Source organism: Syngnathus scovelli, chromosome 1, assembly GCF_024217435.2.
Source record: "Syngnathus scovelli strain Florida chromosome 1, RoL_Ssco_1.2, whole genome shotgun sequence".
In the NCBI taxonomy this organism is placed as follows: domain Eukaryota; kingdom Metazoa; phylum Chordata; class Actinopteri; order Syngnathiformes; family Syngnathidae; genus Syngnathus; species Syngnathus scovelli.
In genome coordinates, this window is record NC_090847.1 from 26423023 (window position 1) to 26555690 (window position 132668).

At 48.0% G+C, this 132668-nt stretch overlaps 17 protein-coding genes across 42 annotated transcripts in view; 8 read left to right on the plus strand and 9 right to left on the minus strand.

Moving 5' to 3' along the window:
• The window catches only part of tm4sf5 (transmembrane 4 L six family member 5), a 5185-nt gene extending 3476 nt beyond the window's left edge, over positions 1–1709 (minus strand). The window contains exons 1-4 of the mRNA XM_049736182.2: positions 883–1709; positions 586–666; positions 343–485; positions 80–272 (exon numbers count right to left, since the gene is read on the minus strand). Of these exons, the coding sequence (XP_049592139.1) occupies positions 80–272; positions 343–485; positions 586–666; positions 883–1056 (591 nt within the window). The 5' untranslated portion in view covers positions 1057–1709. The remainder of the gene's footprint in view (positions 1–79; positions 273–342; positions 486–585; positions 667–882) is intronic.
• A 501-nt stretch (positions 1710–2210) lies between these two features.
• LOC125977788 (SH3 domain-containing protein 19) lies at positions 2211–18883 on the plus strand. Of its 8 annotated transcripts, none has more exons than XM_068653085.1 (20): positions 2211–2436; positions 3592–3628; positions 4020–4060; positions 4150–4210; positions 4277–4427; positions 4497–4653; positions 4769–5728; positions 7085–7199; positions 7370–7580; positions 7646–7786; positions 8179–8216; positions 8302–8495; positions 8570–8598; positions 8709–8883; positions 9007–9101; positions 9167–16376; positions 16936–17009; positions 17432–17758; positions 17867–17960; positions 18199–18883. In XM_068653085.1, exons 1-16 carry the CDS (start codon positions 2346–2348, stop codon positions 9272–9274), a joined length of 2604 nt encoding a protein of 867 aa, XP_068509186.1. In that variant the 5' UTR covers positions 2211–2345; the 3' UTR covers positions 9275–16376; positions 16936–17009; positions 17432–17758; positions 17867–17960; positions 18199–18883. The 8 variants fall into 8 exon arrangements, with proteins under 8 accessions (XP_068509186.1, XP_068509206.1, XP_068509177.1 ...); XM_068653105.1 differs by having other exon boundaries at positions 17432–17697; XM_068653076.1 differs by having other exon boundaries at positions 17867–18883.
• Positions 10438–15364, minus strand: LOC125978143 (serine/threonine-protein kinase DCLK2). Its single transcript, XM_049735270.2, has 15 exons — positions 14974–15364; positions 14042–14421; positions 13674–13800; positions 13288–13413; positions 13139–13227; positions 12981–13053; positions 12804–12909; positions 12684–12741; positions 12421–12540; positions 12204–12350; positions 12014–12147; positions 11862–11939; positions 11699–11795; positions 11264–11344; positions 10438–11174 (listed from the first exon to the last, which is right to left on the minus strand). Exons 1-15 carry the CDS (start codon positions 15362–15364, stop codon positions 11076–11078), a joined length of 2106 nt encoding a protein of 701 aa, XP_049591227.1. The 3' UTR covers positions 10438–11075.
• LOC125978241 (transmembrane protein 184C) lies at positions 17015–19798 on the minus strand. 4 transcript variants are annotated; one of them, XM_049735707.1, is made up of 11 exons: positions 19680–19798; positions 19465–19595; positions 19355–19391; positions 19083–19288; positions 18941–19015; positions 18542–18635; positions 18365–18477; positions 18193–18292; positions 18044–18121; positions 17888–17981; positions 17015–17812 (listed from the first exon to the last, which is right to left on the minus strand). In XM_049735707.1, exons 1-11 carry the CDS (start codon positions 19794–19796, stop codon positions 17550–17552), a joined length of 1308 nt encoding a protein of 435 aa, XP_049591664.1. In that variant the 5' UTR covers positions 19797–19798; the 3' UTR covers positions 17015–17549. The 4 variants fall into 4 exon arrangements, with proteins under 4 accessions (XP_049591664.1, XP_049591578.1, XP_049591486.1 ...); XM_049735621.1 differs by having other exon boundaries at positions 17015–17981; XM_049735529.1 differs by having other exon boundaries at positions 17888–18121.
• Positions 19799–20788: 990 nt separating this feature from the next.
• On the minus strand, positions 20789–22585 carry LOC125978568 (endothelin-1 receptor-like). Of its 2 annotated transcripts, XM_049736047.2 has the most exons (7): positions 22244–22585; positions 21946–22073; positions 21670–21868; positions 21444–21596; positions 21239–21372; positions 21062–21170; positions 20791–20970 (listed from the first exon to the last, which is right to left on the minus strand). In XM_049736047.2, the coding sequence occupies exons 1-7, from the start codon at positions 22583–22585 to the stop codon at positions 20908–20910; spliced, it is 1128 nt and encodes a 375-aa protein (XP_049592004.1). In that variant the 3' UTR covers positions 20791–20907. The 2 variants fall into 2 exon arrangements, with proteins under 2 accessions (XP_068509353.1, XP_049592004.1); XM_068653252.1 differs by having other exon boundaries at positions 20789–21170.
• Positions 22586–23672: 1087 nt separating this feature from the next.
• ttc29 (tetratricopeptide repeat domain 29) lies at positions 23673–25752 on the plus strand. Its single transcript, XM_068650450.1, has 10 exons — positions 23673–23734; positions 23978–24037; positions 24175–24338; positions 24403–24582; positions 24666–24878; positions 24949–25034; positions 25096–25187; positions 25250–25373; positions 25433–25522; positions 25597–25752. The coding sequence occupies exons 1-10, from the start codon at positions 23673–23675 to the stop codon at positions 25750–25752; spliced, it is 1227 nt and encodes a 408-aa protein (XP_068506551.1).
• Positions 25753–26225: 473 nt separating this feature from the next.
• Positions 26226–29974, plus strand: slc10a7 (solute carrier family 10 member 7). Of its 4 annotated transcripts, none has more exons than XM_049747768.1 (12): positions 26226–26481; positions 27095–27177; positions 27250–27386; positions 27600–27675; positions 27747–27785; positions 27857–27892; positions 28421–28504; positions 28572–28737; positions 28877–28928; positions 29001–29074; positions 29149–29301; positions 29395–29974. In XM_049747768.1, the coding sequence occupies exons 1-12, from the start codon at positions 26382–26384 to the stop codon at positions 29424–29426; spliced, it is 1032 nt and encodes a 343-aa protein (XP_049603725.1). In that variant the 5' UTR covers positions 26226–26381; the 3' UTR covers positions 29427–29974. The 4 variants fall into 4 exon arrangements, with proteins under 4 accessions (XP_049603725.1, XP_049603733.1, XP_049603742.1 ...); XM_049747776.1 differs by having other exon boundaries at positions 29398–29974; XM_049747785.1 differs by having other exon boundaries at positions 29149–29294.
• On the minus strand, positions 29634–33142 carry LOC125985049 (uncharacterized). The gene is made up of 5 exons (XM_049747502.2): positions 32882–33142; positions 32526–32733; positions 32177–32453; positions 31948–32108; positions 29634–31868 (listed from the first exon to the last, which is right to left on the minus strand). The coding sequence occupies exons 2-5, from the start codon at positions 32731–32733 to the stop codon at positions 29989–29991; spliced, it is 2526 nt and encodes an 841-aa protein (XP_049603459.1). The 5' UTR covers positions 32882–33142; the 3' UTR covers positions 29634–29988.
• A 2-nt stretch (positions 33143–33144) lies between these two features.
• LOC125985065 (zinc finger Y-chromosomal protein) lies at positions 33145–40049 on the plus strand. Of its 2 annotated transcripts, none has more exons than XM_049747548.1 (9): positions 33145–34638; positions 35775–36099; positions 36167–36358; positions 36461–36919; positions 36991–37051; positions 37128–37180; positions 37665–37707; positions 37782–37961; positions 38208–40049. In XM_049747548.1, exons 2-9 carry the CDS (start codon positions 35919–35921, stop codon positions 38878–38880), a joined length of 1842 nt encoding a protein of 613 aa, XP_049603505.1. In that variant the 5' UTR covers positions 33145–34638; positions 35775–35918; the 3' UTR covers positions 38881–40049. The 2 variants fall into 2 exon arrangements, with proteins under 2 accessions (XP_049603505.1, XP_049603514.1); XM_049747557.2 differs by lacking the exon at positions 33145–34638 and adding an exon at positions 34688–35011.
• A 496-nt stretch (positions 40050–40545) lies between these two features.
• Positions 40546–46753, plus strand: otud4 (OTU deubiquitinase 4). Its single transcript, XM_049747496.2, has 18 exons — positions 40546–40958; positions 41348–41431; positions 41899–41949; positions 42034–42080; positions 42152–42224; positions 42390–42471; positions 42559–42743; positions 42808–42910; positions 42979–43043; positions 43118–43218; positions 43591–43688; positions 43772–43889; positions 43956–44064; positions 44138–44939; positions 45010–45050; positions 45142–45484; positions 45895–45944; positions 46522–46753. The coding sequence occupies exons 1-18, from the start codon at positions 40827–40829 to the stop codon at positions 46723–46725; spliced, it is 2688 nt and encodes an 895-aa protein (XP_049603453.1). The 5' UTR covers positions 40546–40826; the 3' UTR covers positions 46726–46753.
• An 11-nt stretch (positions 46754–46764) lies between these two features.
• LOC125985139 (uncharacterized) lies at positions 46765–50761 on the minus strand. The gene is made up of 10 exons (XM_049747734.2): positions 50569–50761; positions 50313–50494; positions 49815–49952; positions 49607–49739; positions 49339–49531; positions 48831–48972; positions 48418–48570; positions 47973–48019; positions 47617–47699; positions 46765–47542 (listed from the first exon to the last, which is right to left on the minus strand). Exons 1-10 carry the CDS (start codon positions 50674–50676, stop codon positions 47456–47458), a joined length of 1266 nt encoding a protein of 421 aa, XP_049603691.1. The 5' UTR covers positions 50677–50761; the 3' UTR covers positions 46765–47455.
• On the plus strand, positions 47613–58259 carry LOC125985179 (type I phosphatidylinositol 4,5-bisphosphate 4-phosphatase-A). The gene is made up of 8 exons (XM_049747807.1): positions 47613–47758; positions 55576–55811; positions 56471–56637; positions 56712–56818; positions 56915–57026; positions 57096–57148; positions 57226–57316; positions 57383–58259. Exons 2-8 carry the CDS (start codon positions 55706–55708, stop codon positions 57518–57520), a joined length of 774 nt encoding a protein of 257 aa, XP_049603764.1. The 5' UTR covers positions 47613–47758; positions 55576–55705; the 3' UTR covers positions 57521–58259.
• LOC125985145 (uncharacterized) lies at positions 51384–54195 on the minus strand. Of its 2 annotated transcripts, none has more exons than XM_049747756.2 (10): positions 53985–54195; positions 53746–53927; positions 53524–53673; positions 53350–53458; positions 53101–53275; positions 52847–52988; positions 52600–52740; positions 52459–52505; positions 52026–52115; positions 51384–51961 (listed from the first exon to the last, which is right to left on the minus strand). In XM_049747756.2, exons 1-10 carry the CDS (start codon positions 54084–54086, stop codon positions 51924–51926), a joined length of 1176 nt encoding a protein of 391 aa, XP_049603713.1. In that variant the 5' UTR covers positions 54087–54195; the 3' UTR covers positions 51384–51923. The 2 variants fall into 2 exon arrangements, with proteins under 2 accessions (XP_049603713.1, XP_049603704.1); XM_049747747.2 differs by having other exon boundaries at positions 52045–52115; positions 53985–54183.
• A 143-nt stretch (positions 58260–58402) lies between the features above and the next one.
• On the plus strand, positions 58403–72503 carry znf638 (zinc finger protein 638). 2 transcript variants are annotated; one of them, XM_049747404.1, is made up of 32 exons: positions 58403–58517; positions 59348–61356; positions 62025–62086; positions 62257–62472; positions 62550–62962; positions 63035–63270; positions 63353–63487; positions 63583–63681; positions 63758–63795; positions 63872–64338; positions 64634–65263; positions 65333–65361; positions 65438–65572; positions 65645–65773; positions 65838–65876; positions 65957–66082; positions 66153–66279; positions 66358–66528; positions 66594–66796; positions 66872–67006; positions 67074–67115; positions 67204–67347; positions 67434–67516; positions 67602–67625; positions 67702–68248; positions 68333–70507; positions 70935–71040; positions 71138–71236; positions 71313–71585; positions 71857–71967; positions 72044–72165; positions 72234–72503. In XM_049747404.1, the coding sequence occupies exons 2-32, from the start codon at positions 59452–59454 to the stop codon at positions 72294–72296; spliced, it is 9084 nt and encodes a 3027-aa protein (XP_049603361.1). In that variant the 5' UTR covers positions 58403–58517; positions 59348–59451; the 3' UTR covers positions 72297–72503. The 2 variants fall into 2 exon arrangements, with proteins under 2 accessions (XP_049603361.1, XP_049603371.1); XM_049747414.2 differs by lacking the exon at positions 59348–61356 and having other exon boundaries at positions 58433–58517.
• A 904-nt stretch (positions 72504–73407) lies between these two features.
• On the plus strand, positions 73408–91898 carry dysf (dysferlin, limb girdle muscular dystrophy 2B (autosomal recessive)). 8 transcript variants are annotated; one of them, XM_049747438.2, is made up of 57 exons: positions 73410–73641; positions 75027–75082; positions 75174–75265; positions 75339–75444; positions 75703–75826; positions 75907–76163; positions 76227–76355; positions 76473–76535; positions 76594–76644; positions 76713–76743; positions 76812–76927; positions 77052–77178; positions 77241–77344; positions 77430–77498; positions 77564–77607; positions 77690–77772; positions 78096–78128; positions 78208–78323; positions 78433–78546; positions 78619–78796; positions 78870–78994; positions 79057–79163; positions 79247–79442; positions 79511–79657; positions 79853–79984; positions 80053–80219; positions 80286–80400; positions 80492–80597; positions 80679–80821; positions 81418–81588; positions 81660–81744; positions 81811–81888; positions 82357–82538; positions 82614–82754; positions 82818–82847; positions 82922–82957; positions 83210–83251; positions 83336–83435; positions 83565–83728; positions 84205–84391; positions 84460–84533; positions 84908–84967; positions 86798–86896; positions 86968–87096; positions 87175–87330; positions 87415–87506; positions 87584–87754; positions 87819–87961; positions 88049–88188; positions 88255–88343; positions 88483–88578; positions 88638–88779; positions 88848–88947; positions 89886–90058; positions 90169–90278; positions 90347–90494; positions 90947–91898. In XM_049747438.2, exons 1-57 carry the CDS (start codon positions 73554–73556, stop codon positions 91001–91003), a joined length of 6414 nt encoding a protein of 2137 aa, XP_049603395.1. In that variant the 5' UTR covers positions 73410–73553; the 3' UTR covers positions 91004–91898. The 8 variants fall into 8 exon arrangements, with proteins under 8 accessions (XP_049603427.1, XP_049603395.1, XP_049603386.1 ...); XM_049747429.2 differs by having other exon boundaries at positions 73411–73641; positions 81415–81588; XM_049747446.2 differs by lacking the exon at positions 73410–73641 and adding an exon at positions 74059–74363 and having other exon boundaries at positions 81415–81588.
• A 24792-nt stretch (positions 91899–116690) lies between these two features.
• On the minus strand, positions 116691–129389 carry cyp26b1 (cytochrome P450, family 26, subfamily b, polypeptide 1). The gene is made up of 7 exons (XM_049747660.2): positions 129003–129389; positions 122932–123156; positions 119996–120114; positions 119764–119920; positions 119536–119691; positions 118832–119116; positions 116691–118742 (listed from the first exon to the last, which is right to left on the minus strand). The coding sequence occupies exons 1-7, from the start codon at positions 129204–129206 to the stop codon at positions 118350–118352; spliced, it is 1539 nt and encodes a 512-aa protein (XP_049603617.1). The 5' UTR covers positions 129207–129389; the 3' UTR covers positions 116691–118349.
• Positions 129390–130728: 1339 nt separating this feature from the next.
• The window catches only part of exoc6b (exocyst complex component 6B), a 17440-nt gene continuing 15500 nt past the window's right edge, over positions 130729–132668 (minus strand). For both annotated transcript variants that reach the window (XM_049747525.2, XM_049747533.2), the window contains 2 exons: positions 131738–131850; positions 130729–130965 (listed from right to left, as the gene is read on the minus strand). In XM_049747525.2, coding sequence (XP_049603482.1) covers positions 130839–130965; positions 131738–131850 — 240 coding nt within the window. In that variant the 3' untranslated portion in view covers positions 130729–130838. The remainder of the gene's footprint in view (positions 130966–131737; positions 131851–132668) is intronic.

A 132668-nucleotide genomic window follows, 5' to 3' on the forward strand; every position in this document is an offset into this window, starting at 1 on the left:
TGCGACAGAGAACAAGAGTTAGCTAGGGTGGGGAAATCTGTGTAAGGAGTCTCGCTCCAGGCTCCGATGTCTCGCCTACCTCCTTGCTCTCGCGACAGTCCCCGCAGATACAGCCCAGGCAGCCGTTGAGCACCTGAACGCCGCACAGCGCCATCTGCAGGACGCTCATTGCCAGCAGGATGGAGAAGAGAACCACGTGCCACATCACCGCATTCTTGGGGTACTGGCATATGTCCCATATGGCCTGGTTCACCAGGTAGCTCTCATTACCCCTGGCAGGAGGAGCCCGTTTCCATGAGCTTTCGTGATCCCTCAAATCCCGCCAAAAGAGCAGGCACTCACGTTCCGAGCTCCTCGAAGGGATACTTCCAAAGGTCTCCCTCCACGCGACACTTGGGGCCGATGGCCAGGCCGGCCGAGGCCACGCTGCAACAGTAGATGCTGCCCAATAGACCGAAACCCGACGAGAACACCGAGTTCAACATCTGGTGAGATGAACCCGGATGTTAGCTGCTTCCCACCCCCGTCCCCTCCCATGTTTGCCTTTGCTCGTTATCTAATGGCGCTCTAATCTCAAGCACTCACCCGGCAGCGGTTGCCGCAGCAACCCTTTCCGCAGCAACCCTTGCCCCCGGCCCTGATAGCAGAGCAGCTCGGGCACAGCATCTGAAATCAGAGAAAATTGGGGGTCGAAAATGTTAGCTGGACCTCAAACGCTTTATGGAGACGCACTTGATGAGTTTGATGCCACCTTGGAAAAGTTCTTCTCAATACCAACCAAGTCAGTCATCACAAAATTCTTTCTAATAATTTTCATCAAATTCTTGACGTCATCCTGCCGAGAAACCCTCAAAACGACGACGTTTTTGCCGTGATACTCACAAAGAGGCCTCCGCCGATGAGACCGCCCATCAGCCACACCTGCAAGGAGATCTGATTGTTATCCAGACGTTTGCCATCGGGGAAGAATAGCAAGAGGTTGGCGATCATGCAGATGAAGGCCGAAGGCAGCAGGATCAGGCCCACCAGGCGGGCGCACTTGCCCGTACAACACATCCCTGCTTGGCTTTCCGCGGCTTTGCTGCCACAATCACGAGGCGGGCAAACCGAGTGCGTCACTCGATGAAAGTCAAACACATCCGAGCGGAAGCAAAGACAGGGAAGGAACAAAGGCCACCGAGGGTAGATGCGCGCTTTTCTTTCCCACCTGTGATAGGCTGCTGATTGTGTTTTTTTTTTTTACAGCAGCAGATTGAATGAATTATTAATGATAAGTTATTCATCATTGTCAAAAATCAATGCAGAGCTGATAAAGAGAGCTGTTATTTCCTTTTACAACATTTCACAATTGTAGTTTCGGAGGGGTGACTTTTTATTATTGAAGTATTTTGTCTTTGTTAATCCATTTCATCATATCATTGAAGTATGGAGAGGATGTTTTTTTGTTTATCCATCCCAGATTTATAAGGCTGTGAATTTGTTGGCAGTGTAGTTTCTTACGTTACATGTTTTCAGTTGACTTTAGTAGTAACTGTTGCGGTTTTTGTTATCAATATTTCCTCATCTTTCTGGAGCCAAGAGTAATTTTATGACCTGACAGGCCTGTTCTCAAATTACTCCTTTGAATTCACCTGCCTGTGGCATTTTCGTGTTCCTATCTTTGCGCTATGGGTGCCGACGTCACAGCCAAGCGCAGGTTAAGTGAGTCAAGTCGTTTAATATGAAGATTTCAATTACGTGTGTGTGTGTACGAGTGTGTGTATGTGTGTGTGTTTTTTTTTTTGGGGGGGGGGGGGCGTCATACGTCATAGCGCTGCTGCACTTGGTCAATCAACGTACCTGCATGGCAGCCATGTTTGTAGGGGCAATGTTCCCATTAAAGGTGTTGCATGGACTTGGAAATTAAGTTACAAATTGCTAATTTATCAACTCATTTAATGGTTTTTGTATTGTTGCTGCCAAAACGCCCTTTCTTAAAACAGGATATTTGTTTAAATAGCAGCGACAAAAAAATAAATAACTATAAACTATAATTCCCACTTCCCCAGTTCTGACTGTGCTACATTTTGCGCCAGCAAATGCAGCAAAATTTGCCGGCATTCTTTTCTTTCGTGATTTTTTTTTCCCTGTCCACACAAATACAACGTGCTAACCGACGAGTTTGCCCCTCCTAGCTTAGCGTCGCCGCAAGCAGGCAGCTATAAAGGGGCGTGTCGTAACTTATTCATAACTATGGTCGACGGCATTTGCTCGAACTTGTCGGGAGTTTTGCCGAACAACAATAACCCCGCCGCAGAACCGCAGAGTCGCTGCCTGGGGAAGAAAACGCCAGAAATTTGGCAGACATGGCCGAGGCTCGGCCCGAGGACGACGAGGAGAGTATGAGGAGGGACGTCAGGGAACAAGTGGTCCGACGACAGTCCAACGGCAACGAAGGTAAAAACAACACCGCACGACACAGACACGACAGCTACCTTAATCTACCGTTGTTCTGCGTGACATTTACTTCAGGGGGTCCAAATAAAACTTACAGGGAGAAATTATAAAATAAAATAAAAAGACGAGGGGGAAAAAAGTTACAATCACAACGTTCTTATTTGAAGAGGAAAAACTAATACTCTATACAAGTACTATAAAGTATCTTCGAGGGATGTGAAGTATTAAATTACCCCCAAAATATAGTTGCATTTTGTCAAGAAAAAGTCGCAATATTATCCCGGAAGCTGTTGCACTGGAACGGTGGGCATCAGCTTATTTATCCCTGCACGTTGAATTAACACTTTACTATTTTTTTTGTAGTCTTGTAAATATCATGTGAAACTCTAAAACCTCTTTCATTTGTGTTTCTGCTGCCTCCGCACCTTGCCGCATTTGCATCTATGCAGACAGTCAAACAGCGATTAACATTTCCATATCTTGTTTTCGTTTATTGTTTGTTTTGGTTCTCACAAGTTGCGGGACTTACTTGGCTAACCTGCTACCCCGGAGTTGAATTTCTTGCCGTGTCACATTGAAATATGTTTTGGGAATAACAAAATAAACAAATAATAGGAGTGTGTCAGAAAATATCCGATTGATTAAATCATGGTATCAGATGAGCAGGGTCTTCTCTGAGCAGGTGGTTTTCGCCTTTTGGTGTTTTCTATCCATCTAATGGCGGGCTGTGCATTTTGGGCCCTTTGGATGGGATTCAGTCCACCTCCCAAATTGTCACGTTCATAGAAAACATCAGTAATACACAAAACCCGAGCATCTAGTGAAAGCCGTGATCAAAACAAGAAACTGCTGTCTGGGTTGAGGGCGGGGGCTGCAAACATCTGGAAGTGTTAAGAGCATCGCCAGGACTCTGGCAGAAGTTTCCGCAGCCAATCGCAGTGACTTCCTGGAGAGGAGCGAGCCAGGAGAGTTGGGAGTCCGGAGCAGGCAGGAGTGCGGCGGAAAAGCGGCGAGAAAATCTGTCTCGGTTCTCGAAGACGCGCTGACGAAAAGAGGACTTTTTTTTTGTTTGTTTTTTTGTTTTCTGAGGTTGACTGCCAACTGATGACACATTTCCTGTCACGACCTTTGTGTCGTCCGTCTGTGTCCCCGCAGGTCGCCCTGGTAGGAGGAAGCCTGAAAATCGTCTCAGGTTGAACACTTTTTGCTATTTTGTGTGTCCGTGTGTAACGCGATCTTTTCGTCGGCTCTTTTGGCCTCTCTGAAAGTTTTGTGCTTGAAGTCCATCCCCATTCTGCTGTGTCTGCACCCCCCCCCCCCCCTCCCCCACCAGCCCCCTTACTCTTTCCTCTGACACACTCTTGAAAGTATTTGGGCTGTTGGCATGGTAACTAGCCGGGGGCAGTGTCAGCGTGTGTTTATGGGGCAAACCTCAAAGTGGTTCTGTTGAATGTGTGTGTGTTGCGTTGGTGTCCTGTCCTAATCTGCCTGGCAACAAAGAAAAATCTCAGGCTCCATTCAGAACATCTTGAAATCCGTTTAACTGTTGAGCTAACTCGGATTTTCCATTTTTCTCTCTGCAGCCAAGGTCCACTTTGGTCCCTCAGAGCAGCCATCAAAAGAAGTGAGTACACAAAAAGTGCATAATGTTTGGAAGAAATGAGCCTCGGTTGGATTTTCCCAAATGTGTCCTAATACCTTTTTGTTTTTCAGCCACTAGCAGGTCCAGTTTCTCTGACCCTCCACGAGACAGAAACCGTGACGAAGACCCCAGGTGAGGCTTTTGTCTTTCCCGCCATCACCACGTGCCTTTTATTCCTCCAATGTAATTTGTGTTCAGGGTCTTGGTTGCAAGGCGACCAGACATCACCATCCTCTCGGCCGAGCCGCTCCCCTCCCCTTCTTGGCTAGCCGTAACGCCCGGCGCCTTCCCGCCCCCTCCTCCTCCGGCCGCACAAATCTGGGGACCCACAATCCCGCCGTCCATACAGGTAGCGGCGCTCCCTCCCGTGATCCCGTGCTTCGCCACGTGGAAGTTAAATTTTCCTTCTCGCCCGCAGCCTCCTCCGTCCTATGATGAGGTGATAAGGGAGAAGACGCAGGAGCTGGCTGTGCAAACATCTCCATCACCGCCATCGTCATTATCGCCGTCCCATCCGGCTTATCGAACGACCAGCGCCACTCAGACGGACACTGGATCCTCTCCTGGCGCTTCAGGTGAGAAGATGCTCATTTGTTTGAAGCCGTAACAAGAATACAGAAATCAAACACAATTTGTGAAAAGAGAACTGTACAGGCAGTTGTAATTGTCTGAAATCGTTTTTGTGTCCAGTGAAACATGTCAAACCGCAGCGTCCGCCCGGCCCCGCCGCTCCGTCTCAAGCCAACGCTGAAATCAACTCACCTTTGACCGCACCTTCTGAAAACGGTCGATCGGAACAGCCCCCGCGTGCCACGGCCCTTCCCAACGAGGCAGAGCGCCCCAGGCCCCGCCCCCGAGCTAAGCCCGTCGTGACCTCGGTCAGCAACGAGGTCAAGGTTCAGACTTTGGTGAAACTGCGAGAGGACGGCTTGGCAACACTCGCCGCCCGCGCTCGCTGTGACATCAGCAAACAGGACGCGAGTCAGGGTAAATACCTCCAAGAGCTCCTGGAGGCCTTCAGCTCCGACGACTGGGGTGTTCCGGAGGAGCGAGGTGACGACAGTGGTCTCAGCCAATCGGACGAGGAGGAGGACGACGACATGGCTGCCATGAAGGCGAGGATCCAGGCCTTTGAGCAGCAGCGGAAGGAGGCGACGCCCGAGGGGAACCGTGGCGCCTCAGACATCAACGAAGAAGCGGTCGCCAAGAAACCCGAACCCCGGCCGCGCCCTCGTCTCCAAGGGCAACCTGCCAAAGTGCTCCCCCCCACAGTTGCGCCTAAACCCAAAAGCCTCACCAAATCAGCTTCGCTGGACTCGGCTGAACCCACCCCTGAAGTCCCAAATTCCAAACCACGGCCAATTACAGAGCCCCTTCCGACTCGCACCACCTCCCCCTCCCCTTGCACTTCACCTGTGCCAGCCCCCAGGCTCCCTCCACCCAAAGCCGCGCCCTCCCCCAGTGAGACCCCATCCACAAAATCTGCATCCAGACCACCGATCGCCCCACGGTCAAGTGTGTCTTATGAGAAGGTACCTGCCGACAAACAGGTGGCCCCAACCCGCCCCCCCAGACCTTCCACAGAGGTCAGCGAGGGGTCACAAACTCAGGACACCGTTAACCTGACGGCTAAGTCTTCTTCTTTTAAAGGTACACAATCTTTTTTTTTTTTTTTTTTTTTTTTCCTTCCTTCCATTCCCCCAATATTAGATTGGTATAAAAAGTCTACACACCCCATTGAATTTTTTTTTTTCATCTAAAAGAGATGCGACCAGGAAATATAATTTCCAAACTTTTTCAACCAGTAGTTCCTTCAGACCATGTTTCAATTTCCAAAGCATGTTCGTGTAGCTAATTAGACCTAGGTTGAAAGAATTCCAAAGTGACGCAAGCACAAGACTGCTCATTGCCAAACAAACATGCCTGCCGTTAATTATGTTGTTTGTGAATTGTTTCTCTTTTATGGGAGTTGGAAGAGCAAATGATGACTCTGTCAGTACAAAACTGTCAGTGAAAACCCCCCCTAGAAAACGAAACCCGATTTGGGGTAAGCCAGATGTGATACCTTCACGTGTTGACTCAACGACACGACTTTGAAAGCGAGTGCTTAATTGTCAACGCAACACAGTCATTGGAGGGTGTGCACGCTTGTGCAACCACATTTTCGCCATTGTTTATTTTTAGTCCTCTCGTGAACCCTTTTTTTTTTTCCGACTGAGTAGGTCACTAAACTGCAATACTCAATTGAAAAATGGTTAAAAGGTGTTTTACGTATCACAAAAGCTAGCATTCCAGCAGGGGTGTGTAGACTTTTGTAACCCACTGTTTACCCAACAAATTGATGGATGAGTGCATTGGAATCTGACGGGTGAGTATGTAGGTCACATGGGAGCTTTTGTTGTCCCTGAAACCTCGCCTGTTGTTAGCCGCATCAAAAAAACGCCGCACCCACTGGAAAAAAGGAAAATGTGTCACCGGAAAGGAAACCTTTTGCTTTCCGTGCCTGCGCTAAGACAAATTCCGCTTGTCTCTCCTTCCGAAGCGAGAAATCAACAATGAGTCTTTGCAACTCAGCTAAACTGGCCGACCTCCCGCGTTGCATTGTGGGTAACGTAAGCAGCGCGCCGCAGCACAATGCGGCTTTTGAGGCCCGACGTAAACGTGCACGGCCACTGTGAGACCATCGTGCTTGTCCGCTTCAACATTGGCCGATTGTGTGCGCCGAAAAAGAAGCCTCTGTGTGGACTGAGGTTATTATTGTTAACTAAAGCTAACAAGATCAGTCAAATTGAAACATTTTCATTTGAGAGATAAAATAAAAACAAACATGCTTTGACAAAAAATAAAGCTAACTGAAACCACATGTTAGAGTTCTAAAACTATAATTATTCGAATTGGCATTTTATTTTAAATGCATTTCTTTTATTATTGCTGTATGGTCATGTGACCAAGACAATCAGTTTTGATTTTCAAAATAAAACTGTTGTGCCATTTGCATCTTTCCAGGTTCCTCCCTGGAAACAAATCCGGTTCCCTGCAAGGCTCCGGCGCTCCACGCCAGACTGTCACTGCCTAGCCTAAGGAAGGCTGAAAGTATCTGCGATCCTCCGCTCCCCCCGAGGTAAGAGCGACAACGTGTGCGGCTTTCTTTTAATCACCGGATCCAAGTGTGGCTTGAACACTAAAAAAACCCAAAATGGCCGACATTGAATTGATTAATTGATGCGAACTACAAACATGCTAACGTTAGCCTAGCTCGTCTGCACCTCACTCAAAGTTTCTTTTCCGAAGGCCTTCAAGTGTGAAGCAACTCCCCCCCAGACCTCCGTCCATCAAATCCGTCCCCGCCCGTCCACCGCCTCCCGCCGTCATCCCGTCGGCGAACAAACCTCAGCCGCAGGCGCCGTCTTCCTTCGTGGCGGCCAATCACAGAGCGTCCAAACGAGGGCCGCCTCTGCCCCCTCGCCCAAGGCCCGGACATCTGCTCTTTCCCACCTGCATGGTACAAACATCAAAATCACAAATATGAGTTTAAAGTGCATCAACAAGCAAACTTTTGTGTCCTAGAAACAACAAGTCCTCATCATCCTGGATGACCTCCCGCCGGAGGCTCCGCCTTCCCTCATCGCGCCGCTTCACAGCACATCCGAATGTCTCATCGACCTAGACGTACTGCCCCCGGAACCATCCTTGCAGACTCGGTTGCCGGTATGAGGTGGTTCCTTAACGCGAGAGTGTCGGGACACTTTATCCTTGGGCGTTTTTGTCCGTGGAATTCGTTCTCAACCGTTCACCAAATGACACACCTAGATGTGGATTTTACGCTCCTTCTTTAAAATGGCGTCTCAATTGGAGAAGAGTATTGTTACTCACCTTTTGAAGTTCACTGTAAATCTAACATGAGACATGCAAATTCAACATTGTCTATTTTAGTTTTATTACATATATCTGAAATTTTGGAATATCTGTAGCGTAAACACTGTACGGACATTCAAAAACGTTTTATTTTTATTTGATTGTTTTTGTTTATCATAGTGGGTGGGGGCAATTACTCACTTAACCATCACTTGTTTGTTTTCCCCCCTGTGTTGTCTGGGCAGCCGTCCATGCAGAAACATCCTGAGCCGCTTCCTGTCAGGTTGGACATGCTAAACGCCATCTTTTTTTAAAAATTTATTTATTTATTTTTAAACAGATTTTTTTGTTGACATGTGTGCACACAGCAACCCTCGTTACGTCGCTTTGTTCGACTTTGAGGGGGCAGATGACAACGAGCTCACCTTCTCCCAGGGGGACGCCATTGAGCTCCTGGAGATAGTTGATCAACAGTGGGGCCGCGGCCAGCTTTACGGACGCGTCGGACTCTTCCCGGTTAGCTTTACCCGAGTCACCGAGGGCCTCCCGCCGGAAAGTCCTGGTGAGACTCATCCAATTATTTTTTTTCCTTCTGAAATAACACAATTCAATATTTCCTTTTGTGTTTTTCCTCAGTGGCAACAATGCCCTCAAAAGCAGCAGAGGTGAGTGTAAAATGATGCATGTTAAAATATGGTAAAAAATTAATGACATCATATTCCAACTTGATTCAGAAATTATTGCAACAAAAATTTATTTATTTAAATACATTCAGGTGGAGGAGTGGGCAGTGGCGTTATTTGACTTCCCTGGTCAGACCGCAGAAGATCTCCCCTTCCACAAGGGGGCGTATATCCAAGTAACCGAACATGTGGATGCTGAATGGAGAAGAGGACGACTGGACGGGAGGGAGGGGCTTTATCCCGCAGCTTTCACGCAGACCTGCCAAGGTGTGACACAGGCATAAATTATATGCAAAATTATATATTTATAATTAACTCGCCCACACCTTAAAATAAATAACTAATTCCCAAGTTTATCAAGACGCTGACCAAATCGATTTTTCATTCCAGCTCCGCCAATCACAAGCCAGAAAGCCGCAGTGAAGGTCACCGCCAAAGTTATTTTTGCCTTCACTGCTGAGAAAGAGGACGAGCTGACAGTAAAGGTGAACCTCTCAAAACGCTGAAATCACACCGTTGATCTGACTTGTCCGTTGTTCTCTTCCTCCAGCCTGGCGACATCATCACGCAGGTGGAATGTGCCGATGAGCAATGGATTGAGGGAGTTGTCGGCGGTAAGCGTGGAATCGTGCCCAAAAATTACATTGAGCTTCTTTGACGAGGACAATCTGCCGACGGGATGTTTCGGGGCTTCGCGGTGGAGGTGAGGACAACAATATTTCAATCTACATTGATTGATAAGCGGCAAATGGAGAGGCCTGCTCCCTCCCCCATCCTGTTCAATACTGGACTCTTTTGGTTCTTTGTTTTAATCATAACACATTTGCTTGAATATTGAATAACACAACTAACCAATATTGTCGGATATTTCCTGGTTGAGTGTCCGAATAAAACTTCGCATAATTCCCCTAATTATGTTCACCTCGTTTGTTTTTGTTTGAATGAGCTTCTCCTTTAAGAAAAGACAGTCCCAACTTTATTTCTCAATGCAAGCCAAGGATGATAAAGTGCAATAAAAATAACGATGTAAAAAAAAAAACAAGTACTGAATGTGAAAATTTAGGTCATAAAATGTAAAAATGTGCAGTAGTTTTAGTTAATAATGAATAAATGAAAAAAAAAAATCATTTGTATATGACATTCTGCTCACGGGGGCCCTCTAGTGGCATATTATTATATGCCTCGGCCCAGCTCTGATTTCCAAACAAGACAAATTCGACGTTCTCTAAATTTTATTTCACAGTTGAATGCATCTGCGTCCTCCATTTCAAAGTCTTTGAACACACCATCACCAGTTTGATGAAAAACCACATCACATGCTTTGGGGCTAGCAAAGCGTTCCTACAGTAAATGCCTTTTTAAGGTTGCCAGTGTTGGTTGGCAAAAACACACAAATGCTATTCAAAAGGACCTTTGTCATGGAAAGCGTTTTGGAAAACGTCCTAATCTACGGCACTTGGTTGAAGGCTACTAAAGCATGACGACTAGCACATACGTAAACATAAATTAAAGCATGTTTGTAAGGAGGAGATTTTAGCTGCTAGCCCATCTTGCGTCGCTAATGCTAACCATGTCGACACATCAAGGCGCCTTTTGGTTTGGTGTAAAGCAAAGAGAAAACTTGTAATACTTAAGAATGGCTCTAGCCAAAAAGTTCAAACACTGCATCGTGTCGACAGCTGGAAATCTTCCTGCTTAAATCAGGGGTGTCCAAACTTTCCCTTCCAATTGCCACTTTTGACATTCTTCATCTTGAATTCAAGATGCATCAAATCATTTTCCCCATTGAAATGAGGCACTATTGTATTATGCATTTATTAAAAAAAAGAATAAAAGCTGGATTTCTTCCTCTTCATTACAAAAAATGGTCCGGGGGCCATAGTTTGGACACCCTTGCTTTAAATTCCACCTTCACAGACAACATACAAAATGATGGAGGAATGGAATAATTAGTTCCAAAGCACCAGATTTTTTTTCTCTCCCCCCCCCTACCCGAAGTCGTCACGATTTCCGACTTCACGACAGACTCACACTCACATGACAGCTAACATGTACAACATATTTAGAATTTCAACAAGGTAGTATGCCAACAGGGCTGAAACATGGCCTGAACCTTTTTTTTTTTTTTTTTTTTTTTTTTAAACCCTGTGTGGATCAGTGCAGACAGGCACAGTGCTTCTGGCCTCAGATTGGGAAATACCAACAGAAGTAGCATGGGATGCATCTTCCCAGAAAAAGTGGAAGACATTCTGGGTACGAAGAAAGACTTGAAATGATCTGGCCACTCGTCCTGATGGACACACTTTTTTTTTTTTTTCGTAAGAAGAGTTGAGGACACACTTATCGTGATTGCATGAACGGGATTGGGGGATTGTCACAGATGGATATTAGGTCCTGCAAAATTTGTTGACCTCTAGAAAAAAAAGATGCTCCAGGAGATGATCTGGTCCAGCTGATGTCTAGACCAGCGGGGAAGGAACCTGCTTGGTTTCCAGCCCCGGAGATTCTTTTTCCGTTGCGCTCGGTTCTTCGTTGCCGGAGTCGACGGGAACGTCGTCCTGCATGAACGCACACGGCAGTGAACGGTGTCGTTATTTAGAACAGTTTTAAAATTAATAAGATGGCGGTCACAAGGATGCAAGCTTACCGACACCCACGGGTGCGAAAGAACCTCGTCTGCTGTGAAGCGGGCGTCCACATTCACCTGCAGCATTTGACCAATCAGCATCTGAGGAACAAGTCGAGGGATTCGTTACGATGTTGAGATGGACACGGTGAACAACCATGGCCCCCCCCAAAAAAATCTTCAGCCTTTACATATTTTCAACAATTGTCTTCATACATGCATAATGTAGAAAAAATAGATTTGTTCATGTATGTATTTATTTATTTTTTCATTAATTTTTCTTTCTTTCTTCTAATTAATTGTTTTTAATTTATTTAATTATTTATTTATTTGTATTTATTTTTTATTTATGTTAAAATGAGTATTTTAATTGATATTGAACGACATTTAAAAACAAATCTTCGATCTGCTAAGAACTGTGGGAAAGTGTTTTTCATGGATGGTTGTAGCTGTCACCTTTGCAGGGAGGCTGATGGCGTCCCAGTCCGGAGACGGGAACTCCAGCTTCCCTCTGAGGATCTGATCGAAGAGCTCCTCCTGGACGTTGTTCTCGCTGAGTAAGATTAAAAGCGTTTTGTTTTGGAGCCTTTTTGTCCTCCACTGTGTTAGGTTCACTGACCTTCTGAACGGTGGGAAACCGCAAAGGAGGATGTAGGTGATGATACCCGCTGCCCAGATGTCTACCTTCAGACCGTAACTACACAAAAATATCCACAAGTGATGATTGCCAGCTCTGAATAACATCTGTGCTCGCTTCCTGTGTCTTCTCACCCGGTCTCGGCGATGATCTCCGGGGCCACGTAAGTCGGCGTGCCGCACACGGTGTAAAGCGGCCCTTCCACCACCGTGGCCAAACCGAAATCTCCCAGTTTGAGGGACTTGGTGCCATCCGGGTACTCGCACACCTGGCGGGAAGAAAAATGTGTCTGGCGTCCACGTTGGCCGTCCGCCTGACACCTACCAGCAGATTCTCTGGCTTGATGTCTCTGTGCACGATGTTCATCCTGTGCAGGTACTTGATGGCTCCGGCCAGGTTGTACACCATGGCGCTGGCGTCGTGCTCGCTGTACTTGGTGGACGAGGTAATGGCGTCAAACAGGTCACCTCCCTAAAGCGGGCAGAGAGAGATCGAGTTGCAATTTTGTCCCGATAACCCGTCGTCACTCATTTAGAAGCACCTTGACCAGCTCCATGACCAGGAAGAGCTGAGACGGCGTTTCGTCCACCTCGATGAGCTGGATGATGCTGGGGTGTCGAACACGACGCAAGACTGCCACTTCGTTCTCAATCAGGTGCTCCTGTTTGAACAGAAGGCAAGGCATAACCAGAATTGTGATTCTGAAGCATTTGATCCAACACAGACTGAACAAGAAGGGGACGAGGATTGACCCTTGAGGGACACCAACACAGATACTAATCTACTAATATTGTCATAAAATACCTTCCCACAGCAGCGAGCTTTGTCAATGATCTTCAGCGCAAACTCCTGCCCAGTGGACCTGCCAGGAACATCAGAACCGTCACTCCACTTTCACCTAACAAGAACTTACCTTGTCTTTACCTCTCAACGCACTCCTTGACTACCGCGAAGTTCCCATCGCCGATCACTTTCCCGATTTTGTACTTGCTGCTGATGAGCGATGACGACACCGACAGGTTTCCGTTCACTTGGGAGAGAAGTTTGACGGTGTGGTCACGTGGCCGTTGGACAAACAGTTGGAAGGACGCCATAACGTACCTTCGGGAGCGACGTCATCGGCGTGTTCATCCGCGCCATTGATGTCCGCGGAAGAAGAGCGATGAGAAGAAACCTGCAGATGAAGCAGAGATGCTTGACGCCGATCGTCCCGGTGAAGATGACATAACGAGATATTTGATTTTAATTGAATAGCTCACCTTGAGACTGCTGCGAGTCCCGGGACTTGTGGGGGAGGGGCTTGACCTGGACGACTTTGCTGGGACCTGGGATCCTGACGTCTCATTGGCTGCGGAAGAGAGATGAGGACGAGATTCAAAACAACTATGAACGGTTTTGAATGTTTTACCTGATCCTGGTGACTTTGACTGCGGCACTGCTTTTACTGAGGCCTTGGAGGAGCCCAATCCACTGGGACTCTTAGGAGTCGAAGTCTTCTGAGAGGCAGGAGGACGAGTCACTTTGACTCGACATTCTAGAGAAGATGAGAAGACTAATTACACAAAAAAATGGCTATTTGATATGAGCACCAGTATCTTAGACAAAGGTCTCAGATCCAGAAAGTAAAATGGCTGCCACAGTTTGGCTTAAGCCTCAGGTGCTTCTACCTGGGGAGCTCCTTCAGCTTCCCATTGAGTAGAAGAACCAAACCAAACTGAAGTAGCTCTGCTTTTTACTTTCAGGACCTGGATTTAACACTTGCTGTCTGTATTTGTAGTTGTGTTGGCGCCAGACCGTTAACAAAGGCCGCCGTCTTGCCACTGTGAGTGAGCACAAAGTCGTCCTGAGCGTAGCGAAACTTCTCCAGACCGCACGCCATGAACACGTCGTCGTCCCCGAAGAAATCTTGCAAACATGTCAGCTACACAAAAAAAAAAAAAAAAAAAAAACAACTCCTTAAACCTTATTTGAAGCCTTCTGGGCTGTCAGTAGCCCTGTCTGGTTTTTGTTATCTTTCTTCAATCCGTGAGTGTATGTCTAAAAATAGTCTCGTGATCCATTTAGAAAGAGAATCTTCAAACAGAAGTTTGACTGACTTGGCTTTGAAGGTAAAATCTCAACAATGAATGTCTGCTTAAATTTGTGTTCCGAACTGAGCTCACCTGTTTTCCGTCCAGCGTGTATAGCCGCTTAACGGCTCCCGAGTCCAACTTGATGGCCTCCGTGATGTCGGCCAGCACTTGGTCGAAGGAGTGAGCTGTCTTCTTGTTCAGGAGGATCCGCACCGCCTTGCGAGGCTTGACGCCGCTTCGGATCACCGTCACCAGCTTGGGCTTGATGAAGTCTTTGCTCTCTCGGCTCTCTTGGCGCTCTTTGACGCTCCCGCCGACTGCGGTCACGGTTCCGCCGGACGCGGCGGAAGACCTGCTAGAGCTCACCGCGCTGCTCCCAGAACTAGCACCGGGTTTCCAGTTCGGGACGGAGATCTTGGTGTAGTCCACTTTACGGTAAGGTTGATTGGAGGCGCAAACGTAGCACTCGCCTGAGCACGGAAACGTGAGTTGTGAGGACCTTAAAATTTCAGATGAACCAAAAATGTCCTGCAAACTATCCTCGTGACTTTTGTTGTACTGTCTGCTTTTATGTCACAAAATGATGACGTCGTTTCCGTACATTAGTGCACATTAGCGGTCTTTACAGTGATCAATATTGATGAGCGGATGTAAAGGAGCAGTTCAAGTCCCTTGAGCTGGAATCCTTTTAGTCTTAATAAAATGCATCCGGAAAGTATTTCATGGGCCTAAGTATAGATAGCTACTACACATGGATTATGTTGGTGTCCCTCAAGGGTCAATCCTCGTCCCCTTCTTGTTCAGTCTGTATTTAGATCAAATGAGAGAGACACTAGCAACTCCTCCGTAAGCTGTTATATTAGTTGTTCTTTGCAGAGGATAAAGAATATATGTATGTCAGAATTGTTATTCTGTCTATAAGTTGAAGCAATGCTTGTTAATTTTATTTAAAAAAAAATCTAGATGCTATTCTTGAGTGTTTCTATCATCCCATATGATCACTATCGAAATATTGTGCTCACCTTCCACCAGCTCATCCAGGCTGCTGATCTTCTTTGAGCCGTCGATGGTGTAAATGGTGCGCACCCCTTGCGGCAGGTGGAGGTTGTCGGCCAGCGAGCGGGTCAGCTCCACCAGCAGGGCGTCATATGAGCGGAAGCGGTCGCTGGAAACGGCGTACACCAGTCCCTTAAAGGAGCGGTCCCCGTTGCGGTAGAAGCGGACCTTCTTGGCACGCTTCTCCAAGGTGAGCGCCTGCAAAGTGCGCGTGCGGTAGTAGCTGCAGTTGGTGCTGTGCGCCGGGCTCGGAACCAGGCTGCTCCCCCGCGAGCTCGGGCCCGAGTCCTCCCGTTTGGCCCGAGCTGAGCGCCCTCGACGGACTTTATCGCGTTCATCAAAGTGCTCCACCTCCATGGTTTTGATGTCAGGATCGGGTCCAGATGGACAGTCCTGCTACTTGCGATTCATCTTGTGAAGCTTCCGTGGAAATTTTTAGAAGACTGCTCTGGAACGTTTCTAGGAAATCATTCCAGATTTTTTTGGAGTGCTGATTTCAGGAGATGGGAAGATTCTGGTGGGAAGTTGAGAATCCACTTGGATCCTAAAAATAAGAAGTGAAATATTTAATTACTGCTGGACAAAATGGCCACAATGAAGCTGAGCCTCCATAAATTCTGCTCAATGTAATTTCATTCTGGATTTTAAGGCTACAATTTAGCATTCCGGGTGCAGAATTTATGTACTTTGCAAAATTATCAGTTCATTCTTACAATCTTCATTTGGAGTCAAACGGAAATGAACTGTCATTTTCTATGAATCACAATCATTTTGACAGAAAGCAAATCTCCAATTAGATCCTAAAAAGAAGCCATAAGCCTGATTTGGGAATAGAGGTCACGACAGCATCCTGCAGCAGCAGCCTCCAGCTCCAGACATTGTCTGACCCCGGCCACAAGCTCACCGATGAGCCGGTTTTCACGCGCCGTAAGGTCAGAAGAGCTTCAGCATCACCTTGCAGCATGCAAGCATGTCAGTCAAGGTTGCAGGTGCAGTCCAGTCACGTGTTTTGCCTTACATCCCATTCGGCACAACCTGCACACAGGATTAGAACAAAAGCACGAATCCACCCAAACGCGTGCACGGCGGAGGGAGGCACCTACCAATAATGCCGTGGAGCCGGTTTGTTGCTATGGAGTCTCCCCCCCCCTCCCCTCCCCAACCCTTCCCTTCTCTCCTCCCCGGTGCGCAGGTTCCGGTATTTTCCGGCTGAAACGGCGGCTGCATGTGGATTGGACCGTGACGACGACCGGTTCGGGCCAAGCCGAGACGCTATCCGGGGATTGGCGATCTAGAAGCGGCGAGATCGGAGAGGGATGCGCCGAGACGGGGTCCGGGTATCAGCAGCTGCGCGGCCGCTGCAGCAGAGGCAAGAGAGGAGACGCCGGCACAACGAGCTTCCGCTCCCGCCCCTCCTCCGAGGCTCTCTCTCTCTCTCTCGCTCTTTCTCTCTCGCTCTCTTTCTCTGTCTCTCACACTTCGCCATTCTGTCACTCTCGATTCCATTCGCTCTCTCTCCGCGTCTTTTGTGTACCCCACTCGACCCCCACAGCTTAATCTTGTCCCGTTCTTGTCAATTTAAGCTGAAAAATATATTTTTTACTAAAAAAAAAATATATATATGATCATTTTGTGACAAAAAAAAAAAAGCCTCACTATAGCACATGGTCATTTTTTGCTAATACAGTCACGGTCATTAAAAAAAATATGTATATTTATTTTTATGTTTTATGTTTTTTTTTTTTATCTATATCTATGTATCAGTCAAGAACCTCTTTTGCCCCGGGACAAAAAAAAAATCCTTAAGCCGTCCGTGCCTGCCAGAGTGAATGTTGATTATTGTCTAAGTTTACGTACATGTACGTACATGTTGAGTTAGCATGTGTTGTCTGACAATATTGAAAATAATTTCTTCATTTCATTTGCAGAGAATCGAGATGCCATAGTTTTGTCGCTGGTCCCAGATCGCCTCATCCAGAATCAAGAATATTAAAGGAAGCAAGTCAGTTTGATTTTCACCGTATTATTTATTGCACATAAAACAAGCAGACTTAATATGTATACTTAAAGTCTATTTTTATATACATACTACTAGTGGGACATTTTTTGTGCTCCCTGAAATTTCCTAAGATGGAATTGATATCAAGGAAGTATGACAAAGTGGCACATCTTGACTGAGTGTCAAGATCTGTCGCAGTTCGTTTCCTTGTTTTAATGTTGTCGTAGTTTCGGTTTGCGCGTCTGTGTACTCGCCCCTCCCCTCCTGTGCCCTGATCAGTGTGATCACCCTCACCCTGCTTCTCGTTAGCTGTCTTGTATTTAAGTCCCGTCTGACCCTCACTCCCGTCGGATTGTTTGCGTCGCATGTCTTCTTGTTTCTCTAGTTGCTTGTATGTTCTCGTCTTGTTTGGTCTTTCTGTTCAGATATTTTCGTCCCAAGTCGAGGAACTTTTGAGTTCCTTCAATAAACCCTGGTCCAAGCTGCCTTTGGTCGCCCAGCTCCATTCATGACACTGAGAAGCAAGCGTTGCGTGTTGACCTGTTAATGCGCGTCGCCCGCCTGCGTTGGTGAGCAGTCGCCATCGTCGTCTTCTGCCCAAGATGCCGCGGTGAAACCCGCCGGGGCCGAGACGGAGTGCGGGGCCACGGTGTGTCCGAGGCCTTGGTAGCGACCGGTTGAAGAAGGCGAGGTGGGCACGGAAGCGGGCGCGGCATCCTGAGACAGCAGCCCGGTGTGTTCGCTGTGCTCAGGTCGGGCGGCCGCGCCGAAGTACATCTTGTTGGGTCGGCCCACGAAGGTGCGGCCTGAGGAACAAAAAGGTTCGGTTTTCTTTTGTGTTCTCGTTTGAACGGCGGCAGAAGGGAAGGACGCGTGCTCACCAACGTGGCGGACCTGCTCGGTGACGTCGGCCCTGATGTCCGAGAAGTCCCACATGGCCAGAAAGCTATCCAAGCACGTTCCTTCTTCTGCCTCCTAAATGTTTCACCCACAGTTAGTGTGTGTGTGCGCGTGTGTGTGTGTGTGTGTGTACGCACCTGTATGTAGGGCTTGTGGGTGAAGGTGTAATGGTGCGCAATGGCCGCCAGGAACATTTCTATGCAGATGATGAAGTCCTGGATTGTGGGTGAAATACACAACAGCATTGCCATCATAAATTCAAGTTTGTTGTCTTGTCTGTTCTCACCTGCAGTCCAGTGGCCACCGCCTCCACGCTGGCCCAGTCCCATGTACGTTTCTCCGAGATGACGCCCACCTTCACCAGGAATGCGATCAGCACCGCCTGCCTGGACCAACATCATGATGACATCAGGTGCTGTGTGAAATCTAAATTCTGACTCGATAGTTGACGTTAGTACCAGAAGGAGACGAAGACCACCAGTTTGACGCAGAGGAACTTGCCCACGGGTCTGATGGGGGTCAGTTCCTCCTTTAGCGCTCGGTAGAGCAACACCAGGCAGTACATGGCAAACTACACACAAATACACAATTATATCCAAGACTTAATCCTTTAAATCCAAAAATCAATTCTTTACCAGCTGCGATATATTGTTGATGATGACCAGGTAGGACCAAGCATTGCGAAAGCTGAAGTTGGCTTCGTCGTAAACGCCACACAGCTGACAGACCCTGAGGGACACCCAGGAAGTGAATCACGTGTTTTGTCACCGAGTTGTCGTCACGGTCGGTTGTGCGTCGCCATGGTTTCCGTAACCATTCTGCGGTGTCGCCGCCGCAGTGGTAGCAAATCATGCTGTGTTGTTACCATTGGGTCTACTTGAATTGTTCTCCCGTCACCATGACAACGGACTAAATGGGAACCTCTTGACATTTTGCTTTGTAAAGTATATGCAGTCAAATAAAACTGAGAAAAGTAATGTCATATGATACTTTCTTATGATTTACCGGAATCTGAAGTACAGAAGGGAACTTACAGCGCGGTCACCGTGGTTACGGGCCGAACCACAGTGTACTGGAGGACTCCTAGCTTGCATCTGAAGAGCAGCACTCTGACGGGACATGAAGTTTTATTTTTTTACACGCTACTCATGCGACCCCTCCCCCCCCTCCTCTTACTCTCCCATGGGCCAGGGTGGGCAGCAGCAAAGCGGTGGCAGGTGATCCTGCTGCTGCTGCACCTCCAGCATCAGCACCAGACTTGGATACTGGTTACTCAGGAAGTTGAGCAGGAACACCAGGAAGTTGTAGATGACGTACGCCTCGTAGCATTCCCTGCACGTGTCCACGTAGATGGCCAGGCCGGGATACCTCAGGGCCAGCCACTGGCGAGACAAGAACGTGAGGGTCACTGTGTGGACACATTTGGACGTGAGTGTGTTTTGACTCACGCTGTCCAGACTGTAGATAGGCACCATCCAAAGTATCCTGAGGAAGTCCAAGCGGGTAGTTAATTACATGTTGCCATGGTTACTAGGGTTTAAATTGTGGTGGTGCTCACCTGATGATTGGCCTCTGCAGCTCCGGCTGGGTGTAGTGGACCAGATGCTGCAGGATGTCCCACAGTGAGATGGGAATGGTGAGGAAGACAAAGATACCGGCGATGAACCATGCTTTGCCGTGAGTCCCCACCTGAAAACACACACACGCACACACACACACACACACACTCACTCAGAAGCTCAGAGGGGACATTCATCAAGACAATTCCCCAACCTTATCCTTGTGCAGCTCCCAGACGCACAACGGAACCACAGCCAACAGCAGGACGACGTAGAGGAGCAGAACCAGAGGGCGGATCCATCGCCGCCACTGGACGCAGGAGCACGGCATTGCGGGACCTATACATCGTGAGACGGCTTTTAATATCGATCGGGAGATTCACTTAGTTCACTATTTAGTCTTTACCCCCCCTTTCCCAAGTCTGGGCACTAGATATGGATACTGAGCTCTCCAAAAACGGCGCCACAACTATATTTCCATAAATTTGTATTTTGTGCTCTCATTAAATCTATTTCATAGCTTTTTGTATTCACATTACGTCTGGCCACAATTAAATTCCACTCATAATATATCTTGGCTCCATACAAACTGTAAGCAGTATTCTTTAATAAATATTGTGTATTGAATAAAATAGCATTTTAAATATTACAAGTAATAATGTCTGTACCTTACAGGTATGTATACTGTTTCTTTTACGTTTGAACGTCGAAGCTTGTGTTGATGGAAGCGCTGGTGGGCCTGCTCTGCTGTCTTCTTGCAGGCTGCCGAGGGGGGGGATTCTGTTACCAGGCAACGCCTCTTGTGTCCCCCGCCCCAAACCGTCGTAACCTCCTCCCAGGTCCCGCCATGCGATCCCGACCGAGGAACACCGGCCGATTTAGCTGCTGAATCAATCAATCGCCATCCACAGATCATGTACGTACGCGCGAGCACGATGCGCGTGCTCGCCTTGTTTGTGTGTTGCGTCACGTACGCGAGCTCAGTCACGTGAAGAGGTAGATTTCGATATTGAAAATGATTTTACGCATAGGTTAATGAATGAATGTTTTTTTTAAGTCATATTTACGGGGGCGTGTTTGTATTTTCTTAATCTGAGTACATTTAAAATAAAGTGAAATGAGCAGTGGAATGAAAACAACGATAATTAAGTATTAGCCTCTTGTATAAATGCATAAAACGTTTAAAAATACGAGTGATAGAACCCGTTTGATTTCGTTTGTTGGCTGTAGTAAAACAAAAAAAGATTTGTTCTGCGATGCAGTGTTTAAACCAGCCACCAGAGGGCACTGGTTAGTAATCACATTTTACAGGGAATTGAATGTGAGAAACATGAAACGTGCACACATTTTAATGTAAAATATGGGTCACACATTTAAAGGAGTTGACTATGAATAAAATGAAAACTGTCTTTTCTCTTCCATGTTCTTGATTCTCTCCTGGCTCAGCTTTGCGTGTGCTTGTACAGCAGCTCGGAGTTGGATTGGCACCAGCAACACAAACAGGACTGCAGGAAAAGACACACAGAGCAAGAAGATGACAGACATGCTTTCAGGTATCGTGGCTACAAAAAAAACAAAAAACAAACATCTCGTTACCTTGAAGCAGTTTTTGAACTTCCTGGAGACAAAATAGAGGATGATGGGATTAATGCAGGAGTTAATGGTGGCCATGTTGATGCTGAAGTAGTCCAACACCAACAGGAAGCTGAAAAAATAAAAACAACTTGAAATCACTGATATAAAACAGAATGGAAAGGTTATCTACAAGTATACTTCAAGAGGTCACATCGATGTGCGTCGTGAGATTTGTAGGTCGTCCTCTTGAGCAAGCGACTGAGATGCAACGGGAACCAGCACAGCGCGAAGATCAGCACCAGGCAGAAGACGGCTTTGGCCACGTCACGACGCTTTGGCGAGGGAAGCGTTAACATCGATGTTGATCGTACTCGTCATCATGGGCGACAAATTTGAGTCCAACCTGCTTCAAGTGTTCACTCAATGCAATCCGCAGACTTCCCTTGCGGTGTCGGAGCATTTCGCAGGTCATCAAGCCGTAAAAGATGGCGGAGCACGCCAGCGGGACGCAGAAGTAGAAAGCAAACAACCACCAGTCCTTGACGTCCCGATAAAACTGAAACACAAGTCAGAGACTCTAAGTACTTTGACTTGAGTAGAGTCTGAGTACTTTGGTCACACTGACTCACCGTCATAAATGGCGAAGTGGGCCGCAGCATGCAGGTCGTCATGGTAACGTTGTTGTACTCAAAGGTGACCATGTCGAAGCCGACGGCCTCGGGCGCGGCTAGCGCGGCCGACAGCAGCCAGATGGCCAGGATCTCCACCGCCGTTGCCGTGGGAATGCCCCTGCTCGGTAAGCGTGACCAGGATGCCACTGCGCGGTACCTGGCGCCGCCATTTTGGAGTTCCGCTTCAAGTACAACCTGGACTGAAATATTCTCGGGCAGTGTGTACGCGTCTACCTGTCCACGCTGAGAGCGCACAGGTTGAGGACGGTGATGCCGACCGAGGCTTTCTGGAGGAAGGGGAAGAGCTTGCACAGGACGAGACCAAAGCGGCTGTCCTCAAAGGGCCAGCGCATAGCTAAAAGCTACAAACACGAGAATTTGTCTTAAAACCGTCAAATTCTTGGGTCGCACCTTGCCCTCCTTGGAGGGCCCACCACACAACTTTTAGAAGATCTGATATATCATAATAATGACATCATCTGAATGTACTACCAGCTTGCAAAATTCAGTGGGCGCCGTCGGTAACAGGTACCTTGTATACGTTGATGGGAATGTCAATGGCGATATAGATGAGGTCACCTAGGGCCAAGCTGGCAATGAGAGCGTTGGGGCCGTTCCTCATGCTTTTATTCTGGTAGATGATCCTCAACAGGGTGACGTTGCCGACGACGCCCACGACGAAGATGAGGCATGACACGACGGTGTTGATGCACTTGAAGGTACCGTCGATGGCCGTGGTCCTCGTGCAGCCGGGGATGGCGGAAGAGTCGGACCGGGACGAGGGAGATTCCGTGTCACCTGGGTCAGTTGAGATGTTCCCATGGCAACGGGACCCGGCTGATAGAAGCAAAACAACCAGCAGTGAAGACAGCATTGTTGCCACGGATGGACCTCGAGAACTCAGTCTGTATCTTGAACCCCATCCTGCGGGTCCCTGCTTTAGAGGGACACATGTCGACACCCTTCCTCCCCCTTGCCACCTCCCAGTGGAACATCTTGTAAACACAAATTTGCTTTTATTTTGGCTAATAAAGAGTCGGCGGCCTCTCGTTGACTTTATTAGTACGTTTGAAGCCAAGTGTTGCCATGTGTCACATGTTCTTTACGTTGTCGGCCTAATTGGTTCACTTAGAAAGAAAAGACGAGTCCCCATCTAACCACAAAGATGAGATGTGTTTGTGTTGTGCGCCACACGTGACTTCAGACTTTAACAAGTTGTGTGGCAAATCAAACGCATACAATTTTCATCCTCTTAAGTTGTCAACAACAGATGACAAAATGCAAAAGACTGATTGTACGACATTAACCCTCTGACATTTTTTTAGGGCTCAAAAGTAGGACATGTCCGGGAAAAAGAGGACGTCTGATCACCCTACTTAAACTCACCTCTCGTGAACGCACACTCGGGAAAGACAATTTGAAGAGCTCTTAAATCAGTTGGCACGCTTCAACTGCTTAGCAACCTTCTCGTGGCGACTCTTGCTCTCGCTCGACCGCGCCGGCGACGATCGGCCTTGGTTGCCATGGAGATAAATGTCGCGTGGGGGACGTGCGTTGCCAGGGTAACATGACAAGCTGACTGAAAACAGAGCTCCTTGGTGACGCTAGCGAAATTCGAAGAAGAGACGCCGACTGTACGTTGTTGTCGCCAGGCCGAGTGGAGGTGAGCTACTAATTCAGGTTACCGCAGACAGGAAATAAGGCTACAATGTAAGTCCGCTTTTAATTGTAAATAACATGAAATGAACTTTACGAACAGGTCCACATGGTTGCAAAAAAGTTGCTATGGGCTATTTCTGCGATTTCTATCTTACTAGGTTTAGCTAAACCTACTTTTCTGCCTTCGTTTCTTAACTTCTTCCTAAGTTTCCTTTCTTACCTTCGTCCTTTTTTTCCTTCCTTTTTTCCGCTCACCTTTTCTAAAATATTGGCCCCGCCTCCAGGTTGAGTGACAGCCGAGAATGGAAGCCCAAGGCAGCTCTCTACCAGGAGTGTCCTCGAGGGTCAGGAGGCAGAAAAGCAAGTAAGAAAATTGGTTATTTACGATAAATCTATCTACGCTACGATGGGAACATTGTGAAACATTGACTTGAATTAGTTACTGGAACATTCTGTGTGTCTTTTATAGAAAGTCTGTCCAACACACTGAAAAATCAGCACACTGTCTCTCCAAAGAAGATATCGCAAAGTGAGTTTGGTCGCCACGGTGACCAATTTGTTTCACTGTTAAGCATGAATTTGATTTGACGATCGTCCCTTCTCGCAGGTTCATCAATAGCCGGAAGCAGAACATCTGCGTGGGCCTGCTAAAACATGGCTTCCACAGGTAGCTCACGTGAATTATTGCTTGTATGTCTTGTTGGACAGTTTTGAGTGGTTGAAAAAAATTCCAAAAAACAGAATTCCCTTTTGAGTTGATAGCCATTCGAGCGCCTCGTTGTCCAAAATGTGCTCTTGTTCCAGGTCCTTCTCGGAGCTCTTCCTTCTGCTGCGGTTGGATCAGGAGCGGCGGGAGGGGGCGGAGATCAACTCGGCTCTCAGTCTTCAAACGCCGCTGGAGGAGCAGCACGCCAAAATGGAGAGCATCGGTCTTTACCTGAGCCGTGCCGAGCAGGCGCAACGGGACGGTATACTGACTCACTTCTGAGATCTGACTTTTCGGGGGCGGGGTCTAACAGACGGTTGCGGCAGGTCGCTGGCCGGCGGCGTACGAGCAACGTCTGCATTTGGGCGGCTATTTCACGGCCGAGTTGGAGGACTTATGGCTCAGCTTGCACTTCTACCACACGTGCACCGACGCGCAGGAGGAAGGATGCAAGCGGCACGCCACCGAGGGGCGGGCCTGCTTGGCCGAGCTCTACCTGCAGCAAGGCACGCAACCTTCTTTCCTGAAATTCATTTTTAGTCTTCTCTCAAATTATTTGCCATCAAAATAACAATTCATACACATGCAGGTCAGCTGGACAAGGCAAGGCACCAGGCCGAACTTTGCGTGCAAATGGCCGACGAAGGCGGTTGGGTGGACTCGTCCGGTCGCTCCCTGCCGCGTCGAGCCCGCGAGAGCCTCTGGTCCATCTACAGTCGCCAGGCGGACGCTCGCATCAAGGTGGGCAAACCCGACAAGGCTCTGGAGCTCCTCCACAAAGGCTACACCACCGCCACCGAGTGTGAGTGGACCGCCGCCGCTCGCCCTCGCCGCCATCCCGCTCGTAAAACACCAGACGTGCGTTGTTGCAGCTGCAAACAAAAACATCGAAGGGGAAGCCGCCTATCAGCTCGGACTCGCCTACTACAGAGTCGGAGACTACGACACGTCCAAACAGGTGCGTGCGAGCGCTTGAGAGTTGGCGTCTGAAATGTAACTCGTTTTTTTTTTTTTCGCAGTACCTCAACACCTCCATGACCATCTGCAGCAGCACGGAGAATTTTGACGGTCTGGGAAAAGCTTACAAGGCCATGGCCAAGTTATATGAAAGGTACTCTCGGATACTGAAAATGAGACTCGCCCTTTTGCGACAAAAGTGTGTTTGTGTTTCAGTAAGGGAAACATCAAGAACACCATCAAGCTTTTGGAGACGTTGGTTGACATCTCCCGGAGCAAGAGCTTACATCACCACCTCGTCGACGCATGCCTATGTCTGGGCCATGTCTACACTAACATGGTAACACACACACACTCACACATATACACAAAATCATGGTCCTCACTCCCTCCCTGCAGAAACAGTATGACCAAGCTCGCGAGAGCTTACTCCAAGGTTACAACGTGGCCTGTGACATCGGAGACGTGGCTTTGGTGCAGAAAGCTCAGGTATGTTATCTGTTTGGTTAATTTTTTTTTTTTTTACAAAAGTGTGTAATGCTACAAGTGTTTGCATCCGTCAGGTGTCGCTGGCCAGTGCTCACACTCGTTGCATTGTGGGGAAGTACAGCTTGGACGTGGAGTCGGCCACGTCGCCCGCTCTGTCGCGGCTGCTGGCCTGGAAAGTGTCAAGAGGACTTCACGAGACCAGCGGCAATGCTGACATCTGCGACTACTAGACACATGTCATGGACTGAGTTACTTTGACGTTTCCCCGAGCCAAGGATTGCAGGATTGCCAAGGATGCCAGCAAATGTGTCGCGAGCGCTACTTTCCTTTTAAGCATTTTAATAAATATTTGACTTTGCTAACATAAAGCCATATAAATCAAAGCTATTATTATTAATATTAATATTATTATTAGTGTTTCAATCCACACTGGGATGTTGGCGGTGCACTCAAACAGCCAATTAATAAAACTCTTGGCAGGAAATTATGTATGTATGTGATAAGAAATGAGAGAAAGTCCACGATTAAAAATAAAAAACTAGGTATCCAATTTGGATACATTTATTTCAACTGATGACTTCCACGAAGAGGAAAGCAAGAAACGCACTGGAGCGACACACTCTTGAAGCAGGCCGATGCACGTTTTAACCAAAAGGTGGCAGCATTGCACTCCTCAATTTATTTAACAACTACTATTGCTATGAAGAAGAAAGAAGACGCTGCGTTTGAGGAACTCTTGACATCGCAACAAGGAACTCTTGTCAAGCGGACTTCGAGTGGACAAGAAGACCCGAGAAAAGAGAGTCCTTTAGCGTTTTACGGGCCCGCCGGGTGATCCGGAAGAGGCCGGCGCTGAAACATGGGACTGCTGGCCACGATACGGAGAGAATGGTTCATCATTGGGATTGTACTGGTGATATTGTCGGCTAAAGTGCAGCCCAGCTTTGGAGTCAAAGGAGGTGAGAACAGGATTTGCATACGGCACGACGTCATTTAATGGACTTCAAATAACCCGTACCTTGTTGTGTGACGTCTCAGCTTTGAGCTTCCAGACGTGGTTATTTTGCCACTTATTTTTGCCTAGTCTTTCAGATCAGTATTTTTTTAATATTTGTGCTGAAGGCGAGTTGAAACGTGATGAAATCATCTGACAAATCACATCAGGGGAAACATTTTCGACGTTCTCTCCAAATTGAATGTAAACGTGCGATCCGGAAGTTTCGCAGGGAGTTTGTGACACGTTGCATCCTGTACTTATGTCAACACACACACGCGCCTCTCCCATCGCCACACATTTGGATCACAGCCAGCAAAAGTGTCGCTTGGATGACGATAAGATGAATTGTCACGATCGTAATTTGCTCGAGCAAACACGTTTATCATCTGGGATGATAAGAGCTACCGTGTGATGCGTTCAGGGACTAGGGTCCATTACATCTTGTAAGATAACCCTGCTACTGAATATGACATGCCTTGCTGATTGCAGAGTTTAACTATTAAACGGGACGAAGAAACGTGGCTGGGTGTTTCCATGGTTACCATAGTGACCACTCTTCCCTTTGTCTGCCTCAGGACCGCTGAAGCCAGAAATCACCATCTCGTATCTCGCGGTCTCGCTGATCTTCTTCAACAGCGGCCTCTCGCTGAAAACAGAGGTGACGCCCCCCCTGATGAGAATGCCCAAAAAATTCTCGGGATTTCACATTATTCTTTTTGCGTGTGTGCAGGAGTTGACCAGTGCTTTACTTCATGTGCGCCTTCACCTCTTCGTGCAGTCCTTCACGCTGGTCTTCTTCCCAATGACCATTTGGCTGCTGGTCAGAGTGCTGGCGCTGACTAACATCGACCAATGGCTGCTCAGAGGGTAAGACTTCATGTGAATGTAGTCTTTAATCTGAGCACTGTTGACTTTACCTGGAAGTACTCACAAAAGTCTCATTCATGCCCTCCCCATTCGTTGCAGTTCCTGACGCACTTTCACTCTGAAAAAAAAAAAAGTTTTACTGCTGCCATATGTATTGCATTGAAGGCATCCAATCTCTGAAGGTATCATGATCATGGTGTCATCGTTGCCTAGGTTACAGACAGTGAGCTGTATGCCGCCTCCGGTCTCGTCGGCTGTCATTCTCACCAAAGCCGTCGGCGGTAACGAGGTAAGACGCACCTCGCGAGGTGAGAAACAATGTGTCGTTGCCATGGTGACTGATTGGGTTTATCTCGCCAGGCGGCTGCCATCTTCAACTCTGCGTTTGGGAGCTTCCTGGTAAGGTTGGAGTGGCGCAGTGCTTGTCAAGAACATGAAGCACCGTTTCAGCATGTTTTTGTTTTGTGCAGGGTATCGTGGTGACACCGACCCTCCTCCTGCTCTTTGTAAGTCACACCTGACAGGCCAGTCAAAAAGTATGAGTATTTACTCAAGTATGGATTCTGCAAGTAATTGTATACATAAAGTTTCAATTCACACAATGAAAGATAAATGAGAACTTTCTTTTTGATGCATATTTGCCAGTATGTGAAATCTTCAGAGGGGCGGGGGCATTTTGCCATTTGCTGTCGACTAAAAATGACATCACTGTTGCCAGGTCTCAGGTCACAACCAATCACGGGCCAGCTTCAGAAAACTAGTGAGCTGTGATTGGTTGTAGCAAGTGTGATGTCATTTTCAAGTGACAGCAAGTGGTAAAATGGCCGCCTCCTGAGACGGATAGAAACAGGTAGATTTTTTTCTGTTTAATTCATATTCCACAAACGAAACATAAATCAGAACATTGTGTTTTGACTAGTTAGGGTGCCACAGAATATTACAAATAATTTTAAGGGGTTAACTAGGCTAAAAAAAAAAGAAACATTAATAATGAGTAAAAATCATCAACTTTTGAAGTAAAATGTTTCTTCCAGCTGGGCTCCTCATCCTCCGTGGCCTTTGGCTCCATCTTCTCTCAGCTTTTCATGACTGTGGTGGTGCCGCTTGTCGTGGGTCAGGTACGCCAGGGAATCTTGGTGGCTGCGACGAGCGCCACCTTAATGATTCCCCCCCCATTCCTCGCAGGTGTGCCGCCGCTTCCTGAGGGAGTGTCTGGAGCGCAGGAAGCCTCCGTTCGGCACCGTCAGCAGCGCTGTCCTCCTCATGATCATCTACAGCACCTTCTGCGACACCTTCAGCAACGCCAACATGGAGCTGGACCCCACCAGCCTGCTGATAGTCGTCCTCATCAGTGAGTGCACGCACATCCTCAACTACCGCAAAGAAAATATTGTATCTGCTCACGGGGGATTTTTTTCTCCTGTGTACACTTGCGATTGCTCAGTTCTGGTTCATCTGAGAAAGTTGTGTGATCCCCTGTTTTCTTGCAGTTTTCTCCATCCAGCTGACTTTCATGCTGTTCACTTTTGGATTTTCCAGCAGGTGAGCACCATTCTCTTTCTGTCCATTTTCAAAGTTGTCTAATCTCTACACGTAACACCGCATCGTCCTCAGAGCCGGCTCAGGATTTAGTCCCGCCGACACGGTGGCTATCATGTTCTGCTCCACGCACAAGTCGCTAACGCTAGGTACGAGCCCGCCTTTACGGTCAATGAGATGTTGCTGGTATTGATTGGCGTGTGTCCGACGGGTACCTGCGCAGGTATCCCCATGCTGAAGATCGTGTTTGCGGGCGACGAGCGTCTGTCGCTGATCTCGGTCCCCCTGCTTATCTACCACCCGGCCCAGATCCTCCTCGGATCCGTGCTGGTGCCGACCATGCGCGGCTGGATGACCAGCCGCCAGAAGGTGAGCGGTGAGCATGCTTCTTCGTTCCTCGTAGTAGTTTCCATAAAGGTTCTTGTGAGGGTTGCTTGAGAAAGACTTTTTGACTTGTGCGTGGGTCCAGCAGACCAGCCTGCAGCCCGTCTGACCAAGTGAGCGACTCGCCGAACGATCGTGTGCCTTCCCGTGGCCAATCAGCAGCGACCTCGGACACGAGGACCAAATGCTGGCTTGCCGCCCTCCGCAAAGGACAAAACACAAAACGTTTATTCTTCTTTATTTAACAGAATCAAAGGTACACATTTTATATTTGATAAATGACACGTGGGGTGGCTGGGACCATTTTTTTTTTTTTTTTTTTAATTGTCTTTTCTACATTTTCTACTCAGCATTCCAGCTTCCAGTAACAGGGAATGTGAACTTTTGTTACAATGGTTTTGATATTGTTACAAGAGTCTTGAGGCTAGATTATGTATTTAATTTAACTTAAAGCCTTGAATGTTTAATAGTGATGATGACCCGACATGAACATCGTGTTTTCATGTGTTTGATGCTACAAACGTTTACAAAGCATTTTCCCAACACCTAATACCAAAGAGTTTCTACTTTGAGTGTCACGGCACATTTACTGCTTTTGAGTCTACAGAAAGAATCAGAAATGTTCCTCTATTTTCAGAAAAGGAAATAAATCCAAATCATTTTCACACTGGATTCCGTCTCAGTCTCCAGGCGAGGCTAGTATGTCGTACTCGGCAAGGAGCACCAGGCTGTTCTCTCGGATTCGCCGGACTCGCACCAAATCGCCGCACTCCTGAACGTGGATCATCCCTCGCTCGCCCCTCCCGTAATCTCTCTCCCGGTCGTGTAGCGTCACCTCGGTGTGTTTTCCGCAGGCCTGTCTGTAGACGTAGCGCACGCCGACCACCAGCGCCATTCCCAGACCGGCCGAGCAACCCAGCAGCATTCCCAGCTCCCAAGAGCTATGCCTGGTCACAATTTCCGGATACTTACCCTCCATGCCTGGAGTTTTCAAGGGATTCAAGGGAAGCTTGGTGTCCGGTTTTGGAGGTTTGGGTTTTAGTTCCTCCCTGATGTTGGAATGGAGTTTGTGGCTAGAGGTTAATGGATTATATTTTTCTTTGGGGTTAGATGATGCAATGTGGGTCTGTCTTTGGGATGGCAAAGGTACGGGAGATATTGAGGGTCGGTTGTTGAGGGAGCGACGTGGAGCTGGAGAAGGTCCTGGATGTGGGGAAGTTGCGTGGGAGGAAGGTGAGGCAGCCAAAATAAAAGACAAGGATCCCACTGAGGTGAGAGGAAGGTGAGAAGTTGAAGGGATCAAGGAGGAGGAGGGCATGGTTGTAGACCTGGTGGTGGTAGGAGAGGATGGGGAATTTGTGCTTCCCGGGACGGAAGTCCTGAACGGACCATGAAGATCGAATGTGACTGATGATGGAGAGTTGACGGAGCTACTCGAGAGAAATGTTGATGTTGTGGGGGACATGGTTTGGTAAGTGGAGGACAGAATGCTTGAGATCCATTTAGGAGGTGTAGACATAGGAGAAGGTTTTGGAAGATGAGAATAAACAGGAATGGTTTGTTCTTGGCTGGAAGAAGGTGTGAAATGATTCTTGGTTGGGTGTTTAGTGACATTGTGGCTTGGTGAAGATTGAGGAGAACCAGAAGAATCAAATGAGGTCATGCTTTTTGCCATTGTGGTGGAAGAGCCATCAGCATGTTCAGACTTTGTTGTGAACACCAAAGTGTTCAATCTCCTAGTGGAAACTGACGGTTGACTATTGTGAGTCACAGTTTGAGGATGTTCTTTAGACAATGGTTGTGGTCTCGTTCTTGCTCCCTCAACTGCTTTGTCAGACAGGAGAAGATTTTTTAAGGTGTCGCTAACGTCCTGCGGAGATTGAGACATGGATGTCTGGAACAGAGTTTGACGAGAGCTATTGGGAGGATGTGATGGTCCATCTCTGGAGTCTAAGGGCTGCTGAAGAAGACTTTGGGTTGTAGACTTCAGAGAAGTCGGTAAAAAGGTTGTGGAGTTGGAAACTGTCTGGCTGGAAGGACTCTCCATGTCAGTGTTGGACTGTGATTGAAGTGAAGACTTAGACTGGCTTCTTACGTCATGTATTGTGAGGCTCTTCTGAGATGTTTGTAAGCTACTTTGGATCTTGTAGCCAAACAAAGTCGTTGGGACATTAAGCAGTCTTGTTGGTTTATACGATGTTGGCTCTGAGGGGTTCGTGTTAAGGAGACGCTTATTTTCTGGAGACGTTAGTGGACTTGGTGTTGTTGTTTCTGCGCCCTTCCAATATCGACGAGAGACACCTTCATCTGGTGGGAAAGGGGTGATGAAAGGATAAGGATCTCCGCCTGACTCTTCAGCCAGAGATCCTGAGTCCAGGTAGTTGCTGCTTGAATGATCTCTTGAAGTTTGAAGGACTGAGTAGTTCTTAGTTCTTCGGCCCTTTTGGTACCTTGCGAGCGTCACTGGACTTGAAGTGCTCTTCCAGAACTTTTTGGGGGTAAAGCTTTGCTTTCCTAACGAAGCAGAACCGATGGATTGACTGGGTTGGTTCAGTGGAGCTTCAGGCCAAGAGATGAAACCAAAAGGACTGTTAGTCAGGAAAACACAATTGAAGGTTCAAGCTCTATGTGTTTGTACCTGGTATCGGAGTAGAAGTCTCATCATGAAGACCAAAAACTGCTCGTCCTGTCTCGGCTCCTGTTGTGTTTCTCGTAGTCCAAAGACTTCGAGACCCATCACGCACCACTGCAGACTTAATCCCGGCCCAGTAAACAAAGTAGGACTGAACCACTGTGATACTAGAAGGACAAAGAACCCCCCCAGTGAACGTTTGACAGAAATGTGCACGTTTGGATTCTGGACTCACTAGAAGCGAATGTCTCCGACGGGTGCATCAGGAGCCCTCCACACGAACGACAGGTTTCGTTTCAGCTGTTTGTCCGAGTGGGTGAGCGTATCGCCCTCCGACAGGCAGCGCAATGTGTGGGTCCCGGGTGGGGCCAGGGTCCAGGATCCGCCCACCAGAACCGGACCTTCTGGAGGGGACCCTGCCCCACCTGCGACTCTAGCTGTACCTTCTGAATCTTCAACACGCCGGGCCTGCAGCAGGAAGCCCATGAAGTCCCGAGAGCTTCGGACTGTCACTGCGAACCGAGGATTGGACCGTTGTTGCATCATCATTATTATCCATCAACTGGAGAATTTGTCACCATTACCTGTTACCAACTGTCCGGGCAGATACGAGTCCACCGACGTACGAATTGTGACATAGCTCTGCTGCGGGTCCTGAGGTTGGACCCGAATGTGGCCCGGGCTCATTGCCTGGCAGGAAGCGGGACCCGCGCCGCGAGAGAACGCAGCAGCAGGCAGGACAAAGCATGACAAGATCACGGTTGTCCTCAAATGAAGCAGGGAGGACTGCATCTTAGCAGGACATAAAAAGGAAGGTTGTTGTAATCTACGAGTATTTCTTTTTTTAACCTAAATCAAATCTTTGGACTATTCTTGGGACAACATAGATTTTGCAAATACAAGATCAATCTAAATAAAAAGAGATGACATTTGTTCCTACCTTGCTAGGATGTCTTCTCAGTGCTGAGCAAATGTGTGAGAGCAAGTGTCTGAAGATGAGCTGGAGGGATTCTGGGCAGGGGACTTTGAAGTGAGATGGTAGGGAGGTGGGTGGGCATAGAGCCACAATTACTAGATCTGCTGCTGGTGCTTCTGAGCACTCCCTCTAGTGATGATTTGAACAAGCAGGGTTGGCCAACACTCACGAAAGGTCGAGTAAAGCACTGGATAGATTTTTGTCTTAAGTGTTGTCTAGAGGATCTATAGTTCTACAGGATTAAGACCCCCCCTGCCCCCCACCCCTCATCCAACACACCAACAGGATGTACACCAGCTGCAGCCGCCTCCCTACAGGATCTCCGGAGCATTTGAACAGAGGCAACCCCCTCCTCCTCCTCCTCCCTCCGAGATAACAAGTCCAATCCAGTGCCACATGCGGGGTTGTAGTGCACTGATTCCCAACCTGATTCTTTAAGATATCATAAAAGTGTGCCGCGGGAAATTATATAAGCCACTCTGGTTCAGTTCTTACACTTTGGGGACTGGCTTAAATCAGCCTCCATCGTTTGGAGCTGAGAAACACACTACAGACACCAGACGGTATGAAAGATGTCACGTGGAATATCAGGTCGTCGGGTGGAGATGTCATAGGTGCGTCACCTATGACCCTAGATTCAAATTCAACATATATTTGATTGATACCGTAAAATAAATTTAGGTGACTCTTGCCGGTGCTGGTGGTTCTCTCACGTTGATGACGCTGGTGGTTGCAAGTGTGTCACGTTACTGCTGTTTGTCTCCCTCTAGAGGCTTAGGAAGGGCATTACAGCAGTTGACGTGCCTGCCATTGCCATGAAGTTGCAAAGCAAGAATACGGTCCACCAAATTTTGTAAGACTGCATTGGTTTCACAAGTTTTATAAAGTACTACGATGCAGACTTAGTACAAGGCCAAACTTCAAATTGTCTTCCAGGTGTCAACATGTGACCCACTCTTGACACATTTCAGTCACCGTGCTACCCGGGTGATAAAATTATCACTTTATTCTTGGTTCCAGTACCAAATTAAAAAGGAAAAACACCCATCTCCCCGGGCGCCATTTTGAACAAAAAGGGCCGTTTCCAATGAAATAACCCTTCTACCTGAGGTTGCCTGGGAATATCTTGTTTCTCTCATATGAGGTTGGTTTGCACGTTTACTTATTTCGCTCAAGTTGAAAAAAAAATACAAAAGCGTTTTGATAACGTAACGAATATAAAGTTCAGATGTTTTCATAGGTTAAAAAATAATCTGGGGTTCGGGTTGTGCGCTCTCAAAAGTGTTGACTGTTCTGTTCAAATGGACAAACGTTCACCTTGCGTGTGCCCGTGTTAGCTTGGCGCGTGGACGGACTCACTGCGTCCCTTTCGCGCGCGCGCACGCTCACGCGTGTGAACGAGAGAGAGAGGGAGAGAAAGAGAGAGGGAGAAAGGAGGCGGAAACCTCCATCTGCCCTGCTCAGTGACCGACCCGTCATCCTCCTCTCGGCCTGGAAAAAGACATCTCCGCGCGGCTTTCGCCTCACTCCTCCCCTCGCCCCCCTCCCTCCCTCCACTGGCACTGTCGGAAAGTGGCGGAGCAAGCCCGGGGGTCGACGCAAGAGGGGGGCCAAAAAAAAAAAGAGCGAATTTACCGCCAGTAAAATGTGCGGTCTATATATAGGCTCTGCCCCGGACTGCACCATCTCAACCACCGCCGCCACCTGCCCTCCCGGCACCGGTAAGTCTCCGAGGGTGAGCGGGGAAAGGGAGCCGGCGACAAGGCGTCGTCTGGTCGTCCCGGGGCGGGTTGTCGACGCCAAATGACCCGAGTGGATGACTTCAGAGGTCTCGTGAGGTCGAGTTCCGCTCAGCCATGTTGCAGGGGCGTGATGGAGAGGGAGGGAGGGAGGAGGGAGGGGGCGACTGGACTCTTGACACCTGCCCTGCTTCCCGGTACCAGCTGAAACGGAACAATTTCGCCGCTTCGTTGGTACTGAATTGGCGCACCGTCCTCCCACGCCGGGAATTGACTTTGTGACTCGGTGTGTCAGCCATGTTGCGACGGGAAAGGGGACGAGCGCGTGCTCCAGAACTCTGGCTTCGTCCGGAAGGTTCGGACAGCGACCGTCCGACCGGTACCGAGCAGGGAGGAACGGGGTCACGGGCATTTGCAGACTCCCGTGAGGCATGAATGAGTCGAGAGGCTGGAGCGAACCGGGTCTTGTGGTGTCAGAGTGGACCGATTTGCCGTTCGATTATTATTTACATATTTATAGTTTGCAACAATTTGAGTGAATTACGATTCCACTCGGACATTCTCGTCGTCATTTTTACGTTTTTTAGCCACTTTGGATTGCCATGTGTGGACTATTTTTTGATATTTAAAAATGTATTTAACAATGTTTTTGGCCTGATTCCATTTGATTGTCTAGGTTGCAATTTTATGCGAATTTAAATGATTTGCATAAATACAATTAGCATACTTGTCAACAATTATTGTGAACATGGGGTATGCCGCCTCAGGTTTTTGTGCAACACATCTGAAAAGAGAAATTTGCAGAATAACTTACAAAAGTAATAAACGTGGCAGTTGTGTACAAATTAATTAAATATTGAAAAATGACAGCCTCGTGGAGGTATTGCGATTAATCGATATATTTTAACCCCCATGATCACAATTGATTCCTGCCAGTAAGGTCATGGCAGGAGATGCTGCAGCCTGTTACCATGGCGATGTGATTATGACATTATCGAGCCTTATCCATTCAATCATTGCCTAATTAGAGATTCACTTTGATCGTGTTTTATTTCTTGTCATGCTCGTCATCCACCTTTCGTCTTGTCTCTCGTTTTGCCTTCATCCTTCGCTCACAGGTCAGAATCTGTCAGAGGAGTAGATTTGCATCATGCTCTCCCCTCCTCCGAGTGGCCAAGAACCTTCACGTCTTATTTTAGCATCCCTCCTCTCGTATCGCTCGCCTCTCTTCTGAGTGTGACTCTCTTACTCGTCGCTGGAAAATGAAGCGTGGGCCGAGCGTGTTACAGCCTGCTCCTCCTTCGGACGCGGCCGGTCGACACACGCGGGCGGCTCACGCGGAGTCGCGCGAGGCAGGTTCGAGCCCCTTCCTGGCAGCCACCTCTCTCTTCAGCCCTGATGTCAGCACCAAGATGGCGTCTGACCTTCTCATTAGGATGTCAGGTGGTTAAAACACACACACACATACACACAAATGAGGCGTCCGTCTTATGTCTGTGTGTGTCTTCAGAGGCCACTCAGAAGGCTCAGGTCCTCCCTGGGGGTCGAGCCGAGGGACGAGGGGGACAGCAGGAGGAGCCGGGCCTGGCTCTGTCCCCCGATGGTCCCGGGGCCAGTCCCGACCCACCCTCGCTCACGCACACACCTGAGGGGGACGCCGCCACTGACACGCTGGCTTCAGACTTGCTCAGGAAACTGGCAGGTTTGTGCACGTGTGTGTTCATCCATCTGTTTGTATGAAGACATGGATTAAATCATTTATTGACGGATAGAGAAGATGAGCAAATCATATTTTTAATGGCAGAGAGTCAGCTCCTGACCCGGCCCGACGTGAAAGTCAAGGAGGAAGAGGACGCCATGGAAATAGAAACACCGAGGATGTCAAGCGTCATCCGTGAAGGACCAATAGGAGACCTCCGAGGCGATGGAGGTCACCGTCTTCTGGCCGTCAAAACGGAACACGGCGGGGAGACGGAAATGGAAGAGCCACATCTGGACGGCGATGTTCCCAACGTTCCGCTTGGTGTCAAACAGGAGGGGGAGGAGATCTCCGCTGACACCCTGGCGGAGCAGATTCTCCTCAGAGGGAAAACGGAAGAGGAGACCCGACCCAGGTTGTTTTCAGGGGTCGCGGTGGAGGAACAGCAGTTCTTTGGAGACCAGTTGTGTTCCGGAGCCAAAATGGCGGAGCAATGCCTCCGGGCGGCGCTATGGCAGGACATGTCCGTCAACCTGGCGTCCACGTTACTGCAACAGCTCTCAGGTATCACACAGCACCGTTTACTTTTGTCACGTCAAGTATCATGTTCACCTCCCGCTTTTGCCGCCCTCCAGAGCGGGTCGCTAAGTCCGGCAGTGTGCTTACGCTGAGGTCCAGCCCCCCTGCCAGGAGCAGGTGAGTGTCCTGCGACTCTCTTCTTCTTTTTTTACTTCTCCTAAGCAGTGTGTCCATGTCTTTGTGTCACGTTTAGTCCTGTCCTGAAGGTGGAGCCAGCCTGGTCCTCTCCCTTGGAGTCTGCATATGGTATGAAACACACACAGTCAGAACCTCACTGGCACCGTGAGCAAAATGTCATTTTGGCGCCCTCTGTTGTTATTATTATTATTGTTGTTATTGTTTATTTACAAACTGTAGCGTCAACTCTTTGCTGCATGCCGGCGTGTTTTCATGCTCCTTTTGGGAGCCTCTCATGTGTGTCGCATATATTAGTAATTGAGTAATTAATTGAATCAAATGTATAAACTGTTTCGGTATCATGAGTAAATCCACTGTCACTTCGGCGATTTAGCCACCAGAGGGCAGTATAAGAAAATCACGAATACACAAATAAAGGAAACTCACTCAAACATCACAGTTTTTTTTTCCATTTATCCATAATCTGAAAAACTCCAAACTGTTTGCCTGTTATTTGCTTTTAGAGCCCCCTGGTGGCCATCTAGTGGAAAAACTTTCATTGTTTTGCTTGTCATTCTTCATATTGACATTTGTTGATTTATGTCTCTGACAGGCACCCCAAGCAGCCCGCCAGGAAGTGCGAGCTTCTTCTACAGGTGAGTTAGGGTTAGGGTTAGGGCTAGGTTTGCCGTCGCCACGGACACGAAGGACCTTCCTCCCCTGTGGTCAGGTGTCACGTGTGCGGCTTCGAGACCGACGGGCGCCTCCTTTTCCGATCTCACATGACGGAGCATCGGCGGCAGGAGCGCGGCTCCTTTTCACTGCACTGCTGCGTGTGCGACCACTCCACCAATCAGGAGGCGGCCATGAGGGCGCACGCCGACAAGCACGTGCTGGGCAGAGCAACCAGGTGAAAATCTTAACCCCTAATTGGCAATCCATGATCTAGTTTGTCATTTAGGGGAAACAAAGTGTGCCTTTTAGCATTTGGGTTATTTCAAAAGGTGCTGAAGGTTTCCTTGTATTTAAACCAACTGAAGCTAAATTTGCTGCCATGGTGCTTTATGGGGGCAAAAAGTTGCTAGCGCCAAATGTGTGACTGCATCAATGACTGCGCGCGGCGCTAACCACCGCTCTTCACCTCCACCCCCGCCAGATGCCCCCTCACCCTTCCCGCCGGCAGCGCGCCCACAGTTGCCACGGCAACCCCGCCGGAGACGAGCACCTCGGAGCATCGCTGCCGCATCTGCCAGAGGTCGTTTCCCGGGCAACCGGAGCTGCTGGTTCACTTCCAGGGTCATCGCCAAGGCAACCAGTACCGTTGCGAGCGCTGCGGCCACCTGACGCGCACCGCCAACAAGCTGGTGGAGCACGTACGCGTGCACACGGGTGAGCGGCCCTTCACCTGCCACCTTTGCCCGTACAGCGCCAAGCGGCGGGACAGCCTGCGCCTGCACTGCAAGGTCAAGCACGGAGCGCACGCCAACGTGGCCGCCGCCAGCGCCCCCAGCAACGTGCACACGCACCGCTCCTACGTGCACGCGGACAATCCCAGCAAACACGTTCGGCGGCTGCACACCAACGTGCCCTCCTCATCTTCATCCTCTCCTCATCTTCCTCTTCAGGCCTCGCTATGTGAGCTAGCAGGGTGGAGGGATTTGTCTCCTCTCGTGCCCATCACGACTCTCCTCTCGCTGAAGCCTCAATTTACTGCGCCTCCGTCCGCTCCCTCCTCCTCCTCTTCCTCCTCCTTCTCCTCCTCCTCCTCCTCTTCCTCCTCTTCCAACAAACATTCTTTCCTTGGCTACCTTGGCCTGACATCTTTATGAATGTCCTCTTTTCTCCTCTGTCCTCATCTTTCGCTCACGATGGATGTAACGCTCCCGCCTCCCCATTTGAGAATGTCCAAAAACCGACACGCTGAACGGCGGCAGCAGCGGTGCAGTACCCGCTGCCTGTTTTTCGCTAATCATTGAAGTGCTAGCTCGTAAAGCACTTGACTCCTTTTCTTATCTTGAATTATTATTACTACTCAGTATGTGTTGTCCTTCAGAAACTGCCAGCTTCGTCAAGTTTTGGGGTGAATTTACAACGTGATGGATGATGACAGCCAGATCATCGGACCAAAACTGTAAATATTACCTTGAGGTCATTAGCACCCTCAACATTTTGATTTAGCTAGCAGCTAACGGCAATTCATGTTAGGGATGCTCCAATATACCTTGGCAATGGGGAAATAATATTGCCCACAATGCAATAGAGTTGCACTAGACTACATTCATGTCTTTGATCTTTTACATAGGGCCCCCTAGTGTTCGAACTGAGGCACTAAATTACTTCATTTATTTGAAGCATGGCAAGAAAAACTTGCAGTTGGATGTTAAAATGACAAATTGTTTATCTCAAAGGAGTTAGATTTAAATTAGACCTACGAAAAAATTGGTTAAAATAATACACATTTTAATCACAATTGCAAACCACATTGGCATTAAGTATCGGTACTTTCTATCGACAAGTACTTGTGCTATTGGAGCATCTCTAATTAACGTGATGATTGCCCAAATTATCTGCATGAAAATGTATCAGTCTTTTTTCTTTTTTGCCAAACCAGTTCTAAATCAATGCTGCAGTATGTTTTGTTTCCTTTTTGTGTGTTACTTATCTTGGTTTGCTTGCATTGTAGTTGTGTTGATGGAGGTTCTGAAGGACAAAGATGCTCTTTCTGATCTTTCTGTTGTATATAGCGATCCATGTGCACTTTGTTGGCTTGCTGATGCAAAAAAAAAGACTAATCATAAGATTTGCGCCATTTTTTTATATACGTATATCGCATACCAAGATTGTTTTCCGGGACAGTTTGACCAGCGACTGTCGATTGATTGTCTTGTTACAAATAAGCTCACAGATTCAGCAGAGTCAGAGATGAAGAAGGTCGCTGTGGTCTATTCTGCTGAATCCTGTTTGCTTCTGCTTGATCAATAAAGTTTCATTTCACGAATGACGCCTTCGTTGGTTCCTTTTCTGTCATGGCATGATCATGACCATCATCACAAAGTATGACTAGAGGCCGGAAATTAATAAATAAGTCAGAGCCATGAAGGTCACAGTCCTCACTGTGCACACACACAAACAAGTGGGAGGATGAGTGTCAACCGCCATGGGCCCTGCCCCACTGTCTCCCCCCCTTCTGGTTGCCACGGTAACCTGGCCTGTTGTAGCCGAGGGAGCTTTACAAACAGGTCATTATTAGATTTCACTAAATGAAAGGAGGAGGATGGGAGGAAGCAAGGGAAGAGTGGCTCGAGAAAGCAGTGCCTTTGGTACCTGGGCCTTCACTAGGGATTTACGTGACTTGATCCATCTCTGAAAACGGCCATTATCATATTGTGTTTATTGTCACAAGGTTAGCCGGGACAGTGTTTGATTAATTACGTAATAATCTAAATTAAGATTTTACGATAATTTTGTGGTCACGTGTTTATTGACAGCATGACTTCCGGGTGTTGGCGGGAAATGAGTGACCGGAACGCGGAAGTGGTGGGCTTTTTAAATGATATTGACGACATCGAGCGAGCGCCTGTCAAAAGAAAAGTTTACTTTCACTTTCATGACTGCCTGGATTAGGAGCAGACGGAGCAGGAAGAGTGGGCCTTCCTCGGAAACGAAACTAAACGCCGTCATACGGGACGCGTCACCTGATTGTTGGGTCGATGGCGAGTGCTTGTCTTTAGTGCGTTTCAGGTTGCTTAAAATACCAGCGCTAAACTGAGTTAGCATGAGCCGTGCTGGGAACATGCAAGCGAGCGAGGAAGAGACGCTTATGGACGACTATTTGGCCTCCATCGGACTGCATCGGAAACGGGTCGCCAAGGACGGGTCGTGCTTGTTTCGTGCCGTGGCCGAACAGGTAAATACAATGTGACAAACAATTTGTAGTTTAGCCCGTGTGACGTCATTAACTGCCATTAAGCAGAGCGTATTCATATTGCTCATAATGTACATGTTTTGATGTTTATTCCATATTTTGATTTGCCCGGATAAAATTCAAACCAGACTTTTTAAGGTACCTCTGAAAATATTTTAGCAAATGTGTTGCTATGGCGACTCCCCCCCCCAGCCCGTCACAATGCTCTGACCCAAACAAACATAATAATTTTTTACATTTTTTACACCCCATTTATCTCAAACAGTTGGGTTGTCAGAGCTGTTGTTTGATAAATACAAAGGAAAAAAAAAAACTTATTTGACCTATTTGTTGTATGCTCTCACAAGTGCTCATGGATGCTCTTGTTCCAGGTTCTTCACTCCCAAAGTCTTCACTTACAAGTTCGCACCCAGTGTGTTTCCTTCCTAAGGCAACATAGAGAGAGCTATGAGGCAGTAAGTGCACATTAGGTTTCTGCAAAACCAAAAAGTCCTTCAAATTGTTTAATATGTCACTTTGTCGTAACAGCAAACAAGTCAGGAAATAGCTTTGTTTCTAGGTTTTTGCATCGGCTGCACTTGTATTATTATTTTTTAATGAAATGTTGATTTATTATTATTTTTTTACAATGAGCCGTGTTTATGTGCTGCATGTGGGCCTTTTAGCCTGAGCAGCAGGGCAGGTGACATGGAAACAATGCTGCTATTTGCTGCTTTGTTTTTGTTTTTTTTAATGCATTGGGGCTGGCAGTAATTCGTCCACTCCAACAGATGGCGCTGTATTCAAATACATTAAAAAGCCACTTAAGCTATAGTGCGCCTGAAAGTTGGCACATGCTGTAATTAGTAATAATCGACTTGACATTATGATGCGCTTGCGTTGCCGCTGGAATTTTTTTAATTGTGTGTGCTTGTGTGTGAAGTTCATTGAAGGTGATTTTGAAGAGTACCTGCAGCGGCTTCAGGACCCGCAGGTAAGACCTCTGTGTATTCGCAACACACTCGAACACTTGCTAGCTTTTGTCTGAACTAAAGCTAACAATTGGTTGTTTTTGCAGCAGTGGGCAGGTGAAGTGGAGATGAACGCGCTGGCCGTCATGTTCAAGTAAGCCCAAATTTGTGTATGTGCTCCGCTTTTCAGTTTATTCAAGATTTGAACCATTTGTGTGTGCACAGGAGGGATTTTGTGATCTTTCAAGAGCCTGGCAAATCCCCGGTGGATATCACAGGCAACAAGTTCAAGGAGAAGGTCTGCGTTCCACACATGGCTCCATTTGGTGGATTTTTTTATTTTCCATTCCATGAACCACATCACCTTGACCTTCCACAACACATAATCTTTTTTTTTTTTTTTACCATGCATGTAAATACTCTGCCTAAACTGAACTCCCCCCCCCCCCCCCCCTTTTTTCAGTTCCAGCTAATTTTTCTGAATGGAAATCACTACGACAGCGTTTATCCCATCAGCCATATAAAGAATGCTGCACTCTGCCAGTGTGAGTCGAGTCACAAATGGCTTCCCAAAATCTGGTTTGCTGGAGTAAGGAAAGACTTGATCGCTGACACGTGTGTTTACGCTGCAGCCATCTTGTACGAGCTGCTGTACGCCGACGTCTTCCAGCTGAGCCGGCACACCGTGACTTCCTGTCAGTCAAGAGGCCGAACCAGCGAGCGGCTGACCGACGACAGTATGGCGCCGTGCCTCAGCAGCGACGACTCCGACTCGGAAGCGGAGAACTTATTCAGGAGCAACAACAGCCGGATGAGGGTAAACACAGTTAACCATATTTTTTAGGCTAATAAATCCCACAACGCCCTTTGTGTGAGTGCAGGGGCGGGGTCGCGGCCTTCCGTTGCCAGAGAGTGTGCGCCGTTCACTGAGCGAGAGTCTGTACCGAAATGTTGCATATGACGTGTGGCACAAGTCCAAGAAAGGTGAGGCAGAGAAAGAGGTTTCCTCCTGTTTAAATCCACCCCCACTAATCAAGTCTCCCGTCTTTCAGCTCAACTCAAGCAGGATTACTGCATGGCTGCCGGGATGCAGTACACTGTCGGCCAACGATGTCAGGTCTTGCACACTTTAAAATGTGCATTTTATGTTTTATATATGCACACATACTGATTGCTGCTCAATGACTGTAGGTATGGCTGGATGGAAGTGAGCAGAGCTACAACGCCACCATTGAGGAAATCCCGCCTGATGACGGCCCGGTGACTATTTACACGGAAGAAGAAGGCCAACTGTACGTAACGCGTATACACAAACTGCAAATGTTATCATGCAACTCACTTTTACTATCACCATTATGCCCCTCAAATATTTGCCTATTTGATTTTTTTATCTTTTTATTTTCTTTTTAGTGTTATATTTTCTGTCTGTGTTGCTCCACCGTTTGTATATTCAAATATCTCTTGCTTAAACTTTTCGAACACCACAACACTGATAGAATTCTTTAGCCCGTCTATAGTGTTTTGCATTGTTTGTTAGCATTAAGCTAAGGCAAGGCAAGAAAAAAAAAAATCTGGTCAACGATTGCTTGTTCTTTAAAATTCGTATCTCAAGACGCCACTGTATACGCTCAGTCATGCTAACTGCTGCACATGCGTGACTGCAGACGTGTTCCTTTGTGGAGTCTGCGACCCGTGACGTCAGAAAGCCCGGAATGGAACCCCGTCCACCGTCGGGAAAGGAGAGTCTGCAACGGACAGCAAGGTATTGGCATGTTTGATCTAGAAAGATGAGCCTTCCACTCATTTGATGTCCATGTCAAGAATGAGGCATGCTTTGTCTTCCAGAAGGGCCTCGGGGCTCTGGCAAGTCCGGACCAAAGTCCTCTGGTTTCAGAGTGGTCTCAAGTGGACGCGGGTACCAGCAGAAGTCACGAGCGCCGCATGAAGATCCGAGACGCTACAAGTAAGTGCGGAGATTGGCCTGCTTCTTTTGGTCACAGCGTTGTTCCAAGTTGGTGGTGTTCTTCAGGAGGAGCTCAGCAGACACTTTGTCATTTGGTACGACCAGTGGGGAGCCCAAAGAGGAGGAGCAGGTGGAAATCCATCTCAAGGATGAGCTCAGCTTCCCAGCTCTTAGGGTTAGGAATCCACTTGTCGGTCGTTCTCTCCATTTGTCCACAGAATGAAACGAATGAATTTTGTCTTCTTCAGAGTCCACTTGAAGTTGTTGGCAGGCGTTCTTTGCCTGCTGCGGAAACACAGAAGATCACCCCTGAGCCTCTTCACATGGGTGACGCGTCTCCCTCGTCTCTCCCTCCTTCCTCGGTGACCCCTGTCCCGTCCTCAAATGTTCTTCCTCCCGCACCCACGAGCGTCCCAGCTCCCACGTTCATAGCTCCTATCGCACCGTGTCCAGGGGCCACGAGGGCTTTGGTCCCCCGTCTATCCTCACCCAGTCCTCCAGTGTACCCGAGCTCCTCGTCACCGGTGCCTCCTCTTCCACAAGTCACCGATGCCTTCCGACCTTCAGCTCAGAGGCCACGTAAGACATGGGACCTCTCTGTCTTTCCAGTTAAATGTCCGGATGCCGGAGACGCCGGGAGTGTGTCGGTGCTCCACAACCAGGGCAGTGCAACAATGGACCCGATGGCCGCTCAAGATTTGAAGGATCGGGTGGCGGATGTCAGCAGCAAAACGTGGGATCCCCTTCCCAGCCAAGACCTTCAGGTCCAATCGCGGCCTACTCCCTCTCCCCCCATCAGTCCGACACTCCAGAATCCCAGTGAGAATTCACCAGCTCATGAGGCCTTGCCCGCCCCATCCTCTGGCTCCCCCCAGCTTTTGCCGACTTCTCCTTTCCCACTCGGACAGCCCCCGACACTCCCCGGAGGCATCCTGGTGCACCACCTCTACCAGGATCCCCTGTACCCCGGCTTCCCCCAAGGAGAGAACGGCAATGTGCTGCCAGCTCCAGAGTTTTCTCTCCGCACTTCGGGAGAAGACCTCCCCCAGGGTGAGGGATGTCAAATCAAGTATTGCAGCACCTCGTGTCAGTCTGCTGATGGATGATTTTTCTTCCACAGATGTAAACATCTTGAGGTTTTTCTTCAACTTGGGTGTGAAGGTAAAGCAGCAACATCACGCATGTAGCACGTACACCATAATGAGCCCATGTTACGTCCACTTTGATTCAGATGTTCATTGTTTTGCTTTAGGCATACACTTGGCCCTTCTACATGCCCTACCTGTACCTGCTGCCCCTCCAGCAGGCCCACATCATGCAGCCCCGAGTCCAGATGCCCCACTCCCCTCCCGAAGCCCCCCTCCAGCCCACGTGTCCCTCCGCAGCGGTTCCTGTGCAACCAGGTGAGCTCGCTAACGGCTGTGGTGACACGTGGCCTGCAACCCACAGACCTGCGTACCAGGCAGCGGGATCCGACATGCTGACTCCACAGTGTGCCGCGTTGCCGTCGTACCCTCAGGACCCCCACGCCAATGTGCTCCACAGAGGCTCCCTGGATGCTTTTCCAGTCAACGCGGCGCTTGCATATAATACGGGTATCAACATACTTGACAGTCTTTCTTGTTTACATCGTAATAGATTGCTGATTTTCTCTCACCAGAAAAAAAAAATATCGGTCAGGCTGAAACGGATTCATTATATTTCAGCTCATTTGTGTGCAATAATATGTTTTGAAATACCCGCGTGGTCCACCCAGCTCAAGGCACCAATGAATTCTGCTTTCGGATGAAGTTTCACGAGGAACCTAAAATGGCACCGGAACCTTTCCAGGTGAACTTATCAGCAGCTTCGAAGAAAGCCAACTGAAGTTCATGTGTAAAGGATCTAGTGCGTTGTAGGTTCATTCTGAAATTTCACCTGATTGGAATTTTTTATGAGTAGTGTTATTTTAAGTTTATGTCGACACACATCGTGTACGTTACAAGAGTTTTTCCGCTGTTTTCAGGAGACAATGGCATGAACGCGATGCCGCGGCCTGACATCCCCCCAGCACTGGTACTGTATCTCCTTGTATCTCCTTTTTTCGATGTCGTGTGGAAGCTATTGAGAAAAGTGGGTTGTTGTTGGGGAGGGGGCAGGAAATTCAGGCGATAATGGTCTTTTTTTTTTTTTTAAACCAATGTGCTGTTTGTTTTTTTTTGTTTTTTTTTGAAATATTTTGTTGGATTTTACAGATTTTTTTTACACACTATTAATGTCTGTAATTTAACTAAGCAGTCTAATAGTGCAGTGGTTATCTAACATTTTATGCAATTTTTTTTTAAACATTAAATAGCTCTCTATGTAATTTTGTAGGTTGATCATTAACATTGCGCGTAAATATAAAAAATATTAGCCTAAAATCTATTGCACTAAAATTATGAAACTCTAAAAACATGTCCAATAAAGTTAAATACAGCCAAAAAATATAGCAAAGCAAAAACAACAAATTTAACCAACAATCAATAACAATTTTTTGGTTAGTATGTTAATATCTTAAAAATAAATGGAGAAATTGAGCAGTTATACCTAAGAAAGGTTTCCCTTGTCCCATCCACTTTTTGTAACATTTCCTTTTTGATTTTTCGGGAAGGGAAGGGCAGCCCCTTTGGCCCACATCCCTCCGGGGGGTCACAGGGCGCCTCATCATCACCCGTCAGTGGGCTGCAACACCGATGAAATTGACGAGTCAGCCAATTTGCGGCTAGGGGCGAGCAGACACTACAGAGGACGAAGACCAGGTGGGCGAGGAGGCTACAGGAGGAGACGTGGGCGAGAACCAGGCAACTACTTCTGATGCACCTATAAAGATGTTCAAACTGCAACTTTTCCCATGTTGTTTTTTTTATTGTTATTCACATATATTTTGAAGAGAGGTAATACAAATTCAAAAGTGTCAAATTCTGCGCCAGGCCTCATTGAGGGCGTGGCGCATCAACTCTGCCGCAACTGGTGCAGCAACAAGTCAAATATGACAATAGGCCTCATTATTTTAATGAGCCTTGACTATTAAATTTCAAAAAACAAAGATATTGCTACCTTATGAAGGTGCCTAATGACTGGTTAACTTAAGAGTAACCTGACCGGAAGTTGCTACTAGGTAATCAGAAACCCTATGCAAATACACGCGATCACGGAGAAAACTAACAAGGTGCTTAAAACATCAAATAATATTTAGTACACTTCAGAAAAAGAAATAAAAATACAAGTCTGATATTATGGGGGGGGGGGGGGGGGGGGGGGGGAAATGACGAGTACGCCGTCATACCGATCGGGATTGAGGAAAATCAAACGACATCGGGATTTAGCACGACATTTCGTCACATCTCGTTTTGGTAAATGACAATCACATTTTATCCTAATTTTATTTTCTAAATCACATTTAGTCCCGATTTTATTCGTCAACGAAAAGGCATTACAGATTTAGTTATTGTTATGAAACCGGCATTATCGTTACGTCTCGTCTCCCTCACGCCATAAGTCACGTACAGGACGATATTTCGTCCTCATTTTTATTAACATATAAATCAATCCAAATATTTTTCTTTAGTTATCCACCCCAATCGCACTTGGATGTCGGTGGGCAGTCCTCGCTTAACCAGCTCCTCCTTCAACTGCAGGACAAAACAAGACACTTAAATGGTGTGCATAATAATGTGTATGTGTGTGTGACATGGAGACTACATACCCCCTTTAAACCGTACTCTTTGATGACGTATTCGACAGAAGCGAAGCTTCGGACCAACAACTTGGCATCCAGGGCAAAATACGCTAAAAAGAAAACGTCGCGGAGTTTAAATCGGGTGGCCTGGATGGACCCAGTGGCAGTGGTGAGTTGTTGTTTTTTCTCCCCCATCAACATTTCAACCATGTCTTCAGAATTATAAATGCACGCCAATGAACTTTTAAGAGCAGGCAGAATTCAAATTAGCTAGCTAGCTTGCTGACATTTTTAAATGAGGACGATAGGCCCGCCACTGCCACATGGTGATGTCAAGTCTGTTTTATTATTATATAAAAGAGACAATAAGAGGTTTGACTCACTGTGGTCAACTGCTACGATGACGCAGCGCATCTCCGAATGAAGTTTGCTGTGGGACGGCAAAATTGACATGTTAGTATACAGTGATCCCTCGCTACTTTGCGTTTCGTTTATCGCGGCTGCACTACATCGCGGATTTTTTTCCCCCACATTAAAACAACATTTAAAAGTCAAAATAAAACTTCTAAAGTGAGCAAACATGTGTTTAAGATTTAGGATAATGTAGTATTGCTCCAAATGTTCGTTTACATTCCTTTAGAAGTCCGTTTTCGCGTGTTAGCACGATCGCGAATTAGCATCTTTCCGCTAACTCGTTAGCCTGTCCTTCTCGTTGGTGACCGTACTTTGCGGATTTCACTTATCGCGGGTGGTTTTTGGAACCAATTATCCGCGATAAACGAAGGATTACTGTATATGCCGAGTGTGCCAATGAGCAAATATACGTACCGTTCTGGAACTAGAATCGATTCAGCAACAAAGCAGATGGCGTGACGTAGGCCCGAATCTTCTACAGTCGGTGTCCAGGACAAAACAAATTGGCCGCCGCCGAGATCCTCCTTCTCTATGCCAGCCGGCCCGCTGAACAGCACTTGTTCGATGCTATCACACATTGATTGAATTCATTCCATATTTGATTCATAAACGAAACAATGAGACATTTAATTTTTGAATCATGCATTTAAATATTTAACCATTTATTTGTTTCATTTAATAAATGCCATATCCAATTAATACATAAAATCTTGAACTAATTAATGAGCTTTTTAATGAAATATTTCATGGGGTATTTATTTATTTCATTTTGGCACTTTCAGTACTGCATGATTCTGTGGTGGTATTAAATTATTTAAAATGCCTACCTTGATCTCAGCGCCCTTGCATGAATGTCAATCTTCAGCGTATGGTTTACAAAGGCGTAAAGGTGAGTTTCATCTTTAGGTGTAGGATACACAAATTTGGGTACCATATCCCCTGGTATACACGACTCCACTGGTGGATCCACTGGAAATTAACAATTCACACAGGGGAAAAGTTATAGTTAATATAGTGACACACATTACAAAATCACTTGAAACAGAATTATTTAGCATTATCATACCACTTTAGCAGTCGTGATTTTTAGCGTCAACAAAATTGCATTGCAAGACAGAACTTTCTGTTTTACCGTCACGCTCTGACTCCTCAACAGTAAAAAAAGCTTAATGCCCTGAAAATTCATAAATCACGTAGCTCTACTCATTCCCATTCCCGCCACTGAAAATACAAAACAATAACACCAGTATTATGAATGTTTTCCGCATTTTGACTCTCCCGACTTTTTCACTGAGAATGAACATGAGTCAAATCCAAACGTTCACATTTTCTCACCCTGCAGAACAAACTGAATGGGGACCTCGCTGAGGGGATCCAAATGTGAGTGAAATGTCTTGACCCCATTTGGGTCAATTAGAAGCAAGTCGTCGTGTGGGAAATCCTTTATCATCAGCTCTACAGCGTACGCGCCCTCCATGGCCTCCTCGACGTCCTCAGGCACGATGGCATCATAGAATAAATGACCATCCTGCAAAGAAGGAGCAGTCAGCACTAGGCTTGGGCTTGAGGAGGGTGTTGTTTTGAGCCGGTGGGGGTCACTTACTGGATTGCGATAAAGAACTTTGGGAAAGAAACTAAATTTCGCAAAGCTGTTATTCTTCTCATACCAGTAAACTTTATCTCCGTCTGTGTCATACATGGGCAGCCTTATTACTCTGTCGCAGTTGGAGGGGACCCTTTGGGATTGACACAAACATTCTTTGGAGGCTGGTTGCCATGGCGCCCACATGTCAATGTCAGGGTGGTCGTACCTGTGGATGGGAAGCATGGTGGTCCGGGGGGACGAATTTGGCCGACCTGTGTCGGACCTTGTCCTCAGCTCGAGGTATGTCGAGGCGTTCACGTCCGTGATACTGTTGATGTTGTCGATCCAGTTGATGCCTTCCAGTCTGGAAGAACAAAAAAAAAAAATCGTTCTTGAGTGGATTTGGGATGGACAGAATCAGGAACATCATTAATGGGAACAGCACTGACTGGAAGGTTTGGAAACAAGATAACCCTGGTTTAGGATTGTTTAGAAATTGAGTCAATTGAAGACCTGAGGGGAGAGAGAGAGAGAGAGAGAGAGAGAGAGAGAGAGAGACAGAGACCTTCAGAGGAGGGGCGGGATCTATCTGTCTGGTTTTTTTTCAGCCTGATACATAAGTCCCCAAGATGTTAGTCAATCAAGATCGAGCGAGGTTAACTTATCCTTTCTCTGTATCCATAAATATATCCAATAGCCCGAAAGTGAAGCTCTCAAGACTCACGCCAGATGAAAAGGTGCTTCGGAGTTGTTCACATGCACGATGACTTCATATTGACACCACTCTCCGCTGTTCTCGTCCACAAAGTTCACAGACACCAAGTTGACTGTGCAGAGCTCCGCCTCACAGTTCACCAAGGTGAGGTTGTTGCACTCCTGGAAGGCCACCTTGTAGCGAACGACCGCCTGCGGAGCATAAACCGGACGTCACCCGACAGCGCAGACGTTGATATACGCTTCGGGAAAGGTGGAATACGTACCGTGTTGGTCGTGCCATTGAGGGGGTGGTAGGTGAACGCCGAGCCCGTGTAGTTCAAGGCCCGGCAGCTGCAGGCCAGCAGCGACAAAACCAACAGGCAGCAACGCATGACGGATGACTGGACCTCAACTGGTGCGACTCACAATAACGAGTCGAGCGTCTGACGCCGGCTTCTTTATGCGGTCTGACTTGTTCTCAGGGGAAAAACTGTGTTCTGATTTACCAGCAGAATGCAAAGGTGAGGCCTGGCAGCTTGCCATTGTAATTACCATCAGTGTGACAGCTCGTTGACGTTTTTGTGCAATTGACAAAACTATTGCTCCCTCATACCGCCGCACCGGCTGCTCATCCTATCACGTGTCATTTTCCGATTTGCTAACGTAGTTTGCTAGCGTGCTCCGTCTACACTGCGGCAGCTTTAGAGTGCCTCGTTGTTAGCCGTGAATGCGCACGTGTCAAGTAGAGTAAGACGGGAAGCAATTTTTATTTTATTTTTTCAAATGTCAATGGGACTGGCTTTAATTTTCAATTTACAGAAACATCTTTTCATCTAAAAAAAATTGTATAATGAATGCACACACACAAACTCACATGCAGTCGTTATAATTGTTAGAAATGTGCTGGTAACTTGCCAAGAAAAAGCCTGAAAAAAGTTTCACAAAAGGTTAATTATAGTGCCAAATGGAGGGGGAGTCCCAAGAAAAGATGTGCTCCTCTTTTTTATAAAATTAAACGGCGGTGTGACCGGTCTGCCCGTGTGTGTTTTTGAGATTAGTCTCACTCAGAAGTCTTAAAACAAATTCTTACAGCAAAAAATCACGGCTCTTTAAAAGTTACTTTATTGTGCCTGTAAAATAAGTCATTTTCAGACAGATAAAATAAGAAATAAAGACAGATATATTTTTGTTTTCCTTATTGTATTTTCTTCAAAAATCAGGATTAAAAAAGAATTTGCTTAGTGAGCTCATTTTTGCAGCAATAACTACAGAGGCATCAATGATATATATGTACTAAAAAAAAAGTTCCGATACCACATCACCGATAGCGTTCAGCACAAGATTCTGTTTCCGAACATAATTTTTTGTTATAAGTAAATTAAAATTAAAAACACACTTTAATCACAATTTAATCACAGATGTAATGACATCAAGTATCTTCACTGCTAATTATCGGCAAGCACTCGAATGTGTGTAAAAAAAAAAAAATAATTGGTCCAACAATGTGTTCAATGTATGAATGATGAACATAAATAATTGGCTTTGGCACAAAGTGAAGGCCCCAGAATCCCACTTTGCTCAGGGTACAATGGAGCTTTGTGTTGCGGTCTCGTTGAAGCTCACCAATTTCAGGGTGGTGTCAGAGGGCAGCCCTCGTAACACCAGATCTGCTTTCAGCTGCGGGTCAAAAAAACGGGAGCATTCAAAAGCGTGCTAGCGTTGACTTGAGTGTGTTGCACACCTGATGCTGAATGACGGACCTGCGCTACGTCGATTTGGTCCGCAGACAGGCGGAATGTCGACTGGAGCCTTGCTGTCACTGTAACCACAACTAAATACAGAAATGACTTTTAGTTTTTGGCTGGTTTGGCAGCGAGCTGGTGATGATGTCATCGGATTTTCAAATGATCATTGAGCTAATGCCCGACAAAACAATTAAGCAATTATTCATGCTTCTTTAATTTTGGGGCAAGTAAAAGCGCTAATTATGACGTGTCATTATAAATCGTCCTGTCTGCTTGAAGGAAAAAAAAAAAAAAAAATCAGGAAGGTTTTTATTTGTACAATCCACCATTTTGATTCGCTTTGATCCTACCATCTTAGGTTAAAAAAAAAAAACATTTTCAAACTTGCTGGACTCAAAACATTTGAATTGAAGGAAGGAACAAACTCACCAGGATGAACCGTCACAATGACACAGCGCATCTCTGAGTGACGTGTGCTGTGAGAGAGTAATATTAGCGTGTTAGCATGCTAAGTGCGTGACTATGGTTGTCACCGATGAGCGGTACTGCTCATAAACTTAAGACACCTACATCACTTCAAAGTCAACCGTTTGAAGGACGAAGCAGACTGGGTGACTTAGACCCAGGTCCTTCTCAGTCGGCGTCCAGACCAGCTCACTGTTCCTCCTATCAGTCATGTCCAACGGCCCGCTAAACAGCAGACGCAGGCTCCTAAAACATAAAACCTTCTTCAGAAAATGGATGACACAAGCTGCTACTGATTCGATTCTTTTTATGCGCTACTATTTTTCTAGTATCACATTCATCAAACACATACTGAATAGATGGCGCGATAAAACTTAAGCGGATTATCAGGGTCTGATTGACTGAGGCGAACAGATGATCTCCGTTGGCTGGTGTAGAAGGCCAGAAGAGAGGCAGGGACTCTCCATCCACGCAGGACGTCAGCCGAGGACCTACTACACATTTTTTAGCACACAGACGCAATGATTTAACGGCAAGCCTCTGATGAGGAACAACACAATTAGAAAAAATCAACAGTCTAGAGTCCAAATGTGCCCATTTTCTTACCGATCAGAACAAACTGGACGGGGATTTGGCTGAGGGGATCCTCGCTTGTGAGATTCTCACTTCCATTGCCGTAAGCCAGCGTGATGTTCTGGCGAGGAAAGTCCTCCATGAGCACCTGCACGGCGTACGCACCTTCCGCGATGTCAATGCTTGGGACGAAAAACATGTTGCAATCCTGCAAACACGGAGTAGTCAGGACTTTTTTACGACTGAAGTAGACGTTTGAGATTGTTTTCAAGGGTCACTTACTGCCGAGAGCTTGAGAACAGATGTTGCGTTTTGATAGCGACACCTCACCACGTCTCCGTCAGGGTCGAAGGTGGGTAGGGTCACGTTCCTCTGGCAGTTGGAGGCGACTCTACGGGGTGCACGCAAACAGCTGGAAGTCCATCACGCTTCCACTTTAGGGTGGTCTTACTGTACCTGAGAACGGGCAGCACGTTGGACCGGGGGGACGCGTTTGCCCGGCCAGTGTCGGATCTCGTCCAGGTATGTGCGTGTGCGACGGCCACCACCTCTGTTACGTTATTGGTAACGTTGATCCACCACTGGAGGACAACTGGAGCAGAAAGGCTTGACCAACACACATAATTTTATTTTTTTTTTTTACTATTTCAAGGCGGTTGGGATGTCCGGGCAACTTACCGCAGCACCAGCTTGGAGGTCTGCGTCACATCATAATATGTTTCTACGTCATTTTGACACGTTCCGTTAGTATCAATGGTGGCTACGGCCCGAGATGCACCTTCGGTGCAGTTCTTTGACTGACACGTCCAAAAGGATCCAGGGCACTGGTTTTGGTAGGTCATTTTGGAGCGAACAACCACCTGCGTAGACGTCGAGTCATTCCAACAGGTTTTTGCAACCGGGTCGAGGTTACGTACCGTATTATTCCCGGAGGGGTCATAGATCATGACCGTGCTCAGGAAGTTGGATGCATGGGAGCCGCAGACGAGCAGGGACAAGACGAGCAGGTGGCACCACATGATGAACAGTGGATGGTCTTAGTCACGGACGTTCGTGCCTCTGGTCTGGCCAGCTTCTTGCATTGCAGTGAACAATGTCCAAGGGCGTGGCCTGGCATGAGGAGATTCTGATAACAGTGGGTGACTATGTCTGTCTATGCCTGTGCATATTTGTGAGACTTTAAAAAAATTGCTTGCCGCTTCATATGTTGCGGTGTTGAAATGATTTCCAAAGCAACATTTTTTGGCCCTTCAATAATATTTCTCTATGCTTGAGAAAAGGAGGGACACTTTGTACGTTATGGTTGAGCGAAATTGCAAGTCACGGCTAAAATGTTCGGTGGTTGCCGGACCAGTTCTTGTCACACGCAGAAAAATTTATTTGAAAAGGGAAGATGATGGGTTAATTTAAATTCTAATTAGACATTTATGTGCTTGGCTGTGTTTTCACATGGCCACGGATGAGCTTTTTAAACATCACAGCTTCCTGATTTCTGACATTACAAAAGGACAGGTAGACAAAAATGTCGGTCAACAGCATTCCAAAAGATTTCATTGTGGTAACAAACAACTTGTTCAACCTAAGTGGAATTTTTAACAAGGTGCTGTAACCATTGCGCAATAGCAAGACTTTGTGGAAAGAAGCTGAACTTGACAAAATAATCTGGGGGAGGAAGCATTTTGAGCTAATGGTTAGCATGATGTCACATGTCTAAAGTTGAGGGTTTCACATCTTAGGTTAATCCTTCCTGTGTGAAGTTAAAATATTATTGGTGCTTCTTCTTGGCCTTGGGGAACTCCGGTTTCATAAAGCATTCCAACTGGCAAGAAGACAGTACATTTGTCACGGAGACAACAATTAGATAGTGGTTTTCACAAAACAACAGAGCTGTTTTCACTCCCACGGAGTCCTGACATCTTTAAAATATATGAGATACTAAGACATTTGGTAGAACAGTCCCAGTTTTATTGTTCCTTGTCTTCCCACACCGTTAGGTGGTTAGAGGTGTTTGAATTGTGTCGAGAAAGTATTTTTGGACAATGGCCACTTTATCATCCAAAGTTTCTCTATGGTTTTTAGGACTCTGCTGAGCACATCTAAGGAAACTGAAAAAAAGTATACATTGCTGATATTATCAGATTAGGTTAAATTAGATAAACCAGGAAGTGAAAATAAACAAGATCTTTAAAATTTACGACAATTAGATGAATAGGTTTTTAACACTTTGTTGTATGTCAAATAATTAATAGCCAAGTTCCAATTTTTTTTCATGTTTTCCTGTACATTTTGCTAAACTTTGCTGCACGAAAGACAAAAGTCTTTATCAAAAGTCTTTGTCAACCAATCAGGTGACTAACAGCCAATCAGGTGACGGCAGCTTTGTAGTTGACCCCGCCTACTCTCTCTGAGATTCTCCCAGAGGTGGAGCGCACTGTCAATCACACACCACGGTCATGTGACTCGTGTTTACAGTGTTTCACTTCCGCCTTTCGCCGTCTCACTCCACAGTGTCATCATCCGAATTTGGGACTGAAAATCTCGCTAAAAAGTTGCAAGAGTGAGCCCCTGAGTTGTCGCCGCCGCTGTCCTTCGGCCTCTTCCTTCGTGCTGTGGGACTAGTAGAGGCCCGTTGGGAGTGATGGCGGATGGGGAGAGCTCACCGCTGCTGTCCTCCGAGCACCACGACGAGACAAATGGCAATTTTCTCGGTAGAACGTCCTACGGACTCCTCGCTGAACCCCAGAGTATGTCAGAAATGCAAGAAATATCACATATGTCGACATAAACGATTCGCGAAATGTTAGGGGCTTTAAGTTCGCCCAAGCTTAGATGATTGTATTGTCTTTCTTTTAAAGATCCATAGATAATGGTTGGTGGTCACATGATGGTTTGTTCTTGGTGGTCACGTTGTAAGAATTATTCATACCAAGTATGAGCACGTAAAGTTCTTTAATATTATAGAATCATAGACATCAATCTGACTTTAGCAGAGTGTACAAAAATGTAAAATGTCTATTAATGTCCCTTCGTCTTATCACCGTTCACGCCGTATCGTGGATTTTGAAATTGTGATCTCTAATTTTACATAGCTCATTTTTGCCATATGAGAATTTGCAGTGAAAGTAAAAACTGCCTTTTGAACTCGCAGATATTCAAAAGTTACAGCTCCGACAGTGTGGGACTTGAGTATGGCGACCCCAAGTGGACAAAATAATACCCGTGCTTCACATACAGTAGATTTAAAATGCTGCTGAGGAAGCTCCGACAGTGTGGAACTTGAGTATGGCGACCTCAAGTGGACAAAATAATAACTGCCTCATAACACTATACAGTAGATCTAAAATGCTGCTGAGGAAGGTATCAGTGATGAATGTTAAACAAATGCCCCCTCCTCCTCCTCTAGGTTTGGTGCCTGATGAACCCCCGCCGCCCTACTCGCCACACAGCAGCCCGGAAAGCTTCAGTGGTAGCGCTCCAGTTATCAGCTGCCGCGTTTGTCAGGGAGCCATATGCGTGGAAGGCAAGACGCACCAGCATGTGGTCAAGTGCAGCGTTTGCAATGAAGCGACTGTGAGTCCCGTGTGACCTTTACCCCCCACGTAGTGTGCGCCTGTGAGAGTTTAAAACGCTTCTCCCTTCTGCAGCCCATCAAGAACGCCCCGGCTGGCAAGAAATATGTCAGATGTCCATGTAGCTGTCTGCTCATCTGCAAAGTCACGTCGCAGAAGATCGCATGTCCACGACCGTACTGGTCTGTTCACTCATTCATGACTACTTTTTGGCCTACGCTGGATGAAAGCGAAACGGAAGCTCGGATGTCAACGTTTGTTTGTGGTTTTCCTTCCAGTAAACGCATCATCAATCTAGGCCCAGTTCACGTCGGCGAGGATAGTCCGGAGCTGCAGAACCCACCCGTCGGTGTCCGAGTCATCTGTGGCCATTGCTCCAACACGTTCCTGGTGCCTGTTCCTGTCCCTCTTCCTCCGTAACATCTCACGCAACTGACTCACCTTCTGTTTCTCTCCCAGTGGACAGAAATTTCCGACAGGACCTTGTCTAGATGTCCGCACTGTCGTAAAGTGTAAGCGCCTCTTTGTCGCTTTGTATCGAGAACTCCTCAATAGGAAGTGGAGACATTTTTGTTCGGTGTTCTTCCAGTTCCTCAGTTGGCCGGCGGTACCCGAGGAGGAGGACCCTGCTGTGTCTCATGGTCTTCGCCGTGGTGGCCGCTTCCACCGCCGGACTAATGGTGAGTGTTGACAGAGGCCATGTGAACGCAATACCAGGGCGTACGTAACCCTCATTTTGCATCCAGGTGGGAACGTGGCGGCCCGCTCGGGACTCCAAAGGGATCTACGCCGCGTGGGTGCTGCTCCTTCTTATCGCCGCCTTCGCCCTGGCCAGAACCGTCTACTGGAGTTGCCTAAAAATTAGCCAACCCATTTCAACGTGATGTCGGAATCATCGTGCGCCGCATCAATGATTAATTTTTCAATATGTGCCTATAGTTTGTTTATTAGCAATACAGTGAAGCCTTGCTATTCACTCAGCTTAAGGACTGAGCAAGGTGCTAATCGTAGTAAATTTGGAAGTCATTGATGTTTCTATATGCTGGTAAGCGTGAATCGATTTTAGTCACTGTATTCGTTAGTTCGTCATTCTGATTCAACATGAGCTCTGCCGACTGGATCAAGTTCCACTGTTTTACCAAGTTCTGATTCTTTTTGTATTGTCGGACAAACTAATAATTTAAAAAAACTAAATAACAAATCTATTTTTTGTTGCACTAAGAAGGAAACGTGGCGTTCAAGGGATGGTAATGTGCAAAAACCAATGTACTGTCAAATATGTCTCGCTGCTAGAATATTAATGTGAAACTAATTTCATATTAGGATGGTGTAGTATATTTTTATTCTGCTCCTATTCTTGTATGTTTCTCTCATAAGGCTGGGGTCATGTACCAGGTCAGGCCAGTTCGTGCGGGATATTGGGATTTGGTTTCAGGAATGTATCGTTACCGACAACAGAATATAGAACGGCCAATTGGCGAGTTGGGGGTCAACCCGCAGCTGTTAAGCAGAGCGACGGGGTCAAGAGTCGCGAGGCATGGAGGCTGGAAGACTCAATAAATTTTTCTTGGGCGTGAGGCACTTCATTTTGACATCGGTTGAATAAAATATTTTCTCAAATCAGCCGTGTGTCACTAAAGTTTTCCTTCCATTTAACCACCGAAGACAATTCACCACAGTGGCAAAATATTGTTGACAGTGTCGTGTTCTTCCATTTTGTACAGAAATATAATTTAGCTGGATTTTATTTTTTAGTCATTAAAGCGGAAGTGTATGAACTTCCGTTCGTGGTGAGGCTAACGCTAGTTGCTCCATCAGCGGCTTGCTAGCAGCATCGCAGCGAAGAACACGAGCGCTTGCATGTGCTTCTGCTCAACAAAGGTAAACACAAAAGCAATTTGTTTGGTATTTTGTTTTAACAATACGAGGTTTATTTTGCTATTGTTTGGATAGTCATCCATTTGTATGGTTGGAATCTTAAAGGCCTTTGCTTTTGTCAACAAACGGGCGCGATGGCCGTTTATTTCTTCATTTTTCCCCCTGATAACTCAAGTATTGAAATAGTTTTCTGTCGTTGTTATTAGAACTGTGAAAGTTTTGCCATGTTTTCTTTTCGGATGTATAAATGCTATTAGTCCATATCCATCTACTGGGCTCGGTTCTCATCCTCGGCCCGATAACGCCACACGACCCTAACCATACTTTGAGGAACTTCAAACATTAGCTTGAATTTTCATCTTTACTTCCGCTTTTTTTTTTTTTTGCATTTAACTCCGCTCTTCTACAAATATTTTAGTTGTGTAAACAACAGGACCATTTGGGATGGTTTTAAGATGTATCTCATGTTAAGGTAGGATTAAGGTAGGATTAAATGAACATATGTCAAAGTCAGCTTTATTATATTATTTATATGTGTGCATTGCCTTGGAAGACATGTTGATACATTGCGTGCTTCCTGTTGGATATGTATTAAAGACAACCCAATAAATCATGGTAGGATTTGTGTGTGGTTGATGCTGGTGCTACTTCATCTGTGTGTAATTTTATGCGAGTCACGAGCAGGAACTAACCACGACTGCGTGACTGGCCGAAAGGAGAAGCAGAACGGGCCGGCTGAGACGAGACGTTCCCCCCGAGGAAGCGTTCCTGTCCAGTGAGCAGCAGTCCAGTTCCCTGCAGTAACCAGATTTTGTTTTTTGTAACTTTTCCAGCTTTGTGTTGACATCGAAGCATTGTACTGCTTCTCCTGCTCCAGGCCCCACCAAACAGACCCCTGTTTGGCGGACGAGCCGGGAGCTCGCTCCCGATTGTCACCATGTCCCGTCCTCTCTACAACCCCTATGCCCAAAGGCAGCAAGAGAACGAGCCCCGCAGGGTGCCTTCTCTTGTAGAACTTGGACAGAGTCTCGGCTCTTCCACGGGTCGGCTGCAGCCTTCTGAAAGCCAGCCGGTTTCTTCGCTGATGGCCAATTTTCGGCCTCAGCAAAGAGCCAATACCAATGAAGACATCCCGGGTTTGGATCAAGACGCTCGCAGACAAGAATTTCGCTCCTCGGGTACGGCAGCAAGCTCGGCCCAAAACCTTAGCAGGTCGTTTGACGGCAGCGGCGGTTCTCTCGATCGCTTGTCCAATTACGGCCGAGCTGATGGCGGCGCCTCCTCCTCCGTTTATTATCAGCCGTCAACATCAGGGGGTCGTTCTTTGTATAGCGCCGCCGGTAAGGATGATCGCAACCTCCGCCCTATTCCAAGGCGAGATTTCGCCGAGTCAGGCCAATCTCAATCTTCCGAATCCGCTCAACCCAAATATACTTCTGAGACGGCCGCCAACATCCTGGTGCACTTTGGACTTGAAAAGGACGATTTGGAACATCTTATCTCCTACCCTGAAGACCAGATCACACCTGCCAACCTGCCCTTCATCTTGCGCCAAATCCGCATTCAGAAGACCAAGAAGGCCACTGAAGCCAATCGACCCAAAGTGTTCTCTGGTCATGCCCCGGCTGGAGGCGGACCTGCTAGTGGGGACAATTGGCGAGGTCCAGGACCGGCCAGGACGGGAGGAGTGAACGCGCCGTCTTCTCTTCTCCAGTCAAGTAAAGTTATAGACTATGGACATACGAGCAAATACGCTGGCAGGTTGGAGGAGGACGTTGAGTGCAGAGCTCAAAAAGCTGAGGGTGACCATTTACTGACAATGGACAATTTGGACAGAAGAAGAAGCGACCAGGAGATGGTGCAGCAGATGACGAGAAGTGCTAACCTGGCACCTTCTCAACGTGGAGAAGACTATGGACATACGAGCAAATTCACTGGAAGGTTGGAGGGGGACGTTGAGTGCAGCGCTAAAAAAGGTGATGGTGACAATTTACTGAGCATGGACAATTTGAACAGAAGAGGAGGCGGTCAGGAGCTGGTGCAGCAGACGACAAGAAATGCTAGCCTAGCACCTTCTCTTCGTGATCAGAAGGAAAGTCTCAGATCTTTGTTCAGCTCCATCCTGAAATCTAACCCTCCCAAAAGTCAGGACCTGGTTAAACCGGCGGCGACTGGCGTGCCGTCAACCTTTCGTCCTTTCACTTTGGCGACTGAAGACACAGACGCTCGAGACATCAAACCTCAAGCGCCGAAACCCACGGCTTTTGAACAAGTGCGGGATGAGCCCAAGCCCATCTTAAAACCGCAACTGCCGCCCACTTTTGTTCGCCGTGCCCACCCCACCAGACCTGACCTCGTGATGCTCAGCGGCGGTAACCAACCACAAATGAAAAAATCTGCCAAGCCCCCGGAGGATCCTAACAAGTCCACGAAACCAAAGGCGCCTGCGACGTCGTCGAATGTCAAGAACGTGCAGCCGCAAAAGCAGGCGCCCGCACAGAAGACTCAGCAAGTGAAGAAGCAGCAGGGGGCCAAGACCCAGGTCAAAGCCAAGGCCAAGCCTCAACAGCCGGTCAAAAAGAAGACACTTTTGCAGACTCCTCCGTTGGGGCAGGTGGTGTGGCAGCAAGGTTACCCAGTGAGCCAGCAGTTTCAACCCATCTCCAACGTCTTGAACTTACCCCAAATGCAGTTGTTCGGCCCGGGCGCCAGCGTGGTACCGCCGGTGACCATCTTCAAGGGTTTGCCGACGGCAGCCATGACGCTGGACTATGCGGCGACCACGCCCAGAGTCCTTCCACACACGTGTTCTCTGTGTAACGTACGGTGCACCGTGATGCAGGTGAGTGCAGTTGCCCTCTCTTGTTCTGGATGCCCGTTTCTCTCTTTCCCGTCACACTTTGTACGTCACGCTGCTCTATACGTTTTGTACACACACTGTTGTGAACCGGTGTTTCATTTCGACCAATCAACTGCCAGCGTTTGAACAGCAACAGAAGAAACCAGCAACGCCGATGATGATGATGATGATGATGATGAAGCCTTTTAAATTTTTATTTTTTTGCGATTATCTGTTTATCTTCGAAGCAATTGTACTCATGGACAAACATTTGGATCATATTTGATAGTGATTTTTTTATTTTTTATTTAAAGCCAACTATGTCCACTTTGTATTGACTTGTGGGATCACATTTTCTTCCTCCCTGTGATGACCTTTTTTTTTTTTTTTTTGCTCTTCCTGACGTGGCCTCCAACTATAGCAGAACCAAGTCAAGAAGGATATTTTTTTGAGGGGCGGGGGGATAACGTCACTGGGGCCCGATGGACTGGTTACCACGACGATTTGTGCTTCAGCAAGGAACCGAGTACTTTTCGTGTGTGTGTGTGTGTGTTTTTATGACTCCTGCGGAATACCAAAAGTCCCGTGGCAGCTTGTCATTGTAAATTATAGAACGCTGGTATTAATGTGTTGTCTGGTCTTTTTATTAATTGCTGTGTTTTGCCTGCCAGGACTGGATCTCTCACCAGAACACCAATCTCCACCTTGAGAACTGCAAAGTCCTTCGCAAGCAGTCAGTGTTTTGTTTTTTTCTTTTCACCTTGTCTACTTCAAAAGACCCAATTGCATTTGTTAATTCTATTAATTCGGGTGTAGATATAATTGTATGCTTATGTTTTGGAGCTAGCAGGGACTTTCCGGAACCCATTTTCTTCAAGGTGTTTGTGTGTTTTTTTTGTGCAGATATCCAAATTGGCAGGGCGAGGTCTTGCATGTCCACGTGGAGGAAGCGAAAAACAAGTCGGCGCCCGTCCAAAGTAAGACACCCCGTGATGGGTCTCGCTCGTCTTCCCGCTCTAGCACGCCCCGGTGCCGGCGCGGCTCGGACGCCCCGAGAGAGAAGAGGACGAGGAGGCGGACCCGATCCCGCTCGCCTCACAGCTCCAGATACAAACGCAGGTACTAGCACATTTTCAGTCTCCTTGCCGGATTGCTTTTTTGGCAGGTATGAAGTTGTCATTCCGTAAATGTTTCAGGTCCCGCTCTTACTCCACGAGCTCGTCCGACCACCATCGCTCACGCTCGAGAAGTTACGAGAGGCGCCAGCCGCACCGAAGCAAAGAGGGGCACTCGTCGTCGAGGAGGAGCCCCGAGAGGAGGCCCTCATCTCGCAGGCGATCTTCGTCTCGCAAACGGTCTTCGTCTCGCAGACGGTCTTCGTCTCGCAGGCGATCTTCGTCGCGAAAGCGGTCTTCGTCGCAAAAGCGCTCTTCATCGCGCAGGAGGTCCTCGTCACGTAGCCGCCATGATAGGCGCCCGTCACCACAGAGAAGCCGTCAGAGACGGTCGCCCCCTAAAAGGAGCCATGAAGAGAGCACTGCCTCCCGAAAGAGTCAAGAGACCTCAACCAGCGCCGAGAGACTTGCAAAGAAGCTTCTGGAATCATCAGGTCCGGCCGGCGTCCTCGACACACCCGCCAAGTAGCAAAGCTTGTGAGTTAACCACTTTGTCTTCTTTCCAGCCGTCCAGTCTTTGTCGAAGGAGTCTGACGTGGAGACTATGGTCAAAACTCTGGCCCCCGCCTTGTTGGCCGAATTGGCCAAAATGAAGTCGACTCCTTCAACCTCTTCCAAAGGAAGCGCCGCCGCGACATCAACGGCCGCCGGCTCTTCCTCCTCCTACGTTGCGGCCAACAAAAAGCCAGCAGCGACCAAAACCACTCCTGGCCAGCAGAGAGCTTATGCTGCAAGACCCAAGGTTTGCCACACTAGATGACGAGATGAAGGGTCGTCTTTTTGCTTGCCTTCAAAGTCACATCATGCTTTTTGTCTTTGCGTAGTCCGTCAAAGCCGCCGTCCCAACCATTGTGACGCTTGGATCAATCCACCGTACTGTCTCCTACGAGGATATCTTAGCGTCCGCCGAGCAGTGCGGAAAAACTAAATCGGTCGTCGTGTTTCGCACCAAAGGGGAGGTAGTGATCTTTGTCGTATCTTGACACTCACGCTCAGTGACACTTCCGCTATGTTCACTGCGCGTGCGTGTGTGTGTGTGTTTCTGTCCACACAGGCAGTTGTGTGCTTTGAGAATAAGGAAGACGCAGACAAACTGAGGAACACAAGAAACCTCAGAATAAAAGGATGGCCAGTCTTTGTTGTGGAAGACAAGGTGGGGGCGTGTTGATATTGTATCTGCGCGGTTTCTCACTGTCGCTAAATCTAAACCACGTTGTGCTCTGCGGCAGGAGAGCGACTCCAAAGTGCAGAAGAACATTCCTGAGAAGTAAGAGGCATTGCTATCCCCTCGCGTGATCACGTTTGGTAGAAGGTCATAACGTCGCAATCATTTGTTTTCGTAGAAATGCACCTGCATCGTCCAAAGCCTCAAAGACGCAAACATCAAAAAGTACCTCCGCCGCTCAGGACAAAGCAAAGACTGTTCCAAGCAAGCAGACTACCAAGGTGGTGAAAAAAGTTCCAGCGCAGGCCAAGATAACACCCAAGGTCAGCGGTGTAAAAGCTCAAACAAAAACAGTGAAGCCATCAGGAGGTGCTGCTGGGAAGAAATTCGACGCGACCACTCCGGTAGCCAAGACGACGCAACCGGGAAAGACGACTAAAGTCCCTCAGCAAGCTACGGGTAAAAGCAAGTCGCCGTCCAAAGCCGAAAGCCACTCGCAACCTCCGCCCGAGCCCATGGAAGTGAACCCGGGTGTAGCGACTGAGGAGCAAAACCAGCAGACCATCGGGGCTCAAGCAGAACCCGCAGGAGGGCCGGCGTGTGCCCAAGGCGACTCAACTGACGCTGAAAGAGCTGCCGCGCAAGGTTTGTCGATCAAAATTACCGTCACGGCGAAATTGTCGCGATATCAATATTTTTGTTATATTGTGTAGCAATTATAATGTTGGGAGCATTTTGGAAATAGTCTTAAAATTAAAAAAATTCTTTATGACTAAAAAAGATTTTATATCTACTGTTATCTGCTTACAAATGAAAAAAATAAGTAGAAAGAAAAATTAATACTCAAAACTCGGAAATGAAAATATGTTAATGTCCAATACGAAACAATTTATACTACAACTGTCACTCATTCAATCTTTTTTTTCCTTGCTGATGTCAGCCAAGACAATTATGGATGCAGCACCGGCGGAGGAGCCTGTGTCCCAACCTGGCTCTGTAAAATCAGAGCCCGACGGGGGTTCCTCAATCAAGGGTGAGGAAGCAGTCAAGGAAGATACTGCACCCCCACGTGACTCTGACACAGCAGCGAAGACAGATCCGCCAACCTCGGGTGAATCCCATCCGGGGGCGAAGGACCATGTGGCACATCCGTGTGGTTCGGACCCAACGGTTAAAAATGATGTGGCGCCTCAACCCGCCTCCAACCCAACACTGAAGAAGGATCCGGCGACCTCGGGTGAATCCAATCAATTAGCAGAGGAGAATCCGGAGACCTCTTGCGTCTCGGGCACAGCTGAGAAGAATGGCTCGACGGCGTCATCTGACACAGCAGCAAAGACGGACGTCGCGCTCCCGCATGACTCGGCCGCAACGGTGAAGGAGGGGGCAGCACCCTCTCATAGCTCAGATGCATCAGCAAAGAAGGATGCAGCGAAGAAGTCTACAGCGCCCCCGTGTGGCCCCAAAGCTTCATCAAAGAAGAATGCGGAACCTCCAGGCGTTTTTAAATCAAGCAGACTCTATACCGTCGGAGAGGAAATGAAAGTACATCTGGTTCCCGAAAATCTCCGTAAGCCCCAACATTTTCGTCCACAGCCATTCACTCCTCGTTGCTAAAATGTCCATTTGTCTATTGCAGATATCAGAACCACAAGCTGGAAACGAGAAGTAAGATTGAATTTTAACAGCTGGTGGATATGCTGTCGTGTCTTTCCTTTTATGAATTTATTTTTGTCAAAACCAGGGTTCTCATATGTTGATCACCAACCTGCCCGCTGATGAACACACCTACTGCGAGCAAGATGTCATTGACGTGTTCAAGCCGTTTGGAATGGCAAACTCTGATGACAACATCTATGTTATTCCTCAATTAGAAATAGTAAGCATCGCTTCATAGATCCAAATGTTCTCTTGCGAAGTTTTGTCGTCTGATTCGAAAACTTTTTTTCAGGCATTTATTCAACTGAAGGGCTACGCAGGTGTGTTGTCTGCCACAAAAGCCAGCGAAAACGGAATGTTGGCTCTCAAAGGCCACAAGGAGAAGTTGAATGCGCAAGTGGTGGATATCCCCATGTGGCCGGTACGCAGTCCAAACAAAATGGCCCAATATTGGCAATATTGATAACCTGATGTTTGTCCTGCAGGGCGGCTTCTATCAGTCAGCGATGATGCTGTTGAATTATGTAAGTTAAGTTGAACAATCGGAGTCAAAAGTCACAACATTGTCCATCCGTTTTTGACCTTTTTGACCTTGACCCCACAGCGGGTGAGCACGCACAGCCCGAAAATGGTCTACATCAAAAACATTGAGCCGAGCGAGGTCCCCGTCCTCCGGGAAGTTTTGAGGCGTATCTGCGTAATCGTAAACTTCATGCCGCTTATGACCAAGGTTAGTTGTGTGGAAGTTTTGTGTCAGAAGGCAGTGCTTAATGGTTGTTTGTTTGACCCTTTTGTTGCAGGTCTTTGTAGAATTTGGGTCGATTTATGACGCCGATCGCTTTGGTGTTTGGTACTCGCTCCACGCTCAGTGTCCGACCTATCAGATCTACAGGTTGGGGCAGCCTAATGCTAACAAATGTTCACCAAGTAAGTCTCCCGGGCAGCCGGCCGGCATCAGAATGTCAAATGAGGACTCGAGGAGATCATGTGGTCTTTTCTCCACAGAATCAAGAAGCCCTGAGCTAGCCATGCCGGACAGGGATGCGGCGTTTGCCGAGGCTACTCTTATCGACTTTAAGCCCGACTTTCCGGGTCGCACCGCTTCCCCGTTTTACCTGACCTTGAGGAAAAAACCCTTCCTGTTTTCCACCGTTTCCCCTTGGTTCATCATTCCAGGTGAGAGCCACGCCGCTTCTTTGCCCGGTGCCCGTCTAACATCCAACCCGTCGTGCTTCTCGCAGCCTTCCGGACGGTCAAAAGAAAAGCCGACATTATCAATGCCGAGTTTGGCGGCGCGGCAATGGTGAAAACCGTCATGTTGACCGGCTTGCCTCAAGAATATTACACACACGAGGATGTGGCGAAGCTGGCCTGGCCGTTTCTTGCCAAGAAGGACCTGCGGGCACTTTACTACAATGTGATCGTGCTGCCGGGCCAGCGGAGGGTGAGGACGCCGCAGCTTTGCGCCGCCGCCACCGCACACTGGTTGCACACCATCTCGTTTTCTCCTGCCTTACAGGCCTTTGTGCAATTCAACGACTGGAACTCGTGTTGCAACTTTGCCCTCACTCACTTACCAACCCCGCTTCGACTGGACCGCGACATTCTAGGGGTGCACTTTGTCCTGAAGCCTTTTTACGCGCAACGCAGCCAGGTACGGACACCGGAGACAACAACTAGTGATGACGTCGCTGACTGTGCCATTTGTGCTCTGTTGACAGGAAGCCGACATGTACGTGTCGCTGATGCGGCTCAGCAACTCGGTGAGTGGCCAGCGCAAAAGCCGCCGGACCCCGCGTGCGTGTCCGCGTGTCCGCCCTCTGCAATGCTTCTTTGCCGCGTGTCTTTCAGTACGTCGGAGAAGATTTGAAGACGCTGTCCGAGCGACTGCTTTGCGTGGAGATCTCGCAGGCCCGAAAAGACACCTATGAGATGGTTTTGGACAAGGTCTCGTCTCACGCCAAGATTGTCAACTTCCTCCCTCTGGCCAACCGGGTACAAGAGTGACAACGTTTCCGATTTGTAAAACCAGACGAATGAAGGTTGTCGTTTCTCCGTTTGAACGACTTTCTCCTCGGTAGATATGCATTGAGATGGAAGACGCCGCGGGGGTTGCCTGCGTGGTAGAGAAATGCAGAGATTTGAAAATTAACGACATAGCTTGGTAGGTATTATTTTTTTTCTTTATAATGTGGGTGTTTTGTTTCATCAAGAGTGTTGTACTAACTCATTTTTACTCTTGTTATCAGGCTCAAAGTTCAAAGCTTTTGCAGGTAGGACTTTCCAATAACTGAATAAATGATACGAGCAAGTCGTAGTAGAAGTAACAGCCATTTTGTTTCATTTCAGCGCTAAGAGGCTGGAAGAGTGCCTTCAGGATCCAAGGCAGATTTCATTGGACCATAAGATCTACGCGGTGTCAGCCTCCCGGACCGCCCCGAGCGCTATCCCATTGCCCGCCCCGCCCACATTATCGGCCGCCCAGACCAACACCCCATCGGATGCTCCGCCGCCTTCATCGGCCGCCCAGACCGCCACCTCATCGGATGCCCCGCTTTCATCATTGGCTGCTCAGACCGCCACCTCATCAGATCCCCCGCCCACATCGTCGGACTTCCCGACCGCTCCATCGGCAGTCGTAGTTAGTAATCCCGGAAAACCTGTCGAGATCCTCGTTTCGGCACCATGCGCTGAAGAAACGTCAGCTAAAAAAGTGGAACGTTCGATGGCTGAAGAGACCATAGCTGTTCCGGAGGTTCAGGACAATAAAGATGCGACGCTGCCAGCTTCCACTGGTGGTGCCAATGACGTCCCAGATGTTCCAGATGTTAACAATACATCAGCCGCCGTAGATCAGGACAAAGAAGAAAGCCTTGTGAAAAGTGACGATACCCTGGTAAGTAGCGTCGACTTCACCTCGCACCGATTCTGTGTGGAGGATTGACAAATGTTGACTTTTGTCGTCACCGTTCCGATGCAGGGGGATTCTGAAAAAGACGTTTCTTCAAACGCAGTTCCTTTTGACCAGCCCCCCTTCAATATAGACGAGTTCGTCACAGTCGATGAAGTGGGCGAACAGGAGGACAGCGCCGGCGAGGCCCCCTCGGCGCTTAAGAGATCTTCTTCCCAAGCAGAGCTGCCGCCTGCTTCCAAACGGACCAAAGCGAGCACCTCAAAAGAGTCAAAGGTCTCCGCGTCCACCCCGTCTCCCTCCTCCAGGGCCACCAGAAGCTCAACAAGAATGGGCCTCTCTTCTGGGTTCACGCCTTCGCCCGTTTCGATGTCAGCCAAAAAAAGGCAAAGAAAACAACCAAAGGCTTCACAACATCAGACAATCAAGTTGTCCACCACTGACTGCAAAGATGAGAGTCTGGAAACAATGACCAGCGAGGAAAGTTATCAAGTGTTGGATAGTGTCGGCGATGACCAGAAACCTCTCTCGGTGGAAGTCGGCCACGTGGAGCTCTCCGAAACCGGCGCTACTGAGCTCCAAGCCTCTCCGGAGCAAGACAACATCGGTCAGGTTGATGGAGTTGAGGAAGAGCAGGCGCCGCCAGTTCCTAAATCTCAAGTTGAAGAGCAGGAAAACAGAGGAGGAGAAAATGAGGTGACAGATGTGAAGGACAACGGCGTAGGTGAAGAGCAGACGGCACAATCCTCGCAAACAAACAAGGATGCTGCTGAGGAGCCCACCTCAGCCGAGCTCGACCGACAAGTTGCTGAGACCTCCGCTGGCCTGCTGAGCAAAGAAGACACCGTGGCCTCTGGACAAGAAGAAGGCGAGGAGGAAGCAGAAGCATACCAGGTGATTGACTCTGTCGAAGAGCCGCCAAATTCCGCTGAGGATGAGCACAGCGTCCCCGAAGCGTGCGAGAGTCATGCCGCTTCAAGCAGAACACTCAAGAGTAAAGCGCGCACGTCTCTAAAGAACCAAGAGTCCACCGCCACCCCCAAAACTTCTGATTTTGCCAAGTACCTCGTGGTCGATTCTGTACAAGTTGAACAAACGGTTGGTAGGAGGCGGAGCACCCGAGGAAAAGCACAAGAGCAAAGCGCCAAAATATCTGCGAAAGACGAGGAGCCCACTTTCCACGTGATAGACTCCGTGGACGATGAATCGAGCACAACCCCGAGAGGCACCAGAGGCAAAAGAGGAAGGCCGCCCAAGAGAGACGCATCGAGCGAGAATAGAGCTCAAGAAGAAAAGCCCGCCACGAGGAGGACTTACCCTTTGAGACCGTCACAGGAAGGGCCCCAGGCCAAAATGAAAATTGAGGCCATCATTAAAGAGGAGCCCAGCTCTCAAGTCCTGGACCAGGGGAAGATTCCTCCAGCTCCAAGAGGCAGAGGAAGAAAAGGAAGACCCAAGAAAGTGGTCAAAACGGAGGAAAACGACGACGATGATGATGATGATGAAGAAGCGGCGACTTTCCAGGTCGTGGACTCTGTGGACGATGAGACGGGCCAGGAAATGGCGTCCTCTGAGAACGCGCCACACAGTCCAAAACAGGAAGACGTAACCGATGGGACGTCTCTGGTGAAGCTAGAGGATGAAGAGGAACCAACGTATCAGGTGGTTGATTCTTTAGAGGAAGATCCGGCCGAAGAAGAGGCGCGTGTCTCGGACGTTTGTGCTCCAATGACGACGGAAGAAGGACAAACTGAATTGAGAGATGAAGCGACGGAAGGCGAGAACAAACAAGAGGCTGACGTCAAAGGAGAAGATGCGCCTTCCCAAATGAAGACCAGGTCGCAACAACGCTCCGCTCAGAGCCCGCCGCTTGCTACCAAAGACGACACGCCGAGCACGCTCGCGCTGGACCAAGTGAGCGACGAAGAGGAGGACTTCCCCGACGACGGCGCCAAGAAGCCAAGGGAGCGAGCCGAGAAAGAACAGAAGAAGAGCGACTGGGGCCTGGAACACGACGGCTCCAGCAGATGGCGGGACAGGAGACGCGAGGATGAGGACGAGCTGCTCATGCTGGACCAAGTGGTGGCGGAGGAGGGCGGCGAGCAGCTGGCGCCGGACAGCGATGTCTCTGAGGGCGAGCTAGCTCTGGTTACTCTGGACGAGCTTGTGGAAGAGCAGGAAGAGGCAAAAGGGCCACGCCCATCCAGCGAGGGAGAACATTCGGAGGGCTGTCTCAACCCCGAGGTACACTAACGAGCGTGTCGTGCAAAAACATTCTTGAAGTGTCCAAGAGGGTTAATAGATTTGTGCTCAAGCTTTTAATTGATTAATGTGTTAAAATAACAAATGACTCGAGGACAATCTGTTTGGGAGAAAAATATGAAACTGACCTTGTTTTTAGGATATGAGGTTTTTAACCAACATTGGTGATTTGGTGCCTTAGCTTAAGTTTAAGTCGGCCATTTTGTCTCGAAGCGGCCATTTTATAGTCAAGTTGGCCTTTTCTAGTGATCTTTCCATGTCACACTTTTTTTAAATTATTTTTTTTATTTGCTAGCGAATTTGATTTGTGACAAATGGGCCCTAAAATACAAATATGACAATGCCACACGACATCCGAAGTCCCTTCTGATATCTTTGGATGTCACTAAACCTTGCTTGTATTTTGCAGACTCTAATGACTTTGGACGAGACCGGTGGAGAGGAGGACGAGGATGAGAAAAGTGAAGCTGCGGGGACCTCGCAGTCTACTAAACGCAAACGTAGCGACGATGCGGGTACAGCATGGAGTCGCTGGAGACCAAAAAAAACCAAAACATGGTGGTTCAAAGGAGTACATGAGATGTTGACGCTTTTGCTTTTTCTTGCCTGTAGAAGAGGACAACACAAACTTGGTGACGCTGGACCAGGTGGGAGACGTTGAAGAGGACGTCTTGAGAAGCACGATTAAAAAGCGACACCGATCGGCTTCTGGTTAGTCTCACGGGATGGATGGGTTGACAAAATGATGTGAATTGGAATTAAACGGTTACGCTTTGTTGTGCCGCAGCCACAATCTCAACTGGAGCAGACCAAGACGAGATGGAAGCAGCGGCCTCTGGCGACGACGCTCCCCGGCCTCCGAGCGACCACCATGAGGAGGAGGAAGAGGAGAGGGAAAAAGTGGTGGAGAAGAAAAATGAGAAGGCGGAGAACAAGGAAAAAGAGGAGGAGAAGGCAAAGGAGGAGGGGGAGGAAGTGGAGGAAAACGCAGAGGAGAATGAAGAGGGAGCGCCATCTGCTGGACAGTCTCTGCAAGGTTCACTGCAGAAATTTAGTAAAGGTAACGGTCAATATATTGCAGAATTGGGGCATTATGTCAACCTGCATTTGAAGATTTGCATTTTTTATTGTAAAATAAGCTTTTAATAACAATTTACAATAACGTAAGATTTTTACGGACAAAATACTTGACGCCAACTGCCTGGTAGGAAGAAAAATCTGGGAGGTATTTAGTCTTGGTTAGATTTGAGTTTTTGGAGGGAAAGTACCTTCTGGATGCTTATTTTCAATGACCATGTGACTGATCATGTGACCATTGTGTTCTTCCCCAGGCAAACGCGCAGCTGAGCTGACCACAACCTCAGCGAAACGATCGCGTTCTGAGTCTCCGTGCAGCACTCCTTCTTATGTTCTACCAGCGTACAAACCAAACAACCCTCTCGGTACAAAACGCACACTTGTTTTCCCTTTTCATTTGTTCCCTTTTTTGATAATTCGTGTCATTTATTGGTGTGACAGGCAGGGAGTTCGTCTTGCCAAAATCTGGTTATTTCTGCAAACTCTGCTCAGTATTTTACCTGAAAGAGAGCACGGCCAATAACGTGCACTGCAGCAGCAGGAGGCACTACGAGAACCTAAAGGTGCGCTTCCGTTAAAGAGCTTTGCTGCAAATCTCGCCTTCTATAACTTCCATGTTGTCTCTCCACAGAAATACTACCGCAAGTGTGAGCAGAATTCACGAGCATCCACTCAAGGCTCCATCTCTGATTGAGCTCCTTTCCAATGACTAATGCGTTTTAATTTTTGTCTTCACACTGTCAAGTTTTCCATTGTCCAATCAAATTTCAGAGTTCCATCTTGATGTACGTTTTTAGGCCTTTTGGTTTGTGTCATCTTGATAAGTTTGTGTTTTTGTGTATTCATTAAACAAAAAGTTAAACATGTAAAACGATTATTAAAGGTTCACAGTAAAATAGTTGCCTGGACTTGAACTGTTTCTTTTTCAATGTATATAAGTATTTTAAGTATCCATGTTTTATTATTATTATTATTATTATTTCTGCACTAGCTGAACAACCGACAAAAGAACGAATTTGCACTATAACCTTTTTTTTGTTTCAGGCATTTATCACAGACACCTAACAATTCAGATCAGGGCCCCCGGAATGAAAGTAATTAAGGAAGCAAACTACTTATACTTTGTCGATATTCATTTACAGTCGTACGAAACGGAACGAATTGGAAGCCTCCACCGCTTTGGAGAATTTGGAAGAAAAGCAGGAAGTTGAAATGTGAGTTTAATTCCCCTTTTGTCATTAAACACCGCCGACTCAGCTAGCATCACAGCTATTAGCTAAGTAGCGCCGGGAAAAAAAGCAGCGCGACACAAGCACATTCCGCAAAAGATGATTTTTTTTTTTTAAATCCCGAAAAACTTTGAATAATAACAATTTATGTGGTTGTACAAAAGTACAGTAAACAGTTTTTATTGTGCGGAAAATATTCTTGACAATATGAAATAAAAAGTAAAATTTAAATACAAGCTCATTGCTGTCGTCTCATTTCTGTACCCAAGCACACTTGACAGGTAAATTTACGAGTGCCTTTTTTAATATACTTTTAACTTTGACAATTACCTACAGTTAGAAATCCATTGGGTTGAGATATGATGATCGTTGTGGCTAAAACAATATATATATAATAACGTAAATAATAAACCAAATATAACCACAACTTAGTACTTGTACATCCCTGTATATTATTTACTATTTAATTTTTGAAAAAAAAAATCTATTACGGTTGGTGAAGTCTGACCTCAGTCTGCGTGTGTTTGGTATTTTGGTGTGTGCATGCACTTGTGCTCTGAAAATAAAATCCACTGTTGTGTATGTGTGTCAGAGGGTGTATGCCGTGCAAAGTGAGACAGCTTAGAGCAGCAGCAGTCGGTCACTTTCTCTCCCTTACAGTCGCTATCAGGACCGCATTTGGATATTCCAACACGGTTCGGTTGTGATCGTGTGTGTTTGTCATGCTGCGTGTTTTCATTCTGTGTGCAGAACGCCTGCATACGCCGGATGACGACATCAGCGACGCCTACTGCACCGTCACCCATGAAGGTAAGGGCGTGGTTGAGACAGCTGGCAAATATGATGGAGGTGTGAAATATGAATGAAAGATAGACATTGTTAATATTTGTGTTCGAATTGATCAAAGCACTCCTCCCCCTCCTGCCAAACAGCTGAGAGGCTATTATTGGAAAGCTGGCTTCAGTGTCCCCCCAGGGAGGGGGCCGGGTGGGGGGCACGCTGCCGATTCATGCTCCCCGACAATGTTTTCCTATTTTTGTAATCAAGGAGAGAAAGTTGTGTGAAGGAATATACAAACACAGATAAAATCAGTAAATAAAAAGTGATGGCGACACTGCAGTTAAGCAGGAGACAGGCGAGGAAAAGAGAGCAGGAAATGTTGGGATTTCCTCTGGATGTGAGGGGTGTGTGTGTGTTTGTGTGTGTGTGTTGATTGTTACCCACTTTTCCTCTGAGTGGGATCAGTTTTGCGGACAAGCTGCCACAGTGAGGACTTATCTCCTTTGGGTTCTTTATTATTTTTCTTTCACGTATTTTTTTTTTCTATGTGAACATCTCCAAGGTTTAATTACATTTTATTGTTTTTTGTTAGTTTGTTTTTTGCTGATTGTCATTTTTCGTCATCTTGATGTAACGATCTGTAGCATCGTACTCGCCAACTCATTTAAGGGTTTCCACCATGTTGCGCTGTGTTGTTCAGCGGGCCAACAACCTGAGGCACTCGCACCCCTTGGCCAGTGTCACCTTTCGAGGTAAGAAGAGGATGGAGACTTGAGGGGAAGCGTTGTCTCCTTTAAAGCTTGCTCATCTTTAAAATGCTGAGTCATGGTTGACATATAGGACTTGTGATACTGTCGCGGATGAAGCTCCAAATTTTAAAACTGCTGTCATATTTCCACAAAGTAGTGTCGTAGTTTTTACGAGGTGAACTTTTCTATTAACTTCCTGCCTTTGTGTTAGCGCCATTTCCTGCAGTATGGCATGCCGATGATGAGCGCCTTCGTCCTCGTACCGCACCGAGTTGGTGTGATGTGATTGAAACGTTTTCACAGGAAAACGGAATAGAAAAGGTTCACGGCGCCACGCTCCGGTCTCCGTCTATTCTCGGCCCGTGAACCCGTGCCAAGCTGAAACCGCCAGGAAGTTGACGCTTTGCCACTTCCCGTCCCGGAGACGTCAAGTCAGAACGTTGGCTCTCGGGAGAAGGATTCTAAGCGCACCCTCTTGACCCTTCCGAGGAAGGGCGGAGGTGTTTTGTTAAGATATCTGCCGAGAGCGGAGGTGCGCTTACGTGGTGTTTGTGTGCGTGTTCTCGCCAAAAACAGGAAAGCAAACAAGCATGAGAAAAGAATGAGCCTTTTCCGTGTACCAAGGTGCATATATTATAGATGATGATGTCTTCTCACTTCCTTCAGGGTCTAAGAAGAAGACCAAGGTCATCAAGAACAACCCCAATCCCGTTTGGAACGAGGTGGGCTCTTCAGAACTTTGCAAACCCGAAACTCACCACGCCATCGTGCATCGTGTTAATTTACAGCTACGATGTGAACTTTCACTTGCAGGGCTTTGAATGGGATCTTAAGGGAGTTCCTTTGGACCCGGGAGCTGAGCTTCACTGCGTCGTTAAGGACCATGAGAAGATGGGGAGGAACAGGTGACTGCAGCTAATGCTAGCTTGGACGACACCCAGATGTTTGCAGATATTTCCACAGATGGCTTGTCTGCAGGTTTCTGGGTGAAAGTCGGCTCGCCCTCAGAGACGTGCTCAGTTCTCCCAACTTCGCCGCGTCCTTCACCGTCTCTTTGCTGGACACCAAGAGGAACAACACGGGGGTGAGAGAGTTTGGCCCAATGCTTTTCTCAACATTTGGATGTCACCGTGTTCCCCAGCTAGATTTTCGTCCAAACTGTAGTGAAGTGAGCCAGCGACATCTTCTCTGTCGCAAATCATACGCGGCTGTTGTTAGATTTCCGATTGGATGAGCGAGTCGGGCTGGATGAGAAGCGAGTGATGTTGTCACATATTTTCATCCTCTGCTTGTGTGGGCTTACGTGAGTTTACGTGATTATTTTTTGTTCTTTTTTTTTTAGGCTACACTCACCTTGCAGATTTCCTACATCCCACCCCCAGGATCAGCTCCCATCTTCCAGTCCCCATCGCTACCTGAGCCCCTGCCTCACACCAACCCCAATGTGGAAATGGACACTGTCACAAGTAACACGTCTCACTCCCACCCACAAGGGGCGCCGGTCGCCTGTTGTTCAACAGTTTTGTATTGACGTGTGTCCATGCAGTGATCTCCCTGGACACACTGGGCGAGGAGGACACGGAGAGCATGATCATGCTGGAGGTCCCGGAGGAGCAGGGTGCGGACGACGGGCGCTCTATGGTTGTGGTCGGCCCCCAGGGGCATCAGGGACAGGATTCGCCCGCCGCCCAGACCCCCAAACGCTCACCGCCGTCTTACAACACTCACGGAGGGCTGAAGAAGAGGCGTAGGGGTGCCAGTAGTCGTCCCAAAGCACTGGCTAACAAGCCTCAGGACATTCAGGTACGCAAAGAGGACGTGAGCGCCCTCTAGTGGCTTGTTCTTACGTTTACGTTACCTGCGCAGGTTCGCATGAGAATCATCCAGGCTCGACAGCTGCCGGGCGTCAACATCAACCCTGTCGTCAAAGTTTCGGTAGCAGGGCAGAGTAGGAGGACGCGCATCCGCAAAGGCAACAACCCCACTTTTGATGAGGTGGTCAAATTAACCATTCATTTTTTTCATTGAATGATAAAATATTATTTTCGTATTACAGTAGAAAACAGTTTTACTACGCGTTAAATACATGCCAAGCGCATTTCCTGTGTGCAGACTTTTTTCTTGAACTTCTTTGAAACGCCGTCCGACTTGTTTGACGAACCCATCTTCATCACGGTGAGTGGACCTCGTCCTCCTTTCTCGCACCCTTCCCAACTGACGTGTGGCCCCACAGGTGTGCGACTCGCGCTCACTCAGAACCGACGCCGTCATCGGAGAATTCAAGGTGAGCGTTCAGGGTGGGGTCGAAAATGAGGCCTTGTCAAAGCTGAATTTTCGTGCTTGTGTCCACAGCTGGACGTGGGCGCCATCTACAGCGAGCATCGTGAGTAGCGACGAGCTCATCCCGAGTCAGCCAACGTGAAATAAGCAACCCATGTCTACTCTTGCTAGGACACTGCTACTTGAGGAAGTGGCTGCTCCTTTGTGACCCCGACGACCTGTCTGCTGGGGTTCGAGGTTACCTCAAAGTCAGCCTGTGGGTGTTGGCCGCCGGAGACGAGCCGCCGGTGAGAGGCCAACGCATTGATGACCTTGCTCTTATCTGCCACGTGTCACTTTAATTTTCATGCCGAGTCCTTTCTTTATTTAAATCTCAACATATCAGATTGATTCTTTGCGTTGGACTTTCAGGCAGATAAGCGCGAGTGCGTGGAGGACAAGGAGGACATCGAGGGGAACCTTCTGAGACCCGCCGGCTTGTCCCTCAGAGGCGCAGCCTTCACTTTAAGGGTCTTCAGGGCCGAGGACCTTCCTCAGAGTGAGTCGTGTGCACCATAGATGGGCCGCGGACACTGCCAGCTGACATCCTCTCGTGCGCAGTGGACGACGCCTTCATGGATGGAGTGAAGCAGATTTTTGGATTCGACAGCAACAGGAAGAACTTGGTGGATCCTCTGGTGGAGATCCATTTTGCCGGCAAAACAGTACGTGCCTCCGACAATGACTTCATCGCCACGTTGCAGATGTGCCGCGGTACATATTTGAAACTTAACGTTTGCTTCTATTTAGGTCTGCACAAAGGTTCTGGAGAAGAATGCCAATCCGCAGTGGCACCAGAGTCTCACAATGCCAATTCGGGTGAGACCTGTGTGTGTGATTGAAGTCTGAGGAGATGTTCAACATTTTTTTTTCCTTCCACTTAGTTTCCGTCCATGTGTGAGAAGATGAGGATTCGACTTCTTGACTGGTTGACATTTTGATTCGGACCATTTACATTTGCATCTGTAAATCACGTCAAGATATTTTCTTTTCCCTCCGTTTTTGTTCAGGGACCGAGCCAGTCATAATGATGTCATCGGCACCGCCCACCTCTGTATGTCCAAGATTTCCGCACCTGGAGGCGAGATTGAGGGTGAGTTGTGCTTGAAACATTTGTGTCGTTTTTGGCTCAATAAATATTCGGAAACATTGGCTTGGCTTGTCAAGTCGACTTTGTGGTTACCCAAAGTGCATAGCGAACAGATGTACGCCAGCTGACATCTTGGAAAAATCGATCAAAATTTACATCTGTGTAACAGTGGCAAGTAGTTATTTTTGTATTTGCATTTTGGATCATCTCTCCATCACTGCTCAATTCTTTTCCTTTACACATTCAACTAATCCTTTGGGACTTTGAAAAACTTCTTTTTCTCTTCGATCTCTATCTGTCTTTCTGACTTCCTGTCCACGCTTCAGACGACTTGACCCCGCGGGGCGCCCCCTCTTGCCGTACGTCCGCTGTCCTCTTGTCAATTTCCCGTGCGCTGAAGCTCGTCACTGTTTTAAGTTTCCGTCTGTCTGTTCGCAGTGGACGACACGCTGGGATTCCTTCCCACCTTTGGTCCCTGTTTTGTCAATTTTTACGGCAGTCCCAGAGAGTTCAGCACCTTCAATGACCCCCATGAAGCCCTGAACCTCGGAAAAGTAATCTTTTTAAAATCACATTATTATTGTTTGCCACTGTTTAAGGCGAGGGTTACCCATCTGCAAAATTTGCGATAACACGCTAACACGGCTTCCTTTCGTCTCTCAGGGGGAGGGCGTGGCCTATCGAGGTCGAGTCTTGGTGGAGCTGACCACAAAGCTGGTGGACAAACCGGAGCCCAAAAATGAAGACATCCCGTCAGATGATCTGCTCGTGGTTGAGGTGAGACAGACGCGAAGAAAAAGTCACACAACATGAAAATCTCTAATTGTTACTTTCCTTTTCACTCTATAGAAGTTCCTCAGGAAAAGGAAGTTCTCCCTCTTTGTGGCGTTCTACTCTGCCACGCATCTCCAGGACGTTGACGACGCAATCCAGTTTGAGGTCAGCATCGGCAACTACGGCAACAAGTTTGACTACAGCTGCCTGCCGCTGGCCTCCACCACGCAGTTCAGCAGAGCCGTGTTTGACGGTGGGTCACGTGCGTGCAACCCACGTGACCGTTCGCGTTCTTCAAACGGATGCTGTCCTCCTGCGTCTTGCAGGTTGTCACTACTATTACCTCCCGTGGGGGAACGTGAAGCCGGTGGTTGTTCTGTCGTCGGCGTGGGAAGATATCGCTCCGAGGATCGAGGCTCTCAACATGCTTTTGGCCGCGCTGGACCGATTGGTGAGGTTCGGCTGCGGAATATCGTCATGTTGGCTCAGATGCCAATGTGTGTGTGTTTCCAGGAGGCCAACTTGCAGCGGGTGCAGCTGGAAATAAAGGCGGGAAGCGATATGGACGAGCTGGAGCTCCGAGTGGTGGAGATGTTGGATCAGGTGATCATAGACTGCAGGTAAGATCAAGTTGCCGTGCTTGTCCCACTCGTTGATTTGATGGGTGACAAAAGATTTTTGATGTCGTGCTGGGATTCTCCAGTCAGGAGCTGCCTTCTCTTGAACGCTGGCCGTGCGCGACCCCGCTGGACCGCTCGCTCCGACACATCCGCTCTCTGCACCTGCAGCAGATCATGGCGGCGGCGCTGGCACTCAAACACGGACCTGCCACGGAACTTTCCACCGTCATGGAGCAGGCAGAGGACTGGGCCAGCCGGCTCAGGGACTTGGCTGAAGAGGTGCGTACGTGAAGAGAGCTGGGAAAGACAAACATTTGCCGAGAAAAGCTAATTTTGTCTCGCTACAGCCCCAGAACAGCCTTCCCGACATCGTGATCTGGATGCTGCAGGGTGAACGGAGGGTGGCGTACCATCGCATTCCAGCACACACCGTCCTCTACTCTGAGCGTCACGGTGGCAAACACTGCGGACAGCTGCAGACCATCTTCCTCAAAGTGAGAAAAAAAGCAACTCTTTCCTAAACCAGTTTTCTATTCTTTATTGTGTCGAAGCACATATATTACAAGTCAAAACCTTAAAAAAAATTTTTACAGATAGATTATGCCCCTCCCATCCGAGTGAAAACAGCAAAAAAATCAAGGTTACTCACCTATACCTTACTTACCATCATATCTGCCCCTTTGGAGTAGTATCCACAAGGTGGCGATGGAGAGGCCAAACTTCCCGGTCAGCTCAGGATCAAAGTTTGGTTCGGACTGGCTGCCGACGACAAACACTTCAACGTCTACGCTGAAGGAAAGCTGTCCGTCTTTGCAGAAACGGTAAATTCCCCGCCATCCTCATCGCGTTAGCGCTAACAGCTAACTTTAAAACTTTATTCTACCCGCAGTATGAAAATCAGACTCGGCTCGCCCTAGTGGGCAGCTGGGGGACGACGGGTCTTACTTGCCCCAAGTTCAGTGACGTGACAGGAAGGGTAAAACTGCCCAAGGAGAGTTTCAAACCCTCGCCTGGCTGGACCTGGGCTGGGGACTGGTACATAAGTCCCGAGAGGACGTAAGTCATTATGGCTCACAGTAGAACACATAAAAAATATTGAATCTGGCTTCAATCCGATGACAGACTGCTGTTTGATGCGGATGCCGGTCACATGACCTACACGGAGGAAGTCTTTGAAAACCAGATGAGGTTACCTGGCGGCCAGTGGATTGGCATGAATGAAGGCTACACCGACGTGGTATGTGCTACAAAGACCACTTGCACTCCAAAAAACATTTTTTTGAAAATTATCCTGTGGCTGGGGGGGTCCTTTATTCTCTGTGTGGCAGAATGGCGAGAAGGCCGTGCCTAAAGACGATGTGGAGTGTCCTCCGGGTTGGGTGTGGGAGGAGCCAGAGTGGAGCGAGGACCTCAACAGAGGCGTGGACGATCACGGTCCGTCGGCATCTGCTAAAAATGCGCAGTGAAGGTGCGTGTTTGACGCGCCTCTTCTTTGGCGTCACGTTCTTTGTACAGGTTGGGAGTACGGCATCACCATCCCACCAGATCGCCGGCCCAAGTCGTGGGTCCCCGCCGAGAAGATGTACCACACCAACCGGCGACGCCGGTGGATGCGCATGAGAAGGCGGGACCAGCAGAAGATGGATGCGCTCAGAAAGGTGAATAATTGCAACTTTTAAAACATGACTTAAATCCACAGTAATCTGTTGTTCTCAGACTGGTAGCCCGCTAATCACCACCAACATTAATGAACAAGAAAGAAGTCAATTGCTGTAACAGAAATAATCCACCAGGTGTCGCTGTTGCCCCACAAATCTACTCGCAGCTTTTCTCTTGCTACTGAAGTCCTCGCGCTGTACTTAAAAGTACAGATGTTAAAAAAAAAAAAACTTTGGACGGAAACTTTTCTACCAAAGTAAAAATGAGAAATGTAATATAATGAAATATAATCAATGCCTGTTTTCTTTAGTCTTTTATAAAATGTCATCCGCTGACAGTTGATAAAGTGTGAACCAGTATTGCCAAATTATTTTTAATTTTTAAATAAAATAAAAAAAATTCAAATTATTTTTAAATTATGATTATTAAAATAGAAAGTAAAGCTGTTTTTAAATACAGCGAGTAAAAGTGAAAAACAAATACTCGAGTAAAGTGAACTACAGTAACAGAGTAGTGCTTGTTTACTTTCCACCATAGCCTTCCACACATCAGTTTGAAGTCTGTGAGTTTTTCCACCTCTGTACCCTCTTAGCAGCGCCCGGACGAGGCGATGTGGGAGGGCTGGGAGTACACCTCGCTATTCGGCTGGAGGTTCCACCTAAAGCCGAGGAAGACGGACAGCTTCCGCAGGCGCAGGTGGAGATGCCGCATGGAGCCCCTGGAAAAGACGGGCCCGGCGGCCATCTTTGCTCTGGAGTGTTCCCTGGTGAGAAGCGCCCTCGGAGAGCACATTGCCCAACTCGCTGTTGAACCCCGTACCTCGTTTCGCCCCCGCAGAGCAGCATCGAAGACAAACACGACGACAAGTCCGTCACCACCACCTTTGGAGTCAACAGACCCACCATTTCCTGCTTCTTTGACCGTGAGTCACCGCTCTTAACCGTGTCTTCCCCCTTTTCAGTCTGCTCATGTTGTTGTCTATTTTTAGGGGGCACCCGCTACCACTTGCGCTGCTACTTGTATCAAGCCAGGGACCTGATGGCCATGGACAAGGACAGCTTTTCTGGTATAGTCCTGGACACTCTCAGCCTAAAGTGCCGTGACTGAAGCCCCATCTACTGCAACACACACACACTTGCATAACACCTCTGGGCTGTTTGTATTTCTGTTTACGTGAGCTAATGGGCTATTTGAATAACTGGCCATGAGTGGTCTAGTTGTTAGTACTGTGAGTGTGTGTGTGTGTGAGTGCCTGTGTGTAACATTAGAAGAGTGCATAAAGAGGAAAGGAATGAAAGAAAGGAAGGACACAAGGATGCAAGGTCATTGAGGAGGTTAATTGAGCACTGGTGGGAAAAAGGCAACATAGCTTCAGTTGATTCCAGCGCTAACGGCTCCTCTGAGACTCTTCCCCCGGCCTGGAAAAACAAACAGCCGCGCACGTCACTGTACCTCTCTGTGAGCGCTCGGGTTCACGCCGAAACCTCACACTCCACTCGGCCCGCAAAAATGATGGCGCTGTTTTGTATTTCAGACCCCTACGCCATCGTGTCTTTCCTCCATCAGTCCCAGAAGACGGTAACTGTGCGAAACACCCTCAATCCCACCTGGGATCAGACGCTCATCTTCTACGACGTGGAGATTTTCGGGGACCCCGAAGCCACCGTGGCCAGCCCCCCGCATGTGGTGGTGGAACTTTACGACCAGGACACATACGTGAGTCGAAACGCAGTATGCTAAGTATTCTAAATGAACCCAATAGCAAAATCGGTCGTCAACAACACGCCGCAGGGAGCAGACGAGTTCATGGGTCGCTGCGTTTGCTCGCCCTCGCTGAGCCGCTCGCCCAGCCTGGCCTGGTTCCCCATCCGCCGCGCCGACAAAGACGCCGGTGAACTGCTGGCAGCTTTTGAGCTCATACGCCGGGAGAAGGTCGGTGGTCATTTTTGGATGTTGTAAGTGTTTGAGGTGTTGATTCATGATGTCACTCCGCAGCCAGCAGTTCATCACGTCCCGGGGCTCGAGGTGACTTCATCGCCTTCCTCTTCAGTCTTTAGGTTGATTTGCTTTTCATTAAAACGTTGCTCGTTCCCACTCAGGCTGACATTGGGGCTTCTAGCCATGTTCTAGATGAGGTAAGTTCAACTTGGGGTTACGGCCTCCTGTGTTCACCATTCATTCATTCATTCATTCATTCATTCATTGGGATTCATGTTAGCTTCATTAAAGCCTTATCGTTTAAATGTGAGTGTGAATGTTACGGCGTATGACCCAAAAAAAGTCACAAACATTTTATACACTCAAATAATGATTATCTCATGTCAACTTGCTCACAAATGTGAAATGTTGGGTTGAAGAAAAAAACAATTTCTTTGTGTCGCCCTCAGTTGATGTTCCCGGGATTCCTCTGTGACAGCGCGCAGATATGGGTATGCAAATTGAACACTCATTTTTCCCGAATGAACTCAAAGTTGATCAAATAATCGTTTACAAATGTCGCCTCCTTTTGGCAGCCGGAAGAATCGGACCTTCCATGCCTACCCCCTCAGAGGGAGCCCAATGTCTTCGTGGTGCCTCAGGGGATCAAACCTGTTCTGCAGAGAACCGCCATCGAGGAACGGCTAAGTGTTTTTTATGACTACCCCGTTAAATTTAGATGCTAAAAGGCAAATTGAAATTTTTTTTCTGGGGCAGTTAAGATTGGGATCAAGTACATCCACAATAAGATAATCCGTTGTGTGTAGGTGTTAGCATGGGGTGTCCGTAACCTGAAGAGCTTCCAGTTGGCCAGCGTTACCTCTCCCAGCCTGCAGGTGGAGTGCGGCGGCACCACCGTCCAAAGCTGCGTCATCCGCAGCGTGAAGAAGAAGGCCAACTTTGACGTCAACACCCTCTTTCTCGACGTGGTAAGCGGCAAACGGCGGGGACTGACCTTTCCGTTCTGCCTTTACATCTCACCTTTGGAAAAGCCGCAGCAAAATGTGGAAAAGGTTGCACACTTTTTTCCAGCTGCGGCGCGATCGCTGTTGTCTTATTGTGGCAGCGAGCGCTGGCGGATGGAAACATTCTCATCACTTTCCCCCAAACAGCCGTCAGGGTGCTGCAGTGTGACATTCACAGCCCCCACGATGGAAACGTTCACATATTTTCCCTTTCAATCGCGCCAGCTATTGTATGTCTGCTTTCAGGTAAACGAGCAGTGGTAATAATCTCGATCCGCTCCCGATTCACTTACTCAGCGTGTAATCGGGGCCCCTTTGAGTTCAAAACGTGTATTTTTTTTTAGTAGCCTAAATTCATTTTTCCACTCAAGTGAAATTGGATAATGTCTCATTGCACAGTGGGTTGGCGGGGACTAACTTTGGGTTCTTCCTTGTCGCAGAGGCTCCCCCTAGAGGAGCTCTACATGCCCCCCATCGTCATCAAGGTCATCGACAACCGTCAGTTTGGCAGGAAGCCCGTGGTGGGACAGTGCACCATCCGCTCCTTGGAGGAGTACCGCTGCTCTCCCGGGGAGGAGGACGAGGAGGCGGGGCAGACGGACCAGTCGGAGGCGGACGAAAGCCAAGGTGAGGAGACGGCGAGGGGGGTGTGATCCCCATCGCGTCGTCAACGTCTCTGCCGTGTTCGCTTGTAGGTCTGATGCCCCGCTTGGTCAGCGGCGACGTCTTCATCACCGTGGATGACGAGGAGCCGCTCATCCCTCATCAGGTTGCGTCATCTTGAATTCACCACAAGTTCCTTCTTGTCCTCGTCTAACGAAACACTTTGTCGCCCAACTCAAGTTTAGCACTTTTGTATGTGGGCTTTTACTAATATGATGTTAACAAAATACTAATTTGTCTGTTCCACAAACATGCTGGACGTCCAGGTCAGCAAATGGAGCACACCTTCTTGTTTTGGGAGAAAATGCGCTCAATTTGCTTACCCAATCATCCAGCAATGATGTTAATAATTAATCATTTGTGTCTTATGCCCACCTCAGTTCCACAAATAATATCACAAAAATATTTTGCCCATGCAATTTCTTTTCTCGGTTTTCACTGACTGTTTAATGCCACTAACTTTTGTGTGTGTGTGTGTAGTTTGCAGACGGAGCCAGTTCCGCTATTATTAACCTCTCCGCTTCTAGCTGCAGCCTCCACGTGGGTAACAAACTTGCATCTCGCCTTCTTCGAGTCCGTTCGGTTCGCCAACATGTCAATGCGGTGTCAGTCGGCTCTTCGGAGCAGAAAGCACACGTTCTACTTGTGACTTTTATTTTAAGCGCTACTGTTTCACGAGCGGCAGACAAAAGACGCTACCTCGCTGCTAACTAGCGTTCGGGCCGCTGGAACATTTTTATTGATGGCGTTTATTTCCAGCGCGACACTGATGGATCACAGTGCCTGCGTCGAGATGAAGACGGAGGATGGAAGGGGGATGAAACACGACACTTCTTACATTGTGCTCTTGCGGTCGGCGGCTCGGCAAAAGAAGCGGCGCTCGCGAGACGAGGCCTTCGCGAAGCGCCGCACGTTGCGCTGTGCGGTTACGCGCGAAATCGGATCCCCCCCATTTGAGCGGGAGACCGTGCTCCTCGTAACATTCTTCCATTTTATTTATCCAAGCCAGGTCAATTAGAAGACTTAGCGTGACCCGGACCAGACTACACACGCTGACGCTCACGTTGCATGCGCGAGTACACTTCCTGGCCTGTCGTGCCCCTCCCCCCGCCCCGTCCCCTTGCTCACCAGTAATTGGGGGTGATTTCTTTCTCTCTAAACACAGATATTTGTTTTATTAAGGGTCCGATATTGAAGCCAGTCAAATTAAAGGCTTGGCTTTCTGTCTGGCTACAGCCAAAGTCAACAGTGCCGCTACACTGTAGATCCTTTGCACCGCAGACAGTGAGCAAAGAGCGGCTTAAGGAGGGACAAAGTCAATAAAGCAGAAGCACGACGTTAAAAAAGGGAGCCGAAAAAGGGAGGGATAATAAGTCATGGCAGCCAAAAAAAAAAAAAGCGCTCTCATGGCCCGCCGATGCCGCTTCTTCTTTCATGGGCTCGATCATGAGTCGTGATGATGACCAGATTACCCGTCGTGTCCTATTTTCTTTCGGCCTCGGAAGCTTTTCAGAACATCGTCTGTCGGCGACGTCATCGCTGACCCCTTTCGATATCTTCAATATGTATTTTCAGTAACGGCGGCGCGAGTCGATATCGGCGCAAAGTTAGACGCCAGGTTCTACCCTTTTCCATGCCATGCCGGAAAGTCGTGGTGTTTATGCGGGCTTGTGGGAAACAGACGAGAGGGGATCCTACGCTGAGCCCACCCCGCTATGAGAACGCTCTTGTTCAACATCGCAGCGCCCACACAAAAGGAAAAAGTGGCGCATGAGCCTTTTAGCGCTCCTCGGAGGGTTGAAGGTTGGCGGGCGGGCAACGGCGGGTTCCAAATCAAACGTGTGTGTGTGTGCGTGCCGCTTTGTAGTCACCGCTTTCACAGTTGCACTGTGAGAAAAATGGCCAAAGCGAAAGCGAGATGACTTTTAGTCAACTTGACGACGCTCTCGCTCTCATACTGGGAAAATGAGTCTCCATAAAAAAAAAAAAAGTGACATAAAAAGCGGACGGCCTCGCATCCAAACCGCAGAAAGCCGTCAGTCAACATTTGTCGAGAATGGAAGACGGCGAGCGCGGCCTCACATGACTCATGGCAGCCGCGCTCGCACTTTACAAGCTTTACTTTCACGCCAGCGCACATTCCAGAACAAAGAGACTTCTTGTTTTCTCCAAGAGCAAACTTTTCATGTGGTTTGAGGAAAAAGTCGCAGAAATGTGTTAACAAGCGACTTAGAACGTGTTTAATCTTCTACTTTGGGACCGCTCCGACATCTCCGGAGGCACCGCTTTCCGTGATTTATTCACCGATTCCGCCGTCAGGTGCACGATTCGGCGCCGGTGAACATTGACCTCTGATTGTGCCCCCAATAGGAAGAAGAGTTGATGGACTGGTGGAGCAAGTTTTATGCCTCCACAGGAGAGACAAACAAGTGCGGAACGTATCTGGAGCAAGGCTCGGACACCTTGCAGGTCAGCGAGTCTCGTCTTCTTAACCGAGCGTCCATTTTTTTTCTCCCGCTTTCAATTTTTCTCATCCTCAGGTTTACGACAGAGAGTTGGAGAAGGTCGAGGCCTTCGGGGGTCTGTCGGATTTCTGTCAAACCTTCAAGCTACGCCGAGGGAAGACGCAGGGGGAAGGTGAGGATCCTTCGGTGGTGGGCCAATTCAAGGTGAGCATCTCTCCATCGTGTCCCGGTAGTGATGCAACAACCGGAGCCGTAAAATCTTTGTGTTGTGTGCTGGGGCAGGGTATGTTTAAGATCTACGCCTTGCCGGATGACCCTATGGCACCACCGCCTCCACGAAAGTTCAGGAAGCTTCCTCCCAACGGCGTGGAGGAGTGTTTGGTCCGAGTATACGTCATCCAGGCTCGAGGACTTCAACCGAAAGATGCCAACGGCAAGGTTTGTCCTGCGAGATTAAAAAAAATACATTTTTGATGTATTGTCTTTGAATCTTTTTGTGTTTTTTTTTTTTCTTTTTCGTAGTGTGACCCCTACGTGAAGATCACACTCGGAAAGAAGACCGTCAATGATCATGAAAATTACATCCCTTGCACTTTGGAGCCTGTTTTTGGAAAGTAGGTGCAGTTACATCATGGAGGAGGCAACGTCGCCGCCACCTGGCCCCCGTTTTCATTTGCCGTCTCTTGCCCAGGATGTTCGAGCTGAGCTGCTCGCTCCCCCAGGAGAAGGACCTCCACGTGACGCTGTACGACCACGACAGGCTGACCAAAGACGAGAAGATCGGCGAGACGGTCATCGACTTGGAGAACCGCTTCCTGTCTAAATACGGAGCCGGCTGCGGTCTGCCGCAGTCGTACTGCCTGTGGGTGTTTTACGCCACCGCTCACCATGATTACGGGCACACAATCACCCGCCTTTTATGTTAGCTCGGGTGTGAACCGATGGCGGGACCAGCTCACCCCCAGACAGCTGCTATCCGGACTGTGCGAGCGGCGGAACCTACGGAAGCCCATCTACCACAGGGACACGGTTCTTTTCAGAGGGGTGCAGTACACCAAAGCTGATCTCGGTGAGACACTTTTAGTTTCTAATCTTAGAATCGATTTTTTTTTTAAGCGTGGGAAAGCTTTAACTTGATTTCAAATTTGCCTCTTAGCGGACGGACTCAAGTGCCAACGGCATCTGGGCCCCATCGAGGAGCGTCTCTCGCTGCACATTCTGAGGCAAATGGGTCTGGTGCCGGAACACGTCGAGACCCGGGCGCTGTACAACCCCCTGCAACCCGACATCGAGCAGGTAAGTCACTGTTATACTTTGTGTCTCCTGCTCACGTCTGATTGGCTGTTTTGTCCCTCCGCGCAGGGACGTTTGATGATATGGGTGGACCTGTTCCCCAAGTCTCTGGGACCTCCTGGACCTCCTTTCAACATCACACCACGCAAGGCCAAGAAGTAGGACCTCACACAAAATCACATTTTTCAGTCAAGGTTTATACTTGAAAATATTCACGGGACTCCAAACCAAACGTAGCTAAAATTAGGCTAACTAGGCTAAGGCTGGGAATCACTGTTCTAATCAATAGATGTGCAGGTTCTTGCTACGCTGCATCATCTGGAACACCAGCGATGTCATCCTCGACGACGTCAGCATCAGCGGGGAGAAGATGAGCGACATCTACGTGAAGGGGTAGGTGCGAGAAACTGCGCGTGTCATCTCCCGCTGACTTCTTCGTCTTTTTCCCTCAGCTGGCTGGACGGCCACGAGCACAACAAACAAAAGACGGACGTCCACTACCGCTCGCTGGACGGGGAAGCCAACTTCAACTACCGATTCGTCTTTCCTTTCCTCTACTTACCCGCCGAGCAGCTGTGCGTGGTGGACAAAAAGGTGAGGATAGGAAAACGGTCGACGGCGGACTATTATGTCTGGCGTGACCTGCTTGTCTCCATCTGCAGGAACATTTCTGGAATCTGGACAAAAGTGAAAGTAAACTTGCTCCCAGATTGACCATTCAAGTGTGGGACAATGACAAGTTCTCCTTCGACGACTACCTTGGTAAATCACGCGCGTGTGTGTGTGTGTGTGTCACTGTCAGTCAGGAATTGAACCTTCAACCTGCAGTCACATGTCGATAACCTCGGAGCTATCAAAATTCCGCCTTCCTTCGAGCCTCGTCCCGGTGAATAACCGGGTCGCTCGGCTCGTCTGTTCTCCCTTCGACCGAGACGCGAGGATGAGGAGAGCGAGAGGAGGAAGATGAGGAATCCAGATTGTGATCTGTCACCATGTTGGCGTTTCCTGTCGCTCAGGTTTATTCGGCTCGTACTCGGAGCAGCGGCGCGGCCACCTCAAAGCATTTCTTCCATTCCGGCCTGTCTTCAGCTCATCAGCGCGACCGCTGCCTTTCTTCATGCTCCCGCTCGGTGTGAGGGTCAGACATTTTCCTACCGTCGGATACTCGGGAACCCTGGAAAAACACTTCCAGTGGACGCGTCGTCTCGCTCCAGTCGTTCATCACGCCGCAATGCCTCCATATTTAACGTCAACCCTGATCAAACTGCGCTAACGTTCACCTCGGGATCCCTCAAAGGTCCGTAAATATGGAAAAAGGGGCTGACGCTGATCTCATTTTCCTTCATAATCCATAAAATCATCAGAAACAGCTTTGACCTTTCAAGGGAGACACGTTTCCAAGTCGGGATGCATTAAGCGGCGCGCCACTCGGCGGCCATCTTGAAAATTCCTGTGGCGAGGGAGCGAGCGAATGAAAAAAGTAAAACATAAAAACACTACGCTATTCCTTCACATTTATGACCACCTGACAACATCTCACCAATCAGAACTCTTCAGTCCAAACAAGACACAGAAAAGCTGCTTTATGAATTCATTTTCAATACAGTCAACTGTTGGCTGATCTTTTGGGCTCTGTGAAGCAGTTTGGATTTGCCCGTCGTACAAATGGTGTAATTTAAATCAACTTGTCTTCCCATTAGGTCACTTAGTGATGGACCTGAACCGCATGATACGTCCCGCCAAGTCGCCGGAGAAGTGCGACCTGCATCTGCTGGAGCAGCCGGCCGATCCGCGGGTGTCTCTCTTTGAGCAGAAAACCGTCAAGGGTTGGTGGCCCTGCGTCCGTGAACAGGATGGACAAAAACTCCTTGCTGTGAGATAATGACAACGCACAAAAATGACAAATATACAGCCCTTCAAAAGTATTGGGACGGCAGACGTGTTTGTGCCGTGACATGTTTGTGACGTGCCATGGCGCTGCAGGGCAAGGTGGAGATGTCTCTGGAGATCGTGACAGAGCAAGAAGAAGAAGAGAGACCGGCCGGGCTCGGCCGAGACGAGCCCAACGTCAACCCCCACCTGGAGGAACCTCGGTGAGAGCAAACAGAAAACAAAACTTGGTTTAAAAAACAAGGACGAATTTTGCCGGCGGTCTGCTCAGGCGTCCCGAGACCTCCTTCCTGTGGTTCTCGTCCCCCTACAAGACGATGCGCTTCATCCTGTGGAGACGATACAAGTGGTTCATTATCTGCTTCCTCATCTTCTTCCTCATCTTCCTCTTCGTTTGCGTCTTCCTCTACTCCTTCCCGGTAAGTTTGAGACTTAAAAGTCATTTACTCATTTTCCACTCACTATACTATTTTTTTTTTATAGTGGTAGTTCACTAAAATGTCTACTCAAAATCACTCCGTACAGCGGACCAATCAAAATTAATGACACTGAAAAGATTATTTTATTGCGACTCTTTCTGGTGTGCACAACTTGGCCACCGGGTGGCACTATATTAGTCATGTAGACAAACAAAGAAGAGTTCAACTCAACAATTAAGTGACTCAGGAATGTGTGCTAATATTTGAAGAATAAATATGCCAGCGGGTATTATGTTATGAAACAGTCAGAAAAATTTATTGGAACTTTTCCGCCGCCTGGCAGCCCTTCTCGCAAATTATTCAAAGAGCATTACAAAATGCCAGCACACTTTTCTCACTTCCCAACGCACCCAGTTGGAAGTTAAATGTTCTGTTTTTGTTTTCCGTGTCAGAACTACGCCGCCATGCGGATGGTGGGCCCGTTTGGACCGGCCCGGGTAGCCGAGTGACCCCGGCGAGAATTCACCCCATCAGAAGGCACGAGTCGTGACGCGCGCTCGTCTCGTCTGCGTCACGCCCGTCTCCCTCGTGGCGTCTCTCATCTTTCTTTCTGTTTCATGCGTTCCTCTCATGTGCGCTCACGCAGCGAGGCGGGCGGAGGAAGAGCAGCCAGCAGACGCTGAACGGCTGCCACCGAATCGGAGATGGATTCTGATGTTGCGAACGCCCGCTGTGACGCCTCCGACTCGTTTCGCTGCGGCGAGGAGGAAACGCTCCAAACGGGCTCGTTATTCTCTTTGAACGCCCGTCGCGAGCGCCGCTGCGTTCGTGCCGAAATTTTCAGATCCTCGTTTCCTCCTCCTCTTGCCCTCAGATGCTTCTTTTTCTCATCTTCATCGCTTCCGTCGGCATCATCATCAGCAGCAGCAAAGGTGGATCAAGCCACCGATGGAAAAGTTAGTCTGCGAACTCGACCCGAGTGGAAAAGTTGACTTAGTCAGCCCGCCGGCAAAGAGCGAGCGAGCGAGCGAGCGAGCCTTGTAAACAAAAGTCCCATTGAGTGCTCAAACATTGGAAAGACTTTTGGTACCGTGCCCACGTGCCAGGCCCAAACCCGGTGTCGCTTGTTAGTTCTTCCTCTTCCTTTCACTCGCTCCGTTGCACTCATTTATGCAAACTTATCTCACGTGCCTTGAGGCTTCTTGAAGCTACTGCTCACAAAAAAAACAAAATGGCAAATTGAGCTGTAATGTGCATTTAATTTGACCTGTCAAACTAGCCGGATTAAGTTCACCTGCATAGTTGATTTTAGGTGCATGCAGCCAGGTATCCTGAAATTTTTGTGCAGTTTGTCTCCATGTTTTTGTTTTAGCTGTATTATCAATAAAGGTTGACTCGACAGCACCGGCTCCTGTTCTGACCTGCTTGTGAACTCGCCGCCAAACTTTCGGGAGTGATTTGTGTCCGGAGCTCCCGGCGCTCCAAATGAGCCTTCCCGCCTCGCCTTTCCTCTCCATGCCTGGCGTTACCGCATCCGGCCTCATCCTCGGCCGCTCGCCTCGTCCTTGTCTCGTCTTGGGTTTCGCCCTCGTCCTCGGGGCCTTGTTATGGTCATCGTGAACTGCAGGTGAACCGCCGACCGCAGTCTGTGTGTGTGTGTGTTGCGCGGTGTGGGTGGGCTGCGGCGGGGATCCGACTTGGCTCCTCCGTCTCCCTTTTTTGTCGACCTTCACCCGCTTCCTCCTCCTCCTCCGCGATGTCGTCTCGCCTCCTCGTCCTCCTCGCTTTGTCTTTTCACCTATGAACTTGTGTGTTTTCCTTTTACATTGCCCGTCAAAGTTTTTTTCCCTGTGTGTTAAAAGGTACACAGATGGGGCTTGACACTGACCCGTGATTCGCTTTTAGGAGGCCCCAATGATTTTTATTGCGAAGGTATCTACTTGTCATAGCGGAAATTTGCCTCTAGAGCAATTTTGCACTACGTTTTTAACAAAACTAGCTTAGCTTACGTAAAACCCAGACTTTAAATCTTGAGACAAAATACTTTGTGGTGTGAGGAAGAAATTAATCAAACCGAGTGTCCGGGAGAGTTAATAGATTCTTTCCCAAGCTATTTTTTACAATGTTTAATAACGTGTAAAAATAACAGAACGTGGGGACAGACCAATAGTATCGATTCATGAAAAAATAGTTTTGTTTTAAGCTCTGAAATGGCCTCCAGATTTTGTAAAACCCTTTTTAAAACGTTTTTTTTATTGATCTATTGTTTTGCAGATTTTCCCCACTTCAGGAACATATCGCTCACGATAAAAAAAAAAAAAAAAATCTATGTTGGTGTCCCTCTGGGTTCCGTTTTAGGAACCTTAAACATTCAAGTCATCCGCTCATTATCAGCGTTCCTTCTCTCATTTCAATCTCGTTCACTCAAATCCGCAATGGATGGGTCAACCTCGACCAGATGTGGCGGAAAATGGCTGCGGGCGAGCGTTCGTTGTTTGGTTCTCACCTCGAACACGTGAGGAGGCCGTCAACATCAAACGTTTGCGGCTCGTAAAAATGCAAGGTAGCGATGTCAGCGTCGAATAACGCATGATGACATCAGCCAACAAAAACCATGAGACATCAAGCAGATGTGTTTCGGAGAAGTCAAACATCTGTACCTGCATTGTTAGCAGGGCTGGTATTCACATTCTGTACTAAAGGAAAAGTACAGATACTTATGTCAAAAAATACTTGGGTAAAAGTAAGAGTTCAACTCCAAAGTGTCATTTCAGCGCCAGTTTACAACTTGTCTGATGAACGGGTGTTATTTGTTTCCTGTTATCCAGCATTTTCCACGCCATGTTCCTCTCAGTCTTGGTGTTAAATGGCGGACAGGAATGCTTGCTGGGAAAAAGCTGTATAATTTAACAAGATTGTTAATCACGGGATTGTTGCGGCGTGAAGTCAGAGCGTGGCCCGGGCCCGCTGCTGCGCCTCACTCACCTCTTCCTCTGGGTCATCCCGAACCCCAGACTTCAAGAATGCCCGCTAAATAAAGATCACAGGAGTGACGCCACTGACTCCATCCTGCCCCCACCATCTCCCCTCACAAAAAAAAAAAAAAAAAGATACCGCAATCCTGGAAATTTCCCATGTCCTGACCTTCGCCCCTTTGACGCCGGTTATGGAACAATCAAGCCGGGGACGGCTTTATTCTGAAGGGACTTTTAAAAGAAAACTGCTGCAAATGAACAGAATGTCAAACACACAGGTCAACTTCCTGCGTGGGACAGGAAGTCACGCAAGGTGACTAAAAGCATCCTGCTTTTCATGATTTTCCAACCAATTAAACGGCAGCACAGTCACCACGGCTGTGGGAGCTGGAACCTTTTTTCTTTCACACACGTACACACACAGGCAATGGTGGAATGTAACAATATTAGTACTGTTGTTACTGGCTAAATCTAGCTCAACACTTTTTACTTTTACGGTTTTACATTTGTAAATTGAAAAAAAAAATCTACTCCATCAAAATACAGCTATTTTTTAAAATCTTCAAAGTCTATTTTCTGTTTTTACTTTAGTAAGGAGCTGAATCAGTACTCTTAACCGGAGTCTTTAACTCAGTAATGTGCTGAAACCCCATTAGCAATTCCAATCAGTAATTACATTTAATGAGTAATTTAAATGAGTATTTACCTAAAAAAAAAAAAATAGGAAATTTAATGTGCATATGTCGGTCATTGTTTGTTCACACTTGCACAATCTAAGCCGTGTTGTAAACTTTGTGTCGTGCTGTGATGATTGCTCTATAAAAGTGAGTCGTTAAAAACACTCATCGTTGTTTGTCACGTACATTTTCCTGGTGAGAATGCGCCCCCCCCCCAACTTCCTACAACTGCTGTACAAAGAATCACCGCGAGAGGGCGCACGCTTGCCTTCGTTGTGTTGCTTCCATTAGTCATTTAAACCGAAGAAGAAACGTAATTAATTTTTGCGGGGAAACACTTTTCGACAGGTAAGCAAACATTGTTACGTATATCCAAGAATGACAAAATTATTTAGAACGTCAGAAAGAAGTACGAAGTTTGTAGTGTTTAACGAGTTTTAAATCAAGAAAAAGCGAAATGTTTCACCTCTGGTTGCGGGCTTAATCACTTCATGTGACGCAGCCGTGACGTTTGTTCGAAGTTAGAATAATTAAAAATACAAACAAGACGCCGTTAAGTTTCAGGTGATGTATGGCAAATACAAAAGTGAAACTTTTTAAAAAAAATATTCAGTACAGTAGACTTGAAGATGATGAATTAGGCAATGATAAACAAATGAAGTTTTAGATTGGAGTTTTTAAATGACACGCTCTAAGTATTTTTTCCAATGAACAAATTGAAAATTGTTTTGAAACACTACTTGCTTTTGAATAATTGTAACATAGCAGATCAACGTTAGCCTTTTGTCATAAATATTACAAACATTCTGATGACTTTATGACCAGTCCTGTGATAAATTTATCAAAGATTTTAAGGGCCACAAGGCATGATTGTGTCCTGTGTTAAAAATCAACCAGCAATGGATCATGGGATATATTGCTTTTGTAGTGACCACTGATTGCATCGGCGGTTTCTGGCCATGTGCATTATGTGAGACCGGACAGGGAGAAATTGCTGCAAGAATGGCGAATGTATATTTTAAACAAGCCAAGAATGTCTCGCCCTGGGTGTCATTCATGCTTGGACTGTCATGATGCATTGTGGGATACATTGAAGGCACTATATCGAGGATAACCCATACTCACTAAACATTCCAACAGCACTACTACATGGCAAACTCATTCTATAGGGCACTGTATATATATATATATAGCGGATAGGGAGTGATTCCCAACTCAGCCTAAATGTTTGGAGCCATAACGGCGCCTCAAAGAGTTGGGAAAGCCGCCAGCGCCATGATGCCATTTCCTGTTCGCTGCACTTTTCTTTTAATTTGCTCGTCTGCATTTTTTTATAACTGACTTTAGTGTGTGTGTGTGTGTGTGTGTGTGTGTGTGTTTAGGCACAGCAGCTGTAAGACTACAAGGACCATTGTGACTTCGATGTCCCCCCCTACTGTGAGTGTCAAGACCCCTACACACACAACCACACGTTTAATTGATATAAGGTTTAATAGTAAACGTAGCGTGTGTGTGGTCACCTTGAAGTACCCACACACACCCACACACACACACATGTATCTTTGATGTGGCACACAGGCCTCTCAGTGGTCTTTGGCAGTGGTCCAGGAGCCAATCAGAGCTCTCGGCCAATTAAAGGAGGCAGGTTAAATATATGTGTGTTAAACTAGAATAAAAGCACTTCTATTCAAATGACAATCACAAAGACGGTAAAAAAATGACTCGCCTTTTCTGTTTAATGTGTATTTGTTAAAAATCAAAATCTCTTTTCACAAATGTGCATATTTCAGTAGTAGCTACCATTGTCAGACTTCTGATGTGTAAAATTTTAACACAATGACAGAATTACTCCTCGAGGAACTTATAAAGATCCTGCGGTTTCTCATCCCTACTTACAATACAATATAACTTTATTTATAGCGCGCATAACATACAACTAAACTGTATTTAACATTTGAACTTTTACAATAGCACGCAAATGGTCCAACTATAGAATTAGGTAATACATTTGCATACCACTAGAGGGAGTCTGTGTCCCACTCATAGTGTTCGTATCACACTATAACTAGTTTAAGCTATTGTTAGGCAATCATAAACATATTTGAAACGTTCCACGACCACGAGTTTGGTGTAACCGTCGCGTTTGTCGCCTTCATTTTTGGTCCACTGGCACCGACGTCCAGGTGAAAGGAGTCCTCCAGACCACGTTAAGCGACAGGGGCGGCGCTTTTGTTACACTTTCAAGAGCGCGCCCAGTTAATTTTTTACAGGCCGCCAACAATATAGTCTTTCTTCCTGCGAGGAATGGGAGCCATATGGAGGCGCCGTTACTGTACCTGCGCCCTCGCACAGACGCCACATTGTACTGTACAATGGCGACGGAGAACAGGATGGCGCAGGAAGCGGGCTTTTGTGTGCGTGGGTGTGTGATGTTCGGTTTAGCACCTTTTTTCCAAAGTGATTTGTTCGTCTTGTCGGGCCGATGTGAAAAGCGCACGCAGGCCTCCCGCCGGCTTGGAACCCGATGATGAAAGCGCAGGAGGAGGGACGTGACGCGCCCAACTTGTGATAATAAGGTGCTACTTTACGGCTGCGGCGAGGGTCAAAGGTGCTGAGAGGGGGATTTAGCGACTCGCTAATGCTCAGCTAATCAATATTTTTTATTGGCGTCGTAAATGAAAGGGCGTCGCGTAAAAAGCCGGGTGTACATTCATGACGCATCGCTGGATTGAAATCTATTTGTTTTGCCGCTCAAGTCCAAATATGACATCATCTTTTTATGACTCCAAAAGTCCCGCTCACTCACCGGCCGCCATGGCAACTAAGTGCCGTCACCGTATGATGGATGGACGCTGCAGACAGACGCGCCGAGGGCGGGGGGGGGGGGGGGGGGACACTTTTGGGCGCGCCGAGCTCGCTCCTCGGGGGTCGCAACGCTGCGGTGACATCAGCGGCGTGGCGGCAAAGGTTAATGGGCGACAACGAAGCAAGTGGCGTTTTCTTTGGCCAGGTCATGTGACTTGCGGACATGGTCCAGGCCTGACTTGCGTGCAAATAAGAATTGACAAATTTGCTTAATCAGAAACAATCTTCTGTTATTCCATTACTCACGTATTTGCCGATTTTGCGCTTAGACCATAAGTAGAGATAAATCCGATTTTTTTTTTCCCCCTCCCCCAGATTGAAGTCAAGGTAACACATCAACTCCAAACGCGATGATGTCATGTCACGTCTGCTATCTTCCCATCTTTGCTTTCCCTCCTGCGGACGCTTCGCTCGCGTAGCAAAGGAGAGAGGCGCGGCCTGTTGTGTCTTCCGCGCACATGTGGAAATATGTTTGTGATTAACGTTGGTCATCATTCATGGTCGCATGCTGCTGGTGTTTTGTGTCCACGCACACACACACACAGTCATGACAGAAGAAGTCTAATTCTTCGGAGCTCACCACAAACGGCGATTTAGCGTGTGTGAGTTCCTCGTTCTCACAATGTTGAATTTTATTGCCATTTGTTTTTCTGTTTTCAAAACCTTTCCCACACTTTTGGGCTCCTTCTCAGCGCGCAGCTCTAAACTCGCCGGCGGTCCTAATGACCTCGCGACGAAGGACGTCGAGCGCGCGGCCCGGCGTCTGGCGGCAGATGCCGTCAAACGCCGGACGTTGGTCTCCGGCATGCGAGCGTCACGCTTGATGATTGAGTCCATTTGTTGTCCGCGGCGGCGCAGGAAGGAGCGAGCGCCTTGGCCCCGCGGCCTTGGACGGAGGAGAGGGAGGAATGCGCGAGGAAATGAGAAAAGAACTCTGAGATGAAAGTCGCGAGAGCAAACATGATTTTGGACAGGCCGCCTCCTCGTCTTCCCACCTGGATTAAGACGAAGAGTTCACCATCCAAATCACTTCATCACTCCGAGCTTCGACGGCAGCTTGGAAAATGTCAAATATGAAAGACGAAAGTTCTCATTTCCTCCCGAACGGGCTTGTCGGCGTCTCACGCGGAATGCTAATGATTCGTTTTGAGCCTCGGGGAGGGGCGGAAGGGGAGGGGAGGGGGGGGGGGCGTTCAATAGCTGCATTCAAAGGTTTCATAAAGGAAGGCTCAACTTGATTCTTTGACCTCTTTTGATACCTCACTGATGTCATGTGACCTAACCAACGACCTCAATCGTGTCCTCTTTGTCCGTCTCCTCCCGCTCGGTCCTCTCCTCTTTCATTTCCTCCGTCTTGGTCGCGGTGAAAATCAATATCAGACAGACGCGCGCAAAACAAAACTTTGGCAAAAGTGTTTATGCCTCCCCCCCCCTCCCCCTCTTGTCTCCCAACAGGATCCACATGTTCCTTTTGAGTCGTTCCCACGTGGGGAGGACGTGCCACGCTACGCTTCCACCCCGTGTCAGGTCAGCACTTTCACTCTTTCCATTCACTTGATTGAGATGTCTCACTCACACGTACACACACATTTGCGAATCCAGCAGCCGTCAGCTACTGTGTAGCACGTTCGTGCACAATGACACTCCTGCGCACGGAAAGGGGGGGGGGGTCGTGATCCTGACGGTCGCCTAGGCAACCGTCCATCTCATATAAATAGAAGCGTAGATAGAGGTGTAATTACACTGTCCGTCTTGGACGTGTGTCAAATGGTCAAGCGGGACCCGAGGCCTGCTTGCCCACAAGAAATGAGTCAGCGTGGCATCCCAGGCCACGTTGGGAAAGAGGGCGGGCGCCATTTTGTTAGGTTATCCCCTATAAGGTCAGGTGTCAGCACTTGATAAAGTTCAATCTGCAAAATTAAAACGGTTTGGTCAAAAATAACTCAAATTAGGTCAATAATTTTCCGACACAATTTTTTGGGTTATCCAAGTTGGGTTATATTGTGGGTTATTCATTTAACCCAATTTGGAGGTTCAAATGGATTTTTAGTACACGTTTTGAGTTCAATAAATAACCCCCAAAGTCAACCCAAAGGAAAAAAAAAAACATCTTCAGCATCATGGTTGACACTCTGAAAAACAGTTTGGTCAAAAGTAACCCCAATTTGCGTCAATAATGGGCCGACCCAACTTTTTTGGGATATTCATTCAACCTCAAAAGTCAGGTTGCTTTTGACAGACATTTTGCATTAAATCAATAACCCCAAAAATTTTGGTCAGTGCCTTTTGGAGCAAATTTGGGTTATTTTTGACCCAACTCTTTTTATTCCACGTTGCCGCAGTCATGGCCAGAAGAACTTGTAAAAATCCCTGCGTAGTGATTAGCGAGTCGGAATGATGAACGAGACTGCGTTCGAAATCGTCCATCATTCCCGACTCCCTAATCACTGCGCGGGGATTTTTCGTTGACTTTTTAGCGAAGAGTTGTTGCTTCCTGGTAGAGCAGCCGCCACCACTACCACCACCAACCTCCTCCTCCTCCTCTTCTTCGTCCTCGCCGACTCCCGTATGCCACGACCGCAGATTTCTCCGGGAACAAGAGGCCATTCTAAACTCATCAGGCGTTTACAGAGCCAAAGGCCTCAAGATGACTCTCGATATTTCCCAGCGTGCTTCACTCCACGCCAGCACGCAGACGTTTTTGGGGAGCTGTGACGTGTCCGAGCAGGAGTGTTTGATGGCGGCGGCGCTCTTTGTTTTGACAACTTCCCCAATCAGCGGCCTGTTTGTTGTCGGCCGTTCCCGCGGCAACGCGGCGAGGGTCGCGCCGGCCGGCGGTATCAATCAGACCTGTTAGCGAAGTGGGCTCGTTATTGGATGGCACGCGCTTCAAAGATGCGCTGCTGCCTTGCGTTACCATGGGAACTGGCAAGATGAATTCGTGGGGGGAACATCGGCAAATGGTTTGGAAAAGGATTGTAAGGATCTGTCAGTGGGTGGGATGGGGGGGGATCTTTTCAACCTCTCACATGGTCGACCGCCCCCCCTCCTCCTCGAAATGGTTTGTCTGCCCCCTCTTTGAGGAAGCCACCAAAACCTCCGCTCAGTCGGCGTAATTATGGGCAACTCGGTCTGTGGGGCATCTTTATAAATCAGCCAAAGCACGAAATATTCCAGGCGACATCTCGTAAACAACAACGCTCGGTTCCGTTCAAACTCCGGCTTTGATGGTTTCATGAGCGCCATCTGTCTTCCCTCTCGGGACATGACGCAACACGTCGGCTTGTGGCTGGAAGTTGACGACCCAGAAGTTCTGTCTTCTCATCCTGGACGGCTCCGTTCCACTTATGTCGCTCGCAGAATGGAAACTCAAGCAAAGCCCCGATGCGGCCCGATAAGCCGGACAAAGAGTCGCGATGTAATGGCGGGCATTACGCGCCGCTGATAGCATTGAGCGCCGTCAATGGAGAAAGGACGGGGGAGAGCGAGCGGACGATAGGAGGGGCTCGGGTTTCGTGCCTTTCATGAGATGGCAGCGTTTCACGACCCGACATGGTGAAATCATTAAGCGGTGGCGAATCCTCACTCCTCTGTTTTTCTAGCTCTCGCCCGTAAATGTCGCCGTTTAATCACCGCGCCGAGCAGGTGCCGCGCGCACCTCAAAACCAACAGGGAATGTTTGCACGGGCCGCCGGGCCATCCATCAGAAGGGGCGTGACTGACAGGGTGCGAAAGGCGCGCGCTCGCTCGCCTTGTTTTCACGGGGCCCGTCGGAGGAAATGGCCGAGGGTTGCAGACGGGCTAATGAGAGGCGTCGCGCTCTTGATTGGGAGGCCGCGAGCCATCAAATGAAGCGTAGCGCCTCTTCTTGCACTGACGCGTGTCCCCCGCTCGCTGCTTTAGCAACCGCTCTCGAGGCTGCGAGCGGGAACGATCTTCACGACCATTTTTTTTCCATCGCCCGCCACTCATTAAAAACAACTTTGGCCGCGTATGAGTCAAGAAAAGCAATAGTTGTCATCCAATTTCGCTTACAGTCCCTGTAAAGTGAAAATACCGTAAATGTCTTATAAATTTGATGTATCACAGAGACCAATGTTGTTAACAAACCTGCCAATTTTGAGCGTTTAGCAAAACAGAAGGCGAGACCACGAGGCGCTCTAAAACGCTATCTATGGCAGTGACGTATATTGACAAGCACAACCAGGAACTGCTCAGAGAAGAACGAACCTGCACGTCCACCTGTTTCTGCAATAATAATGATTAAAGCGCCGACACGTCAAGATGATGTCACATGATTTGGCTAACGTGTAACATCATGCTAAGGAAGGTGTTGGGGGGGGAGGGGCATAACGTCCGCAGTAGTTGCTTAGTTTCCACAGCGAGTCGCTTTTCCTCGACCCCTATCCGTGTAACACACACACACACAGTTGTGAATGGATGAATGGTGGAAAACAGATGATCGGCATCAAGGGTCTGAGAAAGCTGTCTGGTGCGCCCACACACACACACGCACACACACACAGAGATGTACACACAGAGAGACGCAGATAAACCTGCTCTTTCTCTTATCTGAAAACAGAAGGGGAAAAGGAAGACGGGATTCTCTTACAGCGTGGAGACAGTTCTTATCTCCGAGCTCCCTTTAAGCGCCTCGCTGTCTCCCCTGTCTCCGCCCTCGGTGTCCCCCACTCACCCTCCCCGTCTCCCGCTGTGTCCCAGCGTTGTTCTTGGCCTCTCTGGTTACTGTTAAAAGGCCCGAAGAAAGGACGGGCAGAAAAGGAGGGAAGGGAACCATGACGGCAGACAAAAGGGACCACTTAAAACTTCCCCAAGAAGTTGGTGAGTGTGTTTGCAAGGGCCCGCAAGCTTAGCCTCCCTCCTCTCGGGGCGGCCCTCGTCGCCTTCGTCTTCTTTACCTCCGCCAAGCATTGCCAGTAGATTTACTATATTAAAAAAAAAAAATCACCCCCCATCGCGGCAGGTAACCCAAACAAACATCCGTGTTGACGCTGATGCATGTTTATGGTCCTTCTAGGACCTTTAATGGCATGCTTGCGGGGGGCAGCGCTCAGGCCGCCATCTTGGCGTCGCCGCGGTCGGGACGTTTTGATGCGGACACACACGCACACGCAAAGTGTGTTGGTGTGCAAAGCGCCTCCCGCTATGTACAGTAAAGAAAGCGTGTAGAGCCCACTAATGATCCCCTCCAGGCTTCGTGGTGCCAGTTAACACCAACACATGTCTGAGGTCACACACACAGACACACACACACACACACACACACACACACACACACACACACACACCCTCGGGGGCACCGGAACACCAAATCCTGCTAATACGCATTCCGACATATAGCAACATTGAAAAGAGGTGAAGGGTCAGAGCCGTTGGCACCTTGTATAGGCTTTTACAGGCACACACACTCACACACACGCACACACACATGGCAAGACTTTCTCCTCTTAATCTCATTTGCAAGTTTCCTTGAACACACACGCACCTGTAAGCTACGTTTTAATAGCAGTGTTTGCTGTCAGTAGCGTGTCCAAGGCCTTGTTTTACGGCTCTGTTCCCACACGGCACCGCCGCGGGCCCACTGCTCTTTATCACCTCATCCGTCTGACTCGGAGGTAGACCTTATCGACTTCCGAAGGTTATCGACCGTCAATTAAAGTACGATTTTTTTCTCTTCCGACGCTGTCGTCGCCTCCACACGCGGCTGCTTCGCGCTCGCTAGAGTGAGAGTTTTGCTTTCTGCGTTAGCGTAGCGACCACCGAAAAGCCGGAGACTTTAGCCAGAGTCCGTGTCGTGCGGTGCAAACGGTTTGGGCGCTTCCGGAAGCGCTTATTCGTGTCACGAGGGGGCGTCCTGGCTTGATCTTTTAATCAACTCGTGACACGGCTGGAGCTTTACTTTCTTGGCCCTGCGTCGTCTTCACAATATATCTGCCGTATCCCCCCCCCCTCCCCCCTTCCTTTCACTAGACTATGAAATCATCCCGTGTCAGGGCCCGCCGCCGTCTCTGCTTTACAAATCGCGAGCGGCCGCTGGCTCGCCGCGGCGGTCGCGCCCGCCAGCTGGAACGACGTATGCGGAGAGTAGGAAAAAGGCAGGCGAGGCGCACGTACGGTTGGATGACAGACCGAGCGGGACCATGAAAGGGGGAGCTCAAACGGGAAGGAGGGATGGTCCAGTTAGGAAGGTTGGCGAGGGGGCACGCATATGAATTTCGGCGGCTGGGAAAAAGTTGTGTGGAAAGCGTTTTTATGGCGGCGGTGGAGAGCAGAATGTGTTCAAGGAACTGCTGGGGGAGGGTCAGGGAAAGGTCCAGAGCTTCATAAACGCCCCCCCCCCACCCCACTCTTCCTGTGCCGAGACGCACTCCTGGCTTCTGTTTGCCAAAGACAAACGTCACATCGTCTTCTGCTCCGTGTCAAACAGATACGACGTAATCAGTTTTTTGGAGTTGCTGATGAGCGAGATTCAGATTCACCGCCGCTTTTGGGGAGGAGGGGGCAGGGGTGGGTAACAGCTAACGCTCTCGCTAGTGGGCAAGAAAACCCCCAGTCACCATTTAACAAACAAGACAAACACAAATAGAAAACGAAAACACGGTCAAGGAACTGCTATAGGCCACAGCTCACACTTTAACACTCACACAAACCAGACTCCTTTACTATGTTTGTATAAAATACAGTGCTCTTGATTTTTTTTTTTCGTTTTGCTCACTCGCTGGGGTTACAGCACCGAGCATCGTGTTTGTTGTGTTACACTTTCCTGACCAATAACAAAACAGGAAGAACAAGGCGAGGAAAGCCGGTCGTTTTTGGGATGTTTATTACCTGTGTGTGTGTTTGTGTGTGAGACGATTTCTTGTTTCTCTCACGGCTACAGGTGATGACGTGCAGGAAGTGAGTGATTCCCGTCAGCCTGTTCCACTTGGCTGGACTTCCAGGCTGGATCACATGTAAGTAGTTTTTTTTTTTTAAGTGTTCATTCTTTCACCTTCCTGTCATGCAATGAGTCATTTCACGGTAAAATTAAAGGAAAGCTCCGGATGTTTTTTTAGACAAGTGAAGCTACATTTACTTGGGTCAGATACATTTGAATGAGTCTGTTAAAAATGAATCGTGGGAATGCTTTGTCGCAGAAGGAACGGATAAAGGTGGGCAGATTCACTTAGCTTAGTCGTCAAATTTTTTCTATTACTGCATCAGAGAAGAAATTTGGGAAGCTTATGTAAGCACACTTATTTGCTTTTGTCAAGTTTTAAAAGTTTTGTAACATTTTATTACATTTTATTGGTAAGTCTCCTTAGGCCCTTGCTTGTTCTTAATTATGTGTCCTCGTGATTTCCTCTCGTGCTTCACCTTCACCTAAGTTGCGTCCAATCGCGCACACGTTGTCAATGTCACGTTGTCTCCCATCGGGGGACGCGCGCTCTGGTCTCATCCTGGAGAAAACCGGGGGTGGGGGTGGGAGGGCCGATTTTCCTCCAGTCGCCGCGCACGCACACCAGACATCTGCGCGGCAGATTTTGATTGTTTCTTTTTGGAGTTGCGCTTTCATCCCACTCCTCGTCATCTGAGGAACATCAAGCGGCGGTTCATGGAAATGTCAGCGGGGGTTGCGGGGCAGCGGAATCGGCGGCGGCGGCGCGAGGGCCAGCTACTGACCACTCTTTTACACATTTCCAGCTAAGCATGTTTTAAAAAACAAAAAACCTGATTTTATTGGGGTTGATTAATTAATTGCATACGCAAAACGTACATTTTGACTTTGCGACAACGAGGCGTTTTAAAGCAGCCACGGCAACCTGGACGACTTTGAAATTTTTACTTGTACTCTTGCGACATACGATGAGTCACTCAAGGAACTAAAACAATCGTATCAGATAAATGCTATGTATCATCGCCAAAACTCCCAAGCACATGGAGAGGAAGCGTATGAAACTTAAAATATTGGTGTGATTGTTTTGATATTGTCACATTGAGGTTGGCACACAGGTTTTGATATAGATCGATCACTATGACGTCAAGCTTTTAGCTAGCTAGCTAATATAGATCGATCACTGTGACGTCAAGCTTTTTGTTTTTTCATCGAGCATCGTAGCTCGCTAGCTAGCTACGATGGCTAGCTAGCTAGATGTCACAAATATCCACAGTTGCGTCCTACGTAGTTCTCCGCCCCGGCACGTTTTGAGCAATTATGTAAACACGGTTCAAACGCCGCGTAATCCAGTCAACCAGAACAAGATCGAATCGAATCCCTTCCAAATAAAGGCGCCGCCGAGGTGACGCACAATGCGAGGCGTTGGAAATGACGTAAGCGTGACAAAGGCGCGTTCCAACGGCGCGCCAGTTGAGGTCAGCGCGAGATTTACTGCTTGGCAAAGAGGCGCGACAACAAACATACACGAAAGGGGCTGTGTGTCGCCGCTGAAAGATGCCCTTTGTTCTCACGCCGGGGGAAACGTTATGGCTGCAATTAAGACATTATCCGTGTCCACCAATTATCTCCTAATCATCACCCAGAGTGTCGCGCAATGGCTTCCAGGCCCCGACGGCGGCTTTCGAGCGCATTGATGTCAAACCACTTCCTTCGCTACCTTTATCATTATTATTACGCCTCCTTTTTGTGTGTAAATACGTCGACCGCAATCCCTTTTGGCGCCCAGCTCACGCCATTTCAAAAACAATTGAAGCCGTCTTAGAACTCGGTGCGGTGTTTTAGAAACAATTAAAATTCATAACTGTCACACAAGTAAGCTTTCCCGTCCGTCATCGGGGCCTCGAAAAAAAGAAACAGTCGGCAATTGTAAGACGCTAGCTAGCGCAACTTGAAGGGGCGCTTCGTGCTACGCTGTTCCTAATGTTAGGAATTGACACGAGGAGCGAATAAAGCCGCAGTTGTGTTCCGTGAATTGTTGCATGACTTTGGCAAATTCCGACTGTTTGTGATTTGGGTCTTAGTGGAAGGTACTGATTTGCCCGCGGCACCACTGCCAGCTTGGTGGGCGAAACCACCATCTGATTTCAGTGTGCCCTCCGTGTTGCCCATTAATCGAGTCCAAGCTGTAACACGGAGCCGCCCCGTTGCCGGCTCCAAAACGTGACGTGAACTTGACCAGAAAGCCGTGCGCCCACTGACGGCTCACACGCCACCGTTATCCAAGCGCAGGTCAAAGTTCACAGGTTAACTAAGGGGACTCAGAAACTGGTGGTGGTGGGGGGGGGGGTCTGGTGGCGGATGCGGTTGTTGGGGATGGGGGGGGGTGAAATTTGCATCTGGCCACCAGATGGTTTGTGAGTCATCCTCGGGTTAGATGTGCGCACACACACACACACACACAGCATATAGAAGAGCACTTCTTGGCTTCCCCCGCTGAGACGAGATCATTCCCAGCTTGGGTCGATCCAGGGGTAAACTTGACACCTGACGCACACACAGACACACACATACGCACACACCAGGCAAACAGGACTGTACACATCCTCAGCATGGGTGCCCAAAACAAGCGCACTTGATCACGCTTTGGGCAATTTTCTAGATATTCCACGATAGTTTAAGCAGAACTCCTGACGCCTAATGTAAAACGTTATCGTGCAGGTGTTTACTTTTTCTTTTGGAAAATCCCTTTTTTAAAAACAAAACAATGATAAGACGTGATGCGGACGTGCGTGCCCGCGGTAAACACGCGGATGAGTCCTCCCCACCTGCCGATGACCCCGTGACATCATCTCCCCCTCGCGCACCGATAAACGACCTGAACGAGCCCTGAACTTGTCTGGCAGCTGACGGTGAGAAGCCAAAGATAAAATGTCGCAGATCATATCTGATCGTGCACGAGCACTTGCAGATTGTGTGTATGTGTGTGTGGGTGTGTGTGTGGGTGCGTGCGTGCGAGCGCTCCAAAGGTCACAACCTTTGATGTTTTCCTGGAAATCTTGCGTAACTTGGGATGTTTTGACGAGTCGCTGCCAATGCAGTGTGTGTGTGCGTGCATGTGTGTTGCCTTTCTGACACACATTTGCAGATGTTTGTGCGGTTATGTTGTTTTGATGTCGTCCACATTTTTCGACTGCTTTTGGTTTGTTGGGGTGAAGTCGTGCATGACTTTTGGCTTTGTGGACAAACAAGTCAGCTGTTAATCACCAACTAGTGCGTGTACGGTTTTGTCAGTTCCACGTTTGTGCGTATGTGCGTTTGTGGCCAAATTTAAAGTGTGACAAAACATGTCCCATTAATGATAATAAATCAAACATCTATTCTTGAAATGAACTCGGTCACTGCTGGGGAGGTTGAAGGCCTCGTCCAGCTTGTCTGTGAAATTCAGCGTTGTAGTCCATTGTCATGACTAGCGACTCCCTCATGGCGGCGTTGAGTCACTTTGGATTTGAGAACACTCCAGAAAAGTGGAGCTGCTGGAGTAAAAATATTAGTATTAGTATTTTTATTATGTACATTCAAACAAATTACAATATAGTTACTGTAGTTTAAGTAAAGTGCTTCAGGACTGATGATAAAAACTTTTTCTACCTTCCAGGATCTGAGATCGAAGATGAAGTTAAAAATTGCATCTGTTCTCACCTGGACAGGTACATAACTGTCTTGAAAAGTGACATCACAAAGAAGGGCGCAGACATGCTAAAAAGCACTGGGCCTAAAATGGAGCCCTGTGGGACACCCCGTATAATATGGCAACTTCGGACAAATGGAGTCATCTCACACCTCGATATTAAGTACGTATACGCATGGCGTAAAGAAATAACGTGTTGGATTATGGGGTGGAAAAAGTCTCACGCATTCCTCATTCATGTTTTCAGTGTGATGCCTTCTATTATTTACCTGCTCAAGTATGTCCATGTGCTTGTAAAACACACATGCCAGAGCTTTGAAAGGCCGCCTCACCTTGCCAATACGGGGAGCCGCAGGGGTTGGAGGAGCAACAAGCGCAGGTGTTTCCGAGGTAAAAGAAGGGTCGCCATGTTTTTCGAATTGGGCAGGATTTATATGGTTTTATTTACACGGCCAATTATGGATATACACGGTTTTGAAAAAGTAGTGTAATTTTGTGTGGTCTTAATGTGTTCCGACAGTTTTATTATTCTCTTCGCTTTCATTGACGTCGCAGTGAATAATATCACATTTTGTTTTTGCGTACGCTCACAAGCGTTGGCCGCCGCCGCTGCCGCCGCCGCCGCTGCAAGTGAGCTGCAGCTGCTTTGAAGCCCGTGTTTTACACTCTTCTCTTTTTTTATGCGGCGAGGTCGGGATTAGGTGAGCGTTAACGACAACGCCGATGTTACGTAAAATCACACATGCCAACACATAGTTGTGAAAGTGAGTCCTGTGGGGAGTTGAGAGTTGACAAGGTTAATAGGTGAAAACGATTCCGCTTTTCACTCGCGCGCGCACAGGCACACATGCAGGTCGAGTCGAGGTAATGATGACACTGTTGGCGCGATGTTCACGCACAAACGCACGCACACGTGGGCTCGGGTCAGGCGGAGGTTGAAGATTTGCTTTTCACTTGGAGCCCAGAGAGCAATAAATAAAAAGAACAGACCTTGTAGCAACACACGCACACACAGACACACACACAAAAAAAGGACAGTAGGTAACATAAGATGCGGCATTATGCTCTAAATATAAGAAATGGGCCCATAAAGTTATATAAAACATTTTTGTGGCAATGATTTGACCGCAGTGCAAGGACTGTGTATCACCAAATCAAACCACAGCATAACTTGTCCTCAGTGGTATAAGCCCGCTGTCACTGTCTGTGTAAAAAAAAAAAAACACTTGGCAGGGTTCGCGCTGCTAGCATTGCTAACGTTAGCATTAGCATCCGTGTTGACGCCGGTTGTTTGCATTGAATGCGTGCCTGCGTTTGGATGGACTTGAATCTCTTGCCACGTTTTGAGGACAAAACGTTGCACTTAATCAAAATTTGCAATTGTCTTTGTGTGTGCGTGTGCGTATGTGTGTGTGTGTGTGTGTGTGTTATAGGGGTTGGTGCAGGTCTCGGAGAAAGGCAGGTCACAAGTTCAGCACCCCGTGTGAAGTTATGGGAGACTTGGTGTGTGTTTGTGTATGTGTGTGTGTGTGTGTGTGTTGTGGAAAGTGGGGGTGTGACAATGTGTAAAGGTGCGTTTCGGATTACAGCTGGCGGCGGGGGTGGGGGGGGCTTTGCTTGGACCGAGTGAGAGTTTTGGGGTTGCCGAGAGGCGACGAGGTGAGTTGAGTGTTAGCGGGGCAGGAGCTGCAGAGTCGAGTTTCGGGTCAAAAGGTGTTGCGGAAGAAGCGGAAGAGAAGGAAGCGAGGATGAGGAGAAAGTGGAGCTCGTTGGGGGTTTGGCAAGGAACGACTTCAGGTCTGCGTGTAAGAGTTCAGGCGCGAGTTGTGGCCTACAGCAGCTTCTTCATTTTGCTTGTCACCGCTCCAGATCCTTATGGAAGGTTTTCCGGGGGAGCCGTAGAGAACAACGAGCCGACTTCTCTCTTTTCCTTTTCCCGTCAGCGATCATCAAACGCCTTGCCCTCTGGAAGACCCCCGCACGAGCGTCCTCCAGCCCCCCCTCCCTAACTATTCCAGTAATGTGGAAGTGTTTATAAGTGCGGGTCTCCCGGCGTCTTACAATATTATTGTGCTTGGCTGCGGAGCCGATCAGCCTGGCATGGAGCGAACGGCGAACGCCACCTGGGCTTTCTTCTTCGATAGCGTTCCTCAAAAGTCCAAAACTCGGCCCATAAAAAAGGTGCTTGTGGCGTCAGGAATACTTAAGCGATCATTTTCGACAAAGGGCGGACGAGCCGGACGGAGCCAGGCGATTTAGCCGAGTCGTTCGTCGGGACAGGCCTTTATGATGTGTTTACGGCAGCAGTACCGAGCGAGGCTGGAGAGAAATGTGTGTGCGTGTGCGCACGCTCGCCATCATCTCTCAATCAAATGTGTCATTGCGAGCCGGGGTCAAGCAAAAATCCTCCAGTCAAAAATTCCAAATCTTGGCATGCTCAAGCCTTATTGGAAATCAGTTTACGTGCGTGCAGGCGTGTGTGTTTGCGTGTGTGTATGTGTGTGTGTGTGTGCGTGTGTGTTCCAGCCAGCAAGCCTTGACTTTAGTGCAGACAGATGCTGAATCCATTGATGGAGAATGAAAGCAATAATGTGCACAAACGTTGGCCGCACTCACCGAATAAAGTTGCTCGCCAGGTAGTGTGCCGGCGCGATAGAGAGACATACAGTAGACAGCGAGAGAGAGAGAGCGAGGGAGGGAGGGAGGGAGGGAGGGAGGGAGGGAGGGAGGGAGGTGGGGTGAAGGCTGGATAATGACACCTCAAAGACTGAAAAGAACAAAAACGAGTTTTTATTTTCCTTTGACGCTCAACTTTCAGTTCCCATCATTTTTTTTTTTTTTTTCTGAGCAAAAACTTTTTGGAATTTTCAAGGTGAGCTCACTAGAGGGAGCCCAAGATGGCGCTCACCTGACGCCGCCGCGCGAGACGTGAGCAAGACTCGCGGACGCGGCTGGACACGTGCGGTGGAAGCGCGTAACCTTCACGGAGAGCAGAAAGAGGAATGTTAACAGTCACGCTTATTTGAGGAATGCAGAAAGCGTGAAATGAAAAAAGGAAAAGCCTTCAGTTACGGGAATCCAACCGAGTGCTGACCGGCTCGTTTTCACCGCAACACAAAGGCGGAGTGTGTGTCTTGTGTTTGCACGACTCGGACTATTTGGCGGCGGCGAGCGGATACATTTCCCCGCTCGTCTTCCCGCTACATGACAGCCGAGGGTTTGAAGGCCCATAAATGCTCCTTGGACGCCGTCCCGTCTAAAAATAAGTGAACGGGTCAAAGATGTGGAGGTTTCCATCGGCTGTCTTGTATCTCTATCAGCTCCACGCTGCTGACACACGCGTCGAAGCGTCAGCCAATGGGGCAAAAGTACTCGTCCTCCCTTCTACCAGAAGACACAAACCCGTGTGTACACCTTGCACTAGCTAAACCTGCGCTGGCTAAACTTGCGCTGGGTAACTTGAACTAGCTAAACCTGCGCTGGCTAATTCGCGCGACCTAAACTTGCGCTAGCTATACCTGCACTGAATAACTTGGGCTAGCTAAACTTGCGCTAGGCTTTCCAATTTGTGTGGCTAGCGTAATAATTTGAGTGCCACATATGTATTTGTTGACGACCTTTCACCTTGCGCTAGCTAAACTTGCGCTAGTCTTGAAAACAAGTTAAATTGCTTTTCCAATTTCTATGTGCGGCTAACATAATAATTTGAGTGCCACATATTTGTTGATGACCTTTCAAGGTTGAACTTGTGACGATATTGTTGTCGGCTGCCCGTCCTCCGACATGACGCCTGCTCGGTCTGGGGTGAGGAGGTCACAAGTTACAAGATGCTGCCCCCCCCTCCCCCCCACGTGCTGCGTCCAAACCTCTAATCAGGCCTCCTGCGGTCGCCAGAAGCCGTCTGCTGTAAATCAGCTCCCTAATCCTCGTGTGCGTCCTTAACTTGACTCCCGTCTCTCCTCTCATCTGTTTGCGATTCGCTCCGGCCGTAAAACTGCCGCACGCGTGTTTATCCCAACGCGCTCACCTGATCGCCGCACTTGTCCCCGCCGCCGGTCAGGTGGGACTTTTCAACAATATGGCCAACTTTTAGGTGGCACGCCGGCCCGGTCTCGTTTCTTTTCTTCTGTCCTTGGAGGCTGCAGGTCAGCACGAGTTCAGGGACTGGATCCCCACCGCAGGACGTTCCAAAACCACAGCTATGACTTTTTTGTATGTGTTCACGGCTTCCTCGTGATGCATTCAGGAACCCGGAGGAATGCCCGCCTCTGATCTGTTTGCGGGCCGTTTTTGTTCAGATTGACGAGCCGGCTCCGGCCGCGGCGCACACGCGCCCGTGCTGAGTTCTACATTTGCGGGCTTCTATGAATAGCAAAGCTGACCAGAAGCATGCAGCATCCTTGGCCCGGCGCCCAACTTCCACTGAGTGTGTTTTGCTTGAGCTCAGCGATACAGACGCTCGCCAAAACAAGTCATCTCGCTACCGCCGGCCACGTGTAGGAGCGCGCGTGTGCGCCGACGCGCGTGCGCGGCTGTCTGCGTGTGTGTTTTATCTTCGCGTCGTCCCCGAAGGTGACTCATGTGGAGAGACGATTTAGAAAAATGACCCTTCTTTGACTCGCTTTTCCATCCTGCTTTGGACTGCAGCGCAATCCATCAGAATCGGATCAGACGACCAAACGGGCCTTCGTTTTGGTTCGTCCTCCCTCGCCAAATTGCTCCACGTTTATTAATTTATTTTTTTTAAACTTGACTTATCCAAGTTAGGCAATTGAGACTTGTGGTACGCATGGTAAGCAGAGAGCAAAGATAGCTTGACTCCCAGAAGATTCCACGCTCGGCCGACCTCTGGCTGACCTGCCGGGAATCCACCCAAACGCACCAGCATCATCGCTCGTTCCCTTTGAACGCAACTTTGGGAAACCAGTGCGGTGATGTCATCATAAGCGAGATATTAGTGATGCATTTGGCCACGCCCCTTTCCGCCCACAGATAGTATGGCGCGTCACAGCATCGAGGCCTCGGCTCTGTTTAGTTGTGGTTCGTGTGACCGCAGCATTGCTCACCAGCATGTGCGTTTGTGTGTTGAATGAAAGGAATGAATGAGTCACGTTTGTGTACGCCAACGGCAGCAAAGGTCGTTTTGGTCAGTTGGTATCTTCCAGCAAAGTGTGAAAGGTGCAACACGAGGAGGGATCGCCCAAGTACAAAACCTACAGTGATTTTTTTTTCTTCTTTTAATACTGTCGAAATGCAATACAACAGCACACTGTGACTAGATTGCAGATCTAAAAATAAAAACTTAAAAAATATTGTTTAGATTACGTCAAAGATAACCAAAGGCCGTGGGCAGATTCGATTGACATGGCAACACAGGTTGGGATTTGATTGGACGAAGCAAATCTAACATACACATAAACACACAAGATTGTTGGGAGGAATGTAAATATTTTTGAACTGGCAGGGAAGGCCTTGCTGGCCCCGACGGCTCACCAAAGTCGACATTCCCATCGGTGACACGCACACACACACACACACACACACACACACACCGTGCCAAGTCGTCCTCGCACACACTCGCATGGTGGTGACAAAGCAGAGTTGGAGTCGTCGTCTGACAGTAGCTCGGATTTCATATGGATCACGACAGCGTGCTCCTATGTCATGACGCCACAAGTGTGTCTGTGTGTACGTGTGTGTGTCTCTATGTGTGTGTGTGTGTGTGTGAAGCCGAACCGCAGCATAGCCCGAAGACGACGTCACTTGGCAGGCAGACCCAAGCCCAAATGTTAATGCCGGTTGGAGTGCCACTGCAGACAGACACACACACATACACACACACACATGCACGCACACACACGCACAGGGGCAACAATTTGAGCCCCGCCACTTAAAGTGGCCTTCAGCTCTACCTGCTGTTCTTTTTGTACACACTGCACACACACGCACTTCTTTCCACCGACTGATTGATGAGCGAAATAAATATTTTGGACTCGCCCATCTCTCTCTCTCTCTCTCTCTCTCTCTCTCTCTCTCTCTCTCTCTCTCTCTCTCTCTCTCTCTCTCTCTCTCTCTCTCTCTCTCTCTCTCTCTCACCACGCTAAGATGAATGTCTCGCAGAGAGGACCGCTCATTTAGTAGCCCTCCATTTATTTGGCGCGCACGCGCACACCCACGCTGTGGTACACGAGCGGCGTGCCAGAAAATCTCAGCACATCAGCAGTTTGCGCGACGCCCAGAGCAGCAGCCAAGCAGGTCGCCGCGCGAGTGTAAATTAGCAACAGAAAGAGAAACGTTTCCAGTTGAGAATTTAGAGCCGACGTGAGTGTGTGCAAGTGCGAGTGTGTGTGTGTTGCAGACAATCAAGTCCTGTCTTGTGCAGTACACAGCACAGTTTCGGGCTAAGTGCACAATTCTGTGTTGACATTAAACTGAACACCTCCAAAAAAGTTCCACTTGGCCCAATGTCATGGAAGAAAATAGAAAAAAAAATCATAAATATTGTTGACTATATGCCTAATGTATAATTTCTGAAATGTATTTATTTACATCTTCTTTCATGTTCCATACCTCTAATCTAGAAATATCATGCTTCATGTTTTTGGTAGACTTTTAAGTTAGAATTTTACAACCTGCATATTTCTCGTACCGGGCTGCTACCGGGGCTTGGCAAGCCGCACAAAAAAAAATATATATATGTATATATATATATATATATATATATTTTTTTTTTTTATCGGCGATCAATTAATTCAGGTAAAGACGCTCGTTCCGGTCAATGACATGTTTCCCCAGTCGAGCCCGTAAAGCTAGCAAAAATGAGTAAGATTTTATTTTGAAAATATAAAACATTTGGCGATTCTCCCCTAATTACATCCGTCGGTGCATCTGTGTCTCTTGACCTTCGTCCCCGTCACGTGACATGTCACCTCGGTCGAGCCCGCGAAGCTAGCGACAATTAGCAAGAAACAGAGATGTTTGGAAAGCTTCTTCGGAAAAGGAAAAAAGCCCAATGAAGAGACGGAAGAAGAAGAGACTACGACTTCTAAGTAAAGAAAAGCTGCTTTTAAAAGAAAAATGTTGGAGTCCTATTTAAAATATGGATTTATCGTCACAGGTGACGAGCCAAGCCCACTCTGCATAATACGTGGCGACAGGCTAGCTAACGAGGCAATGAACCCTTCAAAACTGCTTCGGCACATGGAGACTAAGCATCCTGCATTAAAAGACAAACCTTTCGATTTTTTTTTTTTTGAAAGAAAAAAAAACGTGAACAACAAGGACGGAAGCAATTACTGAAGGCCACCGCAACCACATCAACAAATGGGAGTACACTAAGAGCATCGTTCTTATTGGCTAACCGTATTGCTAAGGCGAAGAAACCTTTCATTATTGGTGAAGATTTCTGAGAAACAAGCTTCCACTAATTCAACGTAAAGGTGAGTTTTATTTTTATCTGGTTTATATTTGTTTGTTATATTTGTTATAAAGGCCGGTCCGTAAAAATATTTCTGTCACGGTAACCGGTCCGTGGCGCAAAAAAGGTTGGGGACCACTGATCTAGTATACGTGCATCATATTGAAATTCTCTTCGTCTCGTCTTTAAAAAAAATCTTTGTGGACGTGTCTGTGCGTGTTGCGGTCACATTGACGTTCCCATCACGAGTGTTGGGAAAGATTTTTTTTGTGTGTGTATTTAATTCACTTTTTATTCACTTTACTTTTGTGGCCTGTAGACAAAAATCAGTGACGCACATTTGCGCCGCTTGTTCTGTGAACTGGTTGTTGAAGTGGTTTTGTACTGGTGCTGTTGGTTTGATGGTGAATGTTTGTGTGGGCTGTCAGCTGATACGGGCCAAAATGAAATCCATCAGAGACAAAGCAAGTGATTAGTGACTCACTCTCGGTATGAGCCATGCCCCGACCTCAGCCAGCTGCGGCGATTTTGGGCCTGGCTACGTCCTGAAATCTAATCCATCCATACGAGCCCAGACAGATTCATGCGGAGGACAGAACACTTTTTCTTCTCTTGTAACGGAGCGCGTCGAGCCGCCTTGCGTTAGGTGTCTGCTGGTCATTTTCTCCTCCCTCTGACGCTAGCTTGCAATTAGATAGCTCGTGAAAACAACGCCAGACGCGCCAGAGGGAATCCTAGGCCAGCGCCACTGTAGGCTTTGGATCCGGTCTTTCGCTTTATTGAGTTGAAGCGAGCTCTGTGGAAACAAAATGATTCTGTACGACCGTTGAACTGGCAAATGAAACCTTCAAGGAGAAAAAAAAAAAACGATGATGGAGGATCTATTTTGGAGCAGAGGCCTTCAAGTTTGCATGCGTGTTAACAAAGTGCTTTGTCGCCCAAATCCGCTGCCCACTTTGAGTGTCCATGTAAGCATGCACCCAAAGCGCCGACAAATGTCGGACAGAAAGAAGCCATTGTTCCTTCTGGAAGGAACCGCCGATGCCGCCGGTGAGCGAGTGCGATGACATCACAGCATCGCGAAAACACGTCCGAATGCCAGAAGCGGCCCGGTGGTCTCTACGAGCTTGTTCTTGATTGATTTTTTTTGGCGCTGTGAGGTCACGGCGAGACGATAAGCAAAGCCATCGGAGACGAGGAGCTCCGCTTTCGCTTTCCCGGAAGCGTCGGCACTCTGGTTGCTACGGCAACAGCGATCACTGATCATTTCCTGCTAGCCGGTGTCGGATGTCACGTGTGAGGACGTGCGGTTTCGTCATCTTGAAGCACTTAGCGCACATCTTTGAAGTGTGTGTAGGTGTGTGTGTGTTTCCCTTCTTCAAAATGGAAGAAAGCTGGGAAAAAACTTCCGCAGCCGACCTGACCTTGGACCTCACGTTTGCCGCTTGCCAGCGTATGCGAGTCAGCGAGAGAATGAGAGCGATGTTGCGCTAGTGACCCGTTTGATTCACCTTGACCTTTGCCCAGCAAGAGTCTTAAAACTTCAGGAATCCTCTTGCATCATTCCCGTCACACCGGGGGTCGCCACTAAAACGAGTTCATTTCAAATACGCTTGGTCTTAAATGTAGAACATCATTTTTGGAATATTCTGAATTGAATTAATTTCACAGCCATCTTTTTTTTTTTTAACTACATAGTTTATTGCAGGAGTACATTTAAACCATCACGGTTACAAAAACAACCGAGAAAGAAGACATTCGTAATGCAGCTAAGCAACACAATATTTCCTATGAAAAGAAATCCAAAATATGTACAGGACGTTCAGGAAAGAAGAAACGTAGTCGCCTGGCCCTTAAAAAATAGTCTTACCCCCAAGTGCTTTGCGTTTTTTTTCCATAATTAATAGCAAAAGCAGCGATAATAAGTCTTGAATAACAAAACATCATGACAGGAATCAATTAACACTATAAACAATGTGTACACAATGTAAATGAAATACATAACATTCTATAGAAATCCAGTATTTTCCTTTTTTTTTTTTCATTTCGGCTCAAAACTAAAATCACTCTGTGGTAGAATAAAAAGTAGAACAACAATAATAACATTATAATGTTAGGTTATTAGTCGATAGCTGATTTTTTTTTTCCCGCGGTTTGCGAGCTTGCTTGAGTATGACACGATTTCAAACAGTAGCATGTGAACGCTCTTTTTTTTTCTTGTGTTGCTTTATACAAAATGCAGACCTTCAAATTAGATACTGACACGTGTGTACTGTACGTACTTGACCGTTGATTAGTTTCATTCATTGCGCTAGCTAGCTAGTTAGCTAGCTCGCGCCTACTAACGTGTATCTAGTGAGACAAAGTGAGTTTGACAAAAACAAACACGTTTGGACATCTCAACGTCTCCGTGAGACGACGTCCACAAAAAAGCAGCAAAGAGAATACTCGTCATGTGTTTTCCTGAACAAGTCAGTGGTGTGTTAAGACAGGACGGCGAGACACGCTATTGGTCGTTCTCCGTGCCCCGCCCCTCAAACCTCATTGGTCCGCGCCGCTCGGGCTTTTGGTTGGTTCGAGGAACGCCGGGATGGAATGATTTTCTTTTCTTTTTATTTTTATCGACGTGCTTGCGAGGAGCAGCAAAGCGGGAGCGACATTCAAGAACGAACACGACAAGACAAGGACGAGCAGCGTTTACATGTCAAGTGGGCCATTTTTGTGTTCATCACTCGCCGGTGTTTGCGATGCTAGCTGTGAGCGATGTAGATTGGAAGCAGCGGGTGCTCGTTCGCTTCCAACGCGCTCCCTCTTCGGCGACTTTCCAATGAAATAATGTCGGAAATGAGCAGGCGGGGAGATTTAGCCAATGGGGAGGCTGGGAGGCAGCGAACTTTCCAAAGGCATTTCTGAAGCCAGACCAAGGTGATTTTCAGTCATTGGGAATGCAGTTGAACTCGACACTTAGCTCACGTTTTACTTTAGATTTTTTTTTTGCGTCCGGACGACTGGATCTTTGTCACCCCTGTTTACCCTGCTCCGATGATTGACCAATTTGGATGAAGCAAATTCCCCAAAGCCTTTGCTTCCTGTTCTCCGGTACCCTGTTTGATCCACCTTGCCTATCAACACCTCATTTCCCCGGCACCCCTCGATGCATTCCCAAGATATTCCATCACTTTTTTGTTAAGTTGAGAGCAGAATCCTTATGGCAGCTTATTCCTCTTCCGTCGGAACAGGAGATGAAAAAAAAAATGTTCCTATTAGTCCGAAAACGTGGAGAAGAAAATGTGGCGTCCTTCTTTTCCCTCCTTCAATCACCCCCATTGACGCCTTCACACGGTGGCTCCGAGCAGCTCCTCTGACTTGGCCATGATCTCGTTCTGGTTGGAGTCCAGGCCGTAGAACTTAACCTTCAGCCCGTCCACCGGGTGGACCACGGGCACGGTGATGACGCGGGGGAAGTGTCGCGTGGCCAGCTCGAAGCGGCTGGTGCTGGCCAGCTCGATGGCCAGGAGGCGGAGGAAGAGCGTGGCCAGCTGCTTGCCCAGGCAGGAACGCACGCCGCCGCCGAAGGGCAGGTAGTGGAAGCGCCCCTCTTTGTCTTCGCCTCGCTCCTGGCTGAAGCGGTCGGGGTCGAAGGCGTCCACGTCCTTGAAGACGGACGACGTGTCATGGGTGTCTCGGATGCTGTACATCACGCTCCAGCCCTTTGGAATCTGCACCCCCTGCAAGCCGCAAGACAAAAAAAAAAAAAAATCAAAAGGGCTGACTTGCATCTCAGGGCCGAATCACCGGTGACACGTTCCACACTTACGTCAAGTTCAAAGGTCTGCATGGCGGTCCGGTAAGCCCCTGAGACGGGCGTGAAGAGCCTCAAGACCTCCTTGATGACGCAGTCCAGATACTTGAGACTGACGATGGTGTCCAGACGCAACTCGCCTTCGGGGCACAGGCGGCCGTTATGGAGGAAGCCCCGCCCCCTCAGCTCCTCCCGTAGGCGCTCCAGGACCGGCGGGTGGCGCAGGAGCTGCATAATGAGGGAGGTGCTGGCGCTGGCCGTGGTGGCGAAAGCGGCGAAGATCAGCTCGATGGTGGACTCCTGTAACAATGCGCAAATATGAGCTCTTGACAAATTTTGTTGGCGGGAAGAAGCGGCCAGTGGAATAAATAACACGGAGGCTCTTGCGTGTGCGCGACAGGGCCTCCCCAGTTCACTTTCCGTCTGTGTGTGTTTATGTGCGTGAATGTGTGTGTGTGTGTGTGTACAGGAGGCCTCTTTCAGACCCCTCCAGGGGGAGTGTTGACTTATTTTTGGCCCTGGACTTAACCCAGAAACCACATGGAGAGAGAGCGAGTTGAGTTTCCACAGAATTCCTCGGAATGACTTGAATAGGTAAACAGAGGGTGTGCCCCTACGCTACTCTGTGCGTGTCTGTCTCATGTTCTCGCTCTAGCTCGGATGATTGATGAGTGACAAGCGCGCTTATGTGCGTCTCGTGAAAAACTTTTGAGTCCAACCTTGAGCTCCTGCATGGTGAGCTCGGCGCCGTTCTCCTTGGCGCTGTCCATGAGGACGTCCAGAGCGTCGCTGTAGTCTTTGCCGTGCGTACACAGCGGCTTCTCCCTGATGGCTTTCTCGATGCTCTTCTGCAGCTTGTCGCGAGCTCGCAGACCCTGAACACGAGGAAATGCCAAAATCACTTTGAGTTGTGGTAGTTCTCACGGCACGAGATTGAGCCCACGTACCTTCCTATAGCCGCTGAAGGGCATGTCGATGGGCAGGCTGAAGAGATTGTTGACAAAGTCCTGGAAGGTGGAGAACAAGTGCTTCATCTCCTCCTCGGAGACCCGAAATCCCAGAAGCACCCTCACGGCCATGGTGAAGGACAACCTCTGGCTCTCCCTGAGGGAAGACGCAAGAAATTCCACTCAGGACACTCGCCGGTGCCGCTCATGTCAGGGGCGGGGCGGGTTTTACCTGTAGACATTGATGGGCTCGGGGTTGGAGCTCCACACTCGCAGGCTCTCTTGGATCACCTGCTGGATTTTGGGCAGGTACGACTCCAAGGCCTCATGGCTGAACACTTTGGCAAACACCTGCACGAATCAAAACGGATCAACGTTAACGAAGCGGTCGGTTGATGGCGGCCATTTCCCCCCCCCCACACACGTGGCGTCGCGAGCGCGTAATCTCCCTGGAGTCAGCACAACCGCAACGTTGTTTATGCGGCGAGATGATTTACACGTTTGTTATTTGACGCAGACAAAAATGCTGATGGGAAATTTATACCATCGGGGATTCATTTCTGTACATTGTCACAAATCTCCCGAGGTGACTTCATGACACATGATGGATTAGACTCTTGGGGCATGTTTGTGCTTGTGGGGGATAGTTCCTGCTTGATGGATGATTTTCTTTTCAATCAATAAAAATCTATTCAGGAGATTGAAAATCGGAACGCCAAATTGGTGCTGTTGTTGAATCTTTTTTTTTGTGTAACTCATTCACTGCCATTGACGGCTATAGACGTCAAACATCTACTGTGCTGGCAGTGAATGTCTTATTCTACAACAAAATGCTGTTTCTCACCTCCTAACTGGAGCTCGTAGGAGGGAGCACAACACTTTAATTCTGGCCTTGTACATTTGAGACTTCATTTTAAGATACTTTTATTTCTCTTTCAATCTTACTTCAGGTCCGCAAACCAGACGCTACTGGCGTTAGCTAGTCAAACATTTTCCGTTGCCGTTTTATTCTTCGTCTTTCGACTCAGCATGACATTTTGCATTCTTTTGGTGTTTTGTTATTTACCATTTTTATGTCATTAATTTATTTTAACTCTTTAACTCTCGTGCAGCTCTCCTACATATAATATTAACTCATTTTAACCGACATGGATGTGTAGCATTAGCCACATGCTAATGGTTTTAAAGAATGCAAAATAACATTGTCTGCTATTTTATTTGACTTCTCCAGGTGACGCCGCCACAACGTGATCATGTGACGACCGGCACCCCAGTGAGCACGATTGGCGCGACGGTCCAGACGAGATTGCCGCAACTATACCAGGTTTGGAAAAAAAAAACACACACAAATGTTTGTTTGAATTGTCTAAATTGGGCATCTGCGACATTTTGGGACGTTCTAAACTTGGCACGAGAGAGGGGTGTGGTTCGGGTGCAGGGGGGGGGGGTTAATTGTTCAAGAGTCATTCTGCTACGCCACAAAAACGTGACTGTCTTTCTGTAGCCCGCGGCATACACACACACACACACACACACACACACACACACACACACACACACACACACACACAGCGCGGCATAGTGAGCGACACACAGACACAGTGGTCCTAATAACGTCCATATGTCTTAAATTATGTGCTTTAAGTGCTGTGAGCTGCTGGTTCCTCAAACATGTAAAGACTCCTTTATTCTTCTCGCCGGCCTTCTTTTCCCTCGCTCCTGCCTTCACCCAAACTTCCACGATCCCCTCTTTCAATATTTTATTCTCTACCGACTCCCCTGCTTTTATTTTCTACTTTACTAAATAACTCCCATCAATCAATCAATCAAACTTGATTTATATAGCGCAAAGTGCTTTACGTGAATCGAAATCAATCCTACTTGTCCACAAGGACACACGCGCACAAAATGGTCCTCCCCAGCTTCCATTCTCTATTCTGCAATGGCACAGCGGACTTGGCCACGCTCCGTTAGAACGCCCGCGTGTGTGAGCGCACTGGTTTGCGTCTCACGTGGCAGCCCCCTCTACTGGCTCCAGGCCTGCAGGTGCAGCAGCCTCTCTCTGAGCTGCTCCCAAATTCAAGCACGTCGCCAGCTTTTCCGTCTGGGGTTTGCCGTCTTTCGCCGAGCGGGTCGCTGCGCGTGCGTGTGTGTCGGTGCCCCCCCCCCTGCAGAATGCCCCTCTTTGTGCCTTCCTAATCAAGGGTCATTACACGAGGTTAGCGCAAGGGGGGGTCTCCGGGGAGTCGGGAGCCCAGATCAGAAACTTAAATTGAAAGCCTAACCCTAGTTTGAAACCCGAGTTTGAAACGTTAACCCCACTTGGAAAGCTGAGGTCACACATTGTGCCGGCCCGATCACAGCCCAAAATCGACCCGGCCGACCTCTCGCGGCCTCGCCGTCCTCCACCCCGCCCGCCCCCCCTCCAGGATCCGGCGGGAGAACGCGAGAGGGCGATTTACAGGAAATGCACTGGATTGCGCGTGAGTGTGAGCAAGGTAGATATTTGCCCCAGGGACGAGGGGATAATGGCGCTAAGTGGCTGATTACCTGAAATGGTCCTGGCGAGGAAAAGATGGCGGAAAGAGAGATAATAGGCGGCGTCAGGGAGGAATTAAGTGGTGCACAGTCACGACCTGAGGAGTGACTCGCCCACAACACCCAAAATGACGGCCACGTTGTTTTGTTTGCCGGTTAGAAATTGGCTGGAGGAGATGACCTAATTGAGTCCGGCTTCAAATATCATTTTATGACATTATTTTGAAACAGAATAAACTTTTTTAGATATATTTTAGCACTGATTCCAAATCTGACTTTTTTTTCCTTCAGCTTTCATCATCGTCATAATAATATAAATTATTATTATAATAATTATCATTTTTATTATTAATATTATCAATATTATTGTAATATATAATTACATTATTATCATGTTATTATTATTGTGATATATATATTATATTATTATTATTTGTATTATTGTTACATGATATAGTAATCTTAAGTAATATTTATGAATTATGGGATAGGTTCAGCAACAGGTGGATTTTTTCGGAAACGCCATAGTTATAAATTATCATCATAAATTATTACTCATGGTAAAAATTTGTGTTGCGCAAACTTTTATAGGTCAAATTTAAAAAAAAAAGGTCGAAACGGCGTACTGACCTTCCTTCTCTTGCGGTGGATGTCGCCAATGCTGTTGGCGAGCGAGTTGGGTCCGAGCAGGGCGGCGGTGCTCTGCGGCCAGTCCACCGTCACCAGCGTGTGCTCGCCCATCAGCACCTTGCGCACGTTCTCGGCGCCCGTCACGCGGATCAGCGGGCGGCCCAGCAGGTGCGTCTTGAACACGTTGCCGTACTTTTGTCTCCGCGAGGCGTGGAAACTCGAACCCTGCGTGGGAGGGAAGCGAGAAACATCCGGGTCAAGCGGGTCACGCCGTCGCCGTCCGCAACAGATGCCATCTCTCGGCCGGTGCGAGACGTTTTGGATTCTTGCCCTGTAAATGGGCTGTGTGTGTGTGTGTGTGTGCACTTGAAGCAGTTTACCGTGTTACACACAGGTACGTTATTCACACAAACACGTGTGGTGACACACATGCTCGCAGTGAATTCATAAAATTCACAAAAACGTGCAAAGTAAACAAACATGGCGAGGCCGCAGTGTGACAACACTAACTGGTTTGACCCCGGAGGCCTCTCGGGGGGGAGAGATATGTGCGAGAGTCACACACTCACACACATGCCGACAACGACTGTGAGGTATGGCGAACATTTGTTTCTCTGTTTCTGCAGATCTTGCTGCAGCTCTCTAACATTTGCGTAAGTCACACTCCAGACCAGCAGGGGGCAGTCACTTGCTAGGGCAGGCTCATTAGTTTGTGTGCGCCTTAGCCACCAGGGGGCAGTATAATTCATGCTTACATGTAATAGTGAGAAACAGAAGAAGACTGTATGTTTGCTGTATGTTCAGTTTGCGTGCGTTGCTACCATTTGTGCTCAATCGTAAGTTATTTTAACGTTTGTAATTGCTGCGACATCAATGATAGTTTTGTTAGCTCGTCAATGGGATTCACCATTATGTGTTAGCATCAAGTTAGAGAAAAGCGAAAGTGTTATGGTCAACTCCGCAATGTGTCATTGTGTTCAGTTTTAAAGCAAAACTGTGTGGCAATGTTAAGCAGTAGTTTCGTTTTTGGAGAGGTGCATACATTTCTCAAGACCAAGGACAGAATCGCTAATGGCAACGGTTGACGTTGCAGACAGATGCTCAACGTACGAAGTGCTCACCTAAAGCTAGCCATGAATTGCTACTGTGCCTGAGTCAAACACTTGAAATAAAATCCCTAATAAAATGGCTAGCAGGAAAGTAGTTCTCTGTATTTTTACAGGCACACTGGCGCACTCAGCTTTGACAACAGTTGCCATTTAATTAATAATAGCTTAATTTAGAAATTGCATTTTGGAAATAGTTACCAAACGGTTCAGGAAAGGGACAAATACTTTTCCACAGGCCATTTGAAGCATTTCGGGCGGGAGGCATTGGGGGCTTGCTCCCTAACCCCTGCGGCTAACCAGGCCTCACTGTATGGTTCTTTTCTCTGTGAGCAACACGCCCACGTTCTTGTCGCCTGCGACGTCGGCTCGCACCAATTGAGCCCAGATGCCGCTAATTAGCATTTTGTAATTGCGCTAACCCGCCTCAGATGTGCGCGCCCTCACGAGGTGTCGACGTTTTGTCTCCGCCGCCGTGACCCCTGCAACCCTGCCGCGACCCCCCCCCTCACCCCCCCGCCACTGCATTTCAAAATTTCCTTTGGCTGCGACGAGGAATCCTCAACACGTGATTTCATCTTCAATCTACTGATCTGAAGTGTTTTCACAGCTCCTGTATACTTCCTCTTTTTTACAACACACACGCACGCACACATTCACCAGGTTGCTGACTGGCCTCTGGAGCCCTCAGGGTGTGTGTGTGTACGTGTGTGTTTTGTGCACGCCTGTGTGTGTGTGTGAGGGTTGTTTTCCAAGCTACATTTTGCTGCCACATGGATGTAGAGTGGTTTAGTATGTCTGCTTGGCATGCTGGCCTACACGCACGTACGCACCCACGCACACACACACACACACATGCACACACACGGTGGAAGGGGAGTTCCTTCAGCAGCCAGACAAGGCTCCCTTTCACACTCCCAAGATACACCATCAGATTGATGCGTGTGCGCGTGTAGGCGCAATACGTTACGACACTATATGATTTTCCATTTTGTTTTCCTCCATTTTTAGTTTTTCCACACAGCATACAAAATGTTTTCATGTCTTGTCGCTGGCAAATACTACACTGTGTGTGTGTGTTGTGGATGACATTCAGCTAAAAAGGTGAGAAGTCGACTCCCCCCCCCCCCCCTCGCTGTCCCAAATCTGGCAATATGCACAAAGACAATCACACACACACGCACAGCAAGCATGGAAAAGTTGCGACGTAATGACGCCACTCTTTTCTCGCAAGAGAACATAACCACATACAGGATTTGTGACACACACACACACGGACGCAGAAAGCCCAATCGCAAAACGGGCACCTCCACATATTCAAATCGGTAAAATAATAAGCGACTTTTGCCGCTTTTCGGCCGAAAGTGAACATCCCAGAAAAAGCGCCCGCGTTTCTCCGCCATGCGCACACGCCCAGGGTCCGAGCGGCGCTAAAAATACCCGCGTGTTCTGTTGGCCTTGGCCCGCCGACGAACCTGCGCCGGGGCCTTATAAATGTCCCCTTTGTAGCGCCGTGGAAATGTCCAACAAATGACTCTTTTATTAGGCCATGACAAAAAAACACAGCTAATTATGTTGACTTAGATCTGCGTGCGTGTGTGTGTACGTGTGTGTGTGTGACATATCACGGTGATGCTTAGCAGGGAGACAGCGGGGGTTCGTGTTATGGCAAGAAAGGGGGGCACGTGAATGGAGCAAGGAAAAAACATGCACACATCTTCCAGTCAAAGGTAACGTCAAAGACAGAGTTTATTGACGTAGTTTTCGTTGAAGATAAAAAAAAAAAAAAAAGATGCCGTTGAGTTTTGTGATGTTGTCGGACTCCTTCAAAGTGTTATGAGGCCACTACATAAGTGCTGTTAGTTAGCGCGTCTATGATGTTTCCCATTCAGTGTTAGCATTAAGCTAGCTGACTTACGCGCTCGTCCCATACAACACAGGCCATTCTCTTTGTTTTCTGTCAACTTCAGCCGAACGAGTTTTATTATTCCCGCAATGGCCGAGCAGGCGATCGCCGTCCGGAGTTTCGAACCCGCCACTCGGCCTGATTGACGTTCGAAGGCAGAGTGGGTGAAACGAAGGTTAGAAATGAGGGGGGAAAAGGAGGAGGAGGAGGAGGAGGAGCAGCGTGAGGACAAGAGGCGGCCAAAGGCTGCGAGGGAATTCCTTCCCTCTTTTCAGCTGTCAATCATTCAGACGCTGCCAGAGATGCCAGGGAACCTGCGTGTGCGCGCGCATGTGTGTGAACGCCGCGATAGGGCCTCGACTCGACAATGACCCGCGTCGCCTTGCGGTCACGCCGTCGCATCAGAAAGAGCAGAGGAAGGAAGGAAGGAAGGCGAGGAGGCGGGAAAAGAAAAGGAGGAAGGCGGAACGAGGGAGAGCGAGAGTGCGGCGGCGGAGGAGGAGGAGGAGGAGGGGGGCCGGATTAGCGAAGAAGGGCTTCAGATAGTTCAGCCAGAACACGAGTAGAATGCGGCGAGGGCGATCGAGAGGAGAGAGAGAGAGAGCGAGAGCCTTGGCCCCTGACCTGAGGACATTTTAGAAAAGGAGATTATGCTTGTTGAAAACGCTCTAAGCGCTCACCCCGGGACCCCCGCTAATACCCCCGACACACACACGCACACGCACACACTCGGCAGCACCGAGGCGTGCTCCTCCGCCGCATAAACTAGTCTGCCCAAATGTAGAAAAGACCTTCCATGTTTGAAGGTAATTGCTGAAAACATGCAAAGACTGAGAACTATGTCGGGCTTAATTGTGGTCACATAGCGTTTTTTGCTGATTTGTTTTTGCTTCAGATTGGCCCTTGGGTATTTTAGAGCGCTTCGTTAAATATTTTTAGTCTGATTTGGCAATCAGCATGTGGACAAGGACTTGACGCGGCCACTTTAGAGCGCCTTGTTGTCTGCCGTGAGTGCACACATGACGGGTGAGGTTCGAAAAAAAAAGTTTGAAATGTGACTTGACCGCTATTTTGTTTTTTTAATTGAGTGTTTTAATCTGACTTCATAGACGTGGCCAGGCATTAAAAAAAAGTGCTAGACAAAGTAGCATTTGAGAGTGGAGAAATAAACAACTTGATATTCCACAATTTTTAAGCCTCATTTTGCCAATTTTTTTTTCATTTTATATTTGACGCACTCTTATTTGTGGCGTGTGAAATTTTCAAGAAATTTATTTTCACTTCACACAGACTTTGAGGACAAAAATGTTGAGTTTTTACAATCAAGATCTCAACCTTGACAGATTTGACCGCTTTCATTTCGATGTCACGTTGTCGTCTGGTGGAGGTCAAAGGAGCTTACAAACCTATTTGGACAAAGTAAGAACTTGAAAGGACTGATATTTGTTTTCAAATGTAGGGCAATCAAAATTCTTAAATAAAAAAAAAAAAATTGGATTTCCCACCACTGCCAAAGACACACACGTCAGGTCCCAAAACTGAATCTGAGCTGCTGAGAAAAAAAAAAAAAAAGTCTGCTGTGTGTGCGTAACCACAAGTATGCCACGAAGGGCAGTAATGGAACCTTCGACGGCAAAGACACCAATCACACAAACGCACGATGGTGGCGACAAGCGAGTTCTGGTCCGTTTCAAACATCTCCCGTTGCCCGCGTCCATGTGCTTTGAATCTGTGTAATAGCCAGGAAAAGTCGCCAACTTTTTTTTTTTTTTTTTTTTGCCCCTCACCAATTTATTGACACGCGTGGAAATTCAAATTTAAAAGCAACGCCATTTGAGACTTTTTTTTTTTTTAACATGAGAGTCAAATTGTGTAATCATCGTCGGTATGTTAAATAGTGGTGAGTAAATGTTGCCGTGTTTTTTCAATTTTGGGCGCTGTTGCGGGCACTTTATTTGCCTTTGTGGGCCATATAGAATAATGTGGTGAGCCAGATCTGAACCTCAAGCCTTGAGTTTGATACACCATTCAGTACATGGGACAAAAAAACAACAACAAAGTGACCTCCACCAAGGTTCACCAGGAAAATTCATGATAGGATCACAAATTGTGCACTTTTTTTTTGGGGGGGGGGGGGGGGTAGGCTTATAATAGCCTAATAGGTCAAAACTTATAATATGGATTTGATTATTTTATTTTGGACGAAAATCTGGAATAAAGTTGCACATTTTCTAAAATTGGTTTTAAAAAAAATCGCTTCTCACAATAGTTGTTGTCATCTCATTTCAATGGCTACAAAATTTAATTTATTAAAAAGATTTGTCAGATCAATTGTTTTCATTTTATAAGGCACAACAAAGCAAATGTTTCTTTCACAAATACATTTTTTTCTTTTGATTTTGGTATAAAAATCTGTTTTACAATTTATGGTTCCCTGACTATGATCGTTCAACCTCTGTTTACATCAATCAAGTATTTGGTTGTTACTATGCCATTGAACTTTAAATTTAACTTGTATATTAGTCAAACGTTTGTGAACACCATAATTTTTTTTTTCAATTGAAAGCAGTTGAAATTTATTGAAAAGCTCGTTTGAGGCGAGGGTTACTGCCGAAAAAAAATAAGATTACCCAAAACTAAAAAATAATCTTCATTTTAGACATTTTAGACAGTGTCCCCACAGACCAAACCCCCAACGGATCTCGTTTAGGATGGACAGAAACACCACGCAAGATGATGAGATAATTGCACAAGCCTTAAGCACAATTTAAATTTAGGGACTCCACTTCCACCATATTTACGTTGAACGTGTTTAAAAATATAAATTGAATCAAAATATTCCTGCGTTTTGGCAACCCCATAAAGCAACCGGCGCTTCATTGATATTTTCAATTTGTGAGAGAGAAACAAGAATGAGCATCTCCAGCCTCCTCCGGCCTGCCAATCAAAGCACGCGCTCCAAGTCAGCGGTGCCAAGTGTTGCGCACGCAAATGAAACAAGCAGACGCAACGCGAGCCAGGCAGGCAGGGAAGGGCAGGGCTGGACAGGCGCCGCTTACCTGCAGGAGCCAGTGGCACGTCTCGCCGATGAAAGGGAAGCCCATGGAGCCCTTGGGCATGGGCAGCTTGCACTTCTTGTCCCGCGTGGCGGTCCAGCGCAGCTGCCACAGCTGCTGTGACACGGCGAGCAGCAGCGCTACGCACAGCGCGCACGCCGCCAGCGTGGCCAGCGCAGACAGCAGGTCGAAGGTGTCGAAGAGCATGCTGGGGCCGGGGGTGGGAGGGGACGCGACGAGCTCCTAGCAGCCGGACCACCTCATGCCGCTCGCGTGAAGGTGAAGATGATGATGACGAGCGCAGGGAGGAGGAGGAGGCGCGGAGGATGCTTCGGTTGCTGCTTCTGTGGGCGCGCGCGTGTGGGCGCACTGTGCGTGTGTGCGTCAGTCAAATGAGTGTTTATATAGCGCGCAGGCAGCGGCCAAGGTCTCCCCCCTCCCCGCCCCTCTGCTCCACCTCCTTCGGCTCCTGGAGGACCCCCACCCCACCCACATCTCCTCTCAGCAGGAGGAGGAGGAGTGCGCCCGGCGTGTCAACTGTTGAACTAGTCACCTGCGCGCCGGAAGTGCGCCAAACTCACGTCAACTTTCCAAAAGTTGCTTTTTTTGGCGTGCAGCTGCGTCAAGTGGTGATGTTTGAATTAGATCGAGCGGCTTTTGTTGGCCCGTTCACGTCGGAGAAGCGCGCGCTCTCGCTGGGACAACTTCTGCGCAGGAGCTGGTGCTACAGACGTTAAATTGACCTTAATCGATCTTGTGTGGGGAAACAAGTGTCACGTCATAGGTACGCAACGGTTTCGTGCGTGGTTGTGTGAGAGTTTGTGTCAAGCGCATCTTGCGCTCCGCTCTTGCTTGTTGTTGAGAGAGAAGCGCAATGTCGCCGCCTGGTGGCAACGCGGCGCACAGCAGCGTGCCAACGCTTTGGAATGTAGCAAGAAAACCACATCGATGTATCATTCAATTGTCACTTCTTAGTATTACATGTACACATTTGGCACAGCATTTCATTATTAATGTATTTTAACAACTTATTAAAATCATCAAAAGTAATGGAAAAACAGTGACAAGTAAATTATTACTATTGCTCAATTGATGTGAAGGAGGGATTTTTATTAAAAAATTGCTATTCCAATGTAATATTTTCCTGTGGAAAACATGCATTTATTATTATAAACATTAAGGAGATATGCTTTTTTTATAATACATTATAAAACTATTTTTTTATACATAGTTTGGTTTACTTTACTCTGCTGAGGTCAGCAATGCAATCGCGAATTTGTTAACGCCTTTACCTGGGTAAATGTTACGTTAAAAAAATAAAAATACAAGTAGAGAAATAATTTGCTTTAAGCCGAATGCTGGCATTCGACCCGACAGCTCACATCTGTTGTGCAACACAGTCCGGCTTGAGCTCGTTGAAGAATGCAACATATGTGTGCAAGCAAAGACATCTTCGAGAATCAAAATGATTTCACCTGGCAAGGCTATCGTGCATTTTAGACTAATCAATACATTTCATGAGAAAGCCCAATAATATGAACTTTAGTCGAAGCAAGTTACACTAATGTGTTGGTTTTCTTTTTTGACAGGAGCAAAATGGCCACGTTGGCATTGGTTCAGGACGCCTTCCACCAGTGATGTGACCGCCCACCATCACCAAAAGCAAAGCACCGATTGAAGGTAGGACAAGCTCCTCCTCCTCGACGTAATGATGACACGACACGGTCTATCACGTACAAGTGTTGTAACATTTATTGTGAAGTGAAAAGAAACAAATCCCCGTCGGTGAGAATGCATAGATGTGGCTTTTGTGCGGGAGGGAGGTGCGCGGGTGTCCGTTCAGGCCTGGTGCTGTGCGATGAGGTTGCGTAACTGCTTGATGACGGTGTCGATGAGCTTCTGTCTGTCGCGTTCCGTCTTTCGGAATTGCGCGAAGACCACGTTCTTCCTGCTGCTCTCCCGCATCCTGAGACACAGAAGAATCAGTGTTGCCCAATTAGGAGTTGCCAAGAAACGTTTGGAAAATGAAACATTAGGCCTTGATAGCAATTTCGCCCATCGACAGAATTCAATGCATATTTTACAATGATTGTTGACTAAAAAGCAAAGTGCAGATAGTCCCCTGTGCGCCTATCACGCAAGCGATCATTGCCAAAACCTTCTCGCCAAATCCACACTCTTCTTATTCTCACCTGTTTCCTCACTTTGTAGCAATTAGATTCTTAAAAAAAGTAGAGTCACCTCAAAGCCTTATACTTGGTTGCATGTTAGTCAGGAGTTGTGCAAAGAGTTGCTAACTGTAATTTTTTTGTAATGGTCCACTTCAGTCGGCGTTGTTATTGTCATGCATCTTTTGGGATTGTGGCATTTAATCACAGCACCCCAAAAAAACCACAAACATGTGCACAACATGCAACTTTGACCAACTTCTACTGTAGTCAGATTGGGTCCCGTACGTCCTGTTCCGTAAACATCTGTGACTGTGGCTCTCCTTTCCCACATGCGAAGGTATCAGTAACCTTAATTGCACTTTTTTTTTTTTTAAATCCACGTTATTCAAATGGCAGCAAATCCGAACAAACTAGACACTGCAAGTCGTTTGCGCGTACATGCGGAAAACAATACTCACGGCTTGGACAACCTGCCGACACGCGACAAACACGAGAGAGAGAAAAGAGAGCTGAGCGCGCGGACGGAGGGCGCTTGAGGATGAGGACGGGGGCGCGCAGGCCACTCACTTTTCCAACACGGCCAGCGCGGCGTGCGGGTTGACGCGCAGATACTTGCAGCTGGCTTTGCCGTAGTCGGCCAGGTAGCTGGACCAGTCCCACTGCGTGAAGAGCTCCAGCAGCTACAACAACAATAACAACAACAAAATAAGTGACCCACGTTTCAAAGTGTTGCATAACCTGCCCCCAATCCCGCGCACGCACGATCCGCGCCTTTAAGAACACGCGAGCCGGGAGCCCCAGTGAACTCCGGGTAACACCAAACACACAAGAGAGAAACCATATGTGAGCGAGGGATGAGAGAGGACGAGGGGGATGCAGAGGGATGGCGAGCGAAACCACATGTTGGGGGAAGGGAGTGGAAATACACAAGCCACTTGGACGACAGCCGCCGGTGCCTTAGAGCGGGCGAAGCGCGCGGCGTCACGCCGGCGCGACCGCTCGCAAACAAAAGTGCCGCAAGACGGCGGCGAGGAGGCACCAAAGGTACAGGCCAGTCCTTCTCCAAATAAAAACGTTCGGTTATTTGGTCACCTTTGAACTTCTACAATTGGTTCATTGTGAACAATAGAAAAATAGGAGTGAAATAAAAAATAGGGCTAGGTAATATTGTGACAGGACTTTCCAGAGACAAAATATTAGGTAGACTCAGAAAGAAAAAATATTTTAGTCTGATAATGACTTAGACACGAATATATTTTTCACTTTTTGAAATTTTAAAACAATAAAAATATGTCGAAGGAAAGGCAAAATATGAATTTATTTGCAAATATACGCCAGTAGACAACGATGAAATGATTAGTTGAACGTTTACGGGGTTTTTTTTCCCTTGACTCCATCTTTTTGCGCACGTTTGCCAAGTTAAGGGCAAGTTGGATTCAACTTGGAGTATAAAGGGTAGTAAAGTAGTTAAATAATTGGTTCATGAATTATAATTACG

Bases quoted from the DNA above. Each gene is read 5' to 3' on its own strand.
- LOC125985145 (XM_049747747.2), bottom strand. From the start codon at position 54,086: ATGTGGTGCCACCTGCTCGTCTTGTCCCTGCTCGTCTGCGGCTCCCAT. The intron at 53,674-53,745 runs GTAAGTTGCCCG...GTGTTGGTCAAG, and splicing joins ACCTCCAAGCTGGTGCTGCG to CCTTTCTGCTCCAGTTGTCC. The intron at 53,276-53,349 runs GTAAGTGACCCT...CCGTGTTTGCAG, and splicing joins CTGTTCTCAAGCTCTCGGCA to GATTGCAACATGTTTTTCGT.
- LOC125985179 (XM_049747807.1), top strand. From the start codon at position 55,706: ATGGCGGATGGGGAGAGCTCACCGCTGCTGTCCTCCGAGCACCACGAC. The intron at 55,812-56,470 runs GTATGTCAGAAA...CTCCTCCTCTAG, and splicing joins ACTCCTCGCTGAACCCCAGA to GTTTGGTGCCTGATGAACCC. The intron at 57,027-57,095 runs GTGCCTGTTCCT...TTTCTCTCCCAG, and splicing joins ATTGCTCCAACACGTTCCTG to TGGACAGAAATTTCCGACAG.
- znf638 (XM_049747404.1), top strand. From the start codon at position 59,452: ATGTCCCGTCCTCTCTACAACCCCTATGCCCAAAGGCAGCAAGAGAAC. The intron at 67,007-67,073 runs GTACGGACACCG...CTCTGTTGACAG, and splicing joins TTTACGCGCAACGCAGCCAG to GAAGCCGACATGTACGTGTC. The intron at 70,508-70,934 runs GTACACTAACGA...TGTATTTTGCAG, and splicing joins AGGGCTGTCTCAACCCCGAG to ACTCTAATGACTTTGGACGA.
- slc10a7 (XM_049747768.1), top strand. From the start codon at position 26,382: ATGGGACTGCTGGCCACGATACGGAGAGAATGGTTCATCATTGGGATT. The intron at 27,786-27,856 runs GTAAGGTTGGAG...TGTTTTGTGCAG, and splicing joins CTGCGTTTGGGAGCTTCCTG to GGTATCGTGGTGACACCGAC. The intron at 27,893-28,420 runs GTAAGTCACACC...TGTTTCTTCCAG, and splicing joins CGACCCTCCTCCTGCTCTTT to CTGGGCTCCTCATCCTCCGT.
- LOC125978568 (XM_068653252.1), bottom strand. From the start codon at position 22,585: ATGCTGTCTTCACTGCTGGTTGTTTTGCTTCTATCAGCCGGGTCCCGT. The intron at 22,074-22,243 runs GTACCTGTTACC...TCGTGTTTGTAG, and splicing joins TTCCCATCAACGTATACAAG to CTTTTAGCTATGCGCTGGCC. The intron at 21,869-21,945 runs GTAGACGCGTAC...TGGCGGCGCCAG, and splicing joins TGCGCTCTCAGCGTGGACAG to GTACCGCGCAGTGGCATCCT.
- LOC125978241 (XM_049735447.1), bottom strand. From the start codon at position 19,796: ATGCCGTGCTCCTGCGTCCAGTGGCGGCGATGGATCCGCCCTCTGGTT. The intron at 19,289-19,354 runs GTGAGTCAAAAC...TTGTCTCGCCAG, and splicing joins CTATCTACAGTCTGGACAGC to TGGCTGGCCCTGAGGTATCC. The intron at 18,636-18,940 runs GTAAGTTCCCTT...GGTGTCCCTCAG, and splicing joins GTAACCACGGTGACCGCGCT to GGTCTGTCAGCTGTGTGGCG.
- otud4 (XM_049747496.2), top strand. From the start codon at position 40,827: ATGAGCCGTGCTGGGAACATGCAAGCGAGCGAGGAAGAGACGCTTATG. The intron at 41,432-41,898 runs GTAAGTGCACAT...TTGTGTGTGAAG, and splicing joins ATAGAGAGAGCTATGAGGCA to TTCATTGAAGGTGATTTTGA. The intron at 44,940-45,009 runs GTGAGGGATGTC...TTTCTTCCACAG, and splicing joins GGGAGAAGACCTCCCCCAGG to ATGTAAACATCTTGAGGTTT.
- LOC125985049 (XM_049747502.2), bottom strand. From the start codon at position 32,733: ATGCAGTCCTCCCTGCTTCATTTGAGGACAACCGTGATCTTGTCATGC. The intron at 32,109-32,176 runs GTGAGTCCAGAA...TTGTCCTTCTAG, and splicing joins GTCGGAGACATTCGCTTCTA to TATCACAGTGGTTCAGTCCT. The intron at 31,869-31,947 runs GTACAAACACAT...CTTGGCCTGAAG, and splicing joins GACTTCTACTCCGATACCAG to CTCCACTGAACCAACCCAGT.
- LOC125985065 (XM_049747548.1), top strand. From the start codon at position 35,919: ATGAAGCGTGGGCCGAGCGTGTTACAGCCTGCTCCTCCTTCGGACGCG. The intron at 36,100-36,166 runs GTGGTTAAAACA...GTGTGTCTTCAG, and splicing joins CCTTCTCATTAGGATGTCAG to AGGCCACTCAGAAGGCTCAG. The intron at 36,920-36,990 runs GTATCACACAGC...GCCGCCCTCCAG, and splicing joins GTTACTGCAACAGCTCTCAG to AGCGGGTCGCTAAGTCCGGC.
- LOC125978143 (XM_049735270.2), bottom strand. From the start codon at position 15,364: ATGGAGGTGGAGCACTTTGATGAACGCGATAAAGTCCGTCGAGGGCGC. The intron at 14,422-14,973 runs GTGAGCACAATA...TTCCGTGCTCAG, and splicing joins CCTGGATGAGCTGGTGGAAG to GCGAGTGCTACGTTTGCGCC. The intron at 11,345-11,698 runs GTGACAGCTACA...CTTGTTCCTCAG, and splicing joins CCATCAGCCTCCCTGCAAAG to ATGCTGATTGGTCAAATGCT.
- LOC125977788 (XM_049734746.2), top strand. From the start codon at position 2,346: ATGGCCGAGGCTCGGCCCGAGGACGACGAGGAGAGTATGAGGAGGGAC. The intron at 5,729-7,084 runs GTACACAATCTT...GCATCTTTCCAG, and splicing joins TAAGTCTTCTTCTTTTAAAG to GTTCCTCCCTGGAAACAAAT. The intron at 7,787-8,178 runs GTATGAGGTGGT...TTGTCTGGGCAG, and splicing joins CCTTGCAGACTCGGTTGCCG to CCGTCCATGCAGAAACATCC.
- ttc29 (XM_068650450.1), top strand. From the start codon at position 23,673: ATGGAAGCCCAAGGCAGCTCTCTACCAGGAGTGTCCTCGAGGGTCAGG. The intron at 25,188-25,249 runs GTACTCTCGGAT...TTTGTGTTTCAG, and splicing joins ATGGCCAAGTTATATGAAAG to TAAGGGAAACATCAAGAACA. The intron at 25,374-25,432 runs GTAACACACACA...CCCTCCCTGCAG, and splicing joins GCCATGTCTACACTAACATG to AAACAGTATGACCAAGCTCG.
- cyp26b1 (XM_049747660.2), bottom strand. From the start codon at position 129,206: ATGCTCTTCGACACCTTCGACCTGCTGTCTGCGCTGGCCACGCTGGCG. The intron at 123,157-129,002 runs GTAAGCGGCGCC...CCTCCCACGCAG, and splicing joins CGTGCCACTGGCTCCTGCAG to GGTTCGAGTTTCCACGCCTC. The intron at 118,743-118,831 runs GTAAGTGTGGAA...TGCGGCTTGCAG, and splicing joins TGCAGACCTTTGAACTTGAC to GGGGTGCAGATTCCAAAGGG.
- LOC125985139 (XM_049747734.2), bottom strand. From the start codon at position 50,676: ATGCGTTGCTGCCTGTTGGTTTTGTCGCTGCTGGCCTGCAGCTGCCGG. The intron at 48,973-49,338 runs GTGAGAAAATGT...GTTAATTTCCAG, and splicing joins CATTCAGTTTGTTCTGCAGG to TGGATCCACCAGTGGAGTCG. The intron at 47,543-47,616 runs GTATGTAGTCTC...TTTGTCCTGCAG, and splicing joins AAGAGTACGGTTTAAAGGGG to TTGAAGGAGGAGCTGGTTAA.
- dysf (XM_049747429.2), top strand. From the start codon at position 73,554: ATGCTGCGTGTTTTCATTCTGTGTGCAGAACGCCTGCATACGCCGGAT. The intron at 75,266-75,338 runs GTGACTGCAGCT...GCTTGTCTGCAG, and splicing joins GAGAAGATGGGGAGGAACAG to GTTTCTGGGTGAAAGTCGGC. The intron at 76,536-76,593 runs GTGAGTGGACCT...GTGGCCCCACAG, and splicing joins ACGAACCCATCTTCATCACG to GTGTGCGACTCGCGCTCACT.